We start from the raw sequence: 144,179 nt of genomic DNA, 5'->3' as shown, positions 1-144,179 counted from the left end.
ATGGCCTATTGGTCAATGCGGTTGGACGGTTAATAACAGGCATGGGTTCGAATCCCGCAACGTTCAAAATTTTTATACGTTTTTTGTTGATTTTATTTATATACATAAGTATCATTGGGTGCATACCTCGGGGAATGATTGTCACGCGGTGAAGGAGGCTCATCACGAGTACTGCCACTATTCCTAAAAATGTACAGAAAAGTAATTCAGTAAAATGTTATATCCATGTCAGTCTATTATAAATACAAACAATTCTTAGAAAATATATAAAAAATACAAAAGATTAAGAAATAATTCGAAAATACAATTTGGTTTAATTTAGCATTATTTATTTTTATTTAATAAAAAAAATATGAATGTTTGGAGATAGATGTCTTTGAACATTAGCGTAATACGAATAGATATTTAAAAAAAAAACAAGTAAATTCAGAAAAAAACTAAAACACATGTGGACATCACACAAATTTAGAAATGGGAAGTGGGAATCGGTGATTGGGAAACCAAACCAGGAAGTAGTAAATAGCCATCAAGTTAACCTATGAACCATTGCAACAGACTGTTGCTCTTATATCCCTTATCAAATAATGTTAAACTAAGAAAAAAAACTGGAACAGAAATAGTGATTAGGAAATACGTAAATGGGAAACGGGAAGTAGGTAATGGGAAATAAAACCAGGAACTAGTAGTAAATGATCACCAATCATCACCTGTTAAGTGTCGCAACGGATTTGCTCTTATCGAACAACGCTAATCCCTTATCAAAGAGGCTGAGCTGCCCCAGCTGCCCAAGCTGTGCTAGTGAGCTGGAACAGGATCTTTCTAGCCGGGGAGAGGTTAATGAGCCACCTGTAAAAATATAATTAAAATTATTTTTACTAATATTATAAAACTAAATAGTTTGTTTGGTTGAATGCTATAATGTCAGGAAATACTATTTTTAAAAAAATACTTATTATATAATGTTTTATAGTGGCTATGTTAAGTGTTTTTAAGTTAAGTCTGTGTGAACCAACCATGATCATGAACTGGCAACGATACGACAGAGGCGCCATCCCACGCGCTGGTAGGGGATAACTGCGCCACACCTATAAAAAAAACAAAGTAAATATAATTACTAATGTTAAATATATATATAATTATTTTAGTTTGCTTCGTTCGAGAGCGAGGAAATGAAAATAATAATTCTTTCATTTCCTTAAGTAGGTCCAATCCACAACCTGTCACGTTTACAGTCGCACCCTTGCTTCCCTGCGCCACGACTGGCTTCAGCCTGTATAAGTTTATTTGAATTAAGAAAATTTTACGGAAAAATGTGTTCGAAAAATTTTTCTTGCATAAGATACTGAAATAATATCGGCTATTAGAAGGATAGTTACAAGTTCGATTACCACTAAGAACAATTTAATTATTTTCATTGCATCAAGTCTAGCAAGACTCTCGCCGTGTTCTAAAACACAAAGCTACTTTCATCTATAGGTGATCTCAGGTAGCTACAGGTAATTACAGGTATATATAAAAACAACATACTTATAGTATCATCACTGGTGACAGTGGCCACGCTGGTGGCACTGCCGTGCGCGTCGTGCAACCGACGAGGAACTTTGAGTGATTTCAGTGATAACTCGGGGTAACGACGGGGCTGGTGAAGAAATTTTATTATTTAATATTAATATAAAGCTATTTCACGCTGTATCGCGCATACAGCGGGGTAGGCGAAGGGAACTCAATATTAAGACACTCCATTACTCATTCACCACACAATTGCAAGGAACATTGCGTGCTGAGTGGCGGAACTTAACACCGCAGTTTGTCTTACTAAAGATGAAATGGAAATAATTTACCCCTCCTTTAAACATGTAACGAGCCCTCAGGTTGACATCACGTTGACAGTCAGACACTGAATTTTATTTACATGTTGATATTTCGTCGGCGGCGGCGAAGTGGAGCAAGTGATTTATATGATATAGCTGTGGTCGACAAGTCGTAATCCAGTAGTAAAGTTTTCTAAAAATGCTTATCAATGCGTAACATTGTTCACTTGAGAATAATAATAAAAAAATCTAAAATTAAATATGCACAGCTATTGCTAACTTGACGTAGGCCACGACTCGAAGGCCGTACTGTATAATTAATACTAACAAACTTAGGCATCTGCTTCACAACCCTGGGTTCTATCTCCAGGCTCGTCTCGTACAAATAGTCGGTCACGTCTTTGTCACTCATAGCGGGAAAAGGGTCCAATGATTCTAAAAACGCCTGCAACATATTAAAATACATTATTTACATATTTATTTTTTTAGCTTAACACTGTATCCCGGATATTGCTGAGTAGGCAGAGGGATACTAGTGTTTCTATTCTACACTTTTTATTTTAGATATTGTTATTTGTTTATTGATGAGTGACGGAAGTCAACGCCGCGCTTTGTCTTGTTACCAGACCGGGAATGAAAATAGTGATCTTTCATTTCCCCTAATGATAATCGAACTCACAATCGTCGTGTTCAGTCTCATGCTTGTGTCCCTTCACTACGACGGCCTCTATTTTACATACATGTATAATATTATTATGTTTTAAATTATGTAATATAAATATGTTTAAAATCTATATGATTGATATTAAATCTATATAAAATTTAGAGCAATTTAAATTTCATGCATAGAATAAACAATATTTATATAAACAATAACATATACATAAACAATAATTTGTTTTTATACAATCAGTAAAATTACATAGTTTTAGATTTTTCATTGTTATCTATTAGAACAGTTTTAACTGACGTTTGTTATGAAACCAAAAATCTTGAGTTCGATTCCCACATTATATTCTTGTATATTTTATTGATCTTTTTATATGTGAACAGTACGGTCGACGAGTCGTGGCTGCCCTGGAGTTATTTTTTCTACTTTTGTGTATTGTGTACTCGCGACGAAAATAATTAAAAGTAAGAAAAATCCTTAAATCAAATCTACGCGCCCACTACTCCGAGACCGTACTGTATATTTGAATAATTATGTATGTAGTAATAAATACAATAATTTTAATTATTCTTAATTTACCCTAGTCCTAGGTTCAACAGTGAGGCAATACGGTTGATTCTGATACTGTTGTATTTCACCTGTAATTTCCGCCACCTTGCGTCTTTTAGAAAAGTTTATTAAATTTGAGTTCTGCAGATAATCTGGAAAAAATAAGTTGAAAGTATATTTTAGCTCCATTTAAAAACTGGATTAGTATGTCTATATCAGAAAAACTTAAGAAGAAATTATGGTAAGTAGGTTTTATTTTATAATAGTTTATTAAACATTTAAATAAAATTATAAATATTATTTTACTATTTTGATATATTTTCAGTTATAAATAAGTATACATAACAAAGAAAACAAAATAATCTACCTAAGTTTCCCTCCTCTATATGCAATATATTAGTCAAATATATTCCCAAAAATGGCACACACGGCGGATTTATACTCCGCAACCTCTCTTGATATCTTCTAAAATGATCAGCGCTAAGATCCTTCAGAGCAGACAATTCACGTGACAGGCGTGGCGGGATCGCCGACCATGTTGCTCTTAGGCGGTGTACGGCCGCGGAGCTAAACGCCGAGGCCGCTGCTAGAACGCCGTTGAAGTTGTTTAGTTCGTGTAGCGCTATCGCTAGTTGGATGAGACGGCATATAACAGCTACTCGCTCTTCAAAGTTGTCGCTTTCGACTATCCATTTTTCCATCCATCTGGTAAACTGTGAAAAATGATATAAAAACAATGATTATAAAACAAGAAATATATAAACATTTTAAATGCAATTGAATTTAAAAGTGAGTTCATTTCCTTTTAATCTTCTTTTTTAGCATATAGCAGGGTAGGCAGAAGGAAAATCTAATGTTGAGACACTGATTTTCAAGCATAATATTTTTTAGGATTTAACTATAACCTACCAGCCAGACCAATCAGAAGTACCCTATTAATTTTGATTCCTTTTATAGTGTTCAAATACGCTTTTTTGTTTTTTTAAGGCTATTATTTTTTTAGAAATATGTTTGTCATGAGGAAATCATGGGGCCGTAGATCTGAGTATATGATTTGAATCTCAACCCTATATCTTCAAGCGTTCCTGGGATCTTGACGGACAGACAGATGGACAACAGAGTAATCTTATAAGGGTTCCTTTTTTTTTCTTTAAAAAGCACCCTTAAAAAAATGTACACTGATAATTCTTTCATTAGACTTTCGTGGCGTAAGTGCACAATACGTGTCATTGTAAACGCGACGGTTGTTAGTCCGATTTGCAGTTGCATTTGTTATTATATAAGACAAAATTATGGGGTATGTGGAGAACAGAAAGTCTTAACACTATGTTCTCCTTTCCTTTCCCTCTGGTGTATCCCACTTCAAACTAAAATGGTAATATTTCTAATACTAACATTAGTTGTATGCTTGATTATTCTCAGTAGATTTGGACTAGTTTTTTCTTTGTCTTTCTTCGTCCACACTGCTCCCACTAATTCTGAAGGTTTAACCTGAAACCATAAATGATATTAAAAAATATATAATAAAAGCAGTTAAAAAATGAAATTATAAATAAAAAGAAATATTCTTCAGATAATATTTAATAAATATATATGTATATGTATTATATATAGTTGTAGACCTAGGAAGTGGCATATGAAAATAAACAAATATAGTTTATTTTTTTTATATAATATAATATTAATCTTGATTTAAAAATGAAATAAAAAATTTGTTTAACCTTTTACAAACTTTTCAAACAAACAATTTACCAAAAAAACTCCCAAAATTTATAATAATTTCCAATACAATAAGTTTTCCACAACCACAAAAAATCAAACCCACACAAACCTGTCTATACAACTGAAACTCTAACAACGTCAATTGTCTCGCTAGCTCCAACGGGTGCAAGGCCAGCGGGTGCCACCCATGCCTCTCCGGGTTGGCCACGTGGCGCAACGGGGCCGGAGGGGACCTGTCGAATACGTGGGCCACGCCTGGGGCACAGGCCATGGTCCCCGGGCCACAGGTCACTGGCCCCCCGATTGTGGACATGCTGAGGATGCTGCCCGCTATACTACCGGGTATACTGGCGAGGCTGCCTGATACGCTTTCACCATCTAGACCTTGGTTGCTTTGAGCACACTGTAATAAAATATATTTTTTATTTAATATTTTGTTTGATTGTTAGAAAATGTTAGTAAAGTTAAATATATTAATTAGTACACAGTATAATTTGATTTATTAAAGACCACAACTAAGACATACACCGCCTAGTACTACTATCCAACAGTAATATCTTTTGTTCTCAACATGATACTGTATATTGTAAGCAAAATTAATAATACTTTAACATACAGCAGGGTAGGCAGAGAAGACTTAGTTTTAAAACTCTTCATTCCCCACACTTTGTGGCGGAACTCACCGCCGCGCTTTGTTATGACACAAGGAAATGAAAATAAATCATTTCCCCAATTGGGAACAATCAATGAAAACTGAACCCACAACCGTCACATTTAAAATCGGACGCTGTGCCGCTTCGCCAAAACACTCAAAATAAAATTCTGCCACAATAATTTTATTTTTTTTCATATACAATGATGACTTTATAACAAACACTCAAATATATCGGGTAATTTCACCTTTCTCTGAACAGTCTTTAGCACACTTTGCACCCATTTCTTCATGGGTTTACCGTCCACTGATTCCAGAAAGTTCTTCAGGTTCTCCAGGAGTGCGGGTTCACGTTCAAAATCGTAGAAATGCTGGTCGACCCAATGACGAAGCACGTTTATTACTCTGTTTGTAAAAAATATATTTATTGGGAAGCTAAATACATAATCACGTAATTATTAAAAAAATCAGCTTTACACTGTACCCGCACAAGGTAGGGTAGGCAGAGGGAACGTAGTGTTAAGATACTCCGTCCCCCACTCCGTCACACACTTCTGACGAATTCTGGAGGCATTGCGTGTTAAGTGGTAGAAAACAACGGCGCGCTTTGAGCGAAGAAATGGAAATATAAATTTAAATAAATATTTCATTCCCTCGAGTGGGGATCGAGCCCACCACCAGTCGGTTTTACAGTCACACAATGCGTCACGACTGACCTTAATTATTACATTTATATTATTAAGTTACTTACAATTTATATGATTAGTAAAAAGTCATATTGAAAATAACTATATAACTATTGGACTCGAAAGACACTGCCACCAAAAGTACTACTACACTAGTAAACTAGTGTTAAGCCACTCTATTTCCCACTCTCGCCGATTTTTTTAAAATAAAATCATAAAGTTTATATTAAGTATATATTTATTACATTTTAACTTTACACTAACCTAAATTTAACAGGCTGCAGGAACTCCTTCCTATACCTCTTCCAGTCCTCTCTCGCTGTATTCTTGCTGAGTTTCTCAGCATCACTGCTTACCGAGATCTCTACGCTCTCTGCATATTTTAAAAAAGAAATCTGTGACTAACTGGCAGCTTTACTTTTTTCTTAAAAGTTTGTCTTAAAATAACGTTTTTCTGAAAATATATTGATATATTGAGAATAGTGACGTCATCGCAAAGAACAACTTTTGACAACCAATATAATATTTTATCTATAAGATCTGTAGATAATAAATTTATAATACTATACTAATATGTATAAATTGACTACACCAAATGAAATATTTGATAATAAATATAAATTTAACTATACACACAATAACAAACACACAAAAGGAAAAACCCGCCAAAAAAATTATCCCCGGCATCGAACCGGCTACCGTCCGTTGATAACCAAAACTCGGGTATCACATTTGTACCTATATCGAGATCGAGGTCCATCAGCGACGCGTTGGGACTTATGTCCTTCTTCGTCCTCGCCCGAGGTGCTAGCGTGCAAGAGAATATATATGCCAATTTTATATATCTTTTATATTTGGGGGAGGTTTTAAAAAGTGGAGGGTTACGGATTAGGAAGATATATAACGAGGGAGAGAATTAATTTTCTAAAGAAATCATAAAATATATAGAAATTTATATTATTTTAAGTTTGGGGGAGATTTAAGAGGGAAGGGGGGTAACAGTTAGAGATATAAAAAAAGGAATGGGGACAGAGTTAATATACAAAAAAAACTAAAGTTAGAGTTACTTAAAATAGTAGTGGACCATATGGTTTATGGGTAAACTAATAAATTTGGAATTTTGGGGTTATCGCTAGTAGTATAATAGTAGCTGCAAACAAATCGCCGAGATGTTATAAGTAAAAAGAGTTAAAAGGTATAGATAGCGGCGTGGTGGTGCGGATGTCAGAGGCGGAGGGTGCAGGGGTTTCAGTCGAAAGGTGCAGGGGTGTAAGAGGAGAGAGAAGTGCGGGTTTAACAGCGCGCCGCGGCTAGTAGCCAAAATGACTGACCTACTGGTGATACTCGAAATTTGTCGAAATTTTGCGAAGGGGTGTAGAGGCGCGTATAAGGGTCACGTTCATACAGAGTTATGGCACCGGGCAGGTGCGGGTTGCGACAGTCAGGGGTAAAGGGAGCGTATTTAGTAATTGTCTCTGTGGATTGTAAACATGAGATGGGGTCAGTAATGTAAGGGGTGAGATAGAAGTAGGAGCTATAAAGAAGTAAAGAGTATTCTCACGATTTCGGGGCACCTGGTAATCACATACGAAGGATGCGAAGGGCCAAGGGTGAGGGATTAAGGATACCCTGCGAGTATTTGTAGGCATAGTAGGTAAGAGTTGGGAAATAACTTTATTAAGAAAATTAACTTTTTGTTAATGGGATGGAATGGGATGGGGTGGAAGTGGAAGCTTTTCAAGAACGTAGTATGGTTCTCACCATTTCGCGGCACCTGACAGTCATATACGAGGTGTGGTTCAGGTATATCGAAGCGCTCCACTAACAGCGCGAGCAGGTCTGCCGGCGCGCAGAATGACCGGTACGTGGTGAGAAATGTTCGGACTAGGTTTAAATCCGCGTGCACGTGGTACGTCAGACGCTCCACCAGCTTGAGGAGGGTGGCACCCTAGAGCGAGGATTCATTGTAAAAAGTGTTATAAAGCAGAGTGGAAAACCCAGTGCCGATTTTACCCAAATGATCAATACGATGACCATAAACTAAAGTAATAACAATGCAATTTTTATGAATAAGAATAATGCACTTTTTATGTTCCCTTATGTTTCAATTTAAATAAATATTAATTACTTGTCTCCGCAGCGGCATTAATCATGGCGGTTGTGGGTTCGATACCTGCCGCGGTAACAAATTTATATTTTATCTCAAACATAATAGGAATATACCTTAATAAGAGGAGCAGTTCCAGGTCGATCCTCTAACACGATATTATCAGAACTATCTGGTTCTGCGAACCTGTACAGTGTCGCTGGCGGGAGTCGTAATGGATGACGCCGCTCCAAATCTAGTAAAATACTGTAAACAACATATATTTTTATTTACTGACATTTAAAAAGAATGTCTGAGTGGTCAACACAGATTTTTTTTTGATTGACATGACTGATTTGACTGACCTGTCTAAGCTCCGATCCAGCATGGGCTTAGTGTTGAGCATGACGAGATCGCACATCCAATGTCGTTTCTCCGCGCATGAAGCCGCCGATAGGAGGACGGGGGGACCCACTCGTGGACAAAGCTCCATTAGGTTGCGGCCCTCTGTTGACAATATATCATAAATTACATTACATACATAATTTTTTATGATTTGGACATATTATTTACAAGTAGATAATATTTGTAGCATTAATTTTTACTTGCCTTCGTTAAAATTTGGAAGTGTCTAAGGTCTCAAACCAAATAAGTTATATTCAATAACCAAAATTACAACAAACCTAAAACAGATAAAATAACACCGAATCCCATTAAATGCATGGTCTTATACTAAGAAATCCAAATTCAAGAACAACTACAATATTTTATAATATTGTTAGTGTACTTGTTGTACCGGAGGGTAGATGCCGGTGAAAAAGATTATAAGAGCAGTGGAATTGTGTCAATCGGGACAGTTGTTTGCTGGCAACGGCCCTTATCGGAAGGAAGCTTGTGTGAAGTATTGTTATTAGCTAATACATATCACTTATCACAATTACGTAGAACCCAAATAGTATGGGAACATATAGGCGAAATGTTTTTATCGTGTTTTTTTATAACAGTTAACCACTACCGATTTCTAACAATATGATAAAAAAATCTTAAATTACCTTCCCCGTCCCCTCTGTCCACAATCTCTAACTTGCGTATATGCAGCTTCTCCTTCATCTTGAGCTGTTGAGGACCGCCTGCCGTCGCACCACTGTTCACTGTCACCTGGTGAATTAATAAATATTTTTAGCAAAGTCGTGTAAAAGCGGGTAGATATAGGTGAAAAAAAAACTATAAAAGCAATGGAATTGTCAATCAGGGGCAGTAGTAGCCTGTAGGACACGGCCCTTATTGGAAGGAAATTTATGTGAAGTATTGTTATTGGGTTTTTTTTTATTATGTAGAAAATGGTGAGTTTCACTGAACAAGAATTAGGAAAATACTGGAAAATAACCAAATTTATTATCAGATACCCAACCCATTATTGTAATATAGAAAAAACGAATTGTCTTATAATACTTACAAGACCCGTGATAGGTTTGCAAAGTAAAAGGAGTCCATCGAATAAAAAAGCCCGTCTTTCTGCTATCCTTTTACCGGGGCCAATTTTTGACAGCGTGTCCTCTGAAATTATGAAGTAATTGCAAACTATGAAATTAGTTTAAGTTTCAGTTCTACTTTTTTCTTAACTTTCGGCATGTAGCAGGGTACGGAGAGCGAGCCTGGTGTTTAGACATTCGGCTTCCCACTTTCCGCCGAATTCTGGAGGCATTGAGTATTAAGTGGAGGAATTCAACTCCGCGCTTTATCTCTACACCAGACCGTTTGGGAGGGAATTCGAGTATGGAGGTGTGTCGGTGGGGTATTAGTGTACCTCTAATAAACTCGTTGCAGCACTGTGGCACGTCGCGCGCGTCCCAGTTGTCCACCAGTCGCGCCAGTTCCCCGCATTTCTCTATTGCCAGCTGTCGTCGCGCGCGCGCCGCCGCCCGCACCGCACCCTCCCTGTAAAGCCAAAGTCAAGATAGATAATAAAAGTATAAAAAAAAAGGTAATTTCCGTGACAAGAACCAAAGCTTGCAGAGTTGTGCACTTCACATTTTTTTAATAAATATATGCTTCTTTTACGCACGTTTTGAAAATTGTTACTTCGTTACGGTCTACACTAGGACAAATATTCTGAAGGTTACATGCACCGGCTTAGTTTCATTAGATTTTATTCTCCAGTCTTTTAGCCACACAGATGGTATTTAAGCCTTTTTATGTCCATTTTGATTGGATTTTCGAAAGAATCGTCGGCAAATGTCCCTACAAGAACTTTGTAATTAGTGAGTCAAATTTGTTAATTAGATATAGGAAAAGGCCTATTACAGAGCGTGAAAATGAAAAAAAAATCAGTTTTCTGAGAGGAAGTCGAAGGTACAACCGTCGTGTTTGTAGACTAGATGTCTACAAACACGGCGGTTGTACGGTTGACTGTCTAGATGCTTTGCGACTGTACTATGGTGACTTTTCTAATACTTCAAATATAATATTTTTTGTAATTTAAGTTAATTAAATGGTAATAATTTAACATTTAACTGTTAATAAACATTTAAAAATGTCTAAACAAAAAATTAAAAAAGAATTTAATGTATACTTACAACTTTGGTCCATTCCCTAGTGTCTTCATGATTAAATTCTTTATTAAGAGTAGATTACATTCTACCTGTAAGGACGAAAAAAGTAAATTTATAAAAAAAATATATTTATTTATACATCATAAAACCATTCATTTTCAATATAAAAAAAAAAACATATAACACAATACGCCACCTGTTTGAAGCTCTCTCGGTCGTCGGAGGCGGGCGCGGCGCGCAGCAGCTCGCACACGTAGGAGTGGTGCAGCAGCGCGTGGCCGACCGGCGCCAGCAGAAGGCGCGGCAGGCAGTATTTCACCGCCAGCCGGAACCCGTGCCCCGCAGTGTCCAGCCGCTCCGATAACTGCCGAAAGCGCAATCATTTACTAATCGGCGTCTGGGGTAGGTGGTACGTATCTATAGAGAATCAAAACTAGAATCTCTCCACTACTTCGTTTTCTATCGCAATCAAAAACTTTGCATATTGAGTGACGGAACTCAACGCCCCGATTTGTTTGCCACAGCATGAAAACGAAAGTAAATAATTTATTCCTCCACAGGGATGCTTTAAAAGATATAATTTTCTGTAGTTTCCATTCATATAAAAGATAAGCCTACAATTCGGTTGCCTGGAAGAGATCACTTTTATTGAAAAGGCCGCCTTTATCACATTTTATTATTTTATAAGCTATTGTAAATTTTTATTTATGCTATGTATTATGGTGTGAAATAAAGAGTTTATTATTATTATAAGCCGAAGAAACTAAAACCCACTGAATACTACTTTTACTTATTATTTTTAAGCAATATTATTACGTTTTAAAGAATATCTACTAAATTACCAAAGGATCATCAACAATATTCTGTAGCGCATCCCTCGACTCCTTTCTAGTCACTATATTAGCGTATCTCACGTAGGCTCTGAATTCTTCCACCTCGGCCAATTCTGCAAAGAAAAGGAACAAAAAAATAAATGAAAATATATTTTTCATACAAAATAAATAATTTAATACATCATCCAAGATTCTTTTATTTTATTTTACTTCCAAAGTCTAGAAACAATAGAAATGGAATTTAATAATCAAATGATTTACCTTCAAAACAACTCCCAATGTACGGCGTGGGAGAATCTTGTGACATTTCCATGGCATCCTCCAGGTTACCCAATAATGTGACTGTCAGCTCATATATGTCCACTATGTTACCGAATATTAGGGTTATAGACTGGAATATGTAAATAAAATAATATTAAAATATATATTTTAGTTTCATATTGTATTCCGCATAAAGCGGGGTAGACAAAGGGGAAACTAGTATTAACATAATTTTAGAAACATTGTGTGTGAAGTGTCAGAACTCAATGCTGCGTTCTGTTCTGTTACGAGGCATCGAACCTACAACCGTAGCGTTTATAGCTAGACACTGTCCACTGCACTACGACGACCGACGGAAATAATTACAGTTATAAAAACAGTAAAAAGCAAGGTGTTCGTGCCAACGGGCAAAGATTCCCTATTCATTCAAGTCTTCATTCGGGTCAATAATTCTTCAGGAGTGATCTACATTCACCGCTTGACGACTGGCGGCATTGCGAAAATCATTCCAGACCAGCAGAAATTTTGGATAATCGAAAAAAGTAGTAACAATAATACTTTATTGCAGATAAAACCTTACAAATCATAATTTTGATTATATATTATATACTTTATGTAACCATCATCACTGTAAGTGATTTCTTACAGGCAATCAAACTGGTAAATAAAAAAACTACTAGAAATTCATCCAAAAATCTTAGGATCAACATACTCTATTTTCAATCCCTTCCATAAATAAATAAAAAAGTCTCATTTTCATTTCATCTTTAAACACTCGTAATATCAGGTTTGAATCCCACAGAATGCTGCTGCTGCTGTACCTTTCTATGTACTCCCTCTTATACACCCCCCGCTTCCCACTTTTTTAAAAACAAATAAAAATGTATACATACCCGACTATCCCCATGCAAGATCTTCTCCAATTCATCTTTAAACACCCTAATAATCAAGTTCAAATCCCTCAAAAATGTCCTAACATCGGCCAGCAGGTCCCTCACTAATTCCCCATATGATAGAGATGCCCTCCGTCCCCCTCCCCCGGATGTACCCACTGTACCCCCAGACGTACCCCCAGATGTACCACCTGAGGAGACTCCCTCAGTTGACACTGGACCTGTCAGCTCAGATTCTTGATAGAACATATCCATTAGCACCTAGAAAAACAAATAATGATTTATATATTTAAAATAATCTATAATTATCTACACTAATATTATAACATTTAATCGTTTTTTTAAACATACTAATCTACGGACCTACTGATTTTAATTGAAAAATATTTTTGTGTTGAATAGTATATTCATTCAGGTAGAGGTAGGTAGACAATGAAAATCTTGCTTTTGATTATTTGTATTCCCAAGTGAATGATATGCAAAAGTTTGATTTGATAAGGCAAAAGCTTTACTTCAGGGGAGCCAAGACTCGCCGACCTTACTGTACTGTATCAAACGTTAAACCTAATTTAACGTTCATATACATACATGAAGACAAAATAAAGTTTATATATAATCACTTTGAAAACTTTGATGAGTATTTGACTTTGATATTGCCAGTCAGTATAGTAGGTAGCACCTGTATTAATGGCTTGGATGACATTTTTTATAAATAACAGATGAATATATTGTATTGTATGTTTATTTTATTTTTTCTTGATCTTTATACATTCTATTTAAAATTTCGTTACTGTCCGGAAATCTTAAATGAGTAATAAGAAGCCCAAAAACTTTATTGATGAATAAAAAACACAATTCACACAATTTCATTTTTTCTGCCTCATAGTTTATAGAAAGAATTTATAGTACTTTTTTTATACTAACATACTTCATACTAGCATCAGAAAAGCCCGTAAATTCTTTAAAAATATTTAATTTTGTCAACAAAAACAATAATTATTAATTATTGGTAAATCTCTTCATTAAGCCTTATGGGGTAATCCCCTTATCTACTAATTAGTTATGTAATATTGATTTAAACTAGAAAATAATAATTATAAAATTATAATTTGTATATAGATCCTTGCTGTCATCGTACATTGAAGTAAAAAACCGATCAAGTGCGGGTAAGACTTGCGCATGAAGGTTCTGTACCATTATCTATAAAACATGCAAAAAATAATGTTTAAATAATATAAATTACTTATAAGAAGTGTCCTCACCTTATCAGCGCACATGGCGGTCTTGATATCACTACACGTGATAACGTGATAGCCACTCTTCTGAGGTATCTGCTTCACAAAGTTGCCCGCCAGACGAAAAATGTCCGAGCTGACGTACTCCAGTATGGCCGTCATGCAGAGTGATACTGACGTGTCTATTTTGTACAGGAGCACCTCCTGCAATACAGAAATTTTATAATAATGAAAATATATTATAACACACTAGATAATATAATACACGCACATAACCGCGATTGGTTGTGGGTTCGATCCCCATTCAAGTAAATGAAATATTTGTTTAAATTTATATTTCTATTTACACAGTGTACAGTTCTGTTTACACGGCGTACAGTTCTGCCACTCAAAACACATTGACTCCAGAATCCAGCGGAAAGTGGGGAATGAAATGTCATGACACTACCTTCCCTCTATCTTGTAAAAAATACCTACTTCCTGTAACATCTGGTGCAGCTTGCCAGTAGAGTGCGATATAATTGCTTAAGGCTATCATGACTACAAACCCACATCAGAATGGGAGCTCTACTCTAATCAGACAACCGCAGCGTTAAGCTCCGTCTGCTCATAAGCCCCGCTTACCTTCTGCAGCATCTGGTGCAGCTTGTCGAGCGGCAGATGGAGCGCACGTCGTCGCCGCGCCGTGCAGGCGTCGCGCGCGTCCACCAGCGCCCAGCGGTCGAGCGGCGTGGGGAAAGTGCGCGCGACGCGCTCCTCCACATCCTTATGCAAACATATATTATATATGTACATATAATACATAAATCTTCTGTATGTTTGTATTACTCCTAAAGGACTCGGCCAATTTGGGTGAAATTTAGTGTCTATACTTTGATGGGTTATTGAGCTAGCTATGCTATATGAAATTGCCGTTTATATTATGTTAATAAGATTTGTTCTGCTTTTACTCATGACAGTACAATATCTACGGGTCCTAATATATAAATATAAGAAATAATTGTGATATGAAATTTTTATTTAAAATGTATGTTAAGTGGCACCATTAAACTAATAATTCTTCTAAAAGAGCACGATCTTGGACGAACAGTGCGCAAAAGTCGAGAAGTCCTAACTTCCGAGTGACCTCAGCTCGAAACAAAACTTTACAGTATCTTACACAATGTCCAAGCACAGAAACATCTAGTACCTGTACAGTGAGCGGCGAGGGCACAGCGCACAGCATCGCCAGCAACCGCAGACAGAGCGACTCGACGAACTCCAACGCGCTCTGCTCCGCATTTAGAGTCGGGTGCACGTTTTGGAGGATCTGAAACATAAACAAATATAAAATAATAGTTGCGACATTTTTTCAAGTATTATATATCCACACTTAGAAAAAAAATACTTATTTATATATCATACTAGCGGCCCGCCCGCGGCTTCGCCTGCGTGAACTACGTTATTATTAATTTCTGTCTCCATGAGTACCTATATCCTTTTTGACGTCCATGCAAAATTTGAGACTGCTAGCATTAGTAGTAACGAAGTTTCATACAATCTTTCAACCCCAAAAACAACCCCTTGGGAGTCAAATATTGCAAATTCCCGTCTTAGTGAGCACCTACGTCCTATAAGCAACTCCTATACAAAATTTGAGATTCCTAGCACATGTAGTTTCTGAGATTTCGTGATGAGTGAGTGACCTTTCGATTTTATATATATAGATAGATAAAAAGTTGAACGTACCGAGATTTGAATCTGCGCCTCTTGGAAACCCAACCGCTTTGACCATTAAGCCTTACGGTCATGAAGCTACGTCGAAATTCTTATACGCTTTTTAAGTACAACTTATTTGTTATTCAATAATTTATTGCAACCGTCCAAACGCTCTGACCACTAAGCCACACGTTCTCATCAGGCTAAGTCGAAATTGTTATACGCTTGTTATATATTATTTATGTTGACAGCATCTCTGTAGGGAGATTTTTACAAATTTCCCCTACCCAGAGATATTTTTTATGTTGTTAATGAATCTTTCAATTTTGTTTTACTTATATGTTATTTTTTAAAGTGCAATAAAGTATATATATAAGATAATTAATTACTTAGAATTATCATTTGGCAAGAGAGAATGCTATTTATTAAATATTTTTGACACAAGTATTTATCTTTCCTAAGTGTCGAATAACACTTTAAAAAAAGTCAAAATTTTTGACGTAGTTTGATGAGAACTTATGGCTTAGTGGCGATTTCCAAGAGGCGCGAGTATACGTTCGGTGCACGTTTTCTAAATAAATAAAATAATATTTGCTGAAAAATACACTAAACAATAATTCTCCAACATTTATTGCACAAATTAGTATTAATTATTTTCATTACAAGGCTAAAAAAGAGCGCGATGTGGAGAGGCAATGATGATTTTCGCAACTCAATAATTACGTTGTCTCGTAAATAATGCAAAAAGCAAGGAAACAGGGTGTTTTAACACTAAGTTTTCTCTGCTATATGAAGGATAGACGGTGAAGTATTTTTCTTATATATACTGTATTTGTATGATAATCTTTAATTAATTGATATCTCGAAAAAGGTAAAATTTCGAATAGGGTTATGTCAGAGCAAAAATTTAAAGTAAGTTACTTCTTTTTTCATCTGTGACAGTTCATACATATTATTAAATGTATCAACAGGCCACTTGTTATTATAAAATTATTTAAAAAAAAATAACAATCCAAATATACTTTTTTGTGGATATTGTGGTGCAGTGGGACAGCATCTGACAGCAAGCACAATGGTTGTGGACTTAATTTTGGGGATATAAATTATTATCATATCTGCAGTGATAAGACAAGTCATGGTGTTAAATTCTGCCACTCCATGCATATTGTTCTGAATTTAAGCAGAAAGTGGAAAATATTATCTTAACATTTTTTTAAATTAATACCAGACAAGCACTAATTGGGCTCACCCACCGAGGGTTCCATACAATTTTTCCCCTTTTTTAAGGCTATTATTTTTTAAAAATGTAAAAAATTTAGAGAAAAATCTTTTAATAACATAAAAAAATCCTTGTACATTATTTTATGTAGTTTTGCTATTGGATTTTTTTAATAAAGAAGTTTAGAATTATCTAATTAGAAGACTTAAAGTTCAATTCAAAATTCATATAAATATAAAATTTTGTTTCAATTTGCTTTGAATTTGTATTTCAGTTAATTATATATAAACAAAACTTATATGCTACTTCTCATATAATATAAAAATATAGATAAATAAAATTGTAAAAAGAAGAAATTTATTAATTCATGTCCTGACAAAGAAAACAGTTTGTTTTATGTCAGAAAAAATCCTAATTAATTGCACAATTATAATATTATGATATATCGATATTTTGTTCAAGTATGTTATTATTATGACTAAGAACCATGTCATTGTAAGCATATTGCATTTGGCTATTGATAAATCTTTCAAAATGTTTCTAATTTTTATTTAAATATAAATAAAATTATTAAAAAACGTGTCCTTGACCCATCTAACAGTCGATCGAGTCGATTGACCTCAATTTGTATGCATCACGTAAATTTATGCCGATCTATAGAAAATTATTAATGTATTTCATGAACTTGGCCTACTATCTTTTTATCAAAGACAATCGTATCTAACAAGTAACTATTAGATAAAAGTTATAAACTATAACAGCTTAATCCTAAATATGTGTAGTTTTGTTTGAAATAATCAAGAAAATTATGAATAAATAGTAAAAGTGTTATGCTATTTTGTTTTGAATGTCTGACATATTGCTATTGGTACACAAACCTTCCGCAGAGGGTTGACGAAGAGGCCTCGCCACTTTTCCGCGTTCGCCGGGTCCTGGAAGTCATAGCCCCGGCTCTCCTCCACGGTGGGCAGCATTGTGACCGGAGCGGGAGCGCCCGCGCGGAATTCATGTAAACACTTTTTATATCACGCCACTACATAGAACACCATTTCGCGTAACGCGAAAATTTCACTATAACACAACACGTAACAACTACCTTAAATATAACGTATGTAGGGATAGTATGTGTGATAATGTATTTGCTTAATTATAACAGGACATCGCATAAATTATTCTTTGATTCATTTAATCGGCTAGACGACGCCATTTTCGATTTATTTACTGGATTTCCTCTTGCATTATCAATATTGGTCGGTCGCGTTTTTCTCGTCTCCGATTGGTCAATTACCAATGATGTCAAACGAATGCTGGCCTGTGATTTGACAGAAATACTTTGACGTTATCCTATCTACCCACAGATAAATGATTAAATAAAGTTACGTATGCACAGTAATTTTAATGCTAAGCATACAAATATCAATATAACATTATCTTGCTTTTATCATTGTTTCAATCTTTTGATAAGCGATTCTTGTAATAAATAATCATTTTAATTTATGATACGTTATGATTTACTCATCGTTATGTTAATATTATACAAGATTAATGATAATATTACATAATAAGAACTGAATTTATTGATTTAATTGGCAATCAAGTTAAATTAACAAGCGGAAACATTATTTAAGTACGGTATAAAATAATCTCCAAGTACAACAATGACGTCCAGTTCCTTCATCTTTGTTTGCAATGTGGAGTGCAAAACTAAATTAGCTTCTAAAAAACTTAGAGTGTTAAACAGAGCAAGGCCCTACTTAACGCCAGAACGTATGCCTCCAATTATATAAAGTGCAACTCCGCCCACACTACTACTGTTCTAAATTTTGGGCTGGCCTACCTCAGTACCAACTCCATCCATTTGATCTGGTTCAAAAGAGGGTAGTCTGACTTGTGGAATTAATAATTAATTAATAAGTAATTCAGACCGCCTTGAACATTACTCTGGTATCGGTGCAAAAGCGCCGCGTTGAGTTCGCCACTCAACACACAATGCCTCTAGAATTCGGTGGACAGTGAGGAACGGAGTGTCTTAACACTAGGGTCCCTTCTGCCTCTTCTGAGTGCGGTATACAGCGTGAAGCTAATTTCTAAAAACAGTTGCGATTTAATTTATATTTAATTTTATCAAAAAAATATTTATACATACAGTAGGTATTTAAAATAATCGGTAGCAATGTGAATAAGCCTTTTGACTTGTTTTTTGTCACATTGACAATTCAATTGGCTTGACATATCGATTTGACAGTTCAATAACAACTTTGTTCGACTACATGAGTGCAAATTTAGTTTTTTTATAAAATAAGGATAAAAGTATTAAAAATTATGATAAAAATATTAATAGTAGGTCTTATACTAGGTGAAAATGTGTTCGCTTTATTTATTAACCCTCTGCTCAATGAAACTTTTATATATAATATGTAAGTACCCTATAATTTGACTTGGTAAATGAGGGTTCTTGTTGGAATTAGTTCTATATAGTAATAAAATTTTATTTAAAAACAACATTATTAATTTAAAATGATATATGTTATTGGTTAATGGCTTTTTATTGAAATAATGGCTTAATATTTCAGGATGAATAATGTAAAGTGTGGGGAATCCCCATTCATAATTCTATTGTTTTCTTTTATCAATTTTAAGATTAAACATTATTGTTGGTAGGCAAAACAATTATGTAATTTTAATTAGTATGTAAAAATTTTATTAACATAATGTTTAACTAGAACCAAACATGAAATAGAAAAATAATATTCAATAATTCAAAATACATACATCAAATACTCAAAAGGAAATAATAATAATAATTTTTTTAAAAAATAAATGACATAAATTAAAAAAGGGGTATTTTCTTTATACATTAAAATATATAAAGTAAACAAATATAAATTACTAGCAGACGTACGCAGCTTTGCTAGCTTATTTAGGAGTGAATTCTAATAAACCAGGAAACATGTGTTCAATGAAATATTTTTAAGAGTCTAAATTTCAGTTTTATAAAAATCGGTGGCAATTTAAAGATTTTTCTATACAAACTTTCAACCCCTTATTTGCATCCTGAGGGGATGAATTCTAGAAAACCATGAAACACATGTTCAATTAAATATTTTTAAGAGACTAAATTTAAAATTATATAATAATCGGTGGCGTTTTAAAGATTTTTCTATACAAACTTTCGACCCCTTATTTGCACCCTTAGAGGAAGAATTCAAGAAAACCATGAAACATGTGTTCAATTAAATACTTTTAAGAGTCTGAATTTTAAATTTTATAAAAATTGGTGCCGATTTAAAAAAAAATCTATACAAACTTTCAACCCCTTCTTTGCACCCTTACGGGAAGAATTCTAGTAAACGATGAAACACGTGTTTAATTAAATACTTTTAAAAATCTAATTTTAAAATTTTATAAAAATCGGTGCCGATTTAAAATTTTTTCCATACAAACTTTCAACCCCTATTTCACCCCTTTAGGGTTAAAAATTTTCAAAACCCCTTCTTAGTGGATGTTCAGATTACGAAAGTAAAAGTCTGTCCAAATTTCACGTTTCTACCATCAGCGGTTACGGCTGTGCGTGCGTCCTTTCTTTCCTTTTATATATATAGATAATAAGTTTTATAGTTTTTTTAGAGCATATCCATTCTCTTTGGCTAGGGATAATTTAAAAAAAATTGTAATGTACATATTTCAGATACAAATATGATAAGTTAATTGATTTGACCGTAAATAACACAGTGGTGCAGTATCTGGACTTTGAAGAGGTATATTTTAACTATTTTTAATTATTTACTTCTCTGTTGGATCTCTATCCCCCGAACCTAGTATGATGCTAAAAAAAAGCAAAGTTTCCCATGACATGAAATAGTAATTGCTATTGGAGCGGAGTGTCTTAACACTAGGCTTCCCCTGCCTCCCATACTACAGATGGGATATAGTGTGATGTCAAATTTATTTTTATTGAAAAATTTTAATTTATTAATGCTTAAATTTTTTATTAATTTATATTTCAGGATTCAGATTCGCTTTCAGTTTATCCCACGAGGGTCCATGTTGGAACTAATGATAGTATAAGTGATGATTACCCATTATTTGTGACAGCCTCACAGCAAAAAGGTATAAAAAACATCAAATGCCGCACTTTGCTGTTAGGAAACGAAAATATTGAATATTTCATTTCCTTGATAGTCTAACCCACAACCTATCGCTGTTCTCGTTTACAGTCGCAAGCTCGTGCCGTAATTGCGACTAGTTGTGGGTATGATCCCCAGGCAAATCACACGAGTCAACACACAGTACGATCGTCGAGGCAAAGCGCGGCGTTGAGGTCCGCCACTTATCACGGAATGCCTCCAGAATTTATCGGAAAATGGAGAAAGGAGTGTCTTAACACTAGGTTGCCTACCCTGCTGTGAGCGGGATACAGCGTAAAGCTGGTTATGGAGTAACCGTAACTATTTAATACATATAAATAAAATTATGTGTAATCGTAACCGAATCCGTTGTAATAGTTTCAGATATGGGCGGAATGTAAATGACTGTTAATTACAAATATTTAAAATAAAAATTATTCGGTTTTGTTGACGGATTATGCAAGGTAAACCAAAACCTAAATTGAAACTTATATAATATTTTTTTTATATCCGTATCCAGATCTGAAATGTTACACCTGTAACATCTCTGATGCAAAGACCAACTGCTAGAAATTTACAATACGGTTGACGAGTCGTGGCCGCTCTGAAGTTAGTTTTCCCGAATTCTTCCTCATTGCACACTCTGAGAGAAAATAATCAAAAGTCATCATCATCAGAACGGGCACGACTTATCGACAGTACTAAATGATATTTAATATACATAAATATATTTTGTTCCAGGCATATCTTCATGGGATCTACCTCTAGTCATAAATACTAAGAATAAAGAGTTACATTTCAATGACATGGCGCGTACGCTGTGTCCACATGACGCGGGGCCTAGTGAGTATTGCGGGAAGCCTACGTACAGTTCATGCTCAAATCAACTAAAGTAAAAATTTGATTTAAACGTATGCTACTTAAACAAATGAAAAAACTGAGCAGAAGCACATGTGCTGCAGAGCCCGGCACATAGTGGGAAACTGGAACGGAATATAGTTCCATTTGCAGTTAGCACTTTTATATATGTATTCAATACTTCTGTTTTCTGATAGGCAAACACTAACCGCCAAATATTTAAGAAATGCGTAGAAATTTAATATATTATAGTTTCAAATTACAACTGATTATTTCAAAACTTCACTATATTAAAACAAATGTTAGATATTTATGTAAATTATTTTTTTAGATATAACAGCTCAAGGTCGTCCTTCATTGACATTGTCGACCAGCAGTGCGGTCAACGTATCTGTGAAGATTAAAGTGCGACGAGTGCAGGATTTCTATTTGGAAGTTAATAAGGTAACATGTTTGTAAATTGGCCTTTTCTTGCTAATTTTACGTTACAACAATTTAATATGTTTTCAGGAAGTGGGATTAAACGTGACACCGAGTACGCCCAAGTATTACTACTTCTCGTTCGACAGAGATCCCTGGAACCTGTCCAGTATGGACCAATCGCATTTATTTCCCAAGTTAGTGTGAATTTCCTCTTTTCTATTTATTCTTAATATCGACAGAAAATGCTTATAATATTGACAATTTTTTTCTGAGGCACTAAATCCAAAATTCGTCTAATCTTATATATAGCCTATATGTTACCGACAAGTAATGTAAATTTACTAACTTCATATTTTTTGCTTATATACTCAGAATTAAACCCGTAACCTGTCATTTCTTATTTTTTTATTTAATACAGTTAGTTGTATAATTGTTTTCAGATTCAACTACACGATACCTAAGAGCGTGCTTTTAACAATCGATTCAGACGATGACGTGTGTGCTATAGTGTCTGTACAGAATAATTCGGTAAATATCCAAAATTTTTTAAACTAAATATTTGTTTTAATTTTCTTATTCTTAATATATTTTGCTGCATTTTCCGGATAGACATGCATGCTGCAGTTTTGATATTCATTTGGGGAAATATTTATCTAGGTTATATTACACGTATAATAGGGTATTTTCTGTCCGCATTCACCATTTTACTTGTTAAGTTGGGAAACTTAATACCGAACTTTTACCAGAAAGAGGAAATGAATCTAATATTCATTCCCACAACCATTGGGGTTGGGGGATGAAGAGTGGTCACAATAGTTAATGATATTTTTTTTCTACCTACCTACTACCAAAATCACACTTGTCAGTCAGTTGTTTGGTTTTTTTAGAAAATATGTTTTGACAGTATCCAACAAGTGTATTTGAGTGCCGGTACATTCAACTTTTCATGGGATAATACATTTTATTCTATCTGTATAACTAAAATGGTTGTTTGTTATTTATTTAAGTGTCCAGTGTTCGACAATGAAAGAGATGTAACATACAGAGGCTACCATTTCACTATGACGAGGAAAGGAGGGATCACTGTTACGGTAATTAATTTTAGTGACTTAATCGTCTAGTTTTTAGTGACTTGACTCGCTTTTTCTGTAATATGTATCTATTATAAACAGCAATCCATGTTCCCGCGTGGTTTCTACGTGGTTTTCATAGTAAAGGAGAGTGATGAAGATTGCACGGGCATCGCCGATGGAGCTCCACACCATATTAGTTCTGATAGACGAATTAAGAACTTTAGGTAATTATATTTTATTTAATATTTTGTTAACTAACTTAATATATTATAGAAGCCGAGGGGCACAAGCGTGCGACTGTTTACGCGACCGTTATGGGTTCGATTCCTACTTAGAGGAATGAAATATTTAATCTCAATTCTTAAAAATTCAATGCCGTGCTTAGTTTCGTCACCAGAAAGAGGAAATTAATATAAGAGCTCATTAAAGAAGGCAAACTCGCTGTTTTACTATAGAATATGGAAGTTTGTTGGGACAGTAATCTATAATTTCTATGAGATAACAAAAAAATCGGTCAACATATTTTTCTGCCTTTCTTATTCTCGTGGTCAATCCGTGAATGTGTACCCATATATGTATGTATGTTTCTGTATATGTTACAACAATCACCTGCTTACTAAGAGTGCAGGTGTCCGCGACTATATCAACGTGGGAATACCTGCGCGGCGTGCTGGTAGTGCTGGCGCTTGTGCTGGTGGTAGCAGTGCTGGTGCCTGCCACTGTTGCTGCACTGACGACAGGGTGTAGAGGCTGCTTCACCTGTAGTACTAGTGAGTATGGGGAGAGACTTGCTTTTTATTACGTTTGCTTATTGTGAGCTTTTGCTAATTGTTTTTTATAATATTAGTATTAGATAAAATTCCTCTAAATTACATCAAATGAAAGATGTGATGACATCTGTTAGTAATTATTTGAACTAAGTCTCATTTTTGTACCGTAACTTAAACATAATATTTTTTTTATAAAAACAATATTATAGATTTAAACGATACTATAAAGATTTTAAATATACTAAGGCATAATTTTTACTAAATTACATATGATATTAATTTAACTGTAGATGAATCTACAACAACACAAGAAGAGATACCCGGTCCGTCGACGTCACGTGACGCGAGTGACGTCACGCCTATAGTACCTCATACTATCGGTAAGGTTTACATTGAAATAAAAAGGAATAAAAACTATTTGGTAACACATATTATTTAAATTTAAAAATCTTATTTATATCGAAGCAAAAGGTAATAGTAATCACCATCAGTGTGCTTATTTTTTTCTATGGGACGCAAGTTTTCTAAAATATTTTTCTATCCATAGTGTAAAACAACATCTTAAAAATCTTGAAAATGATGATTTATTGGTACGTTTTAATTAATTAGAGTCTGAGTCCGAAGTGGAATCTGAGCCCGAACTAGAGTTATCACTGCCAGTGCCCCTCAACGTGGCAGGGCTGAGCCGCGCGCGCCCCCTGGCGCATGTCAGGCGATCTTACAGGTTACGTGCTTTTTATATTCTTGGATTACATTTACATATTATATCTTTTATAAACAGTGGCCTGACTGACTTTCTGCCTCAATTCGAGAATTGTATATTTAGTGATGAGACTCAACCAGACAAAAGAAAATATTTAATTTTTTTTCATTCTTTTCATTTTATTTACAACATATGTAATAATGTATTATTTTTGGACTTGCAGGTATTTCTCAAGTTCGGTGACAGTGGCAGTTGTGTATTCAATGCCAGTGGTACAGTTGTTAGCCACTTATCAAACGGTATGTATCTATTTTATTATAAATACATTTCACGTTAAATCGTAGAACTTAACGCTGCTCTTCGTCAAAATTGCGTGTTGAGCGGCGAAACTCAACGCTGTGTTCTCTTTGACCAGAGGGTCCGGCAGTCCGGTGACCAGGACGTGTGCTACTACAACTTCTTGTGCGCTCACCCCCTTGGACCTTTCTCGGATTCTAATCACGTGTTCTCTAACGTTGGCTACGTGGTGTTGGGACTCGTTTTCATGCTGCAGGTGCGATGCAGGGAGACAGGACATCGGGACAGAGGGGTAAGTGTAAAGGGAGGGGTAACTAAAAACCAACGAATTGGTAAAGTAAGATATCACGACATAAGATGATTTGTCAGATCTTAAGTCGTGAACTTTATGTGATGTAATTAATTGATTGTTATTTTCCTCGATTTTATTAAAGTAAAATAAATATGGTCATAATTTATTTAAAGTGAGGTGATAGACAGAGCGTCCGACGGGTTAATCATGAACGTTGCAATGATGAACTTTGATGGATACTAATTTTTGTGCTAGCTATACAATACTTTTACAATGAAAATTTTAAAATCAAGGAATTTGCTCAGGAACCCCATTTTATTTTTTTATTTATTTGTCAACTGAATTACAATTCATAGTACATGAATTTGTATTTGCAAATTACATATTTTATAATAATGAAAACAATAAGCTTTTAAGTAGCTGCAGATATTTAGCAATTCCCTTCTTACATACTTCCTTTCTTTGACATTACATTAAATTCTTTGAAGCGTCTATCGACCAATAATGTCAAACAGCTGATAAAAATGTAGAAATCCCAACAATATTGTTTACTCTCTATTAGTTTTCTTGTTCTCCATGTATGTTTGTTTCAGGAGAGGGGCATCCCGGGGCACGCGGGGCTGCTGTATTCGATGGGGCTGGCGCTGGTGATGGAGGGCGCCCTGTCCGCCTGCTACCATCTCTGCCCCAACAAAATGAACTTCCAGTTTGGTGAGATACGCTTTTTTAGTTAGCTTCATATTTTTATTTAAATTTATTAAGTAATGAAGTTATAGAACTTCGTAAATATTAGAACATTACGAAATTTGTTCAATATTCATCTTAATTTTTACGTTCATATTATTACCAGGTTTAAGAAATGTTATAAGGATTTTATATTATTTTTAAACCTAAGTAAAAAATATGATTTTAAATGTGCATTTCAATTAGGTAATAAAAATATTTTGAATAAAAATTTACTAAAAATATATTTACAAATGTACAAAACAGATAGATGTTTTACAATTTGGTTACACAAACAGCCAGTATATTATTCAACGTTCATTCTCTTGCTGTTGGGTGGTGGAACTCAACACCGTCTTTTGTCTTGTTGCCAGAGTAACGAAATGAAAATGAACCACTCCCTCACGACCAAATAAAACTAAAATTAATTTTGTCATTCCAGACTCGTCGTTCATGTACGTGACCGCAGTGCTTATCATGGTGAAGCTGTACCAGAGCAGGCACCCCGACGTCACCGCGCCCGCCAACACCACCTTCATGCTCCTCGCCTTCCTCATGGCAATCGGTATGTCACACGCCAAGTCCTGACACACCATGGTATGCCACAATACACAAGTCATTCAGTGTAGCTACCTCAACTCGTTCATTCATTTGTTCCATACTATGTACCATAAATAGAGCATATATAATAGACTATTAACATCTTAATATAAGATTAATAAGAAAACAAATTCCTAAGTCGAAGTTCCATAATATTTTAACAACTGAAGCAAGCAAGAAAGAATAGAAATAATTCAGTCTATGGTTTTTAGGAGTGATCGGCATAATGGATCCGAGTCTGTACTTCTGGTCGGTGTTCACGGTGACTCATCTCTCTGTATGCTTCTTTCTCACACTCAAAATATATTACGTGGGGAGACTTAAGATGGGTAAGAAAATAGTTGATATATAATGAATGAATATTATAAGTTATGTTACTGCATTTTAATTAGATTAAACATTGATAATATTAGTAGGGTAAGATGTTTTATTAGTTATTATATTCTAAAGCTGATTTTGTATCTGATTTTGTGTTGTTGTTAATAATAACTAAAATAACAATAATTCATTTCCCTGAGTATGTATCAAACTCACACCCGTGGCGTTTACAGTCACGCTGTGCTACTGCTGATAGTTTATTCTTTACGTTATATCTCCAGGTTGGACACTCCTGCCCCAGGCGTGGTTAGCAGTCCGAGAGTTCGGACTCTCAGCTCTTCGCCCCTCTCGTCCCGCTCGCGCTGCTCTACTCGCTATAGCAAATTTGTGCAACTGGGGGATAGCTGCTTATGGGTATGTATGAAGGTAGCAAGTCCGTCCTGCTCACACCCATGTGGCATGTAATGTATGAGAGAGGGATAGAATAAGTTTGTCTTGATCGCATTGTGTGGTGTATAGTGTGAGAGACAGTTATATTCAAAGTGGGCGGCGTGAGGGATAGCTGCTTATGCTATGGTTTTTTTTATTATTTGATTATTGCATTTCTTATCTTTTATTTTATTCAACTCTTATTCTCTTCTTTGTTACTACCAATGTTATCATCACTGATGAATGAAATTAAATAAATATTATTATTAACAGTCATTCTATAAATAAATGTAAAAAAATATCTTCAATTGTTAATTCACAGTCTCTACGAACACAACGCAGACTTCGCCCGCCATCTTCTAGCGATCCTATTGGGTAATGCCCTGCTTCACACGTTAGGCTACGTAGCTCTAAAGCTCGTACATCGTGAAAGAGTGTCGCTACCCACCATTCTTTTGTTGATGCTAGCGCAGGTGTCGTGGGTTGTTGCTGCCGTTTTCTTTTTGGACTCGAGGACTAAGTGGTCGGTGAGTTGAGGTCTTGCTTTATACAAACAATTATATATACAATTTCTTGTTATTATAATTTTCATAAATATATCCACTCGGGAGAAAGTTTTTAATATTTTAATTTTTTCGCTCTGAGAACGAGGCAAAATGTGGAGTAGAGTTCCGCCACTCAATACGCGATGCCTACAAAATTCGGTGGAAAGTGGTTAACGGAAGGATCTTAATGGGAACGGAGTGTCTTAACACTAGATTCCAAGGTTACCTTTGCCTACCCTGATAGAGATAGCGTAAACCTAAATATATTATTGTTTCTCCAGGAAACAGCGGCCCACTCTCGCACTCACAACGCTCTCTGTTCCACGCTCGGCGTGTTCGACTCCCACGACGTGTGGCACATCGCTTCCGCCGTCGCCATCTTCTTGTCGTTCAACGCGTTGATGATCATTGATGACCCTCTCAATGACACGCCCAGGCATTTGATACCGGTGTTTTAAATTATGTACTATGTCTATTGTCTCTATTCTTATTACTTGAAGAGTTTGTTTGGTTGAACGCGCTCAATTCGAGAACTAATGATTTTAATTGACGAATTGACCTTCTATTAGTTACTAATTTGGTTATTAAATAACATTAGAGATAAGTGATAGTATTACAATACATTTTAAACCAATTCTCAACTTCTGGTTAAGTAAAAGGCTCACAGATGATGACTACAATGTTTAAAATATAATACTGTTATTGGTTTTTTATAGTGGTGAATTCGAGTTTTAATTTCATGTACATATTATGGGATGCCTTTAAAAATATATTAATTAAAGTATAAAGCTAAAAAGTGATTATTGTAGCATTTGACATCTAAAAGACCCCACGCTACACTAGAATTGACACGCGGTAAACCTCATTTATTTTTTTGTACAATAAACGTTTTTAATTTTAAGCAAATGCTTTTATCATATTTTTTATTATGTCTTTAGAGTTTACTTATTCTTATGCTATTTTTTATTATTATTTATTAGCCATATAAAATATATTTATTATTATTTGAATCTATGTTTCTTTATTCTTTTTAAATTATGATAATTCTAATGCTCTGTTTTATTATAATTCTTTTGTTTTTATTATTTAGATTATTGCATTGCATCGCAGTGGAACAGTCTTGGCTGTACTTGTGATGATAGTGGGGTCAATCTCTAGAAGGGGAAATGTGCGTCAGTGTGTTTGTCTATTTGAAACACATTGTTTTAAATTTGAACGGAGAATGGAAAATGGAGTCTCTAACACAATACAAGGTTGTTTTTGCCTATTTAGGTAAAAATTAAAATAGTTTTTTACTATTTGTAACTCACTCAGATATTTAAGTCAACTATTTGCATAAAGTGATGTAGAAATATTCTTATGAGTCAATAATGTATCAACGTTGATGAGTAAAGTCCATTTTTATATTCATACTATAGTGTTGCCAATATGAAATATTAGAAATGATAAATAAACACTAAAATTCGTACTAATGAGATGTCTATTAATGTTTACTATTTTATAGCATTCAAAGCCACAGTAACATTACAGACGGTGCTTAAAACCAAAAATGAAATATATTGTTGTATAACCCGGTATATTTTCTAACAATAAAAATTAATGTGATCTAACTCAAAATTATGCAATATCTAAGAAATTTCCTAGAAACTTACAACATATTTTATTTTTTTTTAAAAGTGTTATTCGATAAGAATATAAAAATATTTTAGAAAACATATAAAAATTTGAACAGAGTGGGCTCGAAGCCACGCCCCTTGTTTACCGTTCCGGCGCTCTAGCCACTAAGTCATAAATTCTCATCAACGACATAAATAAGATGAAACCGCCCGTATATAAATTTCGACGTAACTTGAAGATTTATGAGTTTTCTAAAATATTCTTACATACAATGTTCTTGATAATTTATTTCAAAATTAAGGAATTTCTTCAATTGTTCCGGTTTGCTTAAGATAAAATATTGCGGTCAGATGTAGGAAAATATTTTATGTGTGCAGTATTAGCACGTCGTGCTTAGTGTCAATAAAATAACAGTCTTTGAAAGATTTTTTAGGGTTCTCACACCCCAAGAGTAAAAGGGTCTTTCACAGATAATGTATTTCTGATGCTGCATCAGAAAATAACAGCATAACATCATAAGATGCAACAACATCTGATAAATATCTCCCATACAATAAATGTGATTTTTTGCCGTTTGTGCGCGCGAGTCCAGCTTGCACTTGACTGTTTTATTTTGGTTAAATATAAAACATTTTCTTTCTATAGATTCTATAGATGTTTACATTAGGACGGAAAGACTATTAATAACTAATTTCGGCCACTTTTTAATAATTTATATAACTATTAGAGACGTAATTTGATGTTACCAAAAAAAAAAGAGTTTTTATGATGTTAAATATGGGTTTTACGTATTTTTTTAAAAAATATTTAAATTTACGAGTGCTACAGTATTTTTAATAATAGTAATTTGTAAGTAACCCTAGAAATATTCGCGCTCCTCATTGTAAGCTGTAAAAAGGCTGTGATATTGTGCTCGTGTGTGTAAGTATAGTACCTAGATAAATCATTTAAATACATAATATATTCGTGTTTTCAATTATCAATGTAGAATTTTTTTTTTATTTTAATTATGAAACAGGCCCTTATTGTACAGTTGACATGTGGATTGAGTTTTGATTCGAACCCTATTTGGGTTATTTATAATTCTGAATACTAGTATATAAATTTTTCCGGTACTGAGTGACTACCATACAAGTACAACGCACATACGAAACTACTGCATGCAGGTCCTATCTGCAGGGAGTGAGTGCCTTAGGGAATGTAGAGGAGTATTACTATCAAGTGAGGATTTCTTGATATTCCTATAGAAACGGGGAAAATGGGACCTTCCATCTTACATCTTAAGATCCACGCAATTGTAAAATGTATCTGGTAACATTGAAATAATGTATGGGATTTATATCCATACAATGTGTTCATACAACTATTTGTGAATAAGTTCTATCAACCTTTTATAATGTAATAATCGAATAAAAATTGATACAAGTGTAATAATAATATAATCATAAAAAAAACCAAATGTGTAAGACGCGAATTTTAAAACAATTTTCGATGTTATGTATAAACTTTATGTCAACATCATTATTCTTGAAAGTTTTAATAAACGTGTAAGGAAAACAATTGTTTCATTTCAAATTACCTCAATATTTATAAATTGGATGTCGTCGTGCCCCGCGCACGCTGGGGCAGCGTCTGAGTGTGCGCGATGGCTGTGAGTTCGATTCCCAATGGAATTTTTTTTTTTATTTCCCCGTTCTGTTCTCGTAGACAACGTGCGGACTTGAATTGAACGGCCTCTCCGTACACGAGGTCCTCTTTTTGAGGTCCTCTTTTTGATACGGAACCCTAAAAACGATTAATAAACACTTATATTTGAGATCAGGTTGTGGGTTCGATTCCCACCCGAGGAAATGAAATATTTAATATTTTCATTTGTTCGTTCTGGTATCGAGGGAAAGTTCCTCTAGTATTCGGCGGAGTGTCTTAACTCTAGGTTCCCTCTGAAATGAATTATGATCAAATGTCTAAAGTAGGTACAATTAAAGTTGATGGGCTCTAGTATTTTCTGCAAACATACTCTAATTATGATAATAGATTTGTCACTTCCGCAGCGATTTGCATTTTGCAATTAGCCTAAAAAGATAAAAGAGTTGTAGTTTTATTGACTTCTGTGTATTGTTCATAAATTAAATAGATACTTGGAAAAATACTGCTTGTAGTCAGTTTCAAATTGTTTTTTAGTTTTAAACCGTATCCCCCATATAACAATGTAGGCAGAGGGAACCTTGCTGGGTGCGGGATACAGCGTGAAGCTGATTATAAATTGATCAACTAGAACTTAGATAAAAATATGTTTAAATCCTACTGCATTTGGCATCTTTATTACCAATCCCAATAATTATCATTCAATCAATTAGGTACCTACTCCTTTTTAGAGAAAAGCTATTAGACGTAGACAATGTAGTTCAATACTCGCGACCTACATACACATACATACATATACATAGTAAACAATTATAAACGACGGCGACCTGCCTCCAGTTTGTAGGGCGTTGATGCCCCACTGGCACACTTTGCCCGGCGTTTAGCGCATGTGCAATGCATGAATGGGACCACCCTTGCTATTCAGGGTGGAAATTTTACGTTGACGTGGAAAGATTTGATTCAGATTTTGTAAATTTGGTTAATTTACCTTTAATAGTTTGTTTTATTCTCGATATTTTGATTGGATGGTTGTATGTTGTAAATCTGGGATAGTGTATTGTTGTTTTTTATTCATAATAGGTGTTAAATTACTTGAAATTTAGTTTTGGTTTGTATTAAGATATATTTGTATACAGTGCTATTTTCTTATAGTGAAATATTAAATTAAATAATAATCCAATTATTAAATAAGTTCTTTGTTAATAAATTTTAGAATCGGGAAAAATATTTTTGTAAACTAGCAACCCAATTTAAATATAAAGAAAAATGGCCGACTCACGTAACGTCAAAACTCCCAGGGCGACTGACTACGAAAACGTGTGAATATAAACGAAAACGAGTCGAATATCCATTATTTATTGCGTTTAGTGACCTCAGTGTTCGTGCCGTAGTGTCCACTTTCTCTGTCAAGATATTTACGTCACCGTGGACGACGGAAACATCGAACTGCACCCTCAATTCTGATGCACAGTATGTATTTTGATCACATTTCTCTCCTTAAATTACTATTTAAGCTTAAATAAAACATATTTTAAGATTATTTATAAATAATATATGCTTAATAATTACATATAATATGATATAATTGGTTTTATAGGCAATTAAGATACACCCTTGGCTACGACCCTCACGACTTATCATGCTAAAACAAAGAATGAATCAATGATAAAACCATAACTGATATTCTATTATCATCGATAAATTAGCGCTACACAATATAAATGAAAAATGCAACAAGTTGCTAGCCTCTGAAGGGATTAGTACTAGTTATAAATAATATTATAGTAAATAAGTCTTTGTAAACAGTCGTATCGTAAGAGTTATTTATATTCGTTTTAAATTTAATATAAATTATTGTAAGAATATAAGAATTAGAAATAATGCTTGAGCTAGATGCTTTTATATAAAGATATTTATAGGCATTATTGTAGGCATTGAACTTATTTTTTGATAAACTTAACTAAGTGTATATAAAAATGTATAATATCATATTTATATACATTGTAGTTTTATTAGTATATTCTGTAATATATTAAACAAGGATTGATTTTTGTTTTAATAAAAAAATCAGATTCTGCTTCTTATTTATTGTGTACATTACTTAGTTTTCTATTTTTTACAAAATTAATCAATATGGATTAATTTTATTTTATTAATTTTCTTCGATATTTATAACTTTTAGCAAATATTATTATGGGAATATTACCCTGCAAATAATAAAAATCTTTATATTATTTCTGTATTTATTAGGGGTATTCACCCCTGTATATAAATCACTCACACTGTAATGTATCAAAATTAATAAACATTCATTCACTTGTTTTACAAGCCTTACAATTTTAGGAACCATCCTGAAAATCTCTAAAATTTATCATAATACTTTAGGTAATGTTAAGACATTCCATTCTCCACTTCTCCACTACTAAAATTGGTAAATAATTGATACTTATGTTAAAATCAACTAATTTAATGCTATTGTGCCATAAGCCGTTGTGGCCAAATGAAACAGTTATAGATAGCATCTGACTGTCAATGTGATGTTTTTCAGACGGAAGAATTATTTATATTTTCCTCACTTTTGTAACAAGACAAATTGTGGTGTCCTGCCGTTGTCAAGTGGTAGACCTCAGTGCAGAACACGCTGCCTCAAATTCAGACAGAAAGTGGAGAACACAGTGTCTTAACATTATGTTTGTTCTGCGTACCCTTCTAAATACGAGATCAAAAATAAAGCTAAAAATAAACATTATAACAAATGACCAATATGAATATTATAAAGCATAAACATAAGCAATAAAGGAAAAGCATATTATAAATATAGATTGATTATTAATTTTAAGGAAGTCCTCTAAAATAATGAGTTGCACAAATCTGTACACTGATGAGAGATAGGTGTTATACATTTCCCATGACTCACCTGATTATACATAATTGTTTATATTATCCTCACTGTCAAGAGGATGAGTGACAAAAGAATGGCAAACAAAATTTATGAAGCAAGACTGAGTGGTAAGAGAGGTAAGGGTAGACCTTAGTTGACTTTTGTATAAATATACACAATATCAATGATACTGGAGGACATTCATGTAAAGCATGAGGACTTAAGGGAATGGTTGATGACAATGGCCAAACCTTCTCACATGAAGAGGCCATAGCATTTGGACCTTCATTCCTTTTGGCTACCCACTATGAATGAAGTGTGAAGCTAAAAAAAGCTGTATATAGCAGGTTAGACAGAATGAACCAAGTGTTAAAACACTCTTTCTTGTGGTGCAAAACAATGCCGTATCTTGTCCCTTACAAGAATGTGGTAAAGAAAATATTTCATTGTCCTGAGAGGAAATTGAACCTAATTATAGGTTCGGCTACTCTCAGAAGTGTAAGACATATGACATGCTTTAAGTTTCCTATGAGTCACCTGAAGGATTATTTGTGTGTAATGTGTTTATATTCATTCAGTATTTATTAAGCTTTCAAAGGAATAGCTTGTGATTTTTTTTTATTTATTTGTTCATATATTTTTATTCTTTTTGGTATTTTAGTTTTCTTATTGTGAAAATGTTTCGTAAATGCAGTGTTATTGGATCACTTTATGTTGTCAGTTTGATTGATTTGCGGTAAGTCACCTTTTTTAAGTTCATGCAAGACAAAAGTTGTTTTTCAAATATGTTTTTTTATGATATTTTTACATTCGTGTTCTTTACTTAATGAAATTTTATAATGTTGCATTATAATAACAAATATACATTTTATTTATATGTGAAATTATTAAGTGACTAAATCTTTTATGGGAAAAATGATATCTATGTAAAACAATTTATATTAGTTTTATTCTTACATTTATTTTTAAATGGCACTATTTAATACTCTAAATGTAAGTAGAAAATGTCGTAAAATTATAACTTGAACTTTTTGATTTCATATTTTTTTGATTCTTAAAAATATTTGTAGTTTGAAAATTTTAAATAACATTATTTTAAAACTATAAAAATCACTTTATGTAAAATTGCGTTAGTATTTCTATTAAAATGATTGACAAGTATAGGACAGAAATATGTTACAATCTTGAGTAAAATGATGATTAAAAAGATTTATTCAATTTAATCATATTGCACAATGTTTATATATATTTTTTTAGCTTCACGTCTACCCGTATATAGCAGGATAGACAGAGGGAACCTGGTAGCCCAGTGTTAAGATACTCTGTTCCCCGTTAGGGGAACTAGGGGCACTCCGGTTCCCTGGCATTAAGTTCCGCCACTCAACGCGCAATGCCTCCAAAGTTCGTCGAAAAATAGGAAACTAGAGTGTCTTAACACTAGTAGGTTCCCTCAGTGTGAAGCAAATTTTTTAAATTTCTCAATCAATGTCTTTAAAATTGGGGAGAAAGAGGTTAGTTGTCCTCTTTCCCTCCAGTACTAGGCTCTGTTTACGGTTACCGTTGTCCTGATGTTTCTGGATATGACGTTTTTTAACTTATTCTTATTTTCTTAAGCAAATCGAGAAAAGTGTTTCAAGATTTTCGTACATCGATTGATTGGTAGATATAACAGTTTCACAGTCTTTTTTTGCATAGCAACACTAGAGCTCAACGCCACATTTTGTTGACCAGAGCATTAAAATAAGGGAAAATTAAAATAATTTAATGTTTTTAGATTTTTTTCCTGAATTTCAATAAATTGCTTGTATTGGCAATTTAATATTTATGTCAACTTATCTAAATAGATAGTTTAAATAAACTAAATAGTTTATTTTGATAACGAGAAAAAGTATTAGAAAGCTAATTACTTCCTGTTTACGTTGTTCCTAGTGTACATAAACTAAATACGTGTATGAGGCCAGTCGTGGCGCAGTGTCAACAACGACAAGTCGTGGGTTCGAGTCCCGTTCGAGTAAATTAAATAGACAATATTTCTTCGCTCTGGTGTCGAGGCAAAGCGCGGCGTTGAGTTTCGCCACTCAACACGCAATGTCTCTCTCTTAGATGCAGTAATATATATAAATATATTTTAAAAAATCGAAAATATTATGGTTATTTCTTATATTACCTTTATGATGTGTCCCACGTACAGCAGTAGTAGCCTCGCTCTGATAACAAGACAAAGCTCTCAACTCAACACGTAATGTTTTGAAAACTGTATGGTGTTGGGAATGACATCTTAACACTAAAAAAAACTGTTATGCTCATAATTTAATGAACTACACTTCTGATATCGGCACTAGTGATGTGGTTTTAATTACAGAGGATTTTGTTGTGGTATATTTTTTTTGGTTTGCCCCGCACTACTTCAAAGAAAAAATATAACAAGAACACAAATGATTAATACTTGTATTATTGTATTACACCATACTTATATATGAGTAACTGAAAATGATATAACCTTAGAAAAACCAAAACATAATATATATTCTGGAGAATTTATATATATATCTATATAGTCTGCTGTCTGCATATGCGAAAATATATTATTGGGGTCATTTATCAATGTGATAAAAAACCCAACCCAAAACAATGCTTTTTAAATTTTAGTCTGTTTGTCAGTGCACGATAATCTCAGAAATGATTTAACTGAATTAAATGCAGTTTACATTATTGTATATTGGCAAACTTCTCTTAACATTTAGTGTTTGTTTTATTTGAATCGGTAATAAATAAATAAGTTATGTAAAAGACACGAAAAAACTAAGGTAATTCAGATTAGTAAATAAATAATTGAAAATAATGTAGTTCAAATGGGCGAAGCCGCGAACCGTTCCCAAGTATGCTATAACCCATAATAAATATAATGTATAGGTTACCCATTGCTTGACTATGCCGAGAGAACGTGTTAAGTTTCTTTACTTTCTGTCCTTATACAGTAAGTGTATGTTGAATGGTGGAAGCTTGAGTTGAACTTTGGTTCCCTAAACCGGAAATGAATCCACTCATTTGAATCATCTTTATCGTCTCACACAATCTGCATGAATGGATGGTTGAAGAAAAAACGAGCTGACGATACCCTAGTATCAAGACATTCCGCTTTCCTCCCGAATTCTTTCTGTCCTTATACAGTAAGTGTATGTTGAATGGTGGAAGCTTGAGTTGAACTTTGGTTCCCTAAACCGGAAATGAATCCACTCATTTGAATCATCTTTATCGTCTCACACAATCTGCATGAATGGATGGTTGAAGAAAAAACGAGCTGACGATACCCTAGTATCAAGACATTCCGCTTTCCTCCCGAATTAGAGACATTGCGTGTTGAAGGGCAGAACTCAACGCTGCTCCTTGCTTTTATTTGATTGTCCCTAAAAAAGGGAGTTCTATATATTTTAAATAATTTACTATAGGAAGTAAATCAAAAGTTGTTAAGTGTGCAGGAAGTTGATTTTTATAACTTTTGCGGAATTGCAGGTAATTAAATGAGCGAACATTACTAAACTACCTTGTTTTTTTTTTAAATGAAACGAGTTTTTGGAAATAACATGTTGTATTAGTAAGCATTAACTAAGAGTTGTGTATGAAATATGTGACATAACATTTTTCGAGTACCCGGTGTAGCTTTGACATGTGTGAAGTGGTTATTTTGATATAATTTTTCTCGGTAAACAGGCACACACACAAAAATACTTTTTTAATTAGAACCAGTAATTCCTGAGATAGGGGCGTTCAACTAAACAAACACTTCTGTTTTATTATATTAGCAGAGATGTGTCATAGAAAGAATTGAATCTGCAACCTTGATCATTATGATGCATGTTCTAAGTATTGCACTCGTTTCACTTATTATATTTTTATTATTAAATAAATAGTTTAATAGAATTTTCCCTTCTTGAAAATTTTGATGATGACCTATTTTTTCACGGCGATAATAGATGTTGACTCGTATTCGTAGAGTGTTGTTTTTTGAATATTTCAATGAAATTTGAGGCTGTCGTAGCGCAGGCGCAACGGTTGTTTGTTCGATTCTTACTCAGCGGGAGTATTTATTTTCATATAAAGCCAAAAGCAATGTCCTTCTATAGAATACCGAAACTATGCGGGGTAGGCAGTATCAACTAACTGATACTCGCACACTTTCGAAATACAGGGAGCTGATTAAATTTATTTTTTAATTTTGTAGTTATACGGATTCCGGTAACATACCTATATATACGTCGTAATAACACTTAAGCTACAATTTATGTAAACATTTTGTATAATATGACTATAATAATATAATAATAATTTTAAGCGGCCAAAGTCGCGGGTGGATTGCTAGTGTGGGTAATGCCCAAGTTTCTTAATGATCTATGATATAATATATGGCTACATTAGTAGTTCGGACATTACCCCAAGCTTCTTAGTAATCTATGTAAACACAAGTTTCTCCCCACAGATGTGAGGGTGGTGGCATGTGGGGCGCGCAGGCGGGGTGGTGGTGCGGCGCGCTGGCGGCCGCGCTGCTTGCGCTGCTCGCGCTCTGCCGCCGCGCCAAGCGCGCTCCGCCGCCGGTGCACTCGCCTCCTGTTACACAGGTACCATCATGCACTTTGACTAAATTTAAAATCATATACTAAATAAATAAAACAAAAACAAAAAAAATAATCGACAATTTAATGTGTTTGGCGTTTTTATATCGTCGATCGGGTTATATACATTGGCGTTGGATCACACCACTATTTAAAATAGGTTGAAAATGGAGAACGGTGTGTTGTAATACTAGTAGTTTTGTTTATATACCCATTGCAGGAGTTGTATGAAAAAATAAATGTAAGTGGATATATCTCGTTAAAATTAATGTTATTAATTATCATAATATATCTGTCACAGAACAAAATCATTATATTTTATTTAATATTTTTGTTTTGTTTTTTAAATATTCAGACTATTGTTTAAAAGAAAAAAAAAAACAAGACTATTATAATTTTTTTAAGCTATATTATAAAAGCAAATATTATTAAGTACCTACATATTTTTATTTATTTAAAATATGTAACATTAAATTTCAGGTGCACGTAGTGTATGGCGGTAGGACGCTGGTGACGCGCATTGGGCCTCCCCCCTCTCCGCCACGCGCGCGCGCTCCCCTCTCGGCTTCTCCCGCCCCCGCTCCGGACCCCCCGCCGGCCCCTTCACACCTGCTAGTCCTCAACAACTACAACCAAAACACTATCCCGCAACAATCTGATACCCCTCAACCTTCCAGCTCGCAAGGCTCGCGACAGCTTGACTATCGGGGAATCCCTAAATTACCTCTTCCCGAACAGTGGATACACAAACGACCCTTTGAATACAAATATTCGGCCCTACCCCGACCTTTGGCCCAAATTGTTGGTTCTGATCTCCTTTTGGACCAGCAAAGGGAGACGAGAGCAAAGAAATATAGTGCTACCAGATCTCCGTCGTTGGAAAAAGACGAGAAGTCGCCTTTTGTTGGCAGCGCTAAGTCGGTAGATAAAGAAGTATTCGGATTCGATACTGAATCGTTGAGAAAATTGAGCGAAGAAAGCGAAAAAGCCAAAGATATGAGTGAGCGATTGTCGTCGTCCCCACGAGAGGGTGACGACGTGTCCCCCGGCAACCTGCGCAGGTTCCGCTCTGTTAGCACGAGGCTCAACATGTGTAGCGTGAACGAAGGCTTGCCCATCGAGGGACAACAAGAAAGGCTGGAAATGCAAAATTCCCCCCGTGTCATTGAATGCAGTTCCGCGAAATTGTCTGGGCCCAAATTCGATTTTTCACCGAAACTAATAGCGGAAAGTTCTCCACGGTTTTTCACTCCTCCTGAAATGACTTCACCCTCATTTTTCACTGAACCTTCACCTAAATCAGTTTACTATGACAGTGTCAGATCTCCTAATTTTTTCCCTGATACTCCTCGCGATGCGGAGGTTCCGCAATCTCCTAAAGGGCTGGTTGATAATCGAAGTAGAACCAATGGCGTATCTGATAAGCCCAGTTCTCCCAGAATGGTCAGTGCGCGACCTAGCCCTAAAATTCATAGCTATAATAAAGAAAACTATTTTACATTTGAACAAACTTGTATGGAAGAGAATGCTTCACGCATTTCCCCTAGACCTAAACGATATGGAGGTAGAAACTCTATTGAAAGAGAAAGATTCACTCCACCTGTTGATAAGGAAGTGAAAAAATACAGGCGACACAATAGTTGCGATACGAATTTAAAAAATGTCGAAGTAAATGTTACGAAATATGAAGATATTAAGATAGCAGGAGTTGAAACGAAGATTCCGACGTTAGATAAAGATGTAGTAGATTGCTGTGCCAAAGTAGATGCTGTTCAGTTGGAAACAAAAGAAGAAAGGCGGGAATTAACTATTTCCAATTCAGCACATGCGAGAAGGCAGCGATTAAAATCGATATCCCTAGACTCCGATAATGCAAAAATTATTGAACAAAATTTAGGCATCGCAGTCGCTAAACAAATGAAAGATCAAATGAATGAAGCGTATAAAAATCAAGATGTAAGTACGTCCTGTGAAAGTATAGATCGATACCCAAAATCCCCAGCAAAAGAACGACCCGCTTTTAAATTCGATGTTGATAAAAAAGAAAAAAGTGAGATCGAACCGAAATCACCAGATCTTAAACAAAAGAAAAGCTTAAGACAAAGTTCAGACACTCAGTCATTTTTAGACATGCCAAGGTTTTCGCCGAAAGAATTTGAAATAACAGTAACGTCAGAAGAAGGCGCGACTACTACCGCTGAAACTCATGTCAAAAGGAAAGGAAAAAATTTAAGAAATCTTACGATCGATTTGTCAAAACGAGATAGTGATTTGGAGAAAGAATTGTTAGAATTCGAAAAATTATACACAGATGCTGAAGAAAAGAAAGTTAAAACACCAACGTTAAAAGTAAAAGCCACATCATTGGATTCCTCAGAGACAGTTAATCTTTCACTGCCACCAAAGAAATCTCTGGAAGTCCCACAAAATTCTATATCAGTGCCTAACACACCAAAACGTCAGTTAAAACGTATTTTAGCGCAAAGGAATGCGAAACACGACTTATCTGGTGGTAAAATTGGATATAATTCAATACAATCGAGTGCTGAACAACGAAGACTGTTCGTGAAAGGACAAGACAGCGGGATATTTTTGCGTGAAAACCATGCTACCTTAATGTTATATCAACCTGGTACATCTCGCATGGGATCACGTACTATGGGTTCCTTCGACGAAAACATAAGTGATAATGCTCCTGAGATTAATATTTCTGCTGTTGATAATCGGCCTGGGCTTCATATAGAATGTGGCCAAACTCTTGGATCAAATCTATTGAATTATAAACAGAATTTAAGCGTATCTAGTACAAATTTAAAGACACTACCTGAAGGCGTTCCTTCAGACGACTTCGAACCTAGTGTAGAAGATGAAAAAGTAGTGAAAAAGCTGCATAGAAGAAATTCAAATCAAAGTTTAATGCTCAGCACACATAGTCTTCAGGGGTCAAACTGTTCTTTAAGCAGCACCGGGGCGTCCTGCCATAACTTAACGACAGTTAGAACGAGTATATCGAATTTTAGTTTGAATAATGATAGGACGCAAAAGAAATTGTCATTAGATAGGAGAGATTCAAACGCCTCTATCAATCCAAGTGATCACGTTACACCAACGACCAGAGTTATATGCTCTTCCAATAACAATCTTACTGGGGAAGTTTCCAAAAATTGTTTACTACAACGACGTGGATCGAATAACAGCTTAACTTTAAATATACTATCGTCAAACAATTTAAGTCGACATTCAAGTAATAGTTCTCTAAATAGAGATCCCAAACTCAATCAGAAAAAGGGTCTATTAGAACGGAGAAGTTCTAATACGTCTCTAACTTTAAACATTACGACTTCGAATCCGCAATTGTCGACTAACAGAAGTTTAAGCATTTCAAACTATAATTTGGATGCATCCACAAGCAATTTGAGCAGATTTAACAGCAATCATAGCATAGACATCGAACCAAGAAGGGGTATTTTAGAAAGACGTAGTTCAAACACATCCTTAACGTTAAACATTCAACCGCAAGAGCCCAGAGACTTGGAGCTCGATGAAATAATAATAGATCCGAATTTAAGTCATCTCACACAAATACCACATCAAGAAAAACATAGGAAGTCATTGAGCACTGAGAATTTAATACCTAAATCGTACAAAGATCGATCGAGATTAAGAACGACTGAGAAAGGGATAGGTTTTGGATCTCATGATAATCTATGGTCTTCTTCATATAATGATCAAGAATATGCTCAAAATTTGACATATGTGGGTGGAGATCAGGACAATGAGATTATATACGCTTTCGGTCGTCAAGAAGATACGACCGGCCAAAGTGGTTTCGTCAGAAATATTACAACGAAACCTTTGAGCCCGCAGAGCACGTCTGAGGAATTTAGAATTTACTTAGCAAATATGCAACATCTACAAAACGCATCCAGTGTTCTGACGCGACAACAATTGAAAGATTTGAACGAAATTTTTCAAAATGGCTACTCTGAGGTTAAATGTCCTAGCGAAGGTCAGCCTTGTTGCGACGGTAGAATAAATGAAGATACTGGTAAGAGTAAAACTGATATGGTTTTACCTGAACCAGTTATAAGCCAGCCTTGTTCTGAATACCAGAAATTATTGTTACGCAACCTTCACCGGGAATTTTGGGAATTGCCCACGAATTATCAGGAAAAACCGATAGTGTCCGGTTCTCATCATAAGAACAGATATAAAGAAATCCTTCCCAATGAGCATTCGAGGTTTATTTTGCGTTTGGAAAACGGAAACAACGAGGGTTATATAAATGCCAATTACATTAAGGTATGTTAAATTATAATTTGATTTTTTTAAAATATCAAAATAAGGCCTGAATTGAGGCCGTCGTAGCACAAGCATGTGACTGTAAACGCGACGATTGTGGGTTCAATTCTCACTTGGCGGAATGATTTATTATTTATTTATATTTTAATTTCTTCGCTCTGGTAACAAGGCAAAGCACGGCGTTGAGATCCACCACTTGAAATACATTGCCTCGCAAATTTGGCGGAAAGTTGGGAATAGAGTGTCTTAATACTAAGTTCCCTCTACCTACACTGCAATGTGCTGAAAGCGGTAAAAGCAGAAAAAATGTCCTTTAGTAGATGATAACTACAATTAAAAAGAACACATTATAAAATCACTCCAGCTGAATTAAAATTTGTTCCATTTTATATTTTATCTACTGTATTAAGCACATATTTTCTTCCGAAATAATATTTTTACAAGTTTCTATTATTACTTAAATGTATTTCCAGGGTCACGAGTTCACCAAAAATAGCTACATAGCCACGCAAGGGCCTCTTCAGAACACGGTATACGACTTCTGGTTGATGGTCCGACAGAATAACTCCGAGTTCCGTTTCCAAAACCCCGACGCAACCAACAACGTACAAAAGATAGTTATGTTAACGAATTTCATAGAATGTGGTCAGCAGAAATGTGAGAAATATTTGCCTTTGGACCAGGGAGAGGAGATTTTCTTCAGAAATATCCATATAAGTCAAACTGGCTTCCATATTAAGAACTTTGGGATCATCACAAAGGCTGGTTATTCCATCCGAAAGTTGGTAATGAAATATTCTTACTGCGGAGTTTACGAAGATACAGTAACGGTGTACCACTACTGGTTCCACAATTGGGCGGATCACAAGTGTCCCAGGGATGTGAACGCGTTACTTAATCTCAGTTTGGACATCTTACGCGAGGGAAGTTACGATTTTAGTGAAACTAGTGATGTGACGCACGAACAGTGTATGTGTAGTGATAGTCCCAGGCCTAGCCCGAAGTTTGTCTTCCCACCATTGGAGGAGCAGGTTCCGTGTCCGGTTGAGGTCAGTGTATCGTCTCCGTTAAACTTTTCCGTAGATAATGTATCCCCACCCACTATAGTCCATTGCAGTGCAGGTGTCGGTAGAACTGGCTGCCTAATTGCCATTCTAAATGGTATTAAACAATTAAGATTTGAAGATAAAGTTGATGTTTTGGGTATAGTATGTAACATGCGTTTAAACAGAGGTGGTATGGTACAAAATTCTGAGCAATATGAACTAGTACATAAAGTATTGTGTCTCTTCGAGCAGGCGTGCCTCGGACAAACGCTCATGGAGTGTGTTTAAAATTGTGTGTTTTCCAAATATTACCTATTTTTAACTGTTTTTTAAGTGTTTCTCCACACTAAAGATATTTTAGAAAATGTATAAAACATTTTGAAAGTGGCGAAATTTCTTGTTTACTCATCAAGCTACATTGACATTCTTATACTGGCGCTTAAAACTTTTGTTGTTCTGAATCTGCTTACTTGGTTTACTGGTCAGAAAGCTTGAACGGTGAACAAGAAGCCCGGGCTTGAGCCCCGCTACGTTTCGTTTGTAAATTTTTTGGCTTCCTAATATTATTATTATATGTAAATGCTTAAACTATTAATTATTTTGTTTAATATAGTTTTAAATTTATGGACATTCGCGTTCCTAATGTTCCATTGTCCAAACTTTCGGTACTCTCTTTATTTTAAATATATTTCTATGTTATATTATCTGTTAATGTATTCTGTTTCCGTTTATTATTTATTGTACATTTTTAATCTGCTGTTGTTTTCTTTTAATTTATAATTTAACATAATCTTCGACTCGAACTAACAACCAATTTAATGTGTTTTAAGTGTTCTTAACTTTTATAAATATATATTTATCGTACATATCATCTCTATGATGGTAAAGCTGTAAACGCGACAGTTGTGGGTGTAATGACCACTCAGGAGAATAATTCAATAATTCAATAATTCAAGTCAAATTTAAACTATTTACATTTCCTTTCTCGGGTAAACAAATCCTCGACGTTGAGTTCCGCCACTCTACTAGCAATGTCTCGAAAATTTTGCGGTGCGCGGGGAACGGAGTGTCTTAACACTAAGTTCCCTCTGCCTGCCCTGCTATATGCGGGATACAGTTTAAAGCTGCTCAACACCATAGTGATAATATATAACTGTTTGCAAGCTTTTGATATAAAATCAAAATGTAAAGCAATTTGAATTACATATAAAATAACTCTGAACCTAAAATTTTATTAAATTGAATGCCAAACATTGGTTGAATAGTAAAAAACAAAATATTTTACGCACATTTATTGTAGTATAAATTTCTTAAAAATGATCAGTTATATATATTGTAACAAAAAAATATGCACTATTTTATATAAATATAGCATTTTTTTAAATACAACTCCATTATTTTATTTTCATGGATACTATTGATTCAATATATTTCGATTTGAACTTGTTATACAATTTATTTTCCTTAATTTATATTTTTTTCCTTGAATTAAAAAGAAACTGTTATTTTTTTAACAAAACTAGTTTGAAAAATATTTTCTGTACTCTGCTTTTACCTTTTTCCTAAAAAGAAGAATTTATAAAAAAAACCTGTACTTATATATTTATTTTAGAAAAAATATTAAGAGTTCTTATTATATAGTGTAAAAAAAAAATTTTCTAAAACACAGATAATTGAATATATTGAATAGCTCCTTTTATATATACTCTATATTTACAAAATATATTAGACATATGAACATTAATTCATAATAAAAATAAATAAGGATAGACAATTTTATTTTAGATTTTTTTTAAATTTTATATTGTTTATTATAACAGAAAATATCTAATATTATATATATATTTTTTGACAGACTAACAGGAATAATAATCTGAATAAAATGATATAATTAATCTTGTCTAAAATATATATATTAGCATACTGTATGTTAACACACTTTTTATCTATATAAGAGATTATTAACTAATATGGCAAGACATTTTTCAAAACCATTAAAAATATTTTTAGTGGGCATTAATTTTTAGGTATTTTTTAAAGTGAGCACAATTTTTTTTATTATAGTAAAGATGTGTACATAAAGTAAGTAGACTTAACATTATTTATGTTAGATAGAAAATTGAACTATTTATTTTTTAAATATCGACTCATATTCTTGTACTGAATTCATTTCATGCAGAATGTTCTAGATTTGGCAGAAAAATGGGTTTTTTGGGTAACCATTATTAAACATTTCTGAATATATTTCTTAAACCAAATTGTAAACATTTTGAATATAATTTGGTGCATTAATATGAATTGAGCTTAAGTGCTTAGTCATTTAATTATGAACTGTACATAAAATGTGTGTCTAAATATTGATATCATTTTTTTTATTTTATTTTTACTAAATATTTTATGGCGAAATTTGAAAGAAATATATATTATAGTACAATATACACATTATTTTTTTATTTTGTTTCCTTTCTTTGTAGTATTATTATTAATATTTTTATTTTTTTTAATACAAAGGCCAATTGTTAATTTCAAAGGCAAGTTAATTTCTTTATGGCTATTACTGCATTTTTTATTATACAGGAAATGTTTGATTTTTCAAAAAAAAAAGGTTAATTATCAAAATCATTTTTGATATAGTATATATAGGTATCATAAGTTTTAAAGATAAAACGTTTTTATAATTTTATTTAACGGCTTGTTGTTAACATTTATTTTTATGATATGTTTTAAAGGTACATTAAAAATATTTTAATAATGACGACATTGAAGAATTTCTTTAGTTTAAAATACTATCATAATTTCATATTTCGAATGTGTATGAACAATTTCAATATTTATTATGAATAGATAATAGACTACAAGGTGGACGTGATTTTAGAACAAACTCTAAAGTTAGAGAAGCTTGCCAAAATACAATAGTGAAAACTACTAAATCGGTTAAGCCGACAAACATATAAAAATATTGAAAATCATTGTTTTTGATTCTATATTACGGTATTAAATGCCACCAATAACATTTTATTTCCTGGCCCTGGAAAAAGAAGCCGCGGTGTTGAGTTCCACGTTTTAGTACACAATTTTTTTAAAATAGCTGGAAAGCTCTTTCGGAGGAGGGTTTTTACTCAACTCTTCCTACCTACCTGCTATAGGCTTAAAGATAAAAAATATAATTTAGTACGTCTACTAAGCTACCTAATATATAAAAAAAAATGTTTCAAAATCATACTTTCCTTATGCTATTTTTTGCTAACCAAAGTGGTTTTTACAATATGTCTATATAAGAAAGTAAACTTTTAAAGTCAAGGCAAAGGTTACTAAAGGAGCCAGTTGGCCTCCAGCCGGCTCGAAGGGTCAAGGGTCGTGACCCACATCGACTGTCTACGTCTGTCTGTAGTCGAGTGCTTAAAATAAATATCTAATTTAAAAATATATCAGCAAAACGATAGGCAGTGATAGTGGCAGTGATGTGAAGTTAAAAGTTAAAGTTAGACGGCGGGTGTACGTTTTTTTTTTTATTAAATTGGCCGTCGTGGCGCAGCGGTACAAAGGTGTGACTGTAACGCGACGGTTGCGGGTTCGATCCCACTCGAGGAAGTGAAATATTTATTTACGTTTATGTTCCCATTTGGTCGCTGTGGTGTCGAGGCAAACCGAGTACTGTCACTCAACATGCAATGCCTCTAGAATTCGGCAGAAAGTGGGAAACGGAGTGTCGTAACACTAGGTTTTCTCTGTGTATCTAAGAAAAATCTATATTTGTTGATAGCTAATCCCTTTTAGGTATAACACGTTAGGCATATGAATACAAATCGTGATTTCTTGTTTTTGTTTATTTAGTATATATAAATAGTATAATATATTTAGTTTGTTTATATAAATAAACATGACGCTTAATGTAGTTAACATTTAAAAATAATTTAAATACTAGTGTTGAGCCCGAGGCTTCGCAAGTTTTAACAACGCTAGTATAGTATTTTTTTATTTATTTTGTTAATTCCTTTAAGGAACGTACATATTTCGTATTTAAGAAGAAACGTATAATATTTTAGCATGAAAATCTGTTGATGGTCGTAGTTTGGCTATTTCACTAGTGGCGGAACTCAACCGCGTACTAGGCTTTGAGCTTTTTTCATTTTTACGGTTGGGAATTGAACTCAACCGTCACGTCTACAGTCACACGCTTGTGCCAGTACGCTACTACTGTCTCAATATTTTGAACAATTCTAATGATTTTCCAAAAAATGTTCTATAAGTTTTATTTAAATTGCTATCGTAATACAAATACATCTTCTTATCAACATAAATATTGTATTATTCATACACAATAATTTATTTCCTTATTTGAGACGTTACTTATATATTAAGGGAATGAATGAGTTACTTATAAATAGAGATAGGTATATATTGCAAAATTAAAGTCAGATTTTTTTTTATTTTTCAATATAATAACATTTTAAACATTTTTTCAATTAAGTAAAGGTAGAAATTTTATGTCTTCTAAATAATTACACATAAATAAAAGATGTATTCTTAATTCAGGCCTATATGTTTAAATTTATAATTTTATATAAAATATCAACTAGCTTCTTATATTTCACATAATCAATTAAAAATTGTAAATATTGCTATATCTTGTGACAAAAAAATCTATTCTTAATAAAAAAAATGGCAGCACTCAGTTTATGAAACCCAGTGCTGCCATATCCTTATTGTAATGTAATCTTGAAGACACATTATAAAAAATAACTTTATTTTAAATTTATATACATACGTATAAAAGAATATTTAAAATTACAAAATTATATTAGTAATGTATTTTAAGATATTTATTACCATTTTAATGTTCCTTTTCGTAAATATTTTAAATAAATATTTAATAAATTAGATATAATGTTACATTTAAATATAATCTATATTCTATTCTTACTGAGCACGATACTGTATTGTTTTTCTAAGGAGAAATCTTAAAATAATTGTTTTTTGTCAAAGAAATATATTAGTTATTATTTTTTCATCAGTAATTGTCATTTATTATTCTATATTATATTTTTAAAACTAGAAATTCCATATTAATGAATTAATATCAATTTTCATTATGTCGTTATAAATTCATTTTTTTATTTAGAAAAGACAATACAATCGTGTCCACTGTAAGCAGAAGAACACCAAATTTAAAATAGTTTTGGATAATTGGATATTTTTAAATTGTAATTTTAAAATATACAGATGTTGTAAAGTACATTTAAATTAAATATTTAGTACTGTATGTATATCTTGAGGTAATCTGTAATTCCACATATAATAAATGTTTTAATATTAACAATGTATAATCTGTGTGATATGTTCGACTTATGTTATACGACGCTTACATGGTTGTTGAAACTCGACAAGCGTCTATAATCTCTGACCCTTTACAAACGCTTCCATGCCACGCCTGTCGAACATTTAAAAAAAAACTTAGAAAGTGAAAAGTTTCCTGAAGAATCAATGTCCAATGTCAGTTTAACGTTAGTAAAAAGGGCATGAAAGAAGTAATACATAGATATTACAGTGTTAAAATTTACAATCACGTGCTGCAAATTCCCTTTGATCTGTTTTCAAAAATCAACACTGCTTCGGATCGGCTACAGATTTTACAAGGTATCAAACTATACAAGCCACGCCGTTCACACGCTACTGTTGGTGGACGCTTGACAAGCCTCGACAAGCGTGTAAACGATGTATTAGATGTCTATGCTGTTTTTTATTATATTATATATTAAAAATAAAAGCGGAATGTCTGTTTGTCCATATTGTGAAATTTTAAGTGAGATCTAGTAAATGTGTAGGTGACGTATTTCTTTATAAAAGTTGATGTGGAAGATTTTTTAAAAATATAATTATATGTTAGGTGTAAATCTTATTTTGTTGTAATAGAGTTAATAAATGAATGATAATAATAATAACGATTGAATTTTTAATAATTCTTTCTACCCATTTCATTTATTTATCCCCTATAGGAGTGTAGATTATTACGAATTGCTGCCGGTAACAGGGTTAACGGGGCCTTAGCTGAATTGATAAGACGGCGAAACGTCAACACATCTGTGCGTTTGGCCGTACACAATGCAGTGTTGGTACCGGCGTTGTTATACGACAGCGAATGCGTTGGGTATTACAGAAAAAGAATGTTTATGACAGTGGATGAGGCGGAAGAGGTAGAGAGAGAGAGACGGTAGTGTTTGGCGCTCCGTTCTCTCTGAGTATGCCGCTAGGGATAAAGCGTGAAGTTAAGTTAAGGAGAGTAAACAGGACAGAGAGAGCCTGGTTTCATGATATTAAGTACTCACTGAATTCTAGACATATGAACGAAACTCAACGCCGCGCTATGTCTAATACAGCAGGGGAAATAATTACCTAATTCCCTTGGATGTCTGCGATAATACAAATACAAATATTTGCATCACATACGAATCAAACTGACGACCTTAACTTAAGTTAATACGCAAAGGTCATTACATGATTGTACAACAAAAGAGTCCTTTGGCGGCAAAGCTACCTAACACCATACGTAATATTTAGATAATATATGTAAATCATGTTATATATTATATTAGCAGACTCAGGCGGCTTCGCCAGCTTGAATTAACGAGTATTTATTAAATATATTTATAAAATTATTTTCAGTTTATCCGAATTTTTCGTGTGCGTTGAGTGGCAGAACTCAACGCCGCACTTTGCCTCGACACCAGAGCGGAGAAATGGAAATATAAACGTTAATATTTCACTTCCTCAAGTGGGGATAGAACACACATTCCGTTTTACAATCACACTTTGTGCCCCTGCACCACGGTGCAGGAATTTCAGGAAAGGTAAAAAGTGGGATTTTGAGTTTTGTATTATAGTTGTGAATTATCTACATGAACTAGTGAATTTAATATTTTCTAGAATAAAGCAGCCAAGGAATATAATACATCTACCTATATAATTATTATTATAATAAGATTGTGACATTAGAATTGTAGTGGGGGATAAATGATGGATGACTTAATTATTATATTGATTATTACAATCCAATTACATGAATATCTTATTGCTTATTATTATATATTATAGCGTAATCTAATGTTTGTTTATTTTTAATCTTCTATAATATCGCGCGGAGAGAACAGTGATGAGACTTTTAATAGTCTATTCGCTATTTAACTGACTTGGGTGTGTTAAGTGGAGGCAATGGTAGATTTGCATATTTTCAATATTTTTTGAGGTCTTCCCGACCCTACCTAAACAATTTTCAGTTCGTAGGAGTCATGAAAACTAACATTTTTACTGGTCTGATTACCATTCTGTAATGTATGTAACTGTCATTGATATCTATATTATGAAGAACATAACATTTTCAACTTTTTGCATCGCTATCTCCAAAAACATTAGAGACAGTTTTATAGATAATAAATAATACAGTTATTTTTATAAAAAAAACTATACATTTAGTTGAAAAATATAAAAAAAACCTCAACATTTGGCGTTCAATAATTTTTCTTCGCACTCGTCGGATCGATGGGAATTATTGAGAAATTGTTTGTAATTGTGTTTTCGACGTTCGTGCCAATTTTCAGCTTTGTGCGAATGAATGTAACTTTACCACTATTTATGACATAAAATTTTACTACTATTTTTGAAACTAACTTGACCGAGCTAACCGTCTACAGGAGCGTCTGCGGGATACAGCGTAGAGCTGATTTAACAGTCTGATAATTTCGTTGAAATTGCAATAGTCCTATTCTTATGTTAATAACAACAGATTAATTAAACAACACAATAATACATACGATAAAGTAAATATTTGGACCTAGCCCATGAGATTACCGCCATGTGGGATGTCAATGCGACTATCATTGTGCCGATAGTGGTTTCGGTTAACGGTCTAATAGCGAAAAGCCTCGACCAACACCTTAAGAGGCTATCGCTTAGCTGTTGGATCAAGAACCGGATACAGAAGGCAGTATTACTTGAGACGGCACGTATTGTGCGGCGGTTCCTCTCTCTGGAGCCCTAGCCACCGATGGCTTGGACCCTTGTCCCGCCCTCGGAAGAGTGGTCTTTTTATATTTTTAAATGTATCTTTTTTTTATAATAATTTATATTTAAAAATGTAAAATTGATTCACTCATTTAATAAAAGTATATGCTGCATACGATAAACATTAATGAATATTTCACTTATAGCGGCACGCTCTATCCCGTACACAGCACTCTCTCAATTTTGAGGCTTTGCGTGTTGAGTGAAGAACTGAACGCCGCGCTCCTGAAATAAATAATTCACTTTCTAAAAAACTTGTTAATTAACTTGTTTGGTAAGTCTTATGCCTTGATTTAATAAAGAAATATACATTTACTCCTAAAGGTCATTCCTATTGGTCGTTCATGTTTTCATTAGTTTCTTATCATATTTTTTTTGCAATGAACAGTATATCTACCGCATATTTAGGTCGTTTCCTGATCACTTCCCCGAAGTAAGCAAGGTTCCTATATGACAATGTAATGATATGTGTGATCACGTGTGTGGATGTATCATGTTATGAGTGAATTTGTGTTCTTATTACATCATGGATTGTTTCATCAGATATTTTTTCTTTTTCTCTGGTTTTTCGCGTATTGCCTTAACGCACAATATTCTGAAGCGAAACGAGAAAGCTTTAAGTATTTTATCATTTTAATAAAAAAAAACAATTTTGAATATTAAGTAGTTAACCAACTTATATACAGTAAACTAAAAAGTTAAAAAAATAACATAATGTAACATGCACTATGACTACGTTGAACAAACACATTACATAAGAATTTAATAATTTTGAAGTCGCTGGTAAGTAAAAAAACTACGAGTTTACTACGGGTTAAAAACGAGTAATTTGGTGGTGTATTAAGCTTATAGTAGCATTAGCTTGACAACGACTTCAAAATTATAAAATACTTAAATACATAATAATTTTGTATAACTAAATCCAATTATGTATAATTTCATAACGAAGAAAAATCAAAATTAATTCAAAATTAATTTTGATTTTTCTTTCAAAATTAATTCATAAATGCTCGTATCTTTTGATTGCTTTATGTTAGAAAATTTATTTTTTCCGTGCTTCAAGGGACCATAGACGAAGAAAACGGCTAATTAAAGAATAATATTCCAGTCAGCCAGCCAGTCGTGGCGCAGGAGCACAAGCGTGTGACTATAAACGCGACAGGTTGAGGGTTCGATTCCCGCTCTAGAAATTGAAATATTTAATATTTTCATTTCTTGGCTCTGGTGTTGAGGTAATGCGCTCATGGAACTGCGAACACGCAGTCTCCAGAATTAGAAGGAATCAGCAGAACGCAGGATTCAGCGTGAAGTTTAAAAAAAAATACACCTAACATTTGACTACATTATAAAGTAATATATACTCGTGTATATGTGTATATGAATGGCTACTGCATTAGTGACTCTTTTGGCTAAATTAAATCGTAATACAAACAAGTGTACTTATTTCAAATATTCCAACTAAATAAAAACAAACCCAAAAAAAATTTGAATTACTGAGTAAACTGCAATGGCAATTTGATTGTTATCGTTGTTGTTTTGTTAAAATACTAGTGTACCCGCGAGGCTTCGCCCGTTTTTTTTATTTAACATTATTTAAATTATTTTAGTATGGTTATATACAGGTACTGTTATACAGTTAATAAATTAAAATCTATAGTCATATAATAGTAGTTATGTCATATAATATATCTAAATACACGAACACTGCAATCGCGGTTTTTAAATTATTAAAGTAATTTACTTTACATTTGGTGGTCACGGCCAAGTATACCCGAGATGGCACAATTTTTGTATTTGTACTTAACGCAGCAGAAAACAGGCAAGTAAACTGATGAGACGAGGATATATTGCCAAGGACGTGTCCGTTATGACATCGCGGAAGAGTTCTGGGTTCGAATACCGCTCGAGGGAGAAATTATTTGTCTTCACCTTCACATTGTTATTTGTATCTCGCAAATAAAAGGTAGGCAGAGTCAACCTCCACTATCCAAAGATTATTACTTGTAATGATCATTGCACAAGAAAGAATGCTATTTATTAAATAAGTATTTTTAAAGTGTTTTTCTCCACACTAAGGATAGATAACCTTTTTGAAGTAGGGAACCCTTTTTGTAAAAATAAAGCCAAGACATTTTAATTACACACCGCTCGAGAGATTATCATTTTAATTGTATAAAAAACTGCAAAAATTGGCGACGGCGACACTGTTTTTTATCAAAATCTAAATTTAATTAATGTTTTAAAATTTTTACGTACCTAAGTTTCTTGATATTTTATTTATATATCAATTATCCTTTTACCTACGATTTTCTCAGAATAGGCAAATGGAATTAAGACTAGTAGTAAGTAAGTAGTAGTTCCTGAGATTAGCGCACATCGACAGTCTAAATGGAAACAGAATGAGTCGGAGTTTCTTAACCCTAGGTTTCCAAGTTTCCCCTGCTTATACTGCGATGTGCAGGGTACAGCGTGAAGCGAAAAAAAAATCGCTTTCTTGTAGTAAAAATGACAGCGTTGAGTTCTGCCTCTTAGACGCTCTCGACAACCTAGTGTTCCACACTCCATTCTTATATCAAAGTACTTCAGCAGCTCAGCAGCAGAAAGTGGGGCTTCCTGCCAACTTCTCGAAGCATTGTGTGTTGAGTGGCAGAACACAGTGCTCTGTTTGGTCATCGAGGATATGAAAATATTAAACATTTCATTCCCTCGACAAGGAATTAAACTTGAAACCAACAAGTTCATGCACCTGCGCCAGGATGACCTCTGGTAGGTATATATAAAATGATTCCTATATATATGTTTTGTATTCTCTAGTCGAGTCTTACTCAACTATTGGATTAATATTAATGAAAGATTAATGAGGATAGAAGAAGCTAATAGAAAGAATGCGATTTCGTGCTCCGTTCTCCAATTTCTCACCACATTTCGAGATATTATTTGCCAACTGGTGGCTTTGTTTCCCAGAGCGGGCAAATGAGGATTATTAATAATAAACCAGCTAGTAAAAACTTTAATTTTACGTCCTGGTAGAGTCAGTACAGATCATAAGTATAATCTATATATATCTATATATATAAAATCGAAAGGTCACTCACTCATCACGAAATCTCAGAAACTACATGTGCTAGGAGTGTCAAATTTTGCATAGGAGATACTTATAGGACGTAGGTGCTCGCTAAGACGGGAATTTGCAATATTCGACTTCTAAGGAGTTGTTTTTGGGGTCGAAAGTTTGTATGAAATTTCGTTACTACAAATGCTAGGAGTCTCAAATTTTGTATAACGTCACTAGGACGTAGTCATGGAGACAGAAATTAATAATAACATAGTTCACGCAGGTGAAACCGCGAGCGGGCCGCTAGTTACATATAATAATAACAAAATGCAAACATTAAGTATTGTAATACGATGTATGTGAATTACAAAGGGGTAAAACCCAGCGGCGGCGCGAGTTTAGATACATAGATGCAAAGTATGAATGGAAGTTAGTATTCAATATGCGTTGGAAGTGATCCATCGATGCCACTCTTGTGCCCTACGCTAGGGGGTGCCAAAGTGCGGCCTGCTAACTATACAATATATAAATATTATTCTATTATATATAAACTAACGGACGCCCGCAGCTTCGCCTGCTTATTTGTACCCTTTGGGGTGAATTATAATAAACCATAAAACACGTGTTGAATGAAATATTTTTCAGTCAACATTTTTAAATTTTATAAAAATCGGTGCAGATTTAATTTTTTTTCCATACAAACTTTCAACCCTTATTTCACTCCTTTAGGGTTAAAATTTTTCAAAATCTCTTAGTGGATGTCCAGATTACAAAAGTAAACATCTGTCCAAATTTCACGTTTCTACCTTCAACGGTTACGGCTGTGCGTGCGTCTTACCTCAGCCAGTGAGGGCAAGTCCTTTTATATATATAGATAATATTCTTCAAGTACGTACATATGTACTATATACTGATCTATACACTTTAAATGTAATTATTGTGGTTTCGAGTCCCACGTATATTAAAATTATATCTATTTTAGACATCATTTTACAGTAAATCTTGAGGTCAGTCATAGCGCAGGGGCGAAAAGTGTGATTGTAAAATTGACTGGTCGTGGGTTCGATCCCCACTCGAGGAAGTAGAATATTTATTTACGTTTATATTCCCATTCCTTCGCTTTAGTGTTGAGGCAAAGCGAGTTCCGCTACTCAACACGCAATGCCTGCAGAATCAAAACACTCCGTTCCCCACTTTCCGCCTAGGAAAGTGGGGAACTGAGTGTTTTAACTAGGTTCCTTTTGCCTACCCTGCTGTGTGCGGGATACAGCGTGAAGCGTGATTTATTGTTTTTATTTATTTAATCTACGTACATATATACACACAAAAAAATATGTAGATACCAGCATAGACAGAGAATACGTGCTATGAAGATAGGCGTATATTGATTTTTTATTAAGATATGACTATATTGACTTTTTCTATAGATACGTTGTTGTCGAGCTTGTGCCACTGCGCCATGAGGGCCTCCATTATTTCTTTTGTTTTTTTTTTTTGTTTTTTTATTTTATTACCATCCTCAATTATAATTAAATGTTAATGTAAGTGTACTTGTAACTGTACAATATACAAAGATCCCTTGTCATTGGGAAGGTGCGCGATGGACGCAGATTTTAATGCAAATTAAGGTGTAACATATATTTCAAACATTTTAAATTATTATTCCTAAGTGTGGAATAAAATGTTTTATTATTATTTCAATTTGGAAACCATTCGTACGCTCTGACCTCTAAACTACTCGTTTTTTTTTTTTTTAATTTTTAGCATGATAAGAACGTATGGCTTAGTGGTCAAAAAAATACGTATAGCATAGATAATTTTTGTTATTTTTTGTAAAATGGTGTTTTGCACAATTAATTTGGTACAAGACTTGATTTTGATCTTTCTGAAGAAATCATTGCCAACATATTTTTTTTTCTGATAAGTATTTAAAGGATCCGTCTATTGGAAAAATGAAAACCACCAAAAACCAGCTTCACGCTGTATCCCGCACACAGTAGGGTAGGCAATCTAGTGTTAAGACACTCCATTCTCCACTCAACTCAACGCGTTTCGTCTTGACACCAGAGAGAAGAAATGTAAATATAAATATTTCAATTTCTCGAGTGCTTTTAAAACCCACAACCAGTCTCGTTGCGGCACGACTGGCCTGGCGTAGTAGTACCGTGGCAGCCCAAATTTTTTTGTAACATCCGTTAAAAGTAACGGTGTCAAATGTCAGCTACCTTCGAATTACTAAGTTTTAACAAGTTTGGTATTTGTTTGAAATGATTACATTTTTGTATAAGTTGGCCGTTAGTTTTCGCACCTCTGCATTGATGACTTACTATTTAGTGTCTACTTATTATATTTAACTAAACGCTAAACAATGAGGAGGAAAATTATTTGGGTAAATAAACAATTGTGTCAATTGAAAAGAAACTACCTTTTACTTACGGTTTCCCGGTTGGTTGAAAGCATTGCTCAATTATCAAGACATTGTGTTTTCAATGGCAGAATACAACGCCGCGATCTGTCTGCCAGACCAAGGAATAAAAATAAATATTTTTCGTTCTCCTTTTTCATCTGAATTGCGTTGAAAGGAGCAAAATTAATACGATATCAATGCACTTTGTTTTTTCAATTTAGATTTTTTTAATAAAATCTATTTTTTTATAATAATTTTATATGAACTCTTAGTTTGATCTTCTCTGCCCTCACTCGGTCCCATGGGAACGCCGCCAACGATCAACCTCCCAGATTGTGCGCCTGCACGGACTTACCACACTTTAAATAGCTCCGGCTTTTATTTATTACAAATATACTTACAAATATTACATTATATTTATGTATACCTATTATTTATTTTATTGTGTCCTTTTTTGGCTTGGCGCTATATCCCACATACAGCAGTTTTGGGAACTATCCAATAACATCCACCAGACCAGACCGACAAAATTAAAATAATTCTGCCGAGTGGGAATCGAACCCAGAACGGCCTGCCGCTACGCCACCATAGCCTTAATTGTATGTTTTTGTATTTCACTCGAAATTATTCCAGGTTTATTCTGTTATCCATAGCGAGGATGCGGACCAAGCTACAGCTCACCCACAGCTGAATTTCATCATGCCCATTCTTGACATCAGAGACATGTCACCCTAATACCGATGTTTCTCTTTTATTAAAAAAAATTATAGTCAGAAAGTCCTTTTATAGCTACACCACCCGAGTTGACTAGGGCTATGTATGGCTTATGGACTGACAGGCTCTCAAGCGAAACAGGCTAGCTAGCTTATAGCAATTAAAATATACGGAAATATATAAAAAATCAATTAAGAAGCTAAAACAATCGACATATGCCACTTTGAGTCATAATAATTAAATTCTCATTTTAAAGGGAGTTTCTACATTTGTCCGGTACCCTAGGTATATTATAAACATAAAGATGGGCTGCTGTTTAAAAAAAAAGGTGGAAAGGAATAATAAATATGTATATACCAGTAAAAGTATTTTTAGCTAATTTTTTGTATTCTAATGTATATACCATGTATTTATCCTACGACGGCACTGGATGTTGTATCCATGTGTGCATGTAACATATGTGAACAATATTTTATATAGAAGCTTACATATACAGGATGGAATTGTCACTTTAAATGAAACCACAGTTTTAACTACTCTATAAAAGCCTAATATAATTCGGAAAAAAAAAAATCTCAAAAATAAAAAAGTTTTATTTTCAAACAAAATAAATAATAAAATTATCGTTTTAAAATAAAACGCCATTTGTAAAGTATAACATAGGCACGCACACACTTACCTGTCAAAGCGGCAACGTCGCATACGTATGTGTGCGTCACACGAAATACAGGTATGGATAAAAATCGTGAAATGAAAAAAAAATCCTACGTCCAAACCGTTGAGGTACCTTGATAAATTTTTTTAATTCTGGGTTTGAAATATTTTACCCTATATGCAGTTTCAGTAAAAGGAGCGCTGCCTCTTCCAACCTGTATAATGGAATATGTGAAAATTAAAAAAGTATAACAGCGACTTCTTTGCAAGAAAACAAACAATGCAAGAACGATATATTTAATTTCTTTTATTACATGTAAATAGACCCCTACATAGTAATTGTTTATTACCTACACTTAAATTTTATAACTCTTGCCCTAATGTCAAGGGTAATTAATTAATGTATTTAGTAAAGATTCCACGTGTTCCGATAGTACCGGGTCTACTCTACCCAAGCTGAAGGTGGGATGTTCGATATCCAATTTAGGCAAATATCTGGGTGTGATGAGTTGTCATGTACTGCCTATTTTTTATATATCTCTCCGTTTTTCTCCTAGCAGAGTATACTTTTATTGATATCAACCTTTTCAGTGGTGGCAGGCTTATCAACCTTTTCAGTAGGGGTAACAGAATGGATCTTATTTACGAAAAAAAAATCTAGGATTTTCTCTTTCTTTGTATGTAAACTTCCTTTGGTATTGTGTTATTGAAGATTCTTGTTCTTAAAAAAACGAATTTCCAATTTATGTCCGATTAAATTCCTACTTACTTTATTTAAGATACAATACGAATTTTCTATACAGTATAACCATACTACCTTACATATCTACTTACTGTAAAATCTATGGGAAACATTCCATATAGCAAGAGGAACCTAACCTAATACCACTGCGTCTCACACGGACTGGGAAATGAGAATTACTCTTTCCTCTGAGTGGGGATCGAACCCATAACCATCTCGGTGACACTCAGATGCCGTCAAACTGTGACGCGATGGCCTCATGAAGACTAAATATTGGATTTTCCTTATTTAGCCTTACATGTATGTATGTGTGTATGTAAACTATTAAAGTTTTTGTTGACTTTAAACTAATTTGTTACGTTTGTGTATCATTTGTTAACATTTCATGGCGACCAAAAAAATAGTCAGTGAATAGAGGCCGTCGTGACAGCGTGACTCTGTAAGAGCGACGGTTGTGGGTTTGATTTCATCTCTAGTTGTCTCACTTACAAGACAAAGCGCGGCGGTAAGTTCTGCACCTTCCGTAGTAAGTTAAGAAGAGGAAGTATCTTAAGTTAAGGAGAGCTCTCGAAGTATCTTAAGGTAAGAAGAGGAAACATAGTATTAAGAATGATTCTTAACACTTTGTGCCCTCTGTTTATCTATATTGTAAGAAACTATTGGAAATATTAAATAAAGTGGGAAAGGTAATGAATTAATACAAGGCTTCAAATAATTATTAAACAACCAAAGGGAATTATCTAGCAGTCTAATAACAATCTCTGGTTCTAAAGAATTCATCGGGCAGAGTGACGTTAGCGATACTTTTCTTTCGGTCGCCGTTGACAGCCCATAAAAGTGCCAGCCAGTAATTAGAGTCGTTCTTATATAACCTCTCTTTATTGTTTGATTATTTCTAACAATATATATAAAAGGACTTGTCCTCACTGACTGAGATAAGACGCGCGCACAGCCGTAACCGCTGATATACGCTAGATTTTTAAAAGTATTTAATTGAACACGTGTTTCATCGTTTTCTAGAATTCTCCCCCTAAGGGTACAAATAAGGGGTTGAAAGTTTGTATGGAAAAATCTTTAAAACGCCACCGATTATTATAAAATTTTAAATTTGGACTCTTAATAATATTTAATTGAACATATGTTTCATGGTTTTCCAGAATTCTCCCCCTAAGGATGCAAATAAAGGGTTGAAAGTTTGTATGGAAAAATCTTTAAATAACCACCGATTTTTATAAAATTTGATATTTAGACTCTTAAAAATATTTCATTGAACACATGTTTCGTGGATTATTAGAATACACTCCTAAATAAGCAAGCGAAGCTGCGCGCGTCCGCTAGTCTTTTTATAAGCGGCATACAACGTGAAAAAAACACAACTTTTTTCACGTCGGCATGTTTAACAAGCTATTATTTTTAAATAGTAAATGTTTTTAACAAGTTATTATTTTTATTTTTTTCTTTTAATAGTAAATGTCACTAAGGAAAGGACATTGCATTTTTAAATGATTAAAAATAGATTATAATGATGTTGAAAAAAGCTTAACGAAGGGAAGCCTTCGTTTACTTTTAAGTACCTACGTATTTATAAAATGTCGTTTTAGAGAATAAATACTGTAAATATCTTACGTTTTATCTCCTACGTATTTTACACGAGACATTGAATTATCTTCGTATTAGGTCACTCCGTTTTCCTCCCGGATTCGAGATTGTATTAGCAAAGCTTTGAAATTTAAAATATTGAATTATTAAAATTTTCTAAAGTAGTTCCTATACAACCACGATACACGGTGACAAGAGGGAGTTTTAAAACACTATTCGAGAGCTTACGTGCTGCTTGGCGGAACGTACACTGCATTTTCGTCTTACACAGCGAATATAAAGTAATCTTTTTCCCCGAATTGAAATCGAACTCACGACCCGAGGGTCGAAGGCCAGCCTTTACCGTTCAACACTGCTCTGTTGCAAATACCTGCTTTCCTAAATTAGGCTCGTGTACACATTGAATTTCTTTAAAAATATTTTACAAATCGGTGTTCATAGATCAAGTGGCAACGGTCAATGATAAACTAAAAGACGAAAGCGAAATATATAGTTGTATAAATGTTTTTTTATTAATAGTTAAAAAATGACTACATTACGTAAATAAGAATGAACTGTTGCTTACTTGCTTGCATGCGCATACAGCAGGGTGGGCAGTTGCGGTTAAATCCTAAAATAATGGGTTTTATGGTTATTTCATATTAAAGCCTGTAGTCCAAGTCAAGTGAGGTATCAGATGAAAGGGTTCTGCCTGGACTAAGCTTGAATTTTAGAAAGCATTTCTTCAGGGACAGAGTACCCTCTTTCCTACCCAAGCAGTGTCGCTGTAAAAGCCAATAGGACTAACAGCATTAACCTCATGTACGAAAAAAAAAAGAGGGAACGGAAGTATTAAAACACTCCGTTCCTCATTTTCCGCCGAATTTTGGAAACATTGTGCGGTACGGAACTCTAAAGATTGAATATTTATATCTTAGTGTCTTGCATATAATCCCTAAATCATTAATACGAAATAAAACGTCAACGTTACCTAGTAACATGTAAATTTAGTTTTTTTGTTTCAAATTAATTAGAATAATTAATTAATGATAGATTAACTTTACATTAACACGTGTCATTGTTATTTTTTTCATCGTCACACGTTTTTCCGTTCGTTTCTTTTGTTTTTAATTTAAGAATTTAATATGTTAATTGCGATTTTTAAATAACGTCGTGCACCATTTTCACATCGTCCTGTTACAATTAGGGCAGATGTTTATTTAATAGAACGTAAATGTATTGAATAGTTTATACCTAAAACTTTTAGTTGAAAACATTTTCTTATTTCAACTTTTAGGGCTTGGTTAAAGGTAGTCGGGTTTTAGTTTCAGGATTTAATTTTAATTTAAATTATTTTGGGGTTTCTATTCATAATACAGTATTTAAATAACTATTCTACATATTCTTTGTTTAAATTCTAAGTTACAGTTAACAGTTTTGTAGAAATGAATTCCAAGCTTATTGGCGAACAAAAGGACCTTTCATTTAACACCAAACATTATCACTTTTGCCCTACAGAACGCCACTAGCGGACCTTTGAGACGGTTCTAAAGATTCCCCATTGCTCGCTTTGTGAGGGCCGCTCCAGTGGGATGCGAGTCATCGTCCACCAACTCTTCTATTTGAGATATTAAAAAGGCGGAAGTTCGTTAGTCTCCTTCAATAGCCCAGTTCTCAACACATTCAAACTCCATTCCATAGTTCCAATTTAGTTTTCTATATTTCCCTCCATAGTTCTTACACATTATCGTGATTATCTTTTAACAATTACGTGGTATTTATCAGTGTTGGTTCCCGGCTGCGTCACAGTGAAACTATTTCGTATTCTGTAAAGATGCCATTACATGCCTACTAAAAGATCGGTTTCCCTTGAACTTCCCTTAAGGAAAGAGAAACATTAAAAAAATATATAATTTTTGTCCATTAACGTTATAAGAAAACAAAAATAATGTCATAATAAAAAATTAATAAAAGACCGCAGTTACGACAGGTACAAGACAATATAAATATATATTATTGTTTATTTTCAAAGCACTTGCTGTTATTAAAAAAGTTATTTATATTTTTCTACTTTACACCTTTTGTTTATATTTTGACGTTTATTGTATTTATTGGAAATAATGAGTCGTACCTCTACCTAGTGATTATGTATAACTAAATGGTAGGTATATTGTAAATGTATTTAGTTTTTTCCTTATCTTGCTCTAATTTAGTTTAGGACCAGTAAAACTGCCCGTATTGGCCTTCTTTTACTTGTTAAGACCTCGTTGAATGATTTTTTTAAACATTTTTATAATCTAGTTATTTTGTGATTTTATACTTTGTTTTTCCTACATTCATACCTATATTGTAAATTCGAAAGTAACTCTGTCTCTATGTCTGTCTGTCTGTCTGTCTTTTACGCAATCAGAGCCAAACCGCTAATTCAATTGTGATAAAATACTCGTATAGACTTTAGGGTCTCGGGATGAACATAGGATACGTTTTTTTTCTCATATTTGTAATATTTTCGATATGTATTTATTCGATAGTATTTTAATATATTGGTATATATTAAAATACTTATTAATTTGACATGCAATTTATTCCGCCATGTTAATAACAACCGCCGTTGCTAAGCAACGATTTGCAAAGTTTGTTGTTAGAAAACGTCACCCAAAATGAGCTTGCTTAATGCATTTCTCTATTGAAAACTGTAAATAATTTCATAAATATATTTAATAAATATTCGTATAGTTCAAGCGGGCGTAGCCGCGTTCGGGTCCACTAGTAATATATATTATAGTCAAAAGTCGAAACGATTGGTCTAGTCATAACTCGGTATGGCTCAAGCTGATAACTTATCGTTATTTTAGTTACAGCACGATAGGCAGAGGGAATCTAGTGTTAAGACATTCCATTCTCCACTTTTCGCCGAATTCTGGAGACATTGCGTGTTGAGTGGAGGAACTCAACGTCGTGCTTTTGCAATGAGTTTTTAAATACATTCATTTCCTCGCTCTAGTTTCGAGGCTTATCATGCAATGCCTCGGAAAATTGGGTGAAAAGTGGAGATCGGAGAGTATTAATACTAGGTTCCCTCTGCCTTCTCGGCTATATGCGGGATACAGCGTGAACAACTAAAATAACATAGTCATATCGCACACGTAAATAATCTACGGATCGCGTTTATTCGTCTCAGTTGCGTTCCGATCGTTGCGGGATTTGCACGCAAAGTATATAAAAATAAATAATAAATTTAAAGCTTAAAATAAATTTAAAATTTAATTATTCATTATTGTTGTTATAGAAAATTTTTTTGGTTATTCATATTATTTGCTAAATGTTGTATTTAGTTTCCGAGTGATTGTTTTGGTTTTTTTTTTTAATTTCAACTTTTTTTTTTCATATTGGTGAGTTATTTTCTTTTATTTTATTAATTATATTTATTTATTTTTAAATTATTTTGTGTCAAAGCATATATATTTTTTAATTTTAAATAATTTAGGTAAGTGACAAAGTTTTTGAATAACAGAATGAAATTTCAAAAGCGGAGTATTTTGTTACACAAATAAAAAAAATATATAAAAACAATCAAAATATATTTATATTTTTGTATTAAATATTAACGCATACAATCCTTATACTGCTATACGCTATGGTTTTAGCTTCAATTCTTATTTGGATTGTTTATTTGTACAAGTTGATTTAAAATTAAATAAAGACAATTATTGTAAATTTAAAAACAATAAGGTAGGCAAAGGGAACCCAGTGTTAAAACACTCCGTTCCCCACTTTCTGCCGAATTCTGGAACCATTGCGTGTTGAGTGGGAGAACTCAACGCCGCGCTTTGTCTCAACACCAGAGCGAAGATATGGAAATATAAAGGTAAATAAATATTTCACTTCCTCGAGTGGGGATCGAACCCACAATCTCTCCAAAACATAAACATAGTAAAGATGAGTCTTTACTATGTTTATGATTGCAAAGTATAACTTCAAAGGCAAAACGAATGAGAAAAATAATTACTTTTTTGCGCAAATTATTTGAATCCGCGTCTACCTGAAGACAATCATGGTACAAAAACTCATCTATAATTAAAATCACATTGCTTAAAAAGATGTACTCATTTTTGTATCCGCCTCACACAGTAGGGTAGACAGAAGGAACTTAGTGTTAAGAAAGGTCTGGTTTTATTTTTTTTTGTTTTTTGTAAATGTAATGAATTTAAATATATTAAGAGGCCGTAATGGCGGACAAGTGTGCGATTGTAAGCGACGATTGTGGGTTCGATTTGCATCCAAGGATTTTTTTTTTTTTTTTTTAAATTATTTTTATATTAAATTGGCCTTAATTTGTAAAATAATTTGAACATCATTATTTCTTAAGTAGAAATTGAAGCAATAACCATCGCATACAGATATTATCCAATTGCATCTTATTTCTTTTGTTAGGTTCTGGCTCTATCTCTTCTGCACTTAGCTACTATACACATATATACATATAGATACAGAGGGAACCTGATAAGACACTCTGTTACTCAATTTTCGCCCAATTTTCGAGACATTGCGTGCCTTAACACCACACTTTCAAGTGGTATCTTCTAACCGAGGAGCGAGGAAATAATTCATTACCCCTAAATACAGAGACATTAACCTCGCATATACGTATATACACTTACAGATATATTTAAATATAATAAAGTAGTAACTGTCTGTACATGGAAGATATATATGAAGAAAGAAGATAATGTTATTACATCACGAAAGTAACTGAGATGAGAAAACAAATAATTGTATTATACAAGCGGGCGAAGACACGCGGGGGCGACTAGTATTTTTTGTTAAACATAAACAAAAAATTATATATAATCTTTCCATATAAATACGTATATAAAAGCCAAGGTCACTTTTTTGTTGACATTTTGGTCATTTTTTAAAGTTAAAAATTTAAACTATAATGCCTCTGCATGACCTCTCATCAATTAGCCTAAAGAAATTCGGTCAAGTGCATCGTGTGGCAAGTCACTGGACATATTGTTATTACAATGCAATATATGTACCTATATACGAGAAGTAGCGGTTTAAACCATAGTGACTCAGTGGCTCAGGCGTGTGACTGTGGGTTCGATTCCCAGTGACGAGAATATAATATTTAGTGCTTTAATTACATATTTATATATCAAAATATTATCAGTATAGAAATTGAATCCCGACACTGCACTGATAAGAGTCCACAAATCCCTCCTTTAACGACTATCGACTGTGCAATAAGGTAGTTCTGATATAAGGAAAATGTTTAAACAGTCCTGTGTATACGTGATTGGCTTGTAGATATTAGTATTACGAGATCAGTAACCTTTTTTTAGCTTCACGCTTTATCCCGCATATCGCAGGGTAGATAGAGGGCACATAGTGTTAAGACACTCTGTTCCACTCGCACTGCCAATTTCGTCGTGTGGAAATCAAACTCACAACCGTTGATTTTACAGTCAGACACTGCATCGCTGTGCTGCCGGGATGGCCTCAATGGATGTCGTCGTTGCGAAGTTAACTTTTGAATAATAATAATAAGATAAACGGGTAACGGATTCTATTATGGGTTATATGTACTGAACTAAGCCTTTTTAATATGGTCTTCATAATTGATGATACCGTTATGGAAATAGTTTCCCAACATTACATATTTTTTTATTATTAGCATGATGAATGTGAATACAAATTAGGGAAATATTAGTTAAGACTTATTTTTCGCTTCGCTCGCCAATCTTCTAATTCGTTTCGCTCTATTTACTAGTTATTAAAGTTAAGTATTTCAATTTATTTTTTGTATAGAACTAACGCCAGTGTTATTTCTTACAAGAGTTCATAATGTTATTTAAAAATCACACACACGTGTCTATGTTTGTATTTATATATTTTTTATATAATAAAAAGCCCGAGTTTCCTATTTAAATTGATGTCTACAACTATTTCAGTTCAATGTAGTACTAACAGCCTATCCAGATTTCTATAATAATACTTAATATTAAGATTTCTTTCTGAATTATTTGTTAAGGCCTGTCCCGGCTTGGTCTGGCGTTGAGCTACGCAACTCAACATGACGTAATGCTTCCAAAATTCGGCGGAAAGTGAGAAACGGACGCGTCGTATTGGGAACGTCTGTCTGTTTAACGGAGTGTCTTAACACTAGATTCCTTCCCAGGTTCCCTCTGGCTACCCTGCTAGATATTGGTGAGATTGGTGGCAAATTTTCACATTTTTCATTTTAAATATATTATTTTACAAATAAGCTTATTCATTCGTGATTCAATCTAAAATACCTACGTATTTGCATATTAGATAATTAAAGTTGTAAAAACAAAGTTATTCAATGTTGCCTGCAAGAAGTACTAAATAAATCACATTTTTTTAAGTATAAAAAATATAGGAAATGTGTTTTTATTACATTATGTACACGAGTGTGAATTATCTCTGTACTACTGCTTAGCTTCAGTCTGTATCCTGTACATAGCGAGGTAGACAGAGGGAATTTAGTGTTAAAACACTCCGTTATCCCCGTAACCTCGAATTCTCGAGCCTTAGCGTGTTACGTGGCGGAAATCAACACCGCGGTTTGTTTAGTTGCCAGGGCGTAAAAATGAAAATAATTCGAAAAAATGAGAAGAGATGAGACTCAGAAAAAAGGAAAATTAGTCAATGTATATTTGTCATGATGAGGACACCCATACACATTCACAACAGTTTCGGTCATGGGGGCGAACACGTAGATAGAAGCAGATAATAATAGATTGCATAAATCATATTTTACAATAATAAAAAAAACAATTTAAAAGCTTCACGCATATAATGGTTTAGGTAGGCAGAGGAAACTTGGGAACTTAGTGTCAACTCACTCCATTTCCGATTAGGGCACTTCAATTCACTATTGGATGCCGAATGCTTGAGGTACTCTTGGAACCCAACACCGCCCTTTGCCTCGCTACCAGACTGAGTAAATGAAAATATTAATTATTTCATTCCCCTAAAGCGAGAATCCAATCAACTACCGTCGCGTTATATGTAATTCGTTCTTATTTATAAATATATAAAAACCCTAATATATTTACAAATAAGAACGAATTACATATTTAACTGTTATTTATTCATGAGTTGTGTTCGCGATGCGACGGGTCGTGAGAAGAATGTTATATTCTTTAAACATAATTCCGATAACTTAGGGAAAAAGTTACCCAATTATTTTATTATCTATACAAATGGTTTTTTCTAGCTTCATACTTTTTTCCATGGCTTAAGTGTTATGAAACGTGGCAAAAGTCGCTTGGTAACTGTTTTTAACGTTCCGTACCTGAAAAGGTTCAAACGGAACCCTTCTAGGACCCCTTTTGTTATCCGACGGTGTAGACCATTTATTTCGAGAGCGCGCGTATTTTAATTCAAATGTGCAGGCTTATAGGTCTCTTGGAGCACAGAACTCAGAAAACCAAGCTTCTAAGATAACGCAATCATAAAATACAAGCATCGTTATTCATGAATATTGTATAAACGAAGTATACACTTTAAAATAATTTTTCAATTCGAAATAATTTTTGAGATTAGAGCGTATGATCAAACAATTTCTTCAGCTTTATAATATAAAAATAGATTACAATAATCAATCAATCATTGAACAGTAAAATTCGTGCGTGCTTATATTTATAATGAATGTCCTAGGTCCAGTTACATTTAATACAACATATAGTCAACTAATATGCATTGTATTGAAGCAGCTTCACGCTGTATCACGCATCTTGCGGGATACGAAGAGTTAATCCGGTGTTAAATGCCGCCGTTATCTACCCACCACCCAATTTTCGAGATAATTCGTTTTGAATGGCTAACCTTTTATTATCAGGGCGATGATAGGAAAATTATATGTTCCTGCGAGAGGAAATCGAACCTAGAACCATCGCGTACTTAAACAATTTCCAACTGCGACGCGATGGCCTCAGCTCCTTTACAAGAGTATATCTATAATTAATATTTCATCGTCGTTAAATTACGCAATAGTTTGTGTATCGCATACTATCTACAGGCGGTAAGGCCGAGCCCCGTATTCGGACGCGGCTTGAGGTGAAATTGAAATAGAACCCAGTGGTGTAGTGGTGCTGTGACAGAATTATTAAATTTGGCAAGAAGTGAGAATTTACAGTACAAATAAAAATAAGAATGTAAAAAAATCTTATATTTATATGAGAAATAAACCCACGCAAGCTTAAGTTAGTTAATTTTTCTAAATTGGACCCTCGGTGCTCGAATCCGACTCGCACTTGACCGATTTCTTCTTACTAATTCATATCACCCGCCTATTGCTCACCTATTATTTAAATAATTCACGTATAAGGCATTCAATGCCAGATTATGTCTTAAACAATCGAAATTAAGAATCTTAATTTTAGACCAGACCGTCGCGTGATGGCGTAGTGGAGTAGCCTCTGGGTGTCAACGTGACAGTTGTGGATTCGACCTCGTTCTAGGGAACTATTTTCATTTTCTCTCTGTGGTTAGACAATTGTTTGAACATCGTGTGTAAAGTGAAGAATGGAATGTCCTGACACTAAGTTCTCTCAGATTTTGCAGTCGCGGGAAAAGCATGAAGCTGAAGTTCTCTTGGCTTTCAACTTCCAACTAACTATCTACACAAGTAGTTGGAGACAGTTCGTGGCAGTGGCACAGTGACACAGTGGCACAGCGTCTGATTGTGAACACGACTTTTGTAGGTTCAATCCCACTCGTGGAAGTTAAATATTTAATATTTTAATGCCTACGTTCTGATGTCGAGGCAAAGCACGGCGGTGACTTCCATCACTCAACACGCAATGACTCCAGAATTTGGGGACGAGCTTAATTACTTATAGGTATATTAAATCAGAGGATAAAAATGTGTGGAATTCAAATTATTTGAATTTCACACAGGACGTTATTATACTAAACCATTAAATTATTACACATATAATTATATTGAAAAGTGCAACTGTTGAGTTTTTTGCCAGCTCTTCGCAGCAGAACTGCCTTGCAAGCCTGTACGTTCACAATACAGTGGTATCGACATATTCATAGCAATAGTCTATTTGAATCTGCATCCCCTGTTGTGTGCAGGATACAGCCTGGAGCTGAAGCTGAATATACAATATACCAATGTACCAGCACCTGATCTAATGGATCAAATAAATAAATTGGGTCCAGTAATTTTATTATTCGTTTTGGTCGGGATTTCGAATTATTAATAGTTTAAATGCTAAAAAACACATTTCACAGTCAATTTTGTACAGTATTAAGAAATGTACTCGTGTACCTCGGTATGCAATATGCATGCTCGTCTGACCTGGCCTCAGCTAGTTTAAGGTCGGAAGGCCGCGTGTTTTACCCAAAAATATTTTTAAACATTTATTTAACACTTACAAAATCGCGGCCAGCGTCTGGATGTGGGTTCGATTACTACCTGAGAAAATTAATTATTTTCATTTCCTCGTTCAGGTAAAAAGACAAAAGCAGCGATGAGTTCCGCTACTCAACACGAAATGTCTCGATAATTGGTATGGAAAGTGGGTACTGAAGTGGCTTAATGCACGAGTGTCTTAATAAGCATTCCTAACCCTGCCATATACGGGATACTGCGTGAAATTAGTATATATTTTTTAATTTAGAAAATTTAAATTGGTTTTTTTTTTCATCTTCGAGTACACAGAGATATTGAAGTGTTAAGAAATTCCTTTCTCCGTTTTTGAATAGATACTCAGATGAGACAATGGAGATATCCAATGTATTTGTTAATAGTAGTCTTTATAAGTTCCCTTTCATTCGCTATAGCACACTAGCATAGCGTATAACTACATATGTACATATGGTAATTGGAAGTTCGATTCCTACGCAGGGAACTAAATTATTTTTATTAAAAATTATGTAGAGTCATCATCATAACTCTAAATTCTTTCTGCCTATCCTGTAATAAGCGGGATACAGCTTGAAACTAACAAAAAATATATATTGTATCATCTACATATATCATTAATAATATATATTTAAGGCAACTGTCCGTACGTGAGACACACGTAATGTTACGCAAGCCGCAAGTATCGAAGGTTTCGCTGAGACAGCGACTGTCAAGGCTTAGATTTGCATTAGTAAGTGATATTAGCATAACATATTGATGATCAATATAAATTATACTATTGTATTTGTAATTTAATAATAATAATACCTAACTACCTAATAATTTAGGTAGTTAGGTATACTGTCGTGGCACAGCGGCTGGAAGAGAGAGAAGTGAGTTAATACACTCCGTTCTCTATATTCTGCTCTATTTTCAAGATATTGCATGTTAATTCACAGTTATAGGACAAAGCTCGGCGTTGAGTTCTGCCGCACAATACCTAATGTCATAGAAATTTTGGAACGGAGTGTGGTAGCACTGTGCTCATATAATATGCTTCATATACTGCGTGAAGTTTACTTATGTAGTTATTGTTAATACATTATAAGTATATAAGTACATAAGATCTTTGAATATCGTCGTTTTTAAACATATTTGGAACTATATAACATGGTAAAATAGCCAAAATCAATGTATATAAATCGAACCCACTATCTCCGTAAAAGCACTTAACCCAAAATACAGTGACAGCCACAGAATATTTATATAGATAGATAGATTCAAGGCAAAGAGAGATTTTTTTTATTTTTTAATATATAAAACATACTAATATCTATATATATAAAAGGACTTGTCCTCACTGACTGAGGTAAGACGCACGCACAGCCGTAACCGCTGATGGGAGAAACGTGAAATTTGGACACTTTTACTTTCGTAATCTGGACATCCACTAAGAAGGGATTTTGAAAACTTCTAACCCTAAAGGGGTAAAATAGGGATTGAAAGTTTGTATGGAAAAAAAAATAAATCGGCACCGATTTTTATAAAATTAGAAATTTAGATTTTTAAAAGTATTTAATTGAACACGTGTTTCACGGTCTTTTAGAATTTACCCCCTAAGGGTGCCAATAAGGGGTCAAAGTGGAAAAATCTTTAAAACGCCACCGATTTTTATAAAATTTGAAATTTAGACTCTTAAAAGTATTTCATTGAACACATGTTTCGTGGTTTATTTTAATTCACCCCTAAGGGTGCAAATAAGCGGGCGAAGCTGCGCGCGTCCGCTAGTTATTAATATTCCTTTTCATCGTATCATATAAATATCTCATTGAATGTAAATTGGTTAAAATGTTCTTTTTTGTGGTTTTTTTTTATCAATTTGTTGTTTGTTTTAATACTAATGACTTGAATGATTCAAGCAATTGTATGTCATTATTTTTTTTTCTTTAAATAAGACTGCAATTGTCGCATGTACAGCAAACAAATATTCGCTATAAGCTAGAATTTAATGTCTTGAATTCAGAGGGAAAACGTAGAACGCAGTGTCTTAACACTAGGTTCCATTCGCCTACCATGCTGTGTATCATCTGTCAATATCGATCTTTTCAATTCGAATGATAACAGTTAATAATTATGGCATTACACACTTTAGTATCTAGAAGCTTCTTTTCAAATAAAACAACTAAAAATTAGTAGTGTTGTGTCACTATTTTATTCTCTGACTGATTTAATAAAGACGTTACTTATAACCCCTAAGGATCCTATGCTTCGTCTCCTACAGCTTCAAGCTGTATCTTGCATATATCCCGGGTAGTTAGACCTAGTGAGATACTCTGTTTGTTTCCCACGCACCACTCCATTTTTGAGATATTACGTGTTGAGCCGCGGAACTCAACGCCGCACTTTAGCTCATGAACAAAAATGTCAAAATAATTATCTTTGTATTTTCTGAGATAGATTTTCGTACAATAGGTAATGTAAGGTTAGTTAATGGTATAGCGAGTACAACCTTGTCCGCGTTCGCTGAAATTACATATCGGTGCTTTGGTAGCAAAGAGAGTCATCCCACTTATTATATTATTTCGAGGCAATATATAATTCTTTATTTATATTATAAAACTAAAGTGTTTGTTTGGTCGAACGTAATAATCTCAGGGATGACTGGTTGAATTGAAAATTCTTTTTGTTTCGAATAGTCCATTCAGCGAGGTAGGTTAGGCTATATTACATAACGGGCTCTGTGTCTCGAGCTATACACAAATCTAAATTACTTCCGCGATCAATAAACTGAAACTGCTAAACAAAAATATATAATTTTTCTCTACAATTTCTAAATTGTAAGTCAAATTTTAATAAGATTTGGTACTTTGTTAAAGTCTTAAATTTAGTTTAACCGTATCATTTTATTGTTCATGTTACAGTTTTCATTTCCTATAGAAATTTCGAAAAATCTGCTCTCTGTGTAGCGGACGCCGGCAGCGTTCTACGCCTCGTTCTTACGTCTTATTTATGCGTTGTCTCTCAATCATAATAGAAGAATTTTAAATATTATATGGATTGTGGCAAAACTTGAAATATGTGGGTTGACTCTCTTTACCATGGAAGCATCAATATATAAAGTTCTATAAAGCTACACCTTTATTTTGCAATTTACTTCAAAATTGTTGTTATTTATTTGAAAACACTAAATTATTGTTTTTGTTGTTACAAAAGGTAATGTAATGTAAGGTAATGACTTTGACCAATGTAACAGTATAAAGAGGTAGTCGTGTTTTTTATAAGGTTTTTGAAGTCAATTTGGGGGTTTTTAGCATACTAAGTCAAGCAGTAAGTATGTAATTATTAATTTTAATTAGATGAATCTCGAATCTTAGCAATTATATTTAGATTAGGTAACAATACAATAATACGAGTCCTTTGAGTTAATCACACCCAGGATAATTATGCAGAATTTCAAATACTATGGTTTTTGTGATTTTTGATTGGATATATCAAATATTCTGTTCATATCTCCTGGCGGAGAGAAAATTGTCATATTTCAATTATTTTTATTTTTCCCCACTGGTAGGCAAAGCATGACGATGGAACCACACTCAATACGCAACGTTTGGAAATTAGGCGGAAAAAGGAGAACAGAGTGCCATAATTCTAGGATTTTTTTAATGTAATTTCATTTTATTTATAGATATGAACGCAATGTCTACAAGAATTGAGTGATTCGTTCACAGTTCTACAATAATATTTATATTTGTACGTAAATATGTGTATATAATATGTATACTGTTAATATATCACTGCGTGGTTAGGTAGGTAGTTTAAAATATTTGCTATTTTATGTGTTTTTTTTATTTACAATAATAATATAAATAAAATATATTAATGTTAATTGATTGACTTTGCTGTTACACGACGTTTTGGAAGTATTATGTGTTCGACGGAGTTTAACGCGGTGCTTTGACTTACTTTATTAGGATGGTGAAATAATTTTAAACATGTGTATATTTAAATATATTCTGGAAACGGAATGAAATTTATGACCATCTCTTGTATAATCTGACGAAAAACTTCCCCCAGTTGCATCATAAAGACGTCGTACTCGTATCATTTTGTGCTTTTATTATCACAGGCGTCCATGGAGTTTTAACTTAACTTAACTTAATAAAATTAAGTTCCTTTTGCTTACCCTGCTGCAAGGTGGATACAGCTTCAAGTGGCACACGCAATGATTTGGAATCAGGCGAAAATCGAAGAACGGGGGGTGAGACACTGAGTTTTATCACATAAACCATTTCTTAATTTGAACGAATAGTTCTTGAGATAGGCGCATTCAACCAAACAAATTCTTCAGGTTTATAATACTAAGTTTTTTTTTAATGGAAAAAAGGACAAGGCAAACGAGCGTTCGGGTCACCTGATGGTGATCACCGCCGCCCAAAAAGAGAGAGAGAGAGAGTTTTATTTATTAAATATTTTTAACATTTTTTAAAGTATTATTTATTCAACACATATTAATTTCTAACAAAATTAACACATAGGTATAATGTAAATGACATGGACATGAGATAAATAAAAAAAATACACTACTTCGTGACAATCGTGTTTATATTAGTTTAGAAGTGCGTCATGGATGCTTATTTATTTTTGACTGTTGAAAGAAGCTCACGTTATTTTCCTCATAGCAGGTTAGGCAGAGGGAAGCTAAATTTAAGACACTCGGTTGTCTAGAACCGCCCATTTTAGAGACATTGCGTGTAGCAGAACTTAATGTAGCGGTTTATCTTCTTACTAGATGGGGAAAATGAAAATAATTCCCCCCCTAGCCTAGTGCACGACGGACTCAAATGGTGTGGAAAAGTTATTTCAAAACATAGGAAAATTAGGAAAAATGTCAATGATTTCGAATCCCGATTAAGTTTAATTGCAAATATTCTGATGCGGGAACATCAAAATATTTGCAATTAACCTTATCAGAATTTGATAGTCAATTTAATTTAAGGACCTAAATGCGTGGCGTTGGGTTCCACCAATCAAAGGAAGGTGAACAAAGGTTCTTATCAGTACATTGTATAGAGACAGATCGACAGACAGCGTCTGGCTGTAAATATTTCTTCGCTTTGATAACAAGGCAAAGGGCGGCGTTCATAGGGAGGAGGGGAGGTAACGGAGTATCTTAGCACTATGTTCCCTCTGCCTAAAAGTCGTTAAGGCTTTCACGACTCAACAAACAGATTGTAAACACAACTCGCAACGGTCGTGGGTTCGACAATGTTACTTATGATATACAAAAGATAATAAACATAATTTAAGTAGTCCCTGACGTAAACTACATAATGTATTACGTTAGCAAACAAACGTAATCACTCGTAAGTAATTCTACCTCGATAAGGTCATACCAACACTGAGATACGAAGATCATTGCAAATAACTTGAAGGGCGGATAAATGCGAATTTTATTTTGGCGTAACTTAAGAACACTTAAGAAATACACTCTCAATTGTACACGATGGTGGTTACGGGTTCGAGATACAATCGAAAAAATGATTATGTTTTTAATAATTACAATTTTTCAACTTTTAGTAGAATTCTTTTTTTATTTTAGTTTTTTTTTATGAATAAATAACACACGCTGTAGTCATTCTGCATATAACGGGATTGATAGAGGGAACCTTTTTTTTTTTTTTTTTTTTTTTTTTTTTTTTTTTTTTTTTTTTTTTTTTTTGTCGCTGGGAAATGCATTTACGCAGACCGCCTATACGGAAGGCGTGCCTTACGGATGAGCGGTACTGTGGGACTCATCGGTAAAACCAATCCTACCCACTAAAACCCAGCGGAAACCCTCACCACCAAAATGAGACGCCGCAGGATCGCTCGCGCATGCTACTACGACGCCTCGGTGGGAAGCCTTTTGCAGGCCATCGTCGCTTTCTGGGTGCCCTGGGGTTTCTCCTAGGGCATCCACAGCCTTGATAACCTGCAGGAAGATCACCCTGACCCTCCCGCGGTAACACCTCTAGGGTAGGGGGAATAGAAGATGCGCATACCGCCTTCTTCTACCCCCTGGCCTACGGCGGCGGAGCGAATCTGCGTTCGAGCTGGACTCGCGCACCCGCTCCGCGGCCTCCTTCAATGCGATTACTGATTCGCAGAAGGAGACCATTGCAGACCAGTTCCTCTCACAGTCCAGCATAGCCCCTACTACACTGGCCAGTGAGAGGTCCCTTCCCACTACCGCCACCAAGGCATGGCGTTGTGGGGCCCAAGCGGGGCATTCAGCCAGAGTGTGATGCGCCGAATCCACGGAGGCATCACACTCATGGCACACCGGCGACATCTCCCGACGTGCAACCTGATGCAGGTACTTACCGAAACAACCGTGCCCCGTCAGAACCTGCACCAGTCTGAACGTCAGGACACCAAACCTCCTTTTAACCCAGCGATCCAAGTGTGGGCGAACTGCCTCCACTGTCGCTAGGCCTGCCGCCGGAGACCCCAGGTCCCCCCTCCATCGCCGGATCAGGGCTTCATCCGCTCTCCTCCTGATCCGTGCGACATCCTCACACGATGGTTGTACGCCTCGCGACCGCTCGCTTGTGCGGAAAGCATGAACTCTGGCAAGCACTTCCGCCTGTAATTCCCAAGGCGGATCGCTCGCCAATGATAGAGGGAACCTGCGAACCTAGTGCTAAGACACTCCGTTCCCATTAAGACACTTTCTTTCCCCACTTTCCAGCAAATTCTAAAGACATTGTGTGTTGATCTGCGGAACTCAACGCCGCGCTTTGCCTCGTTAGCAGAGAGAGAAATTCGATACTCACTCGATTCTCATCCCACAACCTATCGATTTTATAGTCGCCTGTACACTTCGTACTGTATGAAGATAACGAGACACATAACCCTCCTTTGCGTTACACTGTCATATAAAAGAAGTGTATAAATTAGTTAATCTAATTTAGTTTAAAAAATATACATATATGTATACATTTTGATTAATTAAATTAATAGTTTTAGTCCGGACGCGGACGTGTTAAAACTTCTCGGTAGCACGCGGTCACGGTTAGTTAATTTCAATAACCAAATTATATTTAATATAATCACTGAAAGTTGTATTTTACATATGTAATTATCGTTTAAATTAAAGAACATATTTTTTTAGTTTCATGATATATGTATTGATCGATATACTGTATATATAAAAGGGTAAACATCGTTTTAAGACACTTAAGACACGTGACACTCCGTGTTGAGCGGTGGAATTAAACGCCGCACATTGCCTCGTTGTATCTACTGCGGGAATAATATACTGCGTAAAAAGAATAACATAAAATGGCTTCAGTACCAGAAAATGGAAAACCCTATCAAAAAATATGCTAAATTTGGTATTAAAGCTGCTAGTTCTAGTGAGGTATCAGATGAAAGGATTCTGGTTAAGCTAAGACTGAATTTCAGAAAAAGCTCGAGATCTACAATTTTTGTTACAACCTATAATATCTAAAGCCTGAAATACCTATGGCCTGAAATAGGATTTGTCGATAAATGGGCAATCTAATATAAAATAATTTTCCAATTTAGACCAATAGTTCCTGAGATAAGTGCGTTCAATTAAACAAACCCTTCAACTTCGTTATAATAGTAAAGGTTCATAGCTTTGTCTACGGCACTTTTACGAGTATGTTTAAAATTAATTAAAGGTAGTCATAAAACTATGAACATGAGTACAATACGTTATGTAATATTGCATTTAAACGTCACTTTATATAATATACATTTATTGTAAACAATATTTTTTTATTTTATATTTATGTTTAAATAAATTGCTAGTCATCTTTTAATTTTTTTTTCCGGAAAATGATTTTTTTGTCGTATTTTGTACTATTATAAATATATAGAGTTTTTTTTTCATTTCCCCTCATATATTCATAAGTAAATTATATATATACATAACGTTTCTACATGTAATAAATAATTAATTATTCTATTTCTAACCGAGACCAGTTCTTATTAAGGTCAGTCGTGGTGTAGAGGCACAAGCGTGCGACTATAAACACGACAGGTTGGGGTTTGATTACTACTCGGAGAAATTAAATATATAACAAACTGAACCTAATGATAACGCGAGGTGTTGATTTTCGCCACTCAGCTCGCAATGTCGCGAAACATCACCGAAGTTTAGCCTAAAGACACTTCTCAACACTAGGGGGAACCTGTCTGCCCTGTCATACGATTTTGCGGGATACAGCGTGAAGCTAAAAAAATCCAAGTGTTAAATTACATTCCTCATCTGTCACAAAGGCATAGATAGATAAATAATAACAGCCTGTCATATTATTTATTGTCATTAATTTAATTACGATAATACATGTTTGTTATAATAATAAATTTCATATAAACATTAATATATTAATATTAATGAATATATAATTATTAATAGATATTAATAGGTATATAAAACTGAAGATTTTATTCAGTTTAGCGCATTTATCTCAGGAAGCGTACAGTAGCAGAAGCATATTGTAAGATGTAAGTAAATATTACATATTTAAAGTCAATATTCAATAGTGCTCGTTTTAAAACTAATACAAATATATTTGTGTGATGTTCTAAGTGTTTGCCTTCGACAGTGTACTGACATCACTGACAGTCGCAAATGTATGGGTTTTTCTCTATAAATTAAATATTTACTACGAAGCGAAGCGTTAAGTTCCGCCAGTCACCGTTCCTACCTATGTGTTAATTATTTAAATTCCGTTAGTTTTGAAATCGGTCTCAGTTTAAAAAAACATTAAGAGATGACTAGGCACCAAATAGATTGACTGATTAATAATTTCGCGTATTATTATTTTTTTTTTAGTTTGAATTGATTAAATATTATTTTATACAATTAAGAATTTGTTTAATTTTGTGCATATAACACGTATAATTAATTTCTTTTTTTTTCTTCACTTCACGCTGTATCCCGCATATAGCAGGGTAGGCAGAGGGAACCTAGTGTTAAGAACTCAACGCCGCGGTTTGCCTCGACACCAGAGCGAAGAAATGGAAATATAAACGTAAATAAATATTTCACATCCTCGAGTCGAGGGGATCGAACCCACAACCGTCGCGTTACAGTCACACCCTTGTGCTGCTGCGTCAGGACGGCCTTCTTCTTGATTTCTTTTTTCAAAAAAATATTTACTCACCCTAGAAATTAAAAAAAAAAATAATAGTCCAGTATAAGAATAAACAAAATTTCGGGAAGCCCTACTTCAGAGTTGACTCTACTCGTCGACTGTTCTATACTGCGCTATCTACTTTCAAGTATAAATGTCATAACGGAAAAAACTAAAGGACATAAGACATAGACATTAAGACATTAGACATTAAGTTCTATCTGCCTATATCATGCAGTATTAACCGGATACACTGGTTATGTCTAGCAAATAGCAGGTGTATGCACCTTTCATAGTACAATAATATTATTAGAGCGGCACTTTGCCAAATTCCGATTAAATATTTAGCATTGTCTAATATATGAATAGAAGAATTACTTCTGAATGGGTTGATTTACGTATGTAAATCAAATAGGCAACTTACTATATAGAAGTCGTCCTGCGGTGGACAGCGTTTGGAAGTAAAGGCGACGATTGTGAGTTCGATTCCCTCTCAAACAAAGCGATGAGTTAATCCAAACACGCATTGTTTCAATTATTAACCGTTAAGTGGGGAAAGGAGTATGACTTGGCACTAGGTTATTTCTGCATATCGTACTTACATACATCGTGCGAGGTACAGGATTAGTTAAAAAAACGACGGTTTTTAGATTTTATTTATCTTTATTTTTATTTCCTGTATCAGTATCGTGGTACGATGCCAATGCAATAGGCAGAGGGAACCTGTTGTCAAGACTCGCCGTTCACCACTTCCGCTCAATTATTAAAACATTGTCTGGATTGCGGAAATCAACCCAATTGCCATGTGCCCATCTTGTTACGAGAGTGAGGACACCACAAACACCACAAACAACAAACCTTTTTCTACTCCAAATGTATTTAGATTTCATCTATCCATACTTTTATAATAGCTGTGTACAAATTATTCGCTATCATTAAACAGGAATTATATTAAAGAAGATATTATAGTAGTAGTTAATAAGTTACACTAATTGTAGAAAACGTGATCGACTGATTTATTATGGAAGAGCTCAAACATTAGTACTGACTAATTAAGTAGGTACTTAAACGATCTGAAGCCGTCATGGGGCAAGAGCATAAGCGTGAGCCTGTAAACGTGACGGTGGGGGGTTCGATTTCTACTCGGGGAAAATAAATATTTAATACTTTCATTTCCTCAATCAGGAGAAAGCGCCATATAGTATCCTGCCGCTCAATCCACAGTGACAGCGGAGTGTTTTAATACTAGGATCCCTCTGCTTTCCCTCCTATATCCGGGATACAGCGAGGAGCATTTTTTTTTCATTTTAAGTATTGTCAATTATTGTTTAAGGTATACAATGGTGGCCAGGCCGAAGTCGCCGTGTGACGCACTGCTGCCGCAGTTCTACGCCGGGAGGAGCATCTTCATTACTGGAGCTACTGGCTTTATGGGGAAAGTAAGTAAAGACAAAAATAGCTACTTAGATAAAGAAAATTATTTAACCGACTTCAAAAAGAAACGTTACGAGGTTACGTTTGTCGGCTTATGAATAAAGAATTTTCAGTCCAACATAGAATAATAGTCGAATAGTCCCAAATTTTCAGTCAAACGTCGAAACAAAAATAAAAGTTGAACTTCACGCTGTATCCCGCACACAGCAAGGTAGGCAGAGGGAACCTAGTGTTAAGATACTCCGTTCCCCACTTTCTGTCGGATTCTGGAGACATTGCGTGTGGCAGAACTCAACTAAATAAAATTTATATACGCAGTCTAATTCAGAGAGAGACAGAGAGTGTGTCTGTTACACCGTCACATATCAAACCTACTACCAGCGCAAACAATCATTGCTACACATTCCTCTACTAATTCACAATGGTGTTTAGAATACCTACACTTCGCGCTTACCTCAATCAAATATAAATTATAATGCTAATAATATCAGTTGAAATTAATCATTTTTGTGATTTATTACACCTATCCATATAATCTATATATATAAAAGGACTTGTCCTCACTGACTGAGGTAAGACGCACGCACAGCCGTAACCGCTGTGCGTAGAAACGTGATATTTGGACAGATGTTTACTTTTGTAATCTGGACATCCACTAAGAAAAGATTTTGGAAAATTTTAACCCTAAAGGGGTGAAATAAGGGTTGAAAGTTTGTATGGAAAAATTTTTAAATCTGCACCGATTTTTATAAAATTGTAAATTCAGACTCTTAAAAATATTTAATTGAATACGTGTTTCACGGTTTTTTATAATTTACCCCCTAGGGATACAAATAAGGGGTTGAAAGTTTGTATGGAAAAAACTTTAAATCACCACCGATTTTTATAAAATTTGAAATTTAGACTCTTAAAATATTACATTGAATACATGTTTCGTGGTTCATTTTAATTCATCCCCTAGCGGTGCAATTAAGGGGTTGAAAGTTAGTATGGAAAAATCTTTAAATCGCCACCGATTTTTTTTTAAATTCTAAATTTAGACCCTTAAGAATTTAATTGAACACATGTTTCTTGGTTTATTTTAATTCATCCCCTAGGGGCGCAAATAAGGGGTTGAAAGTTTGTATGGAAAAATCTTTAAATCGGCACCGATTATTATAAAAATTGAAACTTAGACTCTTAAAAATATATCACTGAACACATGTTTCGTGGTTTATTTTAATCCATCCCCTACGGTTGTAAATCAGGGGTTGAAAGTTAGTATGGAAAAATCCTTAATCGCCACCGATTTTTATAAAATTTGAAACTTAGACTCTTAAAAATATTTCATTAAATACATATTTCGTGGCTCATTTTAATTCATCCCCTAGGGGTGCAAATAAGGGATTGAAAGTTAGCATGGAAAAGTCTTTAAACCGCCACCGATTTTCATAAAATGTGAAATTGATACTCTTAAAAATATTTCATTGACTGCGAAAGCGAAGCTGCGCGCGTCCGCTAGTATTATAAATATTAATATTCGCCTTTAGACGATACTAATTACTTAACCTATTATTTGCACGTAAAGGTAATTCTTAATTCGCATAGAGACTCGTCCATACAATACAATTTTTTTTAGCCACATACTGTATGGCACAAATATCAGGATTTGCAGGGAATCTAGTGTTAAGACACTCTGTTCCCCATTTTCTACGGAATTTGGCATCGCGCTTACAGTCACCAACACCGCCCCGCCCCCCCCCCCCCCTGCATCACGGCCACTTATGTACTTATATTTATACTTACTTATTTTTATATCATTCCCAAACAACTAATATCTTACGTAAAATATTTGACCAGGTTTTGATAGAGAGGCTACTTTCAACTTGCCCTGATGTCGGCCGTCTGCATTTGCTTATGAGACACAAGAAGGGTGAAGCCCCTGAGAAACGGCTGCTAGTGTTGAAACAGTCACAGGTTTGTACTTTTATTTTATTTTTGATAGGCTCTGTCTGCGTTCATCCTGGGTGGTTAAACGGAAATACCTGAAAGTTGTATATACTAAGTTCCTGACCAGTGGACTCTCTATCCTACTATGTACCTTTAACAACATTCAGTTGAGATAGATTTTTTAATATCTGCCTATAAAATTTTTCTTTTTTTCTTGAATGAAATAACTGTTTACATAATTTTATTTAAAGTAATAACTGTAAATTGCATAAAATATGAAGCCTTTTACGGAATATACTTTTATTAAATTAGTGAATCAATTTTACATTTTTAAATATAAATTATTATAAAAAAATACATTTAAAAATATAAAAAACCACTCTTCCGAGGGCGGGACAAGGGTCCAAGCCATCGGTGGCTAGGGCTCCAGAGAGAGGAACCGCCGCACAATACGCGCCGTCAAGTAATACTGCCTTCTGTATCTGGTTCTTGATCCAACAGCTAAGCGATAGCCTCTTAAGATGTTGGTCGAGGCTTTTCGCTATTATTATTATTTTATTTAATTAACTATTTACCTCCAGGTATTTGACATTCTCCGTCAAACCAATCCGTCTCAACTCGACAAGCTGTGTATCATCCCGGGGGACGTGTCTCAGCCCGGACTCGGTATTACTGGATCTTATCTGAAGGAACTGCAAGAGGTTTGATTTACTATTTACTTTGTTTTTTATTTTGTAGAATTATTATTTAATTAAAATCAGCTTCATGCTGTATCCCGCGCACGGCAGGGTAGGCAGAGGGAACCTAGTGTTAAGACACTCCGTTCCCCACTTTTTGCCAAATTCTAGAGTAATTGCGTGTTGAGTGGCAGAACTCAACGTCGCGCTTTGCCTCGACACCAGAGCGAAGAAATGGTAATATAAACGTAAATAAATATTTCATTTCCTCGAGTGGGGATCGAACCCTTCTGCCGCTGCATCACTACGACTTATTTTTTTATTATTATTTAATCTATATATATAAAATCGAAAGGTCACTCACTAATCACAAAATCTCAGAAACTACATGTGCTAGGAATCTGAAATTTTGCATAGGAGTCATTTATAAGACGTAGGTGCTCGCTAAGACGGGAATTTGTAATATTCGACTTCTAAGGGGTTGTTTTTGGGGTCGAATGTTTGTATGAAACTTCGTTACTACAAATGCTAGGAGTCTCAAATTTCGCATAGACGTCACTAGGACGTAGCCATGGAGACAGAAATTAATAATAACATAGTTCACGCGGGTGAAACCGCGAGCGGGTCTCTAGTTGCTTATATTATAAAGTATATATAATCTCCTTTTAAATTAAAACTATTAGTTTCAGCTTTGACTCATCTTTTTTATTTTCTCGATTGTTAAAATACATTGATGGAAACTGTCCTAATAAATGAGGAAATATTAAACAGTATTTAAACCCAAAATCTATTAGGCCATCGTAAAGCACAGCCACTAAGCGTCTGATTATCAACTAGATATTTGTGGGTTCGATTCTCACTTTGAAGGGTGAATTATGTTCATTTCCTCAGTCGGGATACCTTGGCAAGCCTGGGCTTGCTGGCATTGGGCACCGCCACTCAATACGCAAGTTATCGAAAATTGAGCGATATAAATATAATAACAACACTATTTGGACAACCAGGTGTCAATAGTGTTCCACTCGGCAGCCACCCTGAAGTTCGACGAGGCTCTGCCTACAGCTGTGGAACAGAACGTGCTCTCAGTGATGCGCCTTATGGACATATGTGATACTTTACCTAATCTTCAGGTAATATCATTTGAAATTATATTTATATCTATACTTATAATAAAAGAAGATCGTTGTCTGTACTTGGAAGATATTTAAAAAAAATGTTATTGGGAACCTTTCTTAACCTAATAGAATCCACAACAATGATGTTTAAAATTTTTGTCTGTGCGTTTGTTATCGCTAATCTCAGAAGTGGCTAAACTGATTTAGATGCGGTTTTCACTATTGGATTCTGGAAAGCTTCCGAAAACATATAGGGTTTATTTTATTACAATCGATTCATAAATAAAAAAGTTATGTCAATTTAAAGTAGTTCGAGAAATTTGCTAATTGCCGTAACAATTATTTTATAAAACTCTTTTACTAAATTGACTGAATCTTTAGTTTTCAATTTCTTTATTAATATTTCTATTTCAAGCGGGCGTAGCCCCGCACGGGCCCACTAGTATATTAATATAAGACCAGCGACTCGTTCGCTTGAGCTATGTTATTATTTTTTTAAATTAATAATATAAATTACTTTCGTGCCTTAATAACATTATCACTTTAAAGACAATCCTTAGGTAGATATACATTGAAAAGTAAAGTTGTCGAAGTTTTTCGAATTAAATACTTTAAATTAATATATATTTTTTTATGAACCGATGGTAATAAAACTAACACTAAATCTGCATTTAAATTTGTTGACATTAGCGTTCACAAACGCACAGACAAACAAACAAACAACTTAAGAACTATTGTCCTGCTTTTATTACATTGATAAATGCGATAATAGAACTTTGATGAGTAACAATTATTTTAAAATTACACATCTTCTAAAAATTTGAGATTCCATTACGAAGCTAAATGTTTGTCGTAGTGAAATTTAACTTTAAGCAAGTTAAGGATAAATCTCGAAAATTACGCAGTGCCTGGGGTACAGAGTGGTTTACCACTAGGTTCCATCTGCTTACTTCTATACGCAGGAAAAACAACATTAAAACTATATTTATTTAAGCTACAATAATATAATTTCAGGCTTTGGTCCATGTATCAACCGCATACAGCAACTCGGAGCGTAGTGTGATAGAAGAGAAAGTGTATTCAGCTCCAGCTCCTCTTCCCCGACTCTTGGCGCTGGTAGATGCTGTTCCACCACCACTGATGGCTAATATTACGTCCCAGTGAGTGTTGTATTTTTCTTTTTTTAGCTTTACGCGTTATCCTCAGCGTGATAGCCAGAGAGAACGGAACGCCAAACTCTACGGCCTATACCCACACCTCTATCACCTCCAACACTAGAGTTCCACGGAGTCTCCGTTTACCATTAAGACACTTTTCGCCGAATTCTCGTTTGGGAATCGAACTCACTACAGTTACACGCTTGTGTCCCTGAGGCACGACTAGCCTCAAAATCCAAATCCTGGAAAAAGATAGTGAAGAACCCTTCCCTTCCTGTACATTTTCTAATTCTAACAAATTTTCACTTTTCACAGATACATAAAACCCAAGCCCAACACCTACACGTTCACAAAGGCAATGGCTGAAGAAGCAGTCAACACTCGTCCCAACAAGACTTATCCCATAGCTATCTTCAGACCTACTATTGGTAAAGAAATGTTTTATTTTCTTCCATTACTGAGTGACTGACAGACACCGCACAGTCGATACTACGCGGCGGCACTAATAGAGGATTTTCTGAAATTAATAAGAAAACATGAAAAAACAAGGTTCTACTCGTAGTCCACGTAAACGAAGTTGGGAGCAACGATTCGTAATTTAATTAAATAGATATCAATTATATTATTACATACTAGAACAATAAGGGACTTGATTTATGTGATCGCACAGCACAACAGACTAAGAGAGCCCAGTGCCAAGACTTAATTTATACAAATTCGAAACTTAACGCCGTAGAGTGAGAAAACATCTTAAATAATATAAACATTCCTATTACTAATTTTGATTATGTATTACTACAGTTGTATCTTCACTTCGTCACCCTTATCCGGGATGGATTGAGAACTTAAACGGCCCCAGCGGCGTGGTGGCGGCCGCTGGGAAAGGACTCCTGCATGTATTTAGAAGGAAACCAGACGCCAGGGCTGATCTACTTCCAGTGGACATGGCCATAGACACTATGCTGGCTGTGGCCTGGGAGACTGCGGTTGACAAGTATGTTTCTTGATATGTTTAAATCAATGCAATTTAAAATATTTTTTATTTAAATATATTTTTGCAAGGGGTTTATATATCGTAGATTAATATATAACCACCACTGGCGCGGAAGATAGTTCTAATGAGAATTAATTAATTTAATTTTTACTATCTTCAATATAATTGTTAATGGTATTTCATCAATCTTTTTAATCTATATCTTTTTCTTTCTTTTTAATATTAATCTGAAACCTTTCCTGAATGAAATGATTTTTTTTGTTTGATTTCTAACAAAATTTAATTTATGATCTTTCACCATGGTATTTATCTTATCCCAGAATTCCTGAGGTCCGAGTGTACAACTGCAGTACATTTGAAAATCCAACTACGTGGTTGGCTTTCGAGAAGTCACTGAAAAAATTCCTTCCCATAAATCCCATGGACGGCTGCGTTTGGTATCCTAGCGGCTTTGGAGTAGAAGCAAAGTAAGCCCTTAGGCCCTTTATACTCAAATTTATTAGGTTGTAGACATTGTAGACGCCAAACGTGGCGGAGAGCACAAGGAAGTAATGTAAATGCGATACGAAACGCAAAACGATCGATTCCCTCTCAAAGAGATTAAATATTAAATATTTTCAATGCCTCGCTCTCGTGTCGAGGTAAAGTGCGGCGTTGAGTTTTGCCACACAAAAACCAGTGCCTCTAAAATTCTGCAGAAAGTGGGGAAAGGAAGTGAAAGGAATTGTTATGGAAAAGGAATGTCTCAACACAAGGATCCCTGTGCGTCCGTGAAGCTAAAATATTCCTTTGAAATAGACTGGAGCTAACATTTAATTCCAAAGACGTGTTATCTATATATATAAAAGGACTTGTCCTCACTGACTGAGGTAAGACGCACGCACAGCCGTAACCGCTGTGCGTAGAAACCTTAAATTTGGACAAAAGATTACTTTCGTAATCTGGACATCCACTAAGAAGGGATTTTGAAAAATTTTAACCCTAAAGGGGTCAATTAGGGGTAGAGAGTTCGTATGGAAAAAAATTTAAATCTGCGCCGATTTTTATAAAATTTAAAAGTTAGATTTTTAAAAGTATTTAATTGAATACGTGTTTCATAGTTTTCTAGAATTCTCCCCCTAAGGGTGCAAATAAAGGGTTGAAAGTTTGTATCGATTTTTTTAAATCGGCACCAATTTTTATAAAATTTGAAATTTTGACTCTTAAAAGTATTTAATTGAACACATGTTTCATGGTTTTCTAGAATACTTCCCCTAAGGGTGCAAATAAGGGGTTGAAAGTTTGTATGGAAAAATCTTTAAAACGCCACCGATTATTATGAAATTTTTAATTTAGACTCTTAAAAATATTTAATTGAACATGTGTTTCATGGTTTTCTAGAATTCACCCCCTAAGGGTGCAAATAAGGGGTTGAAAGTTCGTATGGAAAAATCTTTAAATCGTCACCGATTTTTATAAAATTTTAAATTTAGACTCTTAAAAATATTTCATTGAACATAAGTTTCGTGGTTTATTTTAATTCATCCCCAAGGGGTGTAAATAAGGGGTTAAAATTTTATATAGAAAAATCTTTAAATCACCACTGATTTTTATAAAATTTGAAATTGAGACTCTTAAAAATATTTTATTGAACACGTGTTTCAAAGTTTATTAGAATTCACCCCTAAGCAATAAGCAAGCGAAGCTGCGCGCGTCCGCTAGTCTTTTATAAAATCAACCATCACCACTATAAAATAACTTTACCACATTTGATTAATTATTTTTAATTAATACATTAAACTTAAAACTGAATTCCACAACGGAAAGTGGAGAACGGAGTGTCTTAACACTAGGTTCCCTCTCCTACCCTTCTATAAGCGGGATACGGCGTGAAGCTGAAAAATAAAATAAACTAAAAACAATTGTTCATTACTAAAAGGTTTCTCTATTTTTTTACATTTATTTCAGTATTCTACACCAATCTATTAAATCAATAATATACGTTTTTTTATTCCAGATACGCCTATAAATTATTGGAAATTTTCCTTCAGACCATTCCGTTGCATGTCGCTGAATATATTATCAGAACACTTGGATTCAAGATGAAGTAAGTTTAAGTTATATACGTTTTTTAATGATAGTTTCAACAAAGCACTATTTGCATATAAACACTAAAAAAACTATTTATCATATATTCATATAATTTATATTATAGTAATGATTATAATAAAATGTTATTTTGCTCTATTATAATATATACCTACATAATATAAGTACCGTAACTTGCTGTGTGTGGGACACAGCGTGAAGCTAAAACAAATACGTTATTGCAGGTTAAGCCTAATAACAGCAGACAAAAAGATACGTGCAATGAGTGACGTCCTCGCTTTCTTCGCGTTACGTGAATGGCACTTCAAGACTGACAACGTAACTAAACTCCGCGCACGTCTGACGCCAAGTGACAGCGCTATATACAATCTGGATCCTAAGAGTATAGAGTAAGTGGAAAGATGGTACATTTTAAAGAGTTTTTGGTCAATGATGAATGCGTAATTTAATATTGATTCTTTTATTTCCTAATAAAAGTTGATAAAATAAGGCTAAAATTGTTTTATAATAGATTAAATATAAGATAAGTGGAAATCTGTTTTAACTGTGGATTCTCTTTTTAATTCTATTTTTAAGTAAAAGGCATTTATTGTAATAAGAAACGTGCACGCGTTCTTCCGCTTAGCGGCAAAAGAAGTCGCCTAGTGTGCGCACACTCCGTTCTTCATTCTATATTTGAAAATCATGTTGAGTGGCGGAACTCAACGTCGCGCTTTGTCTACCAGAGCGCAGATATGACAATTATTAAATTGTAATCATTCCCCCCAAGTGGTTAGAACTTACAACCCTAGTGTCAATAGTGTGGCGTTGACCCACTGCGACATGCCAGCTTGATGGATTTATTGTCATAATTCCATGAAGTTTGTTAATTTTAAAATGAATGTTATCGTTACAGCTGGAATGAACTCTACATTAACTTCATCAAAGGCACAAGAAAGTATTTACTGAAGGAAAAAGATCAAGACATTGCAGAAGCTAGGAAACACATAAAAAGGTATTTAATACAATAATATAACATATAGGTAGGTATAGTACAGACCGTCATTACTTTTTTAATATCTGTATGAATAACGTTTTAAATTAAAAGTTATATTAAATCAGAAATAAATTGAATCATTCCCCACGTATTATTTAGAGTATTCTTTTGATAAAACAAATATATATTTATTTAACTAGACGGTTGTGAGTGTTGCATTTTTTTTAATAAATATAGGTAAAAATACAGACTATTAATTTCACGAATACAAACTGAAAATCGATTAAATATGTGGAAAACAATTTCTTTTTTGTAGTACTTACATAGCACTATTTACATTTTTTTTTCTTTTTCAGAATGTACATTTTACACAAGAGCGTATTATTCTTCTTGATGGTCCTCCTCTTCAGGCTTATCATACAAAACAAGTCGATACGTGAAGTAGTGTATGGAACTGTGAAACTATTGATATCTCTTTTATTCGCTGCTTACAGTCGAGTGATTGACGTTATATGAAAGAGATAGACATAGTATGTAGGTTAAATATAAATAATCTTTTATATACTGTACGGTTTACGCTTGACGAGTCGTGGTCGCCCTAAAGTTAGCTGTAGATGGCAGACTTAAATTCAGAATTTTTGTTATATTTGATTGTTGCACGAGCGTCCATCATAGCACGAAATACTTTTTTTCAGGGGTGAGCTACTCTAGCCACTCCCCGCCCGGTGACGCTATCGAGACCAGTCCAGGTCAACAGCAATAAAGCCAAATCGATAAAAAAATACATTTGATTGTTTATTTTCCGAGTGCGATTGAACAATGCGCTAAAGTTTAGGAAGCCAACTTCAAGGCAACCACTACAAGTCGGCGTACTTACTGTAAAAACCAACAAAAGTTTTTTTTCCAGTAAATGACAATGATCCATAATCAAACTGCCATAAATAGATATTTTTTATTTACTTTTGATCGGTATTTGTACGGTTTAATGATATTTGCCGTGAATATACCTAATATTTAATAAGTGAATATAAATTATGATATTGAGCTATACCAAAATTTAAATGCTTACATATTACCACTCAAACCTTTTTATTATTTATAATATTTTTCTATAGTAACATTTATTGATACTGGTTGACCTATGTTGTACAAAAGAAGTACCTGAGACACAAAACGACAAAAGCAAGCCGTTTCATAGCAGAATTTTCGTAAATTGAATTGACCAGGAAAAGAGATTCTAAATAAAGATAACTTGAATATTTTACTTAGTTATTAATGAATGCTCAATTATTAGTATTAAGTCCATATTAAATGAAGAATACTATGTGAACAAAATTCGATTAAATGGCAGTAGCAATCATTAATATTAAAGTTATATAATTATAAGTATATATTTTTATAAGTAAAATCATTAATACATATATCAATAATAATAATAGACATTAATATATTATTATTGAATAATCTGTATAAGCGACATTGTAGAGAGGACATACTTTGGATCAAAATATTTTATTATATTTTTTATAAGTAATTCTGAAAGACCAATAAGTGATTAAGCAAAACCTAAAAGTATTGTAACATAAAATATAAAAATATGGTAAAGGTGCTATTTATTGTAATATATTGTAAATAATTTATCGTGCATATTAAAGAAAGCTTTAATAAACTTTTATAATTAATAATGTTTTTTTAATTAACCCCTATAATTCTATATACAAAGGTAAGTAAATAGTTATAGAGTTTGTTTTTTCCCCTTTGATTATAAAAGTCTGTCTGTAACTTCTTATTTAAAATAAAAAAAATTGCGTTTTAATCGATCTAATCTATCGATTAACAAAAATAAAACTATTATTGATATTTGCTATTGACGATTTACTGGCCACCTCTATGTATTCAGGTTATGCAGATGTGTAGCTTTCAAGTATTATAATTTGTATAATTATAAGAAACAGTAACTTGATTATATGATAAAGCTTATGTCCCTTGTTTCTATTGCGTCAATAAATTCCTACAAAACCGCGCATCCCTACCTCGCTCTATCACTGTCAAATGTCAGTTGTCAACTGTCAAAACTTTAAAATACGGAAAATTTTCAAATTGCATCAAATTTTATCGCGATAGGATGCTTATTTAATATTGTAATACCAATTTTTCAAACAAAAAGGAAAATGTTCAACAAAGTGTTCCAACGCGCTCTCAAGTTTCGATTAAGAAAGAGTTATCCCACTAATATATATGATATATCGCGAGGCGCAGCGGTAGCAGTGAGACGGCCTTACAGCGATGAAGTGAAACGAGCGCATGTAGCTGAACCTAACTCCACAGGCCCTACAATATTCGATAAAATAATATCAAAGGAAATCAAAGCTGATATTATATATGAGGATGAACTTTGTTTAGCTTTTAACGACGTATCCCCGCAGGCGCCGGTACATTTCTTGGTAATACCGAAGAGAAGAATACCGAGGTTACAGGATAGTGAAACTGGAGACAAAGAGGTGAGTGATATGTTTTATTTATAAAACAGTTTCTCAATGACTGATTAGTATTGAATAAATTAGGTTTTATGTCTTTACTTATTTAATATTCATTAGTAACTCTTGTGGAAAAAGAGATGTTAATGAAATATGATAAGTCAATCTTATTTGATAATGATATTTGTAAAATCAGGTGTTATTGTTGTCTGTCAAGACACACAACTTTTTCTAACCAGTTTGGGACAAACACATCACATGTACATACACAAACACATCATATATACATAGGTCAAATATGTAACTTATAATTTGTATATAAATTAAAAAAATGTTTTAACTTTTAAACTTAATAATGGTAAAGTCTTTACAGGTAGAGTACTAAAACCATTCCACAATAAGGAAAAAATATTTATCTACTATACAATTCAAAATTAAATAGTAGCTTCATGTTCATTCTTAGACACTCCTTTCGCCACCTTTTGTTTGATGTTGATATATAGCATGTTGAGTGAAGTCAATGCTGTATTTTGACTTATCAGAGAAGCAAAATTAAGTGAATTAATTCAGCTAAGATTGAACCCACAAGTGTGGCTTTTGAAGTCAGATGCACAGCAACTACCACCATACTTCATTTCTTTTATTTACTATTTATTGTTTCATGATAATGACTTCATAGTAATTTACATATATTACTATTTATAATCACTCTTTTGTATTTAAATATGAAATAAATCCTTATATATTAAAAACATCTAAAATTAAAGAAAATGCTCAAAGGAATGTCACAGTCATATTAAAATGTACTTATTGAGATAAGAATCTCAATCTAATCATACTGCTGCAAACAAAAAGATACCTTATTTTACATATAATTAGAACTAAAATAGTATAACAAAAGTTATACTAATATAAAATACTATGTAATGTTTATCAACCGCATTCCTCCACACTTTGTCATTGTTAGAGTCATTACATATTTTATTATGATTTTTAAATGATTTAAATATCTTTTTGGTTTAGTTAGGTTTTCATTTTTGAAATCATTTTCAAATCATAATCAAAATTGATTTAATAAATGTTGATATGTATGTATATACTTCTATACTAATATTATAAAGCTGATGAGTTTGTTTGTTTGAGAACTCATATCTCAAGAACTTCTAGTTGGAATTGTAACAATTGTTTTGTGTTTGATAGTCCATTCCGAGGCCTCCCTCATGCCTGCGGTATACAATGTAAACCTAAAAAAACCACTTTACATGTCATACCTGCAGTCAGAGTTACCTTCCACACTTGGAGGGTGTCATATATCATACATAACTATTAGTTATTACCAATTGACCACAAGAGAGTGAGATGGGAGAGTCACTACACAATACAAAGCTAGTATAATAGAATAAGAAAGATGTTCATGGAATGTAAATCTAAAAATATATGGCATTAGAGTTAGTAGAGAGAAGTGAAGATACTCAAAGTTCTGGTTCATACTTTCTTTTGTTCTTAGGATATTATTCTTAGCATATTATTCTTAGGGAACTTATTAAATTGAATTTCGAGCTCAACTTCGAAAATTTGTGTTTCTCAGATTGACATTCCATTCTCCAATTTTCATTGGAAGAAATAGCGCACCATAGCGTTACGCACCTTAACGCACAAAACGATAAGCTGCGTAACGCTATGGCGCCTGTGTCTACCGGAACAGGGAAATATAAATAATTTAAATATCCGAGTGGGAACCTAACATACAACTATCGTATTTGCGCTTGAGATGTCCCACTGATAATAATTGATTAAAAATCTACTTACTTACTTATCTATATATATATATTGCTATTAATTATTGTCTTATCTAGTGTAATTTTGCAAAAATAATCTCATAGATATTGTAAACACAACAGTAAACAAAGAGCGGAAATACGTTATTCTTACCTCCCAACACTTCTGCTTAAAGTAATAATAATGATCGCAGAAACAACTCTCCGTTGTTAACAGTAATTCTAAACGTAAGAAGACAAAGAGCGGCGTTAAGTTGCACCACTCAACGCAATGTCTCGAAAGCGTTATGGAATCTTCCTGGAGCATATTGCACAATACTTACTTAATAATATTTGACCAAGCAGGCAATGTGGCAGGTAAAACTATTAGGTATATATACCTATATAAATCTCTTTTTTTATGTCGTTACAGCTTCTAGGCCATCTAATGCTGGTGGCACGATCACTCGGCGCCGCGCGCGCTCCCAAAGGATGGCGCTTGGTCGTCAACAATGGGGCGCAAGGGGCACAAAGTGTCTATCACCTACATCTCCACGTGCTAGGTGGAAGACAGATGAAATGGCCACCAGGTTAATTCAGCAATTTTACCAGTAGTTAAATATAGTACGACTGATGAGTCGTGGTCGCCCTGAGGTTACGCTTTCTGAACTTTTTCACATTATACACTCCAAAGGAAAATAATCAAAAGTGTGGAATAATTTTATATAAAATATCTCCGCAGACATCTCTATTTTTAGGGTGGTTACAACTCGTCGATCGTACTGTACACTGTTTCTATTCGTGCTGGTTTTTGGTACCTTTGATAGTGGAAAACGAGTATGAATTGGATTTGGACTTCATGGACTGTTGGATTTTTTGTTTAGGACCACATTGTTTGTAATTTGGGATTTCTTTAAGTAATACTGTTTATGACAGATATGTTACATATAGATCATTTGTTTTTTATTTTCTTGCTCCGTGACCGTTCCGTGGCTTAGATTTAATGCCAATGCAAATAAATCACCAGCAGTTCAGATTTAGAAGGGAGGATAGAATAAAATAATCAAAAAATACATACGCAAAGGCTGTCAATGTCAATTTCTTGAACCAATCTCTTCCAGACAACCATCCTACTTAATATTATAAATGTAAAAGTTTGTGAGGATGGATGGTTCTTTATTCTACTTTTACACAAAACCTGTGAAACTGATTTAGATGAAATTTTACAGTAATATAGCTTATAATAGAGTAACACATAGACTACAATTTGTATTAAAATTTTGTATAATTTAGCTATAATATGGCAATAACTTTAAGCGGACGAAGCCGCGTTTGGGTTGCTAATTGTAAAAAAAAGAAACAACGTTATAATCTATGTGTTCGTGATCTTACTTCATTTATGTCATATATAATTTTAAAAAATGATAAATCAGTTTTTTATATATTATTTCACTTTATTCTAAGGTGCCTCTATGTAGATCCTCGTGTATTACATTACACGTGGATTGTTGATTAAAACCATTTTGTTTTATTTTTTTCTTTGCTGTATTATTTGTCGTTATAATATGGTTTAAGATTTATAAAAAATATATTAACAATTTCGAATTCGTCAATGAAGACAAAATTGGAATTTATATTTATTTTTATTAGTAGATATTGTAATTTCCAAAATGCCTTATTGATCTGTAATATTTAATAAATAAAAATATTGTATTTTTTAAGAAAAAACAATAATTGGAAATAATTTTTTTTTACAAGAAATGGAAAAACAGTTAGGTCACTCTTGCAACATAATTAATATATTTTTCTTTTGAAATATTTAAAATAAAATATTCTTTTACAAATATTGACCACTGCAATATAAATTCGATAACGTGTCATAAAAAAGCCATATAATTGTAATGCAATTTTTTTTTGTATATTGTAATAATAATAGGTTCGTGCAATAAAAGGCCAAATTAATTATAAGATTTTGTTTTAAAAAAAAAAAAAAAATGTAAGCCAAAGTTTGATCGATTCGGTATGGTTTGCTCAAATAATGGTTAATACGAGTCAACATTCATTTGTTATAGTATTCAAAATTGTGAAAATAATTTTATTATTTCTAAATAACCGACTGATTTACAAAAAATTTTATTCTCGATAATGATTTCTTTCTACTTTTGAATTAAAATTGAATTGGTAAAAGAAATTTGGTAACCATAGATTAACCATTAAGAAGTATGTTACTATAAAAGTTTAAAGAATACGATAAAAGTGAATCTAACTAGATAATTCAAAAAAATTACCGGCACTGATAGTTATAAGGTATTTGACGTATATTTTACGTTGTATTACTAATATCAAACTCTTGCCGTTAAATATGTGTATAATCATAGCAAAGAGTTTTTACAGTAATTAAATGTAAATTAAATACATAACACTGTTATACCATTGCAGTCGGTTAACGAAAGTATTTTTCTAAAAAGTATTTCCAAATGAAACGAAAATCTGATTTAGAATCTCAGACAAAATAAACAATCCATCTAGTTATTTACGTTCTAGTCATTTTTTTTTTTTTTTGTAAAACTTGCCAAAAATAATTTATTAGCCATTATGCAAAGTAACCGTACTGTGCTCCTCAAACTGGCCTTTAGAAATATTTTTAAGTTTTTTTTTAATTGTAAAAATAAAAAAAAAAAAAAGATTAAACTGTAATAATCTTCAAATTTTAAAATTATTTAAACGGATTATTTTAATATTATTATTATGCTATAATTAGGCTATTAAAAGTATTAGAAGATTGTTACAGTTAAAATATTACGTAAGTTATGTTTGACTATAATAATTGTTGGTTCAATGCCCACTCGAGATAATTAAAATATATTTCCTTGCTCTGGTAGTACGGCGTTGAGTTACGCACGAAAGTCAACACGCAATGCCTCAAAAATTGGGCGATGCGTAGGGAACGGATTGTGTTGGGCTCCCTCTCCCCCTACCCTGCTATATGCGGGATACAGCGTGAAGCTAAAAAAATATTATTTCTCATAATCCTTTATATACATGTAGTGGGTTGTGGTCCGGCGTGAGGCTCATTTGATTGTTTTCAGAGTAAAACAGTCGACATGAGTTCGTGTCGCCTTTTCGGTTTAGAATTTAATTTTGTATTAAGTTCTGTAACCAAACTTTGTTTAATAAATTTTGTTATTTAAATAAATGTTTATTTATTTTTTCCTTGAATATTATAGAATAACTATAATTTAAAAATGACTATAACCTTTTAAAGTCTATATAGATGATCCTTTAAGAAAATTACACGAATGAAAGAAAATTATTTTTCGTTTAAGTCTTTATTGATTCGTAATCTCCTATCAGCTACCTATTGCCTAGAGGTATAACGACATGCACGGCGGCGGTGTGGGGGCAGGCGCGGCGTAGTATACTGGCGCTGGAGCAGGGGGGGCATAGCACGGGGCTGGAGCAGGGGGGGCATAACAGGGGGCAGGGGGAGCATAACATGGTGTCGGGGCAGGGGCAGCATAGGCTATGGGGGCAGGAGCAGCTGACAAGGCTAAAGGGGTCGCCGGTAATGCACATGGCGCTGGAGCTGCTGGCAAAACTAAAGGAGTCGCGGGTAATGCACATGGCGCCGGCGCTGGTAACAATAAAGGAGCACACGGTGCTGGTAACGCCGCTCCACACGGTAACCCCTCTAGTAACGGTGCTGCTGCTGCTAGTGCTGATGATAGCACTGTAGGTAATGCTGCTTGAAGTAGAGAGGGCAATGTGGCGGAGAGTGAGGCGGAGAGCGTGGTCGCTAGCGCGGGGGCGAGGGCAGGGAGATCGGCGGCGGGCAGCGGTAGGGGGAAGGCGGTTAGAGGCGACAAAGGAGGCAAAAGCAGATCTATGGCGGGCGGAGACAGACACAGGCTCGCTGCTGGCAAGCATTGTGTAAATGCCTGCTGGAAGATTAATTTCATGTTATTAAATACATTTTCATATAATAATAAATTATATAGTAAATATGTATTTTTTTATGGAAATCTAATATTTTTACAAAACCTTTGAATAACAATATACGCCGCACATATAGGATAAAGGTGCTTAACTTACATTTTACTTAAATGTCATTATTTGTCATTTAAAGTTTTCATTGTTTTCACAAATTGCAATATTTTATTGGAGCCACTTTCATTCAGCGTCACGCTGTATCCCGCACACAGCTCCCTGCTGTGCAGGCAGAGGGAATCTAGCATTAAGACACTCCGTACTACATTTTCCGCCGAATTCTGGAGGCATTGCGTGTGGAGTCGCGGGTTTAAACCCCGCACTTTGCCTCGACAGAGCTTACCTTTACCTTTGCCAGAGCTTAGGAATGAAAATATTAAATATTTCAATGTAAATTAATTAACATTTAATTAATATACTTAGTTAAATATCTAAAATGAATATAATAGGAATCTTACCTGCAAAGAGCTGAGCAAGAACAAACAAACTAAAGCCTTCATAACGCGGAGTGAGGTCTCCAATGACACACCGTGTTTTATAACTTGTAGAATATTATATTTGACATATTTTTGCAATCCCGTAACAGTGACATATTTGAGATTGCGTAAATATTACAATATATTATTAATTTCGTGCCTTTTTAGTAAAAAATCGTGAATAAACAAAATGAGCGTGCGTTATCTGTCTTATAGGTTTTTAGTTTTCGTAATTAGTTCTAATAAATCAAAAATAAATCGTTTGCACGCTGTATCCCGCACACAACAGGGTAGGCAGAGGGAACATAGTGTTAAGACACTCCGTTCCTCACTTTCCGAAGAATTTTTCGAGGCACTAGGTTCTCAGGTTACCTCTGCCTACCCTGCTATGTGCAGGACGACATGAAGCTAAAAAAATGTGTAACTTTAACTGTCATAAGAAAAAACACAAGAGCGCAAGTAATGTCACTTTAGAAAAAACAACATTAGAATAAATAATATTTTATCTAATGTTGTTTTTTTATGAATTATACTTAATCCATAATAATAAAAAGATATAATGTAAAGGGTCAGAAAGGCGAACTTTATTTTCAGAGAATTTTAATTATCGTTTGATTATTTGATCTATGTTAGGAACTCTAGAAACAGGTATTTGGTATTTTATTAACTTTAAACGCACAAAGATTTAACGTTAATTAAACTTATTGAATTCTCCATCGACGCCATTTAGTGTTCTTTGACGTTAAAAGAAAGGCATTTAAAAAGCATCCCTCAGATTCAACAATATTTCACTAGTTTTTAAATATTAATATTTAGTTCTACGTAACACACTGTTCATTAAATCACAGACATTAGAATATATTGAAAGTAATATGAATAGATAAAGTTGGTGAAGCAAGGTTTATTAGAAAAAAAAAAAAACAATTTTTGGTAAATAAAATATTTTTAATCAACAGTAAACTTGTAGCGCAAATTTATTTCACACAAAAAAATAATTTGCAATGTGACTTTACAATTTTCTTTTGAATATTTATTCATTATATTAATTTTTGAATTGATACAAAATGTATCCTATTCTTCAGACATAATTACATATTCTTAATACATCAAAATAATACAATAATTTTTTTAAATAAAAAAAAGCAACGATCTCAGCTCTAACGATTATAAGTAACTTCACTACAATATACAACAGTTTTGCACCTATGTAATCGGATTACAAGTATTCCGTCTCTTTCTAACACTTATTCACGTTCATACAAACGAAAGAGACAGATATATATTTATCAACAAAAACAAAAATTATACTTAATTTATTATTAATTTTCGATTCAATCATAAGAGATTAAAATATATTAATTTTATTGATTAATAAAAAAGATAAAAATTAAATTTCTTCTAAAATGTTTGCTTTACACTTGGGCATTTGCTGTGTCTTTCACTCTCGTATGATAGAAAGAGACGGAAGCTCGTCGATACAAACGTCAACAACGTAATGACAAAGAGAAAGTTCTCGAAACACCATTTTATAATGCTTTGTGATATAAAAGACAAAATTATTGTCCTTTGAGTAAAACATATGCAAATTATTATTTGTTTAATTTTTTTAAACATTTATTTTTAAATAAAATGTATAAAATGTGTCACTCAACTACGGTATTTATATATTTATGCAATAAAAATCCAAATATAATCGAAATATATTATTAATTTTTACAATTCGTTATATTTATTTTTCTTATAAATACGACTGAGATTCTATTTTTATTTATATATCTAAAATTATTTTTGTAAGTATAAATTCAAATGATAGCGATGTTTTATACAATATATAATCTGTGTTCGTAGTCAAGTGTCATTAGTGTCAAATTTACAAAATTCCGTAACGTGGCCATTTATAAAAATACTAAATTCATTATAGTTTTACAAAATTGACTTTATTTTTATATTATTATTGATTATTTATCTTATTTAAGTATTGCTATTTATTGATGTCGTTCATTAAAAACTTACTCCGAATGTTACTAACACCACCTCTCCTATAACTTAATTCGTTAAATATATTCAATTATATCTTTTTTTTGTATATTTTCATATTATGTTGTACCTCTTAAAGCAATTATTGTATTAAATTGTCCACATTTGAATCTATCGAGTGCAATATGAAATTGAAAGCTTAACAAAAGTATTCACAGATTTTTTCGATATTTCAAAGATTATTCAAAAAACTTATTATAAATAAACGGCAACATAGGCATTAGATAGATATGACGTATTTAAACCTCAATGTTTCAAATATGCACAATCATTTTGCTTAAAACATAAACTAACAATTAATGTCGTTAGACATATTATAGACTGAATATCTAACAGCCAGAAAAAAAATTACCAACCGATTGCAGAGACATTTCATCAGCTTGTTACTTTTATTTAATTTTTAACGCCGAAATTAAACACCAAGTATAACAAACACATTTTTTTTTATTTAACACTTATGGGGCCTACCAAATATTATATCACACTTAGGGAGTGGGGATTGACAAAAATTGTGTGAATATATTATGGTATTATTTCAATGAATTAATAATTTCTAGGTGTAGGATTGCAAAATGTGTGACGTCACACTAGTTGCGTCTCACAAATTTGACAATGACAATCAAAAAATCAAGACCTTCGTGTGACATAATTTATGGATGACGCCTTTGACACAATTGTGACAATTATTAAACAATAAAGGCGATGGCGATAATTAAATTTAAAACAATCTTGGCTAAAACGAAGACAGGATCTACGCGAGATAAGAATAAGTGTCGAGCGTTCCCGGAGCACGCTCTAAGTATTGTTTGTCTATGAGCGCCTCTATACATTTCTTTATCATGGCGACGGAAGGCGCGAATGAACCGCGCGCTTGTGACACTACTTCTTGGATTAATTCTGTGTGGCGGAGTACCTGATTGATACAAATATTATATTATTATTAAAAATTATTAAAAAATATTTAGTTTCTGGGGTTAACATAAAATCATATTTTTTTATTTTTATACAAATTTTAAAAGCCTTAAAAAAAGAAACTTTATGGAAAAAAGTATCAAGTAATAAATTAAGATAAAAAATCGAAAGTAAGTTTTTGTTACCTAAAAGAAATTATTATCTTTCTTTGGCGATAAAGTTCAAAATTGTTTAACCACTTTAAAGTAAAATGTTAATCAGTATTTTTGTAGTAGTATGTGTTTACGTTATTGGTATGTATGCGTAACTGCGTCACACGAAATGCAGGCATGGATAAACCTCATGAAATTTGAAAAAAAATCCTACGTCTAAACTGTTGATGCATCTTGATTAATTTCTTCAGATATGGGTTCGAAATATTTTACCCTATATGCTTTTCCCTTTATAGGAGCGCTGACGCTTCCATCCTGTATATAAATATAGAAATTTACCAGTCGATCCATTTTTAAGCTGCACTGATTCTACAATAGACCCTATTACCTGGAGGGCAATAGGACAACTTTATAAAAAGTCAGTATAAGAGAAAAATACTTATTGTGTCATCTTCAAAAAAAATGTGTTCTGAACAATATTACATTTCTATAATTTGTTTGAAATTCATCAGTATTAAAAATACATTAAATTAGACGTAATTTTATCAAAATCATACTGTCCTAAAACTGGAATATGTTTTATATTTGAACATTTACAACAACAACAATAAATTTATTAATTTTATTAAGAAAAAACGTTTATATTAATTTGCGACTTCTTAAATTTATTAAATTAATAAATAATAATAAAAAGCTTAGTGTAGAGCTAACGACTTTTAAAAGCTTTTTTAAAATTAATTTTGACATGTTATGTTTTGGAATGTTATTAAGGTTTTAAAAGTTATTTATCTGTATACATACTAAGATAATTAAAAGTTCTTACTTTTCGTTGCTTCATAATGCGTACAAGAGCCGCTTGCAGGTACATTTTTCGGTCATCGTCACAGTGCGTCGACTCAGAGCCACCTACCGCCCCTCCTCCCCCTGCGCCTCCGCCCGCGCCCACGCCGCTCCCCGCGCCTCCGCCCGGCGCCGCCGCGCACGTCAGGCGTAGCTTGGTGCGCTTGCACGTGAACTGCAGGTTCAGTTCCAGCTCGCCTTCATCCGCCTCCTCGTCAGTAGTAGGCGCGTCGGTGGTGTCCAGGCGCAAGCCGCGGCCGCGCAGCAAGCCAGCGTCCAGCAGCGGCCGAACGTGGCGTGCCCACGCGTCTACCGGCAGCTGCAGCGCGTCGCGCGCCTCCCTCGCGCACACGCGGTCCACGCCCTCGAACAAGAGCAGCAGCGCGCACTGCGGCGTGGTGGCTGCCACGTGCACCACGCGCGCCGTGTAGCGCGTGCGCAGCTCGCCCGTGCACAGGTGGTGTAGCCAGGCCAGCCGCCGCCCCGAGAACGACGCGCGGTAGAACGCTTCAAACAGCCGCGCCGGCCGCTCCAGCTGCGGCGGCGGCGCCAGCGGGGCCATCGCGCCGCCCAGCGGCCATGCGCCCGCTTGCAGTACCTGCACGCTGAACCCGCCTGCACCCACCTCCCCTGCGCCGCCGCCCGCGCCCGCACCACCCTCGCGCAGGTGCCGCTGGAACTTTGCGTTGAGATCCGCCGACACGGCCACATCCGTGAACATGCGGTGCAGCTTGTTGGTGAACTCGTACCCGCAGGCCGCCTTGAGCCGGTTGATCATGGCCTCCTCCTGCTCCATGGAGGCGGACAGCTGGTGAATGAGGCGGCGGGCAAGCGCGCGCGCGTAGTGCTTTTGGAACACGTCCTTGTCGTCGACGTACTTGAATACAACAATAGCGGCAGCCAGCTTGTCATCGGCGTCGGCATCGGCAGCGCGGCGGCGCAGCAGCGCGTCACAGTAGCGCGCCACGAGCTCGGGCGCGCGCGCGCACGTGTCACCATCGCGACGACGGTTGACGACGGCGCTGCAGGCTTTGTCCAGTGCGCCTGCGAAGGGCTGCGCGCCGTCGAACACGTCGGCGAACAGCGCGCCGTACTTAGTGTGCAGCGCCAGCATGGCGTGAACGAAGTGCGCGTGCGCGTCGTCACGTGCATGCGGCGCGTCCAGCAGCGCAAGCCCGTCTCTTGTGGCCTGCGCATGCGCCGCGTCCACGAGCGGGCGCAAAGCGGCGGCGCCCAACGGCCGCAGCAGGGCGTACAGGCGGCGGAGATCGGCGCGGCGGCCGGTCTCGCCAACGCCGGGGTCCTCGGCCGCCGCCTCGCGCAACAGGCGTGCCACGTCGGCGTGCAGCGCGGGCAGGTGCGCGGCGACGCAGGCCTGCTCGTAGCAGGCGCGCACGGCCTCCGCCGACGACGAGTGTAGGAAGCGACGGGCCAGCGCCACCTCACGTTCGAGACCTAAGAGGAGAAGACAAACAAAAAATATTCACACGCCTCGGAAACCATTTTCCTTTAAGAAATCTGTGCCGAATGAACTGCTCAAAATATTCTACAATCACAGACACAATTAACTACCCACATTGTTCGTCATCGGATTGAAATCGTTAGAATGAGAAATTTTGCGGAAGACGGAGCTACAAATGGAACGTCGAATGTACAAGAATAGATGAAACAGAAGATGAATGAATTATTAGACGTGATAGATGATAGAGATCTAGAAGGTATTTGGGGATTGAGACCAAGCGAAAGGGCATCGCCACGACTGATTTGTTGGGAAGCCGAGTTTTCTTTCTGGACAGGCATAGCAGAGCGCCGACGACACGAATTCGTGTAGATAGACAACCTGACCAACAGGTAGCTAGAAAAGTGATAGAAACATAAAAACAATCGCAGGCGAAAAAATTTTCAAGAATTTTCTCGTCGAAATTTCATGGGTAAGGAATGGGCTATATTAAACGGTTTTTTAATAATTGTTATCAACTTCAGGATCAATTAATATGGATAACTAACGAATATCTTTGTCTAATTATTAATAAATAAAGCATTAATGTTAAAACTACTTAAATGATTATACAATTACAATTAATGATCTACAATTGTAATGTTTGTAGTCTATATTTTTCTCGCAAATGGAAATGTGAAACTGCTAGAATGTGTTCCATTGGTAAAATTTTACTTCCATTACTGTGTGAACCAGATGAGCCTTTAAAATCTTTATACTTACGTGTTACAAATGAGTCAATGCTGTTATAATTCAAAATCAAAAAATATTTATTTTGTATTTTATAATTCTTGTTTTTACATTAAATCCTTTAGAGTGGATAAGTGTATTGCCTGGATTTTCACTAACTCTTAATGTATAATAGCAGATCATATCATCAAATTGGACCACTTTTTCCAGAGTCTAATAACCAGCATAAATATTCTAATTTCGATATATAGAGGTATAATACTGTAAAATAAACCTACCTTCAAGCACATGTTTCATAAAATGAGACACATCTCCTTCAGCTAACAACGCTGAGGCGCGACGAGTATGAAACACCCCGGCTGCCTCCAAAAACGGCTCCAAAACCAACTGGTGATATAAAGACAGCGGACCTTTCACACGATGGGCCTGCACCTGCACAGCGCTCAACACCGCAGCTCGCAACACATCCGCCGCCACCGAGTCTAATGTAACCGCGCGCGCGGCGTTTAGTGCTGCGACGAGCCGGGAACTCAACGCCGCGGCCAGCGGTCTAACTAATACTCGTTCCCAAGTAACGAGGCCTAGTTCCCCCACTTCTAACTGCCGAGCGTCGTGTTCTGGACATGTCACTGTTGCCGATGAACCGTATATTATTTCTGCGTCGGATACCTGAAAACAATATATGACTGTCTAGATTTTATTCTTTGCTTCACGCTGTATCCTGCATATGGCAATGTAAGAGAAGAGGCAGAGGAAACCTGCGAATTTATTCTTAAGACACTTCGTTCCCCTCTTTCCGCTGCTTGATGCCAGTGGCGTAGTGAGGGGGCAAGGGGGGATCATGCCCCGGGAGCTATTCCAAAGGGGCGCCGAATGGTCCGCAAAACTATTTAAATATATGTATTTAACCAAATACATAATTGCATTTCATTTAATTGTGTAAGAAGAGACATTTAGAGCCAAGCTTGATAGGCTCAAGACTGACTAAACTGACTGACTGACTGACTTTATTAATTTGGGAGTATATTTAACATATGAAATTATATGGGTTCATCTGGGGGGCGCTGAAAAAGTATTTTAAACCGGGTGCGAGTTAAGCTCGCTAGTCCACTGCTTGGTGCATTGCGTTTGAGTGGCGGAACTAACCGCCGAGCTTCGCCCCGTTACCAGAGCAAGAAAATAATAATATTACATATTTCATTTCCACAAATGGAAATGAAATTAATTATTATCTATTTATATATAGACAATTATAATATACGGCGAAATCAAACAAAAACATACCTTTTGTCGTTTAACATGTTGCAAGTTGAGGTATGAATAAAGGGAGTTGAGGTACCCTACGCCTTGACTGTATTCATGCCACGCTGTTACATATCTATGAAGAAATAAAATATAAATATTATAGCATGTTTATAAAGAATATAATAAGACTTGTGCAATACCCCTACATACTATATTATGTTCAAAGATATAGTATTTTGTTCGATCTCCATTCGGGAATTAATTATGTTAAGAATATTTCCATTTACGCGCTCTCGCAAGACAAAGCGCGACGTGAATTGCGACACTTAGGCGGAAAGTGGAGTACCTTAACAGTGAATTACATCTGCCTACCCTACGATACGAATGATGAAGCGTGAAACTAAAAAAATATAATCGTCATATTAAATAATACATATCTAAATAATACTTACCTATAATTTCATACCAATAGCACAGTAAACATTCAGTTTATACCTGTTAAGTAATCCATCATTGTAGTCACTGCTTTCCAACGTAGCGTTGCCCTTCACCCGCTGTAAAAGACCCCCCACGTGCTCTTCGAGGAAATTACTGAAAATGTATGCAAATATCGAATAATAATGAGTTATGTGTGAACATAAACGCGATAGGTGTGGGTTCGATTCCCACTCGGGGGATTGAATTATTTTCCATGCCCATAAACCATGGCACACAATAGCTTGTATCACTTGGTGCCAGTATTACCCGACACCGCCACCACAGTCAAAGATTATTTGATTTTGCTGAATATTTTACAAGGTTCCTGTTGGTTGTAATATGATCACGTAATTGGTCCTCCTTAAATAACGTCATAGTTTTTAGGGTTCCGTACCTTTTAAGGAAAAAGTAACCCTTATACGATCATTTTGTTGTCCGTCCGTCCTATCTGTCTGTCAAGAGCCTTTATCTCAGGAATTACATATCAACCTAATAAAAGCGTTTTACAAATATGTATAATGTATGACGTCACACTAGGTATAGGGGTCTCAAAAAAAATCAGAATTAACTGTGATGTCACAAAATTAACACCCCTCCCCTTGACAAACTCGACCCCCACCCTCCCTCGCATAGTAACGTAATTTATGGATGGCACCTAATTTATATACAGTGTATAGTGTAAAGCATAGTGTGTAGTCTGACAAACATGTTATGATGCTTAAGAAGACAGGCAAGAGTCATGTACAGTCGCGTGCATAATATCCAATATGCAATCTTCATAAACAATATGGTCGTGACCACACTTATTACGTGACCTTACTTAGCTATAGATACCTATGCAGACTTAATTTTAGTTTTCATTTAGTTTAATTTTCATTTAGTTAATTATTATTTTCTTCCCGAATGTACAATGTACAAAAGTTTTGATAGCCAAAGTTTAAGGACGCCACTACTCGTCAACCGTACTGTAAATCACTCCTAGCGCACTCGCTAAACCATACAGCAGGAGGGTGCCCTATAGTCGCGCTTCATAAATTCATAACGTACCGAGTCTCGTCATAGAGGCGGTCGGCGAGAGGCTCCGGGTGCGCCACGCACAGCGCGTATACGTCAGAGAACCGCGTATTCCACACCTGGCGTTCCACCGCACGGAGGGCCACCACCCCTGCTACCTGGAATGTGGAAAAATACTTAAAGTATGATCATTTGGCAAAGGAGCACTATGTTCATTCAATATATTATTATGTTAAAAATATACAATTATATTAACAACAGCCAAGCGAGGCCTGTCGTGGTGCAGGGGCACAATTATATGACTGTAAACGTGACGGGTCGTGGGTTCGATCCCCACTCAAGGAAATGAAATATTCTTTTCGTCGTTCTAGTCTCGAGGCAAGTGGCGTTGAATTCTGCCACTCAACACACAATGGCTCCAAAATATGGCGGAAAATGGGAAACAAAGTGTCTTAACACTAATGATACAGCGTGAAGATAAAAAAAGGACAACATACAACAACATAAAGAAAAACTATTATGAATATTTATTGAAAAAAGATAATTGTAGAGTACAGTGTGGTTATGCGAGGGTTGTTTTGAGTTTGATTCTGTTAGGGGGGAGTACATATATTTTTATGTTCCTTGCTCAAGAAAAAGCGCAGCATTGAGTTTTACCTCTCAACATGCAATGAAGTGTCTTATCAGTAACATCTTATCTTGCAGTGTGAATGACAACAACAAAAATAAAAATGATTGAGTATATTTTGTAATTTTCACATATTACTGTCATTATCACAATATTAATAAAATTGTGTAAATTTCTTATATACAATAATAATTATGGTTTAGATCAGGGGTTCCCAACCGTTTCTTGCTCAAGGACCACTTTTATATCAATATTGCTAGCAGGAACTACTCTGTAGGTTTAATCAATATAAACTGTGATAATGAAACGCAAATTTTAATTTGCGGCCGTCGTCGTCGTCAATATTTATTTACTAGCAGCCCCCCTGCGGCTTCGCCCGCTTGAACTACATGATTATTCATTTAATAAACAGAATTGACTGACAGTCAAATGTGTTGATGTCAATGAATAATTTAATTTACTTGTTCAGAAACAGCCTTAAATGTTAAATTATTGATTTGGGTAAGGATTTATAATATTCTTTGTAAAATAACTGTAATGTTTGCATGTTACAAAAAATACCCAAATTGAATTAAATAATCCAATATCGAAATTGAATCCAAACTAATTAATCGAATATAATTGAGAACCTCCTCCTTGTTTTGAAAGTCTGTTTAAAATACATATTACCTAATTACAAATACAGATTTATTAAAGGTATAAGTATAGATTGCTATATATTTGCAGGCATACTCAACTCATGCCGTTAGTTCATTCAAATGACTATAACTTTTTTTTAATGAACTGATTTTGATGAAACAAACTTTAGATGTTAAGCTGGGTTAAAACAAAGAAATTGGTGAAAGTTTTACGTAAATCGGTTCAGTACTTTCCGAGATTAGCGTGATCATACATACAGACAGACAAGAAATTAAAAATATATATTTTTGCTTTCTATTATTCTTTTTAAGAGGCCCCTCTATCCATTTCAGTGAAAAATATAAAATGTACAGACAAAATATTTTTACTGTTTTATTATACAGGGTGGAAGAGGCTGCGCTTCTTTAATTGAAACTGCATATAGGGTAAAAAATTTCAAACTCGAAGCTAAAGAAATTAATCAAGATGCCTCAACAGTTTGGACGTAGGATTTTTTTTTCATTTCACGATTTTTCTCTATACCTGTATTTCGTGTGACGCACACATACACATACTACTACAAAAATACTACTAAGCGTTGCCAAACTTCTACTTTTCATTCGTCAAAACAAAACCGAACGAGAAAGAACGATATCTCGCGTTCTTTTTCACGCAATTACCTATTTATTATAAATCTAAATAATGTTCAAACCTCTTATTAAAATTGTTTAACAAAATCCTACTTTAAGTCAATTTATTATATCACTTTTATTATGAAATTATTTAGAAATACTGCATGGTTATTGAACCACCCACAAAGTTATATTCAAAATTTTTAACACAAAATGATATTGAACTACGATAGATAGGTACTTACATTTAACATTAGTTTTACATCGTCGTTGTCGCATTCTCCTTTTACTATCACTAATATTTACATCATAAGTAATATTAAAAACTCAACATTTGTTTGAAATGTCTTAAAAAATGTATGTTTTGATAGTACACTCAAATACTGACACAATAGTTTCACATTTGAGAAAAATACTCAGTAATCACATCATCACGATCACGAAACATTCATCATGATTTTAGAAATCCGATTAATGATAAAATTAATATTAAACAACATCCAAATAATTTAAAACACTTAATAATTATTCAATGTATAAAGTTAAACAAAATAATGTAAATACAACAGAACTTAGCCGTTCCGCGGCTAAGTTCTGTTCTCACACAGATAATTAAAAACATTGTAATAGTTGCCATTAACTAAAATACTTATCGAATATACTATTAAATTTTTTATTAAGATTTTCATTATTATTTATATTTGTATGATTATTTTGATAGAAAATCGTATAAAAATTAAATATTAAACGAGTTTTATAATGTTACACGAGGACCTGCGAAAACTCAATACGAAATAAATTAATATTTAGTAATTATTTGTAAATAGTATTGATAATTTTATTAATTATTTTAATATCAAATCATGCGTAAAAAGTATAATCTACATTTATTATGAATTATAGTGTTATATTGCACAATCAATCAATATTAAAAATGAATTTTGTTATCTGTACAAAGACACCCCGCTCACGCCGCACCGATTACCGGGGATTCCCATAGAATCGGTGCGGCGCGTACATTCTGCGCAATAGTAGTTGGGTCGGACTATAGCTGAATGCTATTTACTAAACCATATAAATACAACGGGTTATGGGCCCAGACCACGTTGTAACAATAATAAAGAAGATTGCATCAATCGTAGAAAATTAGAAATACTGGCGAGATTAAAACAGCGTTACTTCACGCGACGCTTTGGCGTTGGTATTGAAATTTGGAGGTTAAGTTGCCGGGAAGGAATAAAAAAGAAAAACAAGCAAAATAAACAATCACAATGAAAAGGAAACAGCACAGTAATAAAACTGGAAGGAGTGAAAAATTGGAATGCTTGGAAGTTCCAAACCATAATACTACTACGGGGGGAAATTGTGTCATCATCATCTGCATTTATTGTAAAAAGAAATGCTACAATTAAAAGAAATATTAAATGTTTCAAGTGTAATAATATGGGTCATTATAGAGCTGAATGTAATGTGGACAGAAAATGTAATATTTATTGTTAAAAAAAGTGAAAAAAAATGCTATTATTGTAATAATTTTGTAAACATGTTAAAAATGAGTGTTAGTTTAAAACGGGAACATAAAAAATGTGTTTGTAGTGCAACAAAAGTAAAATTAAAAACCTAATAGAAATAATTCAATAAAAGTGTGTGTAAAGTGTATTCCTAAGTGTTGCGTTAATTTAACATCAGCTCGCCGCCGTTGCCTACATACCTACGCTAGTTGCTGCGACTCGATTTCTTGAATGAGGCGTGTGCGACGTTGCCGCTTTGACAGGTAAGTGTGTGAGTGATAATATAACACTTTACAAATGGCGTTTTTTTTTAAAACGATTATTTTATTATTTATTTTGTTTGAAAAAATAACTTTTTCATTTTTGGGAATTATTTTTTTTCTGAATTATATTATGCTTTTATAGAGTAGTTAAAACTGTGGTTTCATTTAAAGTGGTGCCGTCAATTCCACCCTGTATATAGGTTTACTATATATTATATATAGGATTAGGTTTATGATGATATTTATGATATGAATTTAGATTAGGACAGTATGAAGTCAGCGTTTTCGCGTCCAACGCCTCACCACCTCACTGCATTAAAATTAAAATTGTTTGCGGACCAATTCTAGGCTTCTGCAGACCACTGGTTGGGAACCACTGGTTTAGATAGACATCAGTTATTTTATAATTATAATACATGGGGCTGTCATGGCATAAGGGCATAAGCGTGTGACTGTAAATATGGCAGTTGTCAGTTAGATTTTCAATCAGAGTATGAAATATTTAATATTTTCCGTTTTTTACTCTGGTAACGAAGTAAAAGCGCAGAGTTGAATTCCGCCACTGAACATGCAATGACTCGAGAATTTATGAATTGTGAAGTAAAAACAAATTTTTATAATATGAGCATTACTAACAGTCTCTTTAAGGCTGGCCCAGGTCTCCTGGAAGTCTACATTCCGAGGCTTGAGAGACATCATTTGCATGTCAGTTCATGTACCTGGAACAAAAACTTAAAAATAAAATGACTCTAAAAACGAGACATTTGTAGGTTTAATTTTGGGAATTACAAGGGAAATTAATTATTTAATATTTTTACTTCTTCACTCTGGTAACAAAACAAAAGTTTTGCAATGAGGTCCACCACTAAACATGCAATGTCTCAAAGATTCGGTGGAAAGTGGAGAAAAAAGTGTCTTAACACTGGATTCCCTCTGCCTACCCTATCATAGGCTGTATTCAGAGTGAAGATAAAAAATGCAAAACAAAAAAAGAATAATATTTTCACAACTGTGTTATGGGACATATCCTACTCCACATAATCCTTAATTTGAGTTAAGTTGTTATGCAATTTTTTTACCCTTGTTGAATAAATAACCGTGTAAGCAAGTCTTTAAGAATTGTATTTTTGGAATGATTGGTGATCATTCCAAAAATACATTACATACATTCAATGTCAAATTACCATACCGTATCATTACAACATATAACTCCATATTTTAAATAAAAGCAAATATTTTGAATTTATTATAATGATTTAACTATCCAATAAAATAAACATAATATTGCAGCTACTTAATAATTTTTTTGTATTTTTTATTACTAAAAGGTGAGGTCATTGAAGCACAGTGAGACTGCATCTGATTATAAATGTTATATATATATGTTGGGGTTCCATCTTCACTTAGAGAAATGAAATGTTTTCATTTCTCCATTGTGACAGGACTATATGCAGCCTTAATTCTCATCACACAACATACAATATCTGGCAAATCTGGTGGTAAGTGGGAGAAGGAGTATTTCAGAAGCAGTTTCTCTTTGCTTAAAGTATTACATTCACACCAAACAAAAATAAATTTATTTACACATTTAAATACAAAAACTTTAATTGTTATTAAGCAAGAATTTGTATTGTTTTATATTAACAATAAGAAGTATATGAAGATATATCCATTTTTCAGGTAAAATAGATCATGGTCACTCATATATTATTAAAGTAAATGAATAAGTTTTGATTAGCAATACATGCATAAGATGTAATATGTTGACTCCATTAAAGTTATAATGTACTTTACTTTTAAACAATGACTAGTACTACTTTATTTTCAAATTGTATCGAGATTTCATAACAACAGGAATTGTGCTTGGAAGGTAATTCCAACTGGAATGCGCAGATACGAGCTTTGCAGGAGAGCTTGGTGACCATCATCGTATTTAATTAGAAACATATTTCGTATCAGAGATAGATCGAGAGCCTCTCCACGTCCGCTTGCTCTTCACAACAGACTTGGCAGCGTGACAACAACGAACTAAGCTAATATATACCTTACATGAAATTACTCAGCACATCTCGAAAAATAATACGCCATTAAATTAATTAAATTAATATTAAGAAATACTTACTCTGTTATTACTTTAAGTCCCAAAGTCTGAATACTTTTGTTAACAATGTGTATTTAGCCTCGTAATATGTAAAACATAATCAAATGAAAATAATTTGTGAAGTTTGCGAGCTAAAAGCAAATTTCGACTTGACATTTACATTTCTAATACGACAGATAGGTACTTTGACATTTATGTTTGGTACGGATACCAGGGAAAGGTAAAATAAAATACGTCGAACAGCGTTAATTTGTGCTCCGAAAAGTTATTTACTATATATTATGATTTTATTATACTATGGTGAATTGGGAACAAGTGTAGTGTGTCAGTTAAAACAATGGTGATTTAACTTTATTGATATCAATATAAATATTAGTACATGAAAAATTTTATAGATTTTGGGGTGAATTGATACATAGTATGAGTGAATAGATACTTGGTATGGATTAGTAAAAGCGGGAAAGTTTGAATAGAATCGTGGTATTTCTTATAAAAAATCACCCAAGAAAAATAGGACCGTACATTTAACTTTAAGTAGGTATGGTATATTTAATTGTCGAGGAAAAATTTAATCCATATTATTAATTTAGGTAGGCAGAAGAAACATAGTCCTGTGTGTACACACTGTAAACGCGACTGGTTGTGGGTTCGATCCTCACTCGAGGAAATGAAATACTTATTTAAATTTGTATTTTCATTTTATCCCGCCCATACTAGGGTGGGCAGAGGGAACCAATACTCCGTTCCCATTAAGACACTTCGGTTGCATTTTTCATTTCTTCGTTTAATGTAGTGACTATTATACGTTCAAGTTACGTTACCTTCTTCATGACTCTGGACTTTGAGAAGATAGTAGATATCTCCCATACTGTGTGACATTATTGGTCAATCTAATTTGTCAAGCCGCAAACGTCAACCATATAAAATAACAGATCCTATGACAATGTCAGAAAAAAAGATTGTTTCTAATTTTACTAATTCAACAGCTAATAGAGGAGTGGAAGCTAAAGAAATTGAAATAGGAAACGGTTATTAATATTTCAATTTAGAACGAAAAAATATTATTTTAGTTCGTAAATATTCGCATTAGCAATCTCTGTTTACAGACGTAAACACGTCAAGCTCGAGTCGGGCGCCCACAGAGAGCGGCGCAGCGGCCGGCGAAGCGCCTCACCCGCCCTCGCCGGTGCTTTTGAGCGACCAGTCCGCGTCCTATGTTCAGGTTCACTTTAAATAACATTAACATACTTACTTATACTTTATAATTAACACTGGTGCTAAATTGTTTATAACTCAACTAAAAATCTATACGGCACAAGGGTGTGACTGTAACGCGACGGTTGATTGGTTCGATTCCCACTCGAGGAAGTGAAATTAAATTTCTTCGCTCTGGTGTCGAGGCAAAGCGCGGCGTTGAGTTCTGCCACTCAACACACAATGCCTCTAGAATTCGGCAAGAAGTAGGGAACGGGGTGTCTTAACACTAGTCTGTACGGTTCCCTCTGCCTATCCTGCTGTGTGCAGGATACAGTGTGAAGCAGTGGCGTAGCTAGGGGGGTGCGAGCGGTCCGGTCGCAACGGACATCAAATGCCAATGTCACATTTTAGTGTCTGGACACTTGATCTAAGTGAGAGTAGAAGACACTTTGTTTTGTTTTTTTTTTAGACCTTAGACCATTTTAAAGGACATCAAGTCCCCCAAGCCGCACCGGGCAGCAAATACCCTAGCTACGCCACTGGTGTGAAGCAAGATAAAAAAATGTATATTTTTAAATAGATTTCATTATTTTAACAGAAAAATTATAGGTATTAGATACAGTTGATTTAATAATGATAAATGAATTATATTCAATATTAACAACACAAGGTGGTGGTTCAAAAACAGCGACGCGGTGGGGCCTCGGGTAATGCGGGCGCGCGTCTCCCGGCCTCCTCCAGCCCCGCCCTCGTAGCCTCGTCGCTACCAGTGGGTACTGCGTATACACTATACGCTTAGTAGATTATATTTTGAAGAAAATATTATTATTATAAGGTATTAGTTTAAAATAACTTCGATGTCTTAATAATATTACGTTTATACTTATATTATGCAAGTAGAAGACAATATACGAAAACACTGGAGCACCTACGACAGTGCTGCTGGCCTGTCCGGCCTTCGCCCTTCAATCGCAACCGTAAGACTTTTGTTGTTTGTACTTTAATACAAATAAAATGTACCTACTTACGTACACCACATGTATGGTGTATGTATGAGTGCAAATTTATGTAAGTATAATGTGCCATGGACAATAAAATAATTTAATACATTTCAAACAAGATGGGATCACGTCTTTTCGTGTGTCGGTGAAGGTACAAAAGTGAGCGAAGCTCTGCGTCACGCCGCAGGCGACAGCGACCAACCGACACTCAAAAAACAAAGACAGCATGTAAGTCCAAAATATCACCTCGTTACTATGAATAGCATAGAATATTCGTAATAAAAGTAACTTCAATAATGGGTTTACAGAAATCTTTAAAGAGTTGCATCTGGAAAAACAAAGAGTGTCCTAAAATGGAGGACACAAACTTAGAAAACGACACAGGTAAAGAATTTCATGGAGCAGCAGGCAGCTCCTCGTCTCCAGAATATTAGTTAGATATTTTATGAAACTTCCTACTTACTTACTTACTAGGATATGCAGTGAAACAAGTGTTATTACACTCGGTTCTCCACTTTCTGCCGGATTCGGACCAACAACCGTCACTGCGCCACGACGACCTCAATTATAATAAGACACATTTTTAGGAAACATATATTTTTTGTACGTAGCGGGATTGGAACTCGCGCCTCTTGGAAACCGTCCAAGCGCTCTCATCGGGCTACGTAGCCCCTATTTTATAGGTATTTCTTTTCTTATTTATGGTAACATTTCTTATGCGAAGTGGGTCTGGAGCGTATCGAAGTGTACCGCTTCGAGCGCGGCGCGGAGTGGCTGTGGGCACGCGCCGAGCCCGACACCCGCGTAGAGCGCGCTGCACGCAGACTCGCGCGCCCCGCCGCCACCCTGCTGCACGAGCTGCTGGCCGTGCCACGCCTGATGGCGGAGGCGGGCGGGGCCGTGCTGGCGGCGATGGCACGCTGCGTGCTAGGGGGAACGCGCGCGGTGTTGGCGGGCGCGACCGTGGCGGCGTCGGACGCGGCGCTCAAGCCGGCGCTGGCGCTCTCACACAACGCGCTGGCGCGGCCGCTGCTGGCGTGCGCGGCGCAGGCAGGCGGCGCGCTGCGGGAAGCGCTGCGGCCGTTTGCGGACGCGCTGGGTGACGCCCTGGACCCGCTGGCGCGCCTGCTGTCCTCGCTGCGTCTGGTGCACGTGCACGTGGAACGCGCGCCCGTTTGCCGCTGCCAGCACACGCCGGTCTGACGTGGGCAACCTTATGCTAAGCTCTAAGCTTACCACAACGAATAACTGCACTGATCTTGTCTTAAGTTTATAATAAATATATACTAAAACACCAATTTTATTGAATAAGCACCCACTTACGGCTTCGCCCGCATACCGCCTTTTATTAAGCTTGATTTTATGATTCTGAGAAAGTGCAAGCACTACGTGGCTGCTTCATAGGATGTCATCAGCGGCAAGGGCTCTCCCTGCGGTACTGGAGCCAAGACTTGCGGACGTAAGCACAGCGTTGAATTTGTAGGGGTATTGCACAAATATTAATATTATTCAATTGTAAACACGCCATATTAGCACCCAGGGGCGGACTAACCCCGTCAGAGGCCCGGGACGGTGTCGTTGAATGAGGCCCCCAGTGTAAAAAAAAATTATATATCACAATTTTTTTTCATGTGCAAACTAGTGTGTATGCTTATTTAGTTTACATCTTGTAATTAATGTTTGAGTTGTACCTTTATTTTGAAAGGGCCCCACTTTCAGGTTAATGAGTATGCAAACTTTTATAAAATGACGTCGGTCTGGAGGCCCTAGGAACTTGAAGTAAAAAACTAAATGGACATTAGAAAGATAAAAGTAATTTTAATTAATATAATGTAAACTACGGTATACGGTACAGACAGCACTAATCCTTGTACTTATTTGTTTATTGGAGGCCCCCTCCAACCTCAAACTTCCTCTTAAGTAGATACTATGCGTTTTTTCAAAGGCTTATTTAGGATTTGATCAAGGGAATTTTCACGATTTGGAGGCCCCCGAGGACCCGAGGCCCGGGGCGGAGCGCCGCCGCCGCCCCCTCCTTAGTCCGCCACTGTTAGCGCCCTAAATTTATCCGCTACATACGCAATTGTGAAATTATTTTCCACTATTGTATAAATAATACAAACAAACGTATAAATAACCAAATTTAAAATATAATAAAGGAGTTGTATGTGAAGTCTCAATCATTAACATCGCCACAATACCATAGCCCACAAATTATTTCAATTTTAAATTTTTCCGAAAACGTCCAATTTACATGTCATAAAAGCCAATAGCCAACTTGATAAAATTTCCCTGATAATGGAATAACTTTCACTCTTAAGTTTCAATAACTTTGTCAAATAAAAAACGGTGAGATATCGCCTTGGACACGTCTAGCACGCTGATAGGACGATATTATAAATACAGTAAATTACTTTATTCTTTAAATAATCTATATGTAAAACGTTATACAGGATGGAAGAGGCAGCGCTCCTTTTACTGAAACTGCATATAGGGTATAATATTTCAAACCTAGAGCTAAAAAATTAATCAAAGTACCTCAACAGTTTGGACGTAGGATTTTTTTTTCTTTTCACGATTTTTATCCATACCTGTATTTCGTATGACGCACACATACGTAAGCGACGTTGCCGCTTTGACAGGTAAGTGTGTGCGTGCCTATGTTATACTGTACAAATGGCGTTTTATTTTAAAACGATAATTTTATTATTTATTTTGTTTGAAAAAATAACTTTTTCATTTTTGGGAATTATTTTTTTTCTTAATTATATTAGGCTTTTATAGAGTAGTTAAAACTGTGGTATCATTTAAAGTGGTGCTGACAATTCCATCCTGTACAGAGTACAGATACTGTGAATATTTTAAATTAAACTTTGATATTTTATCAATTGGGTTATATCCGCCATTTTTACAATAAATAGACTTGTTCAACTCGATACAAATTGTATTTCTACATTTGGTTAGTAAAATATGGCCGTTTATATTGTAAAAAACATATTTCGACTCTATAAACACAATCTAAAATCCATAGGGTAGTTCCGGTTGACTTAGAATTATGAAGTTTGGCAGCTAGTATCTACAAGTAGTATTAGTTCAGGGAAAAATCTCTAACTCTCTATACATTTGTAGTTAAATCCTAAAAAATAATAGCCTTAAGTGGGGTAAAATTTGGTATTAACGCCGCTAGTTCAAGTGAGGTATCCGATGAAAGGGCATCAGGTGCATCAGGCAGTCGACATCAGTTGGTATCTTTAAGCGCCGTCTAACGCCCAATATTAATAATGTATCTCCTATCTCCAGTTAACGTCTATCTCGTACTGTCCGACATGTCTATCCAATCACTAACCTGCATGCCTACCTCCATCTCTGTCTATTTCAATCTATGGTAGCAAATTTTGGATTAGGATTGGTTATTAACATTGGGCGTAAAGGAGTACTACCTATCGTTATAATCTATGTATCTGTTTTGTGCATATATATATATAATAGTATTGTATCTCTATATGAATGTATATATGGTATCTATGTGTGTATTTATGTATATATATATATATGTATTTATGAATGTACGTATGTATTTATATATGAATAGCGTATGTTTATATGTTTGATATAATAAATTACAAAATATGTTTATGCTAAGTTAACCGCCACCAATTGTATCATACTATTAGTTTTTGTTAAAAAAAAAGTTGCCTGTAAGAAATCACTTATAGTGATAAGGCCGCCTATGCACTGTATCTAAATTAGAAAAATTTAATTGTATTTTCTTTGTGCAGTAAAGTGTTTTTGATTGATTGATTGATTGAAAGGGCTCTGACTAAGCTAAGCTTGAATTTCTGAAAATTTCGAGATCTACATTTTTTCTACGGACCCATCGGTGGGCGAGACTGACTGGCGCTTATCCGGTTTTTATTTTAATAAGCATAAGAGAATTTGTTGATTGTTTTCTTTTGCACAAACCGGAACATTTATTGTGTTCGAAGTTACAATACTATGGAACAGCACTGACTATTTTTAATATTGTATTGGATTTTTGAATAACGGAACGTATATAGTAATAAAAATATATAGAACGTATATAGTATTAATAATTATTTTATGGGTGATAAAAATTTGGAAAATATAAATAAAACTACACAATGCATCGACTCAGTTTACTATTGTTGAGAGTCGGGTGGCGCGGGGTGGGCGGCGGCGGACGGCGCGTTGGCGGCGGCGGTGGGGGCGGCAGGGGGCGCGTGGTGCGCAGTCGGCGCGAGGTGCGCCAGCACCACGTGCTGGGGCGGCGCGCGAGCGGCAGCACGGCGCAGTTGTTGCAGCTGCAACGTACGAAGGGCGGCGCCGCTCGCGCCCGCTGCCACTACGGTGGCGCCCTCCGGGGCGGCGCTCACACTCGGTGACCCGCTCTGGAAAACATAATTTAACTATGTACTACAATCATCTTCTCTTGTATGTGGTATGTCTCAGCCTCAGCGTTGTAGTAAGGATTTTTAACGACTACTTGCCATTCACAAGTTAGCTTACGAAGAGATAGTACTATCGATAAGTCGTCGCCGCCCTGAAGTTATGTTATCTGTGCATTATTACTTGGGAAGAAAATGAAATAAATCAAAAGTAAGAAAAATCTTAATATTAAAACTATCTAAAACTAACTCCAGGGCTGCCATGACTCATTAATTACACATGACGTGGGAAAAATGTGGCATGTGGGCATATCGTAGAAATAACGAGATTACAATATGGTCAGACACTTTGTTATTTGGCTGGTCGTATTGCGACAAACCATATATATGCAGTGAAAGTCTTACTACATGAAATGTACTTACCCGTACCTGCGGCTGCGCGGCCGCCGCGTGGTGCAGAATCTTGAGATGGTGGCGTGCCGTCAGCGACTGGTGCCGGTACAGCAGCTGTGCCGGTGCACGCGCCCCTCCCCCGACGCCGCCTGCCGCTCCCGCACTCGCCGCCGTCGCCGCCACCACGATGCGTTGCGGCGCCGCGGGCGCGGCGGGCGGCGTGTGCTGGGGGGGCGGCGGGGGCTGCGCACCACCCGCCTTCATTTTCTCTTTGGCGATGCGCTCGGCGCGGCGTGTGGCCACCTCCATGGGCGTGGGCGGTGCGTCGTAGTCGACGCCGTGATCCGCGAGGAGGGCGGCGTGCTTGGGGTTGTGTTGGGCGGCGTCGTCGAGGCGGCGCTTGGGTGCGGCGCGGCGGCGTTCGGCGGCGTCGCGCATGGCGTCGAGGCGCTGCAGCGGCGGGCGGGGCGCGTCATCATCGACGCGGCGGCGCGCGGGCGGCGTCTTGCGGTGCTTGCGGCGCGCCCGCTCGGGGTCGGCCAGTGCGTCGTGGCGGTCGCGGCAGGCGCGCGGTGAGCGGTAGGCGCGCGCGGTCTCGCCCACGAGATCGGCCAGCCAGTCCCAGTTGGGCGCGTGCGCAGCGGGCGGGTCGGGCGGCAGGCGCTGCAGGCGTAACGCGTGGCGCAAGGCAGCATCCTCGCAGGGCGCCCAGTCGGGCGGCGGCGCGGCGTGGTCGCGCACGGGCTGCGGGGGCGCGCGCGGCCTCTGTCGCGGTCGGGGCCCGGCGCGCTCGAACAGCGAGGGCGGCGCGTGAGCGGCGCGGGGCGCGGGACGGGCGCGGCGTGGCGAGCGGGGCGCGCGAACGTCCCGCCAGCGCACGGGCGGCAACAGGGCGTCTGGGGCAGCGCCGCGGCGATACAGGGGGCGCGCCCAGCTCTCGCAGTAGACGTCGGCGTCGCTGGAGGGCGGCGTGGGCGGACACCACATCTGTAAGTGGGCAATCTTTAGTGCCTTCGGTACTGTGAGACATTGAACTAACAAGCTGTGCGGTTAACACTTACCGGCATCCGTTCAATAGCACCGTTCTCACTGATCCATACCTGTGGATAAAATGTGTAATAAATATACTCTTACAAAAAATGCATCCATCTTATAATTCAACAATGTTTTTCATATATATTTTGACTCACCCCACAAGTGGTATTTAGTTCACAAAATTAAACGATTATAACTTAACTGTTTCTCCAATATTACCATATTACATTTGTTTTATATTTATAACACAGTACAGTATATATTTTTACTAGTTTTTACAATTATAAATGAGAGAAGAGAAAAGAATTTACTTGAACTGTAATTGTTTGCTAATAGTAATAAGTGATCTCTTCCCGAGTATATATAAAATGTAAATAACTTAATCAAAATGTAATTTATTCTAATAATTGTTTGAATATTTGTTTACCGACAGTGTCAGTAGGGCGGGCGGAAGGAAGGCGGGGAAGGTGGGCGCTCGTAGTCGCCCGTAAATGCTTGCACGCTTTACATCCCTGACGTTCATGCGCGGCGCGATCGGCGCGTCGCCGTTTTGGTGGCATATCGCGAGCACACGTGCCTAGAGCGAGGTCAAGCATTTACGGGCGAGTATCGAGCGGCACCAAAACGTCGAACGTCAGAAATATAAAACGCAAGGTACAGTGTCAAATCATTTATTGTTCTGTCTGTCGGCGGCGTCGGGCGCGGCGGGCGGGGCGCCGGCCAGCCATGAGTCAAGTGTGCCATTGCGCAGAGCGCGTCGTCCCCCGCGCCCACCGCCCTCCGTGCCCGCGCCCGCTTCGTCCAGCGTCCATAGGTTGATGTGCACGGTGCCGCGCGAGCGCGTGCGGGGCACGGGCGCGGAGGGCGGCGTGGGCGGCGGCGAGGGAGGCCGAGGCGGCGGCGAGGCGCTGGGCGGCGGCGGGCGCACGCGGCGCCGCCGGCGGGCACGCACCTTGACGCGCGCATCTTCCCGGCTGTAGGTGAGGTCGAGGTCGGGCTCGGAGTCGGCGGGGGCGGCGGGGGGCGGCGCAGGCTCGTCCCGCAGCGCACGACGCGCCTGCTCCCACTCGCGCAGTTGGCGGCGCATCTCTCCTAGGGCGGCGCGTTCGGCTTCGGTCGCCGCTTCGCTGGTCTCCACAAGTCGCATTGCATATTTTTCTACTGGCGTTAGCTAAAAAAAAGATATATATTAACATTTAATTATGTTTTATTAAGACGACATAACGAAAATTTATAATTTAGGTTCTCCAAGGCCAGTGGATCATAATTTTTGGTAACTACATAACATGTTAACAAGGTTTGCTTGTTAACAACATACAAGTGGTAGGTATATAATGTAATACCTGGTTCATGAGCGCGGCGAACTCTCCGGCATCGTTGTCTTGAGCGGTACGAGCGCCAGCTGGCGAGGCGGCGCGCTCATCGTCCAATGGCAGCGTCTCGTCGAACTCTGCGAGGTCGCCCTGAGCCTCTGCGCGCGCCGCCTGCGCCGCCGCCGCGTCTGCCTCGTCCTCCGCCGCTGCCAGAGCCGACTCCAGTTCGCCGCTTTCGCCTCCGGAGCTTGCTTCCACCGATGCGTCGGAGACTTCTCCGGCGGTTGTGGTCGCGGTGTTTTCCGGGTTCTCACCGCCGAAAAGTTCTTTGATATTAGCCTGTCACATAAAACATGAGAGGATGGTTATTCATTTGATCTTCTAATAATCTAGTCGTATTAGTGTATGTACGTACCGCGCGCAGGTATGAGGTGGTAAAATGTCCATCCTCGATAGCGAGGTGCCCGAGCGCGCGCTTCTGCTCAGCCTTGCGCAGTATGTTTTCCTCAACGGTGGCAGCGGTAACGAGGCGGAACACGTGTACGTCGCGCGTCTGCCCGATGCGGTGGCAACGATCCTGCGCCTGCGCGTCCATGGTGGGGTTCCAGTCCGAGTCGTAGAACACGACGCAGTCTGCGCCCGTCAGGTTGAGGCCCACCCCGCCACTGCGCGTGGACAAGATGAAGGCAAACACGCGCGCGTCCGCGTTGAAGCGGTCCACCAGTGGCTGGCGCTGGTCCACGCGCGTGGCGCCGTCCAGCCGCAGGTACGTGTGGCCGTGCATCGACAGAAACGCCTCCAGCACGTCCAGCACGCGCGTCATCTGCGTGAAGACGAGCACGCGGTGGCCGCCGGCGCGCAGCCGCCGCAGCAGCGTCGCCAGCGTCTGCAGCTTGCCACAGTCGTACTGCAGCAGGCGCGGGTGCGGAAATGCCACGGCGTGGCGCGCGGCGGGCGCGTGCAGCAGCGCAAGGGCGGCGCGCGCGGGCCCCTGCGCCGCCCTCGCCACGCCAGCTGCGCGCCGCCGCCACTCGCGCGCACCACCGCCCGCGCCTGCCACCAGCTGCGGGCCCGCCGCGCGGCACGACGCCCAACAGATGACGAACCTGAACATGTTAAACATATACATTGTAAAGGTGTAACAATCAACGGATTATAGCGAAAAAGTTACTGATGATTTTTCCATAAGTAATTTTAAAATCTTTTGACAAAATTCAAATCTTTTGAAAAAATGTCTGAAAATTCCATAAGGCTAGTTCAACGACAATATAGATAACGACGCTTTGACAGGTAAGTGTATGTCTGTTTATGTTATACTTTACAAATGGCATTTTATTTTAAAACAATAATTTTATTATTTATTTTGTTTGAGAAAATAACTTTTTCATTTTTGGGAATTATTTTTTTCTGAATTATATTAGGCCTTTATAGAGTAGTTAAAACTTCAAGTTTCATTTAAAGTGGTGCTGACAATTACACCTGTATACATAAAAAAATTGCTCAAGTGCTAGTCGGACACGCAATTTAGCAGTGTAAGACCCCAGAACCTTCAGATCTACAGGTCTGGTCTAATATTGTCCAAGTATTTTTTAAACACATCCTTCTCCAAATTTTGTAATCTTTCATTATTTGGTATTGGTATTGTCAAGAATTAATTTCAAGATATTAGATAATTAGCCTTAAATTAATAAAAACTATGCTACCTGTATATCTATCTATCAACCTATTAATCTATTTTGAATTGGGGAATTTTACCTGTCGATAATGTCGTGCATCTCGTCGAGCAGCTCGGACAGGTCGCGCGCGGGCACCGGCGGCGTCCCCGCGTGCACCGCCGTGCGCAGGTCCGCGCCATACAGTGGCAGGCGCCAGCAGCGGCGCTCGTTCACAGCCGCCAGCCGCCGCAAGCTCGACCGCCGGTGAGCCGCCAAGCGGGAACGCGCGCGTGCTCCCTGCAGGGCGGCGGCGGCGGAAGCAGGCGGGGGCGCGGGGTGCGAAGCACGCGTCGCGGGCTGTGTAGCGGTCGGCACGCCTGTGCCCGCGGCCACCACCGGCATGGCGGGCGGCACGCGCAGAGCGGCGACGGGCGGGGTGCGCGGCACGAGGCGCAGGTGCAGGCGCAGGCGTGCGGGCGGCGGCCGCAGCGGGGTGGCGCGCGGCGCGTCCGGCAGCTCCTCGACGAGACGACGCGGCGGCGCCAGATGGCGCGCGCGGTGTGCTCCGAACGCGGCCACGCCGCGCGCTTCGAGCGTAGCGAGGTCCCCTCCCAGGCGGGCAGCAAGCTCGCAACGCGCGGCGACGGCGGCGATGAGCGCGATCGCGGGCACGCGGTAGTGCAGCGCAGGGAGCTGCAGCGGCGAGCTGACGGGGCGTGGCTCAAACAGGTCGGGGTGATTGCACACTTTGCGCAGCTGCATCAGCACGTTGATGACGCTGAGCAGGTTGCCGGAAGCGAGACTCTCCTTAGTCTTGGCGCGCGCCATGAAATCGTCATAGAGGAAACGCTGGCGCTTGGAGAGGCGGCACATGAGCACGTGCTCGTACTTGCGCGGCATCTGGCGCTCCACGTCGGCCTTGAGGCGCCGCAGCAGGAAGGGCCGCAGAACCTCGTGCAAGCGGCGTACGAGCGCGTCGCTGTACCGCGTGGCGCCCTCGGCGATGCCGGCGACGGGCGCAAACCACTCGCGGAACTCCGCGTGCGACGCGAACACGTCTGGCATCAGGAAGTGCATCAGCGACCACAGCTCCAGCAGACTGTTCTGCAGCGGCGTGCCCGTCAGCAGCAACCTCCTATGAAAACACACATATGCCCACATTAACACCGCGTCGACTGACGGCACACTACTGCCGACTTACTGTTTGCATGCATTACCTAAAGTTTTTACCTTTCTGTTTGGAAGTTGAGTAACATCTGCCACCTCTGGGATTTGAAATTTTTTATGTTTTGAGCCTCATCCAGGATGAGATATTTCCACTTTTTCCGTCGGAAACTTTGATGGTCCTGCACAACTAGTTTATAAGACGTAATGCACACGTGAAAAGAGTTTGCTTTGGTCCACCCCACGCGCTTCAGCTTGCGCTCCTTGATTGTACCGTAGTAGGTGAGTATCTTGAAGGCAGGGCACCACTTCTTGAACTCCATTTCCCAATTGAGCACGACGGAGGTGGGCGCGACCACGAGGTGCGGCCCCCAGTCGCGACGTTCTAGCGCTAAGTGGGCCAACAGAGCGATGGTCTGGATGGTCTTGCCCAAGCCCATCTCGTCAGCCAGGATACCGTTAAGGCGGCGCGCGTGCATGGTGGCCAGCCAGTGCAGCCCCACGTGCTGGTACTCACGCAGGGCGTGGCGCAGCAGGCGCGGCACTGGCGTGCCCACCGCCGTCTCCGACAGCGTGGTGCCCGTCGGCTGCAGCGTCGCCGCCAGTGACGCGGCCGCCTCCACACGCTGCTCTTCCCCACCCGCCTCCTCTGTGTCCATAAGCGACTCGAGCTGCTCCGACGCAGACGACGAGGCCGTGTCGGAATGGTCGTCGTCCGTGCAGTCATCAGAGTCGAGGTCGGTGCCGGATGAGGCGTCGCTACGCGGGTGCGGCGGTGGGGGTGCGTCGGCGTATCGCGCGAGGAGGTCGCGCACATCAAGGTCAGCCTCGCGGCGCAGCGCGTCCAGCTCGGCGGCGGTATCCTCAGCGCGCTCGCGGCGCTCCTGCGCGGCGATGGTCTGCTCGTCGTCGGCGGAGTCGTCGTCGGGGGGGTCGTAGTCGGAGGGCGGCGGCGAGTGCGCTGGCAGGTAGCCAGGAGGCAGTAGGTCGCCGAGGTCGAGACCTGACTCGCGGTGCAGTGCCTCCAGCTCATCACGGTGGTCGGCGGCGTCGTGCGCGGCTTCTCGCTCTGCGGCCGCGATGGTCTCTTCGTCGTCGTCGGAGTCGCCTCGCGGCTGGAACTCGTCGTCGGAGGGCGGCGTGTCGGGCGTGGTGGCTTGAGGGGCGGCGGGGGTGGTTGCGGGCGCGTCGAGATTGGCGGCGAGCTGGCGCGAGTACCGCTCAGTGCGGTCCACAATGTAGCTCAGCTGTTCGTCGAGAGCCTCTTTACGTGCACGCTCCACTCGTTGTACTCTTTTCCACTCAACTAACTATAAAGAAATAATGAAAAAAATATATTAAATAGCTTTGAACATCACAAGGCAAAATTTTATATATTTGTTTTTATTGTTTAGCTTTATGCTGCATCCCGTAATCCCGCACATAGCAGGGAAGACAGAGGGAACCTGGGAGCCAAGTGTTAAAACACTCCAATCCGATCAAGGACTTTTCGCCGAATTCTAGAGGCATTGCGTGATAAGTGGCGGAACTCGCCGCGCTTAGCCTCGTTGCCAGAGTCAAGAAATGAAAATAATAAATATTTCTTTTTTTCGAGTGGGAATCGAACCCACGATCTGTCGCGTTTACAGTCGCTCGCCTATGCCTCTGATCCACGACTGGCCTCATCTATTGTCTATTTACTACTACTTCATATATGAATAGTCATAATTATGTAAAACACATACTCATAAAATATTAAACTAACATTACCTTCTCTACATTAGTCCAGAACATTCTTATTTCTTTTGCTGCAAAAGCAGCTATTTTCTTCAACTGTAATTCCTGAGCCTTTTCTGCTTTTTGGGCGGCGGCAGCTTTATCTTGAAAATATTTTTGAACTGCACGCGCGCACTGCAATAACATTATAATTTATAATTAATAATTTAATTATTTAGTATTTTATGCGACATAGTACAATGATACCTTCTTAGCGGCCTGCTTTTTCCACTTCCGCTCGTGTGCGAAGTCCTGAGCGAGCCACGCCATCTCCTCGAGCAGGTAGTCCCAGTGTGTCTTGGGGCGCGGCGGCTCCAGCACGCGCGGCAAGCGGCGCTCCGTCCACAGGCCCGCGCGCGCCAGCTCTGTCACGCGCGCCGCCACGTAAGCTTCCTGCTTGGCCTTCTCCACCATCTCATCGGCGGGCGAAGGCGTGGCGGGTGGCGGGGGTGCGGCGGGCGGCGGCGCAGCGGGAGGCACGGGCGGCGGCTCAGGCGGCGGGGGCACGGCGGGCGGGCGGCGCGCGTCCAGGAAGGCCTCGAGTTGCGGCGTGGGCGGGCGCTTGCGCCAGGCGGAGTAGTCCATCATGTTGCCGCCCGCCTGCAGGAAGTACAGCTCGCTCAGTTGCTCCGTGAACCTGTAACCGAGCGCGGCGACGGCTAGAGGGCGACGCGTCCAGGACGCGGGGCGATACAGTGGGGATCGTGTCTCACCTGTCCCTGATGTTCTTGAGCCTCAGCTGTTTGTAGTCGAGCACGCGGCGGCGCAGCGCGGCCACGTCGTCGGGCAGCAACTTGGTGCGCTTGCGCGGGGGCTCGCCGAGGACGTCCCCGACGGGCCCCCCCATACCATTGAGAGCCTCGTCCGCCGCGCCGCCCCCAACACAGCCACCTCCACGTTCCACACCCTGTTACATCACATTTATTATTTTTTATTCAATAGCATTCTTTAAAATTAACAACTTCACACTGTATCCTGTAAGGTATGCAGAGGGAACCCAGTGTTATGACACTCCATTCCCATTAAGTCACTTCCATTATCCAAATTCATATATGTTCCCTCGTACATAATGAATAGAAAATATGCTTACCAACTATAAAATTCTGTTCACTTTTACCTAGTTTACTTTTACAACATCCAGAGGGGCTTAACATTTACTTTTAAAACCTAAGACTTTGTATAGGTTAACAATTACTTGTTCTTCTTCTAAATATTACTACTTAGAAGAACTACTTACAAGAATGAAGAAATGAAAACATTAAATGTTTTATTTCCTCAAGTGGGAATCGAACCCACAACCTGTCTCTGCTCCACAACTAGCCTCCAAACAATGTTAATCGAATGATTATCCAGTTCGTTTATCCAGTTCATTATTATTCAATACAACCAAACTCAAAATCATAATCATTAGCAACAACTATAATATTAAAATTCACCAGACATAAATGATCAAACATAGATTTATAGTTAAAATGAATCGAAGCAGTTATTATTACATGCAATTCTGCTTTTATTGTAACAAATTATGGAATGATAGAAAAGCTTCTGCATGTATGCAAAATGGTTGTGGGTCAAATTCCCTTCAACTGCAGAGAAACAATTATAACTAAATAAATTTAATTCTGTTCTGTTTATTGATAATGGCATTCTAAGTGTGCCAGTTAGCACTTCATTTCTCCAATTTCAAGAGCTTGGTCAGAATAAAAGTGGCATTATGTTTTGACACTCAATTGCAGTATCAAATTCTGGTGGAGAGAGGAAAAAATGACTGTCTTAACACTACTTGCTAATTGTTTTATTACAATTGATTCCATTAATTAAATGAGCCCAGTTGTGGTGCAGAATCACAAAGTGTGACTGTAAATATGACGGTTGTAGGTTCTAGCCCCACATGAGGAAATGAATTATTATTTATCAATATTGTCCCATCGTCGCTCTGGCACCAAGGCAAAAGCCCACCATTGGAAGTTCCACAGAATACATGGAAAAAGGGGAACATAGTGTCTTACCACTAAGTTCCCTCTGCCTACTCTTCTGTGTATGGGATACAGTGTAAAGCTAATTTAATTTTTTTATATTTAGTAATATTTCAAGGAACTTCCACATGTCGTCTATAATGACTATAATCATAACAGAGTGAGAATCAAATTTATAAAGAATTTTATGTATGGTTTGCATTTGCATTTCCATTGTGCCATAATAGGACCAAAAATAAATACAATAAATTTTGTTAAACTTTTCTCATGCCACATATTATGTATTTCCAATCAAAATTTTTTATACTATTATAATTAGAGATATCTTAAATATTGTAAAAATATTTTAGTTAAAATCAATGATAAACCAACCAACCAACCAAACAATAATGGTGAAGATTATGACAATAATAATTATTGTAGTTATACAATACAATATTTAAGATATCTCTAATTTTTTAAATGTATAAAAAGCTACTATGTGCAGTAGATTAGTACTTTTTAAATTTAGGCAGTCTATGGGACTCAAAACAATACAATTTCTAAATTTCCTTTGACAATGCTTTTGAACCAAGTATAAAGATAAGATATTATTAAATTATATGATATTATATAATTAGATATTATATGATTAGATAGATATTATGATATTATATGATTAGATATTATTTTAAATATCATTTTTTTTTTATTGAATACCTCTAATAGGTGTGTTTACTTACAGTTTATAATGAAAATCTAATGAAACAACAAATTAATTGGTTTCTCTTTGCCATATACATCTCTGATGTATAATCATGAGAAAATAATTCACCACATTTGAATAATCATATAAAATATATGAATGTGGTGAAGTAGTCATATGAATGGGTTAAATAAGAATTTAATTTTAATTCCATAACATTTAATATTTTTCACATCTTTCTTAAATATTATTTTTTTTTTAGTATGCACCTAAATGAAATGTTTGTAGACACAATATTCAAGATTTTTTTTTTTTAACAAAAATGATTTTATTTAAAATTTATTATTCAATTTATTCAGTACAGTTCACATAAAAAAGGATTTGTTACCGCTTATTGTTTTTGTCAACACAGGACAACTAAGTAGCAAGTTAAAATGAAAATGACTACTGTAATTACTTACAAGAATTTAATTTATGGAAAAATGTTCTTCAAACTTTGCTATTTATGTTTAGTGAATATATTCATTTTTTATCAGTAGGAGTAGATGCTTTTCCCTAAAAAAGAACACAAAAATAAAATAAATACCATGACTGGTAATGATGATACTGCTCCAAAAGACGAGATGCCTTCATCTTGTACACTCATAATGCAACATGTCGAGGCGGGTAAAAATTACTTTGAAAATTTCACTTTAATTTCAATCTACTTTTATTACAATTTCACAACACTACTCCTGACGCCAAACCCTTGTTTTGATTATTTATAATTATATTTATAATTTCAGTCTTTTATAAGGGGTTAACAATTATTTTATTAGCAATTTAAACCAGCTACTGCGTTCGACTCATCCCAATCATTCACATTATTGAAACTTTTGTAAATCCTGTATAAGCCGCTATAAACATTCCTCTGTGACAAGCGCAGTCCGGCGGCGGCCATTTTTACAAGCGATAGATGTTTGCAAGACGCGATCTTTAATCGGCACAAATCTCGTAAAGCACTACGTATTACATCTATTTAATCACATATTACACTTCTTTTATAATAACGCTATTGTATTATTATTTAATTTTTAATAAATTCCATTGATATTTCACAGTATTTCAATTTTTTTAATAGATTATTGTGTCTCGCTTTTAGCTAATGTTGCCACTACATAAAATTACGAAATTGACAAAGAACTTAAATTTGTTGTCCGTGTTTAAATATCACAATATATTATTCTTTTAATTATTTTATACCGTAACTTTGTAAATACCTATAATATAAATATAATGATATTTTACAAATTATTCATAACAACACGGAAAATATTCGCAAAAAAATATCAAGTCATTTTAAAACTCGAACACGAAACGAAATGAACCAGCTGACGTTACGATATAACATATCGTAAATTGTAATGGCTGTCTAAAATGCAAATGGTTTATTTTATGATATTGAAAATGGTTAATAAATATATCCACATATTGAATATTTTCACATAATATTTTTTGTTGTTAAAAAGTAACAATTTTTTTAAAATTCCTCTGTCTACTTTAATATTAATAATTTTTCCTTACTACTTTTACATTTATAAAGCCAAGTAATCATTATCAGTAAGTTTCTGAGGTCATTGTGATAGTGAAGTTGTTGCATCCAGGGTCTATCTAAAGATAAGCTAGTCACCATCCATTAATTATTTAATTTGAAACTATTATAAAGTTAACCTGTTAGTCCCTTTCATTACTCCATCTCATCATTGTCTTACATTTTCCGAAGTTTCCACCCATTAACCGACCATTTCTGGCCAATTATCCTTGGATTTTCAAAACTGTAGTATTTGAATTGAGGCAGCTACGTGTTGGACTTATGTCGTCACGTAAGCCTAACAAAAATCGAGGGCTTTTTACTCAAGAATTCGACTCGAAGGTAAACATAATAATTGTTAGGTCACAGCATTTTTTTATACTTGCCAGTACTGTCCCATCATTGGGCAAATGCCTGCATTTCGTACACTCTTACCTATTTTGATTTGAGCTATTGCTCACTAGTTTGGTCTTTAAAGGCCCAGTTCGTTTCGAAATCTCCGTTTGTGTCAGCCGATTCGCCTTTTAGAGTTTGGATCCAATCAGTAAACATTTTCGCTCAAGACTTTAGACATACGGCAGACAAGTCTGGATTAATTCAATGTTAGCGTAGCGGCCTCCGGGTCCCACGTCAGTGATTTGTGAACGAGAACATAATTCGTTGTTTTGGATTTTATCCATTCCAATTTGACACCTTAGATGCTTCGCTCCATCTCACCTTGTACGCTTTAGAGTGTACTTCTATGAATTCATCAAAGACAATGGTCTGGGCCCTATGGGTGACCACTGAAGGAATGCACTCATCCATCAATTTTTCTCTTAAAACGCAGAGAAAGTTCTCTATTCATCAAGTCATCCAAAGACCAATAACTCGTTTTCTACTCGTAAGACGTATAGAAAACATTTATTATAAAAGCAAAATCATCAGTTTCAGAAATATTTTACAAATTACAATCCTAATAATATAACATTATATCATAATTAGTTTAGTTCCATGAAATAATATGAAATTATATACGGTATATAATTCACAGTATAATTCTATTCACGCAAATTTTTTGCAATCTAGACGCATTAGTGTTATGACAGCTGCGAGCTGTCACTTGATTACGATTTGAAAGATGCTGTGACTGAGGTGACAAATCTTATTGACGTCCGATTGAAGCTAGTGAACACTGAACGTTGAATCTGGAGAAATTAATTTGTTTTTACATTATTACCTGTTCGATATTGCTCCTTATAGGATATAAACAGTCGTCATTGTTTTATTTTATTATTTCTGAACATATATTTAGTGACTTCTAAAATTATAAAAATATAAATAGGATCAAAGAAATTTAGAAGTTCCTCTAATAAAACATACTAATTTTTACGGTAAAGAGATGTGTTGGCATGGAAAACCAATAGTACTTCATTTTAGCAGTAAAATTTAATGTAGGTAAGTTAGATATTTCTTATAACTAGCATTTTCTATAACTCCCAATAACAGTTTTCTAAGGTCTAAATTTAAACTGAAATTGTTTATGTACATACCGGCTGAAAGTAATCGAAAGTAAATAAGAAATTGCCCTCATGTAAAAAATTTTCTACACCTTTAAAAATTAATCTTGAAAGTTATTCATAATGTATAATTGAATTTGATGGTTTGTTATGAAGAGGCACTAACATTGTTGCAGGTTTTTAGTCTAACTGCAAGGCTTGAGACATTTGTAAGTTATTATAAACTTTACTGCTATTCTCTCTGCATTTTGATATGTAACTATAATTGATAATGCTAAAATAAATGAAATTTATTCCAATATAGCATCTATTGTACAATATTTAATTTTTCTCTAGGATTTAAATAATTGCTTCACCTCTTTTATAAATTTGCGTAATTATAAAATTATATGTACTACTATTATTGACTGCAAGAATAATATTTTCTTACATGTCAATGCAACGGAGACACTCACATTGTAGCGATGCAATATACACAAGTATCAACCACCAACATACCCAATACTTATATTAAGTGCAAAAGTTTCATTGTGCTGAGTCTTTACAATGAGTGATTTTTATTTTACCAGATATGGCTCAAGACTTCCATTATTGAATGTAATTCAAAGCAATATTGTAGAAATTATATATATAACTCATTTTTAACTATACAAAAGTAAATTATTAGTTACCACAGTTTTAACTTGTATAGAATATTTACAATAAGTTATAATAAGTAATTATAATAAGTTTTGTTTTTTGTGTTATGTCTCTAAGTGGATACTGACCCGCATGATAGGGTATAATGGATGCATGTTACATGGCATCCATTCTTGCAGTTAGTATGGCACAAACATAGTGCTTGCAGTAAGTAATGCATGATTTCGGCACATAGCTTAAGAAATCATTCTCCCAACGAAGGTCTTTCATAACATCCAGTAATGGTGGTCAGTAACCATTTTTATGTGTGTTAGACAGGCATTATTACACATAGAGAATGCATGATGATAAACATTGTCGCAGGAGACTGGTGGTGCGGCAGGTGGTGTCAGTGCGCATGGGGCGCGGGGCGCGCGCGCGTCTAGCGGCGGCGCTGGCCGTGGCCGCGCTGCTGCTGTGGGCATGGCGTGGGGCGGGGCGGGGCGTGCGGAGCGGCGCCGCGACGGGCGGCGAGGGTGACGCGCGCGAGGCTGGTGCGCTGGTGCCCGGGCGCGAGCTGCCGCTTATATTCATCGGCGGTGTGCCGCGCTCGGGGACGACGCTCATGCGCGCCATGCTGGACGCGCACGCGGACGTGCGCTGCGGACAGGAGACGCGCGTGGTTCCGCGCATCCTGCAGATGCGCCAGCACTGGATGCGTTCGCAGAAGGAGAGCGTGCGGCTGGAGCAGGCGGGCGTGTCCAAGGCGGTGCTGGACAACGCCATCGCCGCCTTTTGTCTGGAAGTAATCGTTCGCCACGGCGAGCCTGCGCCGCGCCTCTGCAACAAGGACCCACTCGTGCTTAAGATGGGCACATACGTGCTGGAACTGTTCCCCAATGCCAAGTTCCTGTTCATGGTGCGCGACGGGCGTGCTACCGTGCACTCCATTATCACGCGAAAGGTGACCATCACGGGCTTCGACTTGACAAGCTACCGACAGTGCCTGAGTAAGTGGAACCACGCGGTGGAGCTCATGTACCAACAGTGTAAGTCGCTGGGGCCGGCGCGCTGCCTGCTGGTGCGCTACGAGGCGCTGGTGCTGGCGCCGGCGGACACCATGCGGCGCGTGCTCGCCTTCCTCGACCTGCCCTGGGACGACGCCGTGCTGCATCACGAGCGTTACATCAATCAGCCCAACGGCGTCGCGCTCTCTAAGTACGTACCTCCTCACACACCCACACACACACACACACAAGTTGGTTATATTACTTATCTTATCTGCGGGTTGCTTGCGCGAGCGGTAATTCCAATCTAGACAATTGGTAAAACAATTAAGCGTGACCTTCGACGCTCCTAATACGCGGTTAATAAACTTTATTAATATTTTTTATTAAACTCAAAAAAAATAAGATATAGTTCTTACTAACTAAATGTCGTTCTTTCTCTGTCTTCTCTGCAGCGTGGAGCGGTCGTCAGACCAGGTGGTGCGTCCGGTGAACCTAGACGCGCTGGACAAGTGGGTGGGACAGATCCCGGCAGACGTGCGCGCCGACATGGCCGAGCTGGCGCCCATGCTGTCCGTGCTGGGCTACGACCCCTGGGCCAACCCACCGCACTACGCCGCCGCCGCAGCCCCCGCCTCGGCCGCCCCGCCCGCTCCCGCCGCCGCCGCCCCGGACGAGCCTGCCGCCCCGCCCGGCGCGCCGCGACCTCCCTAACGCCGCGCCGCCCCGGCGCCGGCGCAACTCGAATATTTTTATTTATTTACCACTGTAAATACCTAAATATATGACTTACAACAAACGACCTGCCGGAACTGAATTCAAATTGAACTCGTAAACCCTACTATGATTTGAAAAGAAAATCGAAATCTCAAACTTTGCAATTACAATCAGATGCTGCGACACAGCGCCGCGAGGGCCCTAACACTGTAATTAATTATATAAATTTAAAATGATAGTGTTTTGACCTAAATATTTTTGTTAGCAACTTGATGCGTCTCTGAGAATCTTTATTGAGCCCTTATTAAAGTGTGGCTACTATAAATAACTTGCATTAAATATAATTAAGAAAAAATCATACAATTAACCTAGGCTCGTATTTATAAACCGTTCTCAACTCAGTGATTGTTCTTGAGGGGGATCCTGAGATACCGTTTTAATATTCTATGAATGAAAAGTCATCTCAAGATCAATCTCAGAGTGGAGAGCGATTTACAAATATGGGACCTAATAACGACCTATATTTTAATATATCTGTACTAATACCTACTTACATAATATAATTATTTGTGTACAAGACCGTGGCGTATGTTACAGTCACGACCACGCATTACCATATGCTTTAAAGTCGATCAAGTTGTCAATAGCTGCGGCGCCTATTTGACGACGAAGTTGCAGGTTATTCAGTAATACTGTCTGTCTTAATATATCATTTTTAATTCAATTAGTACACGAAGGAATAATATATTTTTATTTTCTCGCTCTAGTAACAGGACAAAGGCCCGGCGTTGAGCTCCGCCACTCAACGCTAAATATCTTGAAAATTGCTTAAATTATATTAGTTATACAAAATGCATGTATTTCCCAACGACGTAGGTACAACATATTTTAAACTATGCGACGAATTTTAATGAGGTTTTCATATATAGACATTGATTCAAGTCTTCGAGTCTAAAGTTAAAAGTGTCAATGTAAAGCCGAGTTTATCAAAGATTTGTCGCGTTAAGTCGTTAAACATTATATTTTTTATGCCCTTACATTACGAAATCGCGATAAATGTGCACGCAGCAAGAAACTAGTTTGTTTTTTAGCTTCACGCTGTACCCCGCTACGTGCGGGGTAAGCAGAGGGAATCTAATACTCCGTTTTCTACTTTCTGCCGAATTTTTGAAGCATTGCGTATTGAGTGGAGGAACTCAACGCCGCACTTTTACCTTGGTATCAGAGCGAAGAAATTAAAATATTAAAAAACTAATAAAATAATTAATTCTCTGGACTGGGAATCGAACCCAGCACCGTCACGTTACAGTCACACGCTTATGAGTTGAGACGGCCTCTTACTATTCACCACTACACCATTTCCAACTTATTACTCTAGTGTTTACTACTTAGGTACACAAATATGATAAAACGAAACCCACAACCGGGATCGAACCACAACCGTCGCGTTACAGTCACACCCTTGTGCCGCTGCGCCATGAGGGCCTGTAATAAAATATAGCAAAGCATTAATCCAAATCGACAAGTAGATACACGCTATAAGCAGAAATTTTAATTATTTTTAGTTTATGTTCTTTGTAAACGCACACCACTGCACTGCAGTGTTCTCATGTTAACAATTACAGTACAATAACCAGTTCATACTAGTATAGTTTTTGTGGTAGTTCGTCGTTCGCGCCGGCTGAAAACAATCATCGATACACAAATTGAAATTGAGAAAGAAATATATAAAAAGCCTTATCTGCATAAAATTAGATAAAACAAAATAAAAACCCAATAGAATGTGACGCAGTGGTACAGCAGCCGACTGTAAGGGCGACAGTTATGGGTTCGAAATTTCGAATGTCAGTCAAAGAAATAAATTGCTCTTATATCCTTTTCTCTGGTAACAAGACAAAAACACTCAACACGCTTTGTCTTGAAAATGGGTAAAGCTTGGGAAACTTGCAGATTAAAACTATTACAAACTTATAATTGTAATCCATTTCATACAAAATGAGTGCATACGCTTGTAAATTTAAGTTTGTTAACTTTTATGTTAATCCGCGAGTCCGACTCGCACTTGGCCGATTTTTTATTATACGCAAAGAATGAAGTAAAACCCAAAGTTTAGGTGAGACGTGTGCGTCAACGGCCAACGCGACGTGACCGCGGGCGTAAGGTTACTATTGATAATAAGATTGTCGATAAAGAACCAACTGCAATGTTGTTGAAATTAAATTATTAAGCAAGCATTTCACTTGTACTTGAATTGTAATTATTATTTTATACACTAGCGTATATTTTTGTAGCTGTACGCATTTTTCATTTAGTTCTAGAAGAATCTTCCTGTCATTAATCCCGGGTTGTGCCAGGGTCTGCCTTCTTACTTTACCTACTCTAGGTATAGAAGAGTATGAAGAGAAGCTAGAGTGAAGTGTATTACCTCTTTTAAGCTCTTTAATCAGATTGCGTACCTGTATAGTTAGTACCTGGTCATTTGAACAGCTTGGGTCAAATTTGAAGACATTTAATGTTGAAATGTCAAGAATTAAAAAATATTTAGATATAAGTTTCTAGTACAAAAATGTTCCAGAGCTTCAGGTTCTCTACATATTATGATATACGTATAGCTTTAAAGTTTTAGTTTTAAAGATATTATCTATACCTATATATAAAAACTTGTCCTCACTGACTGAGGTAAGACGCACGCACAGTCGTAACCGCTGTGCGTAGAAACGTTAAATTTGGACAGATGTTTACTTTCGTAATCTGGACATCCACTAAGAAGGGATTTTGAAAAATTTTAACCCTAAAGGGGTGAAATAGGGGTTGAAAGTTTGTATGGAAAAAAAAACTAAATCGGCACCGATTTCTATAAAATTGTAAATTCAGACTCTTAAAAATATTTAATTGAACACGTGTTTCCCGGTTTTTTAGAATTTACCCCCTAAGGATGCAAATAAGGGGTTGTTAGTTAGTATGGAAAAATCATTAAATCGCCACCGATTTTTTTAAAATTTAAAATTTTGACTCTTATAAATATTTAATTGAACACATATTTCGTGGTTTATTTTAATTCATCTCCTAGGGATGTAAATAAGGGGTTGAAAGTTTGTATGGAAAAAACTTTAAATCGCCACAGATTTTTATAAAATTTGAAATTGAGATTCTTAAAAACATTTCATTGAACACATGTTTCATGATTTATTAGAATTCACCCCTAAATAAGCAAGCGGAGCTGCGCGCGTCCGCTAGTTTGTTTATATAAACAGCCGTAACGCCATCTTTTATCTACAGTATGATTCTTTTAGTTCGGTTCAGTTCATTACCAGAGGCCGTGACGCCACGACGCAGTATTCTGTCGCTACTAAAAGATGGCGTTACTTGTCCAGTTTCTCACATTAACTTGTAACAGAGCTTTTTCTATTTAGCTTCATGCTGTACCCCGCACATAGCAGGGTAGTCACAGGGAACCTGGGAACCTAATGTTAAGACACTTCGCTCCTATTAAGGAACTTCCGTTCACTTAACGCCGAATTCTGGAGGCATTGCCTGTTAAGTAGTGGAACTCAACGATGGGTTTTGCCTTATTACCAGAGCGAGGTAATGAAAATGTTAAATATTTCATTTTCTCGATTGGTAATCGAATTCGCAATCTGTCGTGTTTACAGTGCCACTGCGGCACACCTGGCCTTTTCGAGCTTTTTCTACTTACTTCAAATAATTGTTTATGTAAATTTTTATGTTCAACTAGAATATACTGTCTTATATTTGTTATATGCTATGACTTTTTTGTTTAGATATATAATAAAAAGTATTAAATGACAATTAATTTTAATTTGAAGTAAAAGCTGCTAATTTATATTTAAATTGACGTCTATTATTAATTTATTAATGATTATTGCATTTATTAACTAAAACATAATTATAAAGTCATTTACCTACTATTATTTAAAATACATACATTCATTTTTTTCAGCTGTAAGATATTTCTATAAAATATTTTCACGCTTTTACCACTACTTAGAGCCACCGGTTTCTCTCTCGTCCGCCCAATTTTTTCTAAAAAAACCCTGCTATAAAAAATTCAACCAGTGTGTTATTTAAAAGATGTTTTTCCAAGTTTTGCCTACTTATGTATTGTTTAATACCAAACAATGCAGTCGTGAATACTTATCGAAGAATTACAACAATTGATGAGTCATGAACCTATTTAAGATATGAGTTTTCAAAAGATAAACAAATATGGCTAATAGTCAAAAGGTTTATAGTTACCAATAATGAGGATGGGTCTAAGGAACGCTGTCTATTCATTGGAAAGGTTTTTCTTAAGTAAATCTGGTTTTTGTTGAAAAGATTGTAAATTTAATATATTTACGTTGAAATTTCGTATCTATTTGTATTGTATTTTAATTCTTTCATTATCCTTTCCTTATAAAGTAAAATTATGTGAGTGGATTTTATTTTCTGTAAGTGTTTTATTTTATGGTGTATGAGAAAGAACTCTTGTAAGTACATATAGTTCATAAAAATAATAATTTCAAAAAGCTTTTATTACTATAGCCACCACATATTTTAGCGAGCTAAGTGAGCAGGAGACGAAGCTCCCTAGTATTAATATAAAAAAAATTCTTAATTTCGAACAGATAAGGAACAGCCGAAACTAATGGACGTGGAAATTGGCATGTAAAACTTTAAAAAATCAAACTAAAATAAATATATGCTTTATTCAATTGGACCCTTATAAGTAGTATATAACATTTGAATCGTCAATTTATAGAAAAAAATCATGAATGTCATTGATGATGATATGATAATCAATGAGGCTTTAAATATACCTAATTATTATTGGTACGACGAAATAATTACATAAAAAAGTTTTTTGCTGGTGATAGTTCTGCCTGTAATTGTTTATCCGTGGCCAATGACATATGAATAAGTGTGCAACAACGTCGTCTAAATGAAGTCAGTATCAATATTAACAATACAAATTTATATGAGCTTAAAAGCTTTTCCCGTAAAATTTGCATTTGCATCAGTTTATAGGTCAAGATTGGCCCGAAATGCGTGGTGCAGGTATTGTGTACTGGGCGGAGTGTTCCCGCCTGCCATTATATGCCATATAAGCGTATTAGTACTATACTAATACTACACCCGGCTCCGCGCGCCCTGCACTGGCGGCACCGGCCTGCACACCGACCGCCCGCGCCCCAACCCATAACATCGCGCTCGCAAGCCGCGGCCGACAGTCAGTGCCGCACGAGTCTCCACGGTGAGAGGTTGCGTCGTCTGCGCTGTGAGCCTCCGCACACGTGCTCTCTCGCCTCGTCGAACTACTGTTGAACTAATGTGTCTCGATCACGGCGCGCTGGCAGACTTGTGCGCTTTGTGGAATACGACTACCGTACAAGACAAGTGAATTAGAAAGTTTTACATTCGCGCGACGACTTATAATGGTGTGTCTCGAGTGCGCCCGCCGCCGGTGAAGTACGCCATGTCGAGAGCGGCAGTGCTCGCCGTGCTGTGCTGGTGCTGGGCGGGGGCCGGCGGCGCGCGCCCCGCCGCCGTCGACGTGCCGCGCTGCTGCCCGCCCGGCGCCGCGCTGCCGCCCGCCGCGCTGCGCCTCGACCTGCTGCAGGCCTCCGACGTGCTCGCCGCCTGCCAGCCGCAGTCCGATGCTGCTGATGCAGCGTCGGGGACGGGCTGGGCGCCCCGCGTGTACGCGCCCGCCCGTGGGACCTTCCTGGACAGCGGCCGCCTGCCTGCACACTGGCACGTCGTGTATTCACGTCTGCCCGCCTGCGACGAGCTGCGCGTGCTACGCGAGCACGCCGCCTCGTATGCGCTGCTAGCAAACAACGCCTCGCTGTGGATGCGCGGTGTGGCGCTGGCGCTGCCCACCGAGCGGTACTGCGCGGACGCCGCCGCCGCGCTCGTGTGCGCCGACGACGCGGGTGGTCGCGGGCCCGCCAAGTGCTGCGCCGAAGGCCGCGTGTTCAACGGCACGCGCTGTGAGGAGGACGAGGCGGGAGCGGACGAAGCGCTGCGGGAGCTGCGCGCGCTGGCCGGCGGGCGCGCCGTGTACGCGGGCTGGCCGGCCTGCGCGGAGGGCTCGCGCTACGCCGTGGCGGGCGCGCTGGGCGGCGCGCGCCTGCTGGACGATGGTGCACTGGAGCTGCGCGGCGGCGGCTCCAAGCTGGATGCGGGCGCGTGGTGCGCGGAGGCGGTGACGGGAGAGGGCGGCACGCGAGTTCTAGCGTGCGAGGCGGCAGCTCGGGCCACGCGGCCGCCCCGCACGGCGCGGCACGCTCTGTACGGCGCGGGGCTGGCGGTGGGCGCGGCGTTCCTGGCGGCGACGTTGGCGGCGGGCTTTGCGCTGCCAGCGGCGCACCACGCGCTGCACTGGCGCTGCCAGACGCACTACGTGGCGGCGCTGATGCTGGGCGACGTGCTGCTGGCTGCCACTCAGCTGGCCGGCGACCGCGTGCCGCCCGGCCTGTGCAGCGCTCTTGGTGAGCATCTCCTCATGTAGCTCCATACATTGGACGCGCCGTGCTATTCTTTGTGCAACAGATGTGTAATGTGTTGTTCTCGTTCTGTACATGTGCGGTGTCGCGGCGCCTGCAGCTGTGTGTATGCACTTCCTGTTTCTGTCGGCGTTCTTCTGGCTGAACACGATGTGCTTTAACATCTGGTGGACCTTCCGGTGAGTTGTCTTTTGCAAATATATTTTTCATAAATTTAGCAAATATTACATATTAAGTAAATAAATCTCCGGTAATCGATATCGATAATAATGAATGTCATATCCAGTGCCTGTACTTGTCATAGTTAATCTACTTGATAGATATATGAACATGGAACATGGTCAAACGTTCTACGTATATCTAAGATGGTTGTTTAGAATTACAATGACATTATTTTAATAGATAAGACGTATGTGTCCTCGTATTGTAAATCCTAATAGATATTTACAATCATTTGTTTGATTAACTATTTTAAATCTACTGCTTCGGAACACTCATTAGAGAAAATTACTAAATAATGACTGACTGGATTAATTTTATCAACGTACATATAGGTATGAATTATAAAATTTAGATGCATATGTTTATATTGTTTTCGAGATATATTTTCAAGAAACCCGGTGTTGAGTTCCGCCACTCAACACGCGTTGGCTTGAAAAATTCAGGGGAAAGTGGAAAATGGTGTGTCTTAACACCCAGTTCTCTCTGCCTGCCCAGCTATATTTGGGGTACAGCGTGAAGTTAATCTGGATCACTATGTATTATGTAGACATTGCACAAAATAATATCTGAGTTACCGTTACCACCGTTACCGTTATCACCTGCAGTTTTTCTTGGTCGATATAATCAATGTACTGGAAAGATTACTTCCAATTGAGGTTTTCTTATTCTTAGAAATTAGAACAAATAACAATAAACGTTCTGAGGTACTAGTAGTTAAATCTTTATGGTTACGATTAATATTAAACATCTTGTTATATATATATATTTTATTCTTTGATTAAATTTCAACTGTAGTGTTTTTTTTATAATTATATTTTTTCTTTTGTATACAATGTTCAATGGTACGCAGTTATTATGTAGTAATTTTTTTAGAAAACTTATAATTACAGACTACAACTACAGTACTGTCAACCAGTCGTGGCCCTTAAGTATAGATATAGATAGATGGCCGATATGTACATTTGATTTTAGGATTGTTTTTACTTTTAATTATTTTATTTTTGAGTGGACAATGCGCAAAAGTTCAGAAAACCTAACTCCAGGGCGGCCACGATTTGTTGACGGTATTGTATCTTAAACTATATAATTGAATCTATGAGTAAATTAAGCACAAGGAAGTGGTAGAGTGTAAGTTGTATTCGGTGTTGTTGCGGCGCAGGGACTTCCGTCCGACTTCGCTGGAGCGCGGGCAGGAGGCGTGCCGTCTGCGCGTCTACATGGTGTACGCGTGGGGCGGGCCGCTGGCCGTGGCGGGCGCGGCCGCGCTGCTGGACCGCCTGCCGCCCGCCGCCGCGCCCGGCCTGCTGCGCCCGCGCTTTGCCGTGCAGCGCTGCTGGTTCTACGGCGACATGGAGATCCTCGTCTACTTCTTCGGCCCCGTCGGCGTGCTGCTCTTCATCAACCTCGCACTCTTCATCTCCACCACGCGCCAGCTCACCTGCGGCCTCTGGCGGCGCGACGAGGTCAAGTCCACATCCGAAAGGTGCGTATCTACTGTACCCACCTACTGTACCTACTCTACAACACTAGACCTGTCCTGTTGCTAACTGTCTATTCTGTTGCAGGGCGGCACTGGGGCGAGTGTGTGCCAAGCTTGTGGTGGTGATGGGCGTTACGTGGAGCGCGGACGTGGTATCGTGGGCGGCGGGTGGTCCAGAGTATGTGTGGTATGCCACGGACCTGCTCAACGCGCTGCAGGGCGTGTTTATCTTCCTGGTGGTGGGCTGCCAGCCGCACGCATGGGCGGCGCTAAAGCGCGCGGCAGCCGCGTGGTGCGCGCGCGCTCCCGGCGCCGGCGCGCACTCCTCCTCGCACCTGCCGTCCTGCGGGGAGTCCCTCACGCACACCACGGCCGCGCCCGCGCCCGCGCTGACCGGCCCGCAACCCGCGACCACCGCG

The 144,179-nt window shown here is 36.6% G+C and overlaps 11 protein-coding genes across 20 annotated transcripts in view; 7 read left to right on the top strand and 4 right to left on the bottom strand.

The window, feature by feature from the left end:
* Positions 1-18,244, bottom strand: part of LOC146528009 (protein son of sevenless-like) — a 27,475-nt gene extending 9,231 nt beyond the window's left edge. Inside the window, exons 1-27 of one of the 3 annotated variants that reach the window (XM_085204895.1) lie at positions 17,746-18,244; positions 15,140-15,259; positions 14,575-14,715; positions 13,978-14,154; positions 12,716-12,976; positions 11,823-11,952; positions 11,571-11,674; positions 10,925-11,092; positions 10,753-10,817; positions 9,984-10,114; positions 9,633-9,733; positions 9,229-9,334; positions 8,542-8,683; positions 8,314-8,443; positions 7,852-8,038; positions 6,829-6,897; positions 6,355-6,463; positions 5,653-5,809; positions 4,862-5,155; positions 4,426-4,521; positions 3,398-3,743; positions 3,061-3,182; positions 2,140-2,256; positions 1,528-1,639; positions 1,014-1,085; positions 708-846; positions 127-183 (exon numbers count right to left, since the gene is read on the bottom strand). In XM_085204895.1, coding sequence (XP_085061021.1) covers positions 127-183; positions 708-846; positions 1,014-1,085; positions 1,528-1,639; positions 2,140-2,256; positions 3,061-3,182; positions 3,398-3,743; positions 4,426-4,521; positions 4,862-5,155; positions 5,653-5,809; positions 6,355-6,463; positions 6,829-6,897; positions 7,852-8,038; positions 8,314-8,443; positions 8,542-8,683; positions 9,229-9,334; positions 9,633-9,733; positions 9,984-10,114; positions 10,753-10,817; positions 10,925-11,092; positions 11,571-11,674; positions 11,823-11,952; positions 12,716-12,976; positions 13,978-14,154; positions 14,575-14,715; positions 15,140-15,259; positions 17,746-17,841 — 3,749 coding nt within the window. In that variant the 5' untranslated portion in view covers positions 17,842-18,244. The remainder of the gene's footprint in view (positions 1-126; positions 184-707; positions 847-1,013; positions 1,086-1,527; positions 1,640-2,139; positions 2,257-3,060; positions 3,183-3,397; positions 3,744-4,425; positions 4,522-4,861; positions 5,156-5,652; positions 5,810-6,354; positions 6,464-6,828; positions 6,898-7,851; positions 8,039-8,313; positions 8,444-8,541; positions 8,684-9,228; positions 9,335-9,632; positions 9,734-9,983; positions 10,115-10,752; positions 10,818-10,924; positions 11,093-11,570; positions 11,675-11,822; positions 11,953-12,715; positions 12,977-13,977; positions 14,155-14,574; positions 14,716-15,139; positions 15,260-17,745) is intronic. The other 2 variants (XM_085204894.1, XM_085204896.1) reach the window with 2 other exon arrangements.
* Positions 18,245-19,099: 855 nt separating this feature from the next.
* On the top strand, positions 19,100-31,199 carry LOC146528008 (SID1 transmembrane family member 1-like). Its single transcript, XM_085204897.1, has 20 exons — positions 19,100-19,284; positions 20,556-20,625; positions 20,875-20,977; positions 21,736-21,837; positions 22,184-22,296; positions 22,363-22,469; positions 22,716-22,803; positions 23,283-23,366; positions 23,448-23,572; positions 23,970-24,118; positions 24,409-24,498; positions 24,728-24,842; positions 25,045-25,120; positions 25,237-25,410; positions 26,004-26,121; positions 26,576-26,698; positions 26,946-27,062; positions 27,333-27,465; positions 27,803-28,007; positions 28,307-31,199. The coding sequence occupies exons 1-20, from the start codon at positions 19,190-19,192 to the stop codon at positions 28,481-28,483; spliced, it is 2,364 nt and encodes a 787-aa protein (XP_085061023.1). The 5' UTR covers positions 19,100-19,189; the 3' UTR covers positions 28,484-31,199.
* A 1,342-nt stretch (positions 31,200-32,541) lies between these two features.
* PTP-ER (Protein tyrosine phosphatase-ERK/Enhancer of Ras1) lies at positions 32,542-50,067 on the top strand. Its single transcript, XM_085204298.1, has 4 exons — positions 32,542-32,756; positions 38,645-38,783; positions 39,258-43,079; positions 43,553-50,067. Exons 2-4 carry the CDS (start codon positions 38,661-38,663, stop codon positions 44,411-44,413), a joined length of 4,806 nt encoding a protein of 1,601 aa, XP_085060424.1. The 5' UTR covers positions 32,542-32,756; positions 38,645-38,660; the 3' UTR covers positions 44,414-50,067.
* Positions 50,068-64,434: 14,367 nt separating this feature from the next.
* On the top strand, positions 64,435-91,117 carry LOC146528006 (putative fatty acyl-CoA reductase CG5065). Of its 2 annotated transcripts, none has more exons than XM_085204930.1 (13): positions 64,435-64,725; positions 81,207-81,312; positions 83,147-83,263; positions 83,818-83,937; positions 84,918-85,043; positions 86,043-86,188; positions 86,501-86,613; positions 86,987-87,179; positions 87,500-87,646; positions 89,176-89,265; positions 89,492-89,656; positions 90,163-90,261; positions 90,600-91,117. In XM_085204930.1, exons 2-13 carry the CDS (start codon positions 81,214-81,216, stop codon positions 90,757-90,759), a joined length of 1,575 nt encoding a protein of 524 aa, XP_085061056.1. In that variant the 5' UTR covers positions 64,435-64,725; positions 81,207-81,213; the 3' UTR covers positions 90,760-91,117. The 2 variants fall into 2 exon arrangements, with proteins under 2 accessions (XP_085061056.1, XP_085061055.1); XM_085204929.1 differs by lacking the exon at positions 64,435-64,725 and adding an exon at positions 79,199-79,241 and having other exon boundaries at positions 90,600-90,903.
* Positions 91,118-92,299: 1,182 nt separating this feature from the next.
* Positions 92,300-97,673, top strand: LOC146528005 (adenosine 5'-monophosphoramidase HINT1-like). The gene is made up of 2 exons (XM_085205317.1): positions 92,300-92,744; positions 94,911-97,673. The coding sequence occupies exons 1-2, from the start codon at positions 92,415-92,417 to the stop codon at positions 95,070-95,072; spliced, it is 492 nt and encodes a 163-aa protein (XP_085061443.1). The 5' UTR covers positions 92,300-92,414; the 3' UTR covers positions 95,073-97,673.
* Positions 97,674-97,787: 114 nt separating this feature from the next.
* LOC146528004 (uncharacterized) lies at positions 97,788-99,082 on the bottom strand. 2 transcript variants are annotated; one of them, XM_085205315.1, is made up of 2 exons: positions 98,923-99,082; positions 97,788-98,418 (listed from the first exon to the last, which is right to left on the bottom strand). In XM_085205315.1, the coding sequence occupies exons 1-2, from the start codon at positions 98,962-98,964 to the stop codon at positions 97,843-97,845; spliced, it is 618 nt and encodes a 205-aa protein (XP_085061441.1). In that variant the 5' UTR covers positions 98,965-99,082; the 3' UTR covers positions 97,788-97,842. The 2 variants fall into 2 exon arrangements, with proteins under 2 accessions (XP_085061441.1, XP_085061442.1); XM_085205316.1 differs by having other exon boundaries at positions 97,788-98,415; positions 98,923-99,061.
* Positions 99,083-99,864: 782 nt separating this feature from the next.
* Cul2 (cullin 2) lies at positions 99,865-113,732 on the bottom strand. Of its 2 annotated transcripts, none has more exons than XM_085205312.1 (8): positions 113,580-113,732; positions 112,094-112,176; positions 107,839-107,963; positions 106,810-106,905; positions 106,354-106,447; positions 105,348-105,738; positions 102,865-104,336; positions 99,865-101,890 (listed from the first exon to the last, which is right to left on the bottom strand). In XM_085205312.1, exons 2-8 carry the CDS (start codon positions 112,160-112,162, stop codon positions 101,729-101,731), a joined length of 2,409 nt encoding a protein of 802 aa, XP_085061438.1. In that variant the 5' UTR covers positions 112,163-112,176; positions 113,580-113,732; the 3' UTR covers positions 99,865-101,728. The 2 variants fall into 2 exon arrangements, with proteins under 2 accessions (XP_085061438.1, XP_085061439.1); XM_085205313.1 differs by having other exon boundaries at positions 112,094-112,188; positions 113,580-113,719.
* A 24-nt stretch (positions 113,733-113,756) lies between these two features.
* Positions 113,757-117,048, top strand: LOC146528002 (uncharacterized). Its single transcript, XM_085205314.1, has 7 exons — positions 113,757-114,586; positions 114,665-114,780; positions 115,426-115,524; positions 115,656-115,732; positions 115,876-115,984; positions 116,065-116,140; positions 116,481-117,048. Exons 1-7 carry the CDS (start codon positions 114,496-114,498, stop codon positions 116,957-116,959), a joined length of 1,047 nt encoding a protein of 348 aa, XP_085061440.1. The 5' UTR covers positions 113,757-114,495; the 3' UTR covers positions 116,960-117,048.
* Positions 117,049-119,768: 2,720 nt separating this feature from the next.
* dom (domino helicase) lies at positions 119,769-131,320 on the bottom strand. Of its 2 annotated transcripts, none has more exons than XM_085205310.1 (12): positions 130,725-131,320; positions 128,191-128,384; positions 127,685-128,114; positions 127,472-127,612; positions 125,789-127,032; positions 124,659-125,693; positions 123,319-124,009; positions 122,934-123,242; positions 122,543-122,761; positions 121,617-121,655; positions 120,586-121,542; positions 119,769-120,165 (listed from the first exon to the last, which is right to left on the bottom strand). In XM_085205310.1, exons 1-12 carry the CDS (start codon positions 130,782-130,784, stop codon positions 119,917-119,919), a joined length of 5,568 nt encoding a protein of 1,855 aa, XP_085061436.1. In that variant the 5' UTR covers positions 130,785-131,320; the 3' UTR covers positions 119,769-119,916. The 2 variants fall into 2 exon arrangements, with proteins under 2 accessions (XP_085061436.1, XP_085061437.1); XM_085205311.1 differs by having other exon boundaries at positions 120,592-121,542.
* A 1,387-nt stretch (positions 131,321-132,707) lies between these two features.
* On the top strand, positions 132,708-135,634 carry LOC146528000 (protein-tyrosine sulfotransferase-like). 4 transcript variants are annotated; one of them, XM_085204688.1, is made up of 4 exons: positions 132,708-133,141; positions 133,384-133,416; positions 134,210-135,043; positions 135,288-135,634. In XM_085204688.1, the coding sequence occupies exons 3-4, from the start codon at positions 134,244-134,246 to the stop codon at positions 135,544-135,546; spliced, it is 1,059 nt and encodes a 352-aa protein (XP_085060814.1). In that variant the 5' UTR covers positions 132,708-133,141; positions 133,384-133,416; positions 134,210-134,243; the 3' UTR covers positions 135,547-135,634. The 4 variants fall into 4 exon arrangements, with proteins under 4 accessions (XP_085060814.1, XP_085060812.1, XP_085060811.1 ...); XM_085204686.1 differs by having other exon boundaries at positions 132,708-133,145; XM_085204685.1 differs by lacking the exon at positions 133,384-133,416.
* A 5,111-nt stretch (positions 135,635-140,745) lies between these two features.
* mthl1 (adhesion G-protein coupled receptor methuselah-like 1) overlaps positions 140,746-144,179 on the top strand; it is a 3,761-nt gene continuing 327 nt past the window's right edge. The window contains exons 1-4 of the mRNA XM_085204684.1: positions 140,746-142,043; positions 142,159-142,237; positions 143,440-143,763; positions 143,846-144,179. The exon at positions 143,846-144,179 is cut by the window's right edge and continues 327 nt beyond it. Coding sequence (XP_085060810.1) covers positions 141,026-142,043; positions 142,159-142,237; positions 143,440-143,763; positions 143,846-144,179 — 1,755 coding nt within the window. The 5' untranslated portion in view covers positions 140,746-141,025. The remainder of the gene's footprint in view (positions 142,044-142,158; positions 142,238-143,439; positions 143,764-143,845) is intronic.

The sequence above is a fragment of the Heliconius melpomene genome, chromosome 20 (genome assembly GCF_056956725.1).
Source record: "Heliconius melpomene rosina isolate 202511_hmr_F chromosome 20, ASM5695672v1, whole genome shotgun sequence".
Taxonomy (NCBI): Eukaryota; Metazoa; Arthropoda; class Insecta; order Lepidoptera; family Nymphalidae; genus Heliconius; species Heliconius melpomene.
This window is presented reverse-complemented; position numbering and strand designations above follow the sequence as displayed.

Coding starts and splice junctions, on each gene's coding strand:
- LOC146528008 (XM_085204897.1), top strand. CDS start 19,190: ATGATAAAAATATTAATAGTAGGTCTTATACTAGGTGAAAATGTGTTC. Junction 24,499..24,727: donor TATAGTACCTCATACTATCG/GTAAGGTTTACA, acceptor TTAATTAATTAG/AGTCTGAGTCCGAAGTGGAA. Junction 26,122..26,575: donor CAAAATGAACTTCCAGTTTG/GTGAGATACGCT, acceptor TTGTCATTCCAG/ACTCGTCGTTCATGTACGTG.
- PTP-ER (XM_085204298.1), top strand. CDS start 38,661: ATGTGGGGCGCGCAGGCGGGGTGGTGGTGCGGCGCGCTGGCGGCCGCG. Junction 38,784..39,257: donor ACTCGCCTCCTGTTACACAG/GTACCATCATGC, acceptor ATTAAATTTCAG/GTGCACGTAGTGTATGGCGG. Junction 43,080..43,552: donor TAAATGCCAATTACATTAAG/GTATGTTAAATT, acceptor ATGTATTTCCAG/GGTCACGAGTTCACCAAAAA.
- LOC146528006 (XM_085204929.1), top strand. Junction 83,264..83,817: donor TAGTGTTGAAACAGTCACAG/GTTTGTACTTTT, acceptor ATTTACCTCCAG/GTATTTGACATTCTCCGTCA. Junction 85,044..86,042: donor ATACTTTACCTAATCTTCAG/GTAATATCATTT, acceptor ATATAATTTCAG/GCTTTGGTCCATGTATCAAC.
- LOC146528005 (XM_085205317.1), top strand. CDS start 92,415: ATGTTCAACAAAGTGTTCCAACGCGCTCTCAAGTTTCGATTAAGAAAG. Junction 92,745..94,910: donor GTGAAACTGGAGACAAAGAG/GTGAGTGATATG, acceptor ATGTCGTTACAG/CTTCTAGGCCATCTAATGCT.
- LOC146528004 (XM_085205315.1), bottom strand. CDS start 98,964: ATGAAGGCTTTAGTTTGTTTGTTCTTGCTCAGCTCTTTGCAG. Junction 98,419..98,922: donor TCTTGCTCAGCTCTTTGCAG/GTAAGATTCCTA, acceptor TTAATCTTCCAG/CAGGCATTTACACAATGCTT.
- Cul2 (XM_085205312.1), bottom strand. CDS start 112,162: ATGCAAATGATGTCTCTCAAGCCTCGGAATGTAGACTTCCAGGAGACC. Junction 104,337..105,347: donor TATGAAACATGTGCTTGAAG/GTAGGTTTATTT, acceptor TTCTCCTCTTAG/GTCTCGAACGTGAGGTGGCG. Junction 101,891..102,864: donor GCATTATGAAGCAACGAAAA/GTAAGAACTTTT, acceptor TGTATCAATCAG/GTACTCCGCCACACAGAATT.
- LOC146528002 (XM_085205314.1), top strand. CDS start 114,496: ATGACAATGTCAGAAAAAAAGATTGTTTCTAATTTTACTAATTCAACA. Junction 115,985..116,064: donor TCAAAAAACAAAGACAGCAT/GTAAGTCCAAAA, acceptor ATGGGTTTACAG/AAATCTTTAAAGAGTTGCAT. Junction 116,141..116,480: donor AAACTTAGAAAACGACACAG/GTAAAGAATTTC, acceptor TCTTATGCGAAG/TGGGTCTGGAGCGTATCGAA.
- dom (XM_085205310.1), bottom strand. CDS start 130,784: ATGAGTGTACAAGATGAAGGCATCTCGTCTTTTGGAGCAGTATCATCA. Junction 123,243..123,318: donor CCACCTCATACCTGCGCGCG/GTACGTACATAC, acceptor TTTATGTGACAG/GCTAATATCAAAGAACTTTT. Junction 120,166..120,585: donor CCGCGCAGCCGCAGGTACGG/GTAAGTACATTT, acceptor TATGTTTTCCAG/AGCGGGTCACCGAGTGTGAG.
- LOC146528000 (XM_085204685.1), top strand. Junction 135,044..135,287: donor AACGGCGTCGCGCTCTCTAA/GTACGTACCTCC, acceptor TCTTCTCTGCAG/CGTGGAGCGGTCGTCAGACC.